The sequence below is a fragment of the Toxorhynchites rutilus genome, chromosome 2 (assembly GCF_029784135.1).
Source record: "Toxorhynchites rutilus septentrionalis strain SRP chromosome 2, ASM2978413v1, whole genome shotgun sequence".
Lineage (NCBI taxonomy): Eukaryota > Metazoa > Arthropoda > Insecta > Diptera > Culicidae > Toxorhynchites > Toxorhynchites rutilus.
The window spans coordinates 88,666,901-88,811,079 of record NC_073745.1 but is presented as its reverse complement, the minus strand read 5'-3'; the positions used below and the strand labels follow the sequence as shown (position 1 = coordinate 88,811,079).

Here is a 144,179-nt window from a genome sequence, read left to right as displayed (position 1 = left end):
TGCACCCGTGTTTTCGATGTAGTTTAATCACCAAACGTGTTCTGCAACATTTTCGGCACAAGAAATTTTGCTTGCAACAAAAACTTCAAACAATATATTATACAGGGTTTTAGTGCGTAAATTCGAACAAACTGGATCCGTAGCGGATATTGTGAAAACTGTGCATCATCGTAATGTGCGTTCGGCCGAAAATATTGCTGCTGTTGCTGCCAGTGTGGAGGATGACCCGAATGTTTCGATTCCACGGCATGCTCAGCAATTGGGCTTGTCAAACACATCATTGTGGCGAATTTTGCATTTGGACTTGCATCTACATCCATATAAAGTCCAACTGGTACAAAAATTAGAGCGTGGTGACCATGGAATGCGTCGGGCATACGTCGATTGGGTGAACGAACAACAGTAGCAAAATGCTGAATTTTCGCATCAAATTTTCTTCAGCGATGAGGCACATTTCGAGCTCGGTGGCTATGCGAACACCCAATATTTCCGTATATGGTGCTCAGAAAATCCACACGTGATTGTTGAGAGGCCATTGCATCCGCCAAAAGTCACTGTTTGGTGCGCATTATGGTCTGGTGGAGTCATCGGGCCGTATTTCTTTGAAAATGAGGACGGCGAGACTTCTTCTTCTTGAATGGCGTTAACGTTCCTTTGTGGAACTTTTGCCGTCTCAACGTATGCATTAACTAGCGTCATTTATTAATACTTGGTCGAGATTTCTTAAGCCAAATAACACGCCTTGAATGTATACCGAGGGGCAAGCTCTTGAATACGCATGACCACAGTGCAAGTCGAAGGAAATTTCTTTGACGAAAAATCCCCCGGCCAGAACGGGAATCGAACCCGAACACCCGGCATGATAATGTGAGACGCTAACCACTCGGCCACGGGTGCACTTTCGGCGAGACGGTAACTGTGAGTGGTGAGCGCTATGGCCGCATGTTAACCGATTTTTTTTGCCACAAATTGAAGATATGGATCCGGATGACATGTGGTTTGAGCAGGACGGCGCCACGTGCCACACAACACTACCGAACATGGCCATATTGCGAACGAAATTTGAGGGACGCATAATTTCGTGTTTTGGTGATGCCAATTGGCCGCCCAGATTATGCGATTTGAACCCGCTAGACTTTTTTTGTGGGGTTATGCGAAAGACCGTGTCTATGCCAACTCTCCGCAAACTCTTGAACATTTGAAAGACAACATTCGTGAAGTTATGACCGAGATACCGCCCCATATGTGCCGAAAAGTCATCGAAAATTACCTGTTCCGGATCAAGGTGTGCGAGGAAGCCCTAGGTGGATATATGAATTAAGTTGTATTTCACACATAATGGCATAAACCAAACTTTAATTTGAAATAAAAGTTTCATCGAAATTCGAATTCTAAGTGTGTTTTATTTCAATTTACTTTCGGAATTTAAAGTTGGAAAACCCTGTACAATATTTACATATCCATTTCGAAAACCCTTTAATTTTCTTTTCTCAATGCTTAATGCGAATGAACTGTCAAAATTTGAAACCTCCTTCATTTAGTTAATATATCATCATCAATCTGGTATTTGTACTAGTGCAGGTCGAGCTTGATTATATACTGATTCCATTATATACAGGTCGGATTTTTTTGGTTTTTTTATATTTGAAATACGACTTATTTCAAGAAAATATTTGAACGTTAAAGTGAATGTCAATTGGCTATTATGAGTACAGTGAAATAAAAATCGTAATTTTGGTAAATTCTAGTTGAAGCTTGACCAGGAATTGTATAAAATGATCCGACTTCCTGTGCGCGCGCTTTATTTTCGAGAGACGAGTATCGATTTTCTCTTCCTCACAACCCTCCCATGTGCAAGCGATGAGATCGGGCTTTAGAATGCGAGCTTGGCATTGGCTCTTTCTATTTTCTTTCATAAAATATTGAGAGGTTTTCAGACTTCCAGTGCGCGCGCGGCTAAATTTCGAGAGACGCGTATTGATTTTCTCCGCCTCACAACCCCTTCATGTGCAAGCGATGAGACCGGGCTTTGACACACGAGACCGGGTTCAGCTCCTTCTCTTCTCTTTCGTAAAATATTGAGATGTGCTCAAGAATCTCCGTTGCACCTCAACATGAGTGATGCACATGTGTTGGTGCTCGCGAGACTTTCTCGTGTGCCTGCCTCAAAGTGACATTTGGTGCTGTCGGGGGAGTTGTGCTTCTGGTGTTAAAATTTTAATCTTCGTAATATGGCACGTAGAACAATTAGTGATGAAGAACTGTTTCACATGAATATCGCTGCTACGGTGTTGCAGGTGTTGCACACAGCAATGATATGAGGCTGAATAGGGCAAAGCACATTGTTGCATCTACGTTCTGTGCGAGATCTCAGAAGGCCTAACCAAATGTCACTTTGAGGCAGGTACACGAGAAAGTCTCGCGATCACTAATGCACGAGTATCTCTTCGTGTACACAAAACATGTGCATCGTTCGCATCGAAACGCGACGAGGCATTTCTTGAACACATCACAAAATTTTACGTAAGAGAAGAGAAAAAGCCAATCCGAAGCTCGCGTGCTAAAGCCCGGTCTCATCGTTTGCACCTGGAAGGGCTGTGAGGAAGAGAAAATCGATACTCGTCTCTCGGAATTTCAGCGCGCACAGGAAGTCTGCTCGCTCGGCTGCCTTCTACCTCGCTCATTTGTTGCAGACAGCTCCCAATGACTTTGTGAGATGCGAGACTGGATAACGCAAAGCACACTGTCTCTTTTGCGTTCTCTGCGAGATCTCGGAAAGTCTAAAAATGATGTTGCAGCGAAATTGGAAAAACATAAAAGTGTCAAAGACTGAATTGTAGAACAGTTAGAGAACTTTAATTTGGTGGATAGAAACATTCAAGTTTATTACGTATTTTGACGTAGGACCACGTCTAACCGGAAGATATAGGGGGTGAAATGGAAATCTAGGCACTGAACAAGTAGGAAAAAATGCAAGATTTGGAACGCTTATAACTCGAGCATTTCTCAATAGATCGCAAAGGTTTTTGCATCAATTGATAGGAAATATATCTACGCATCTATCATAACGAATAACATTTCATTTTTCTTGAGATAAATAATTGAATAATTGTGAAATATCAAGCATTGTCAAAATGCACTATGTGCCCATTTTTGATTGGTCCATTTTGTGCTCCTCAAATCGTACCGACCAAAACGGGCAACCAGAGCAGCAGCGAAATAGAATGAAGCACGATTGGAAAGGAAAAAGAAAAAAATAAACGAAACATTGGTCGCAGTCTCACACATGCGTAATTCTCGAGCCAGCCAGTCAGCTTAAAAATCCACGCTCCGCTGCCGTAACGATCATTCTTTGTGTGTACACCGACTGGACAACATCGTTGCTGGACGAGCTGGACGGCGAGGGATCGAGTGCCTTTCTCAAGGCAAGAGGGTGGAGCTGGTAGCGCTGGAGTAGAGTTTTCAAAGGGCCTTTCTCGAGGCTAGAGACGAATGAACTGCAAAAGTTTAAAGTCTCTATAATACAAGACCTTCCTTCCTTCCGTAACGATCATTCTCATTCAAACCGTACACCACATCAGTTCGCATCACAACACATCAACAAACCAACCCAAGCAGCCATGTCTGGACATGGCAAAGGAGAAAAAGTGAAGGGAAAGGCAAAATCCCGCTCGAACCGTGTTTAGTTTCGGCCGCCGAAGTGATCGAGTTAGCTGGCAAAGCTGCTCGCGACGATAAGAAGAAAACCCGCATTCAGAACAGACCACAATCGGTTCCGTGGACACCAAGACAACAACAGGCAGTTGCAGCGAGTGGCGAGTGGCAAACGCAATCGCAAAACGGCAGCAGGTAGCAGAAGAAAAAAGTTTGTTCTTTTTACAATCTGCTTTGGTGGCAAATCCAGAACAAGGCGGCATCGATGGCGTTCGAAATGGTTTTTTTCGAAACCACGAGTACTAAGTTTTCTAAATTGAAACCATTCCATAAAAAAAAGCGCTTTTCAGGGCCATTAAACCTTCCAAAAAAGAGTTTAGGAAATACAGTTCAATGCTTCCTAAAACAATATCCAAAATAATAATAAAACACAAATTGATTTTTTCATTATTTGTTTACCAGGATATGATGAGTATGTGAATTTGGCAGTTGTTCTGAGCTTATTGATTTTCACCAATTCTTAAATTGCTTCTAGTGAAAGTACAGTAATTTACACTTATCTCGACATTTAGCTAATTGGACGGACCTGTAATGCGACATATTTAGTTGGACATTTTTGTAAACATAGAGTTCGGGGTCCAAATTATGACCCCACATTAAAAGTCGACACTGTACCACTGTCATCGCAAATGTTCAATTACAGGTTAAATTCGCCTCCAATCCGACACTGAGTGGTGGTAATGCGACGTGCCATTGAATATAATTTACTGTACAATATGTCACAAGCTGGATGGGAAGAAATTTTCCAACTGTGAAAGCTGTGGCGAGTGGCAAACGCAATCGCTAAACAGAAAGGTTTAGCCGAACAAGATGGGGATATCGAGTGATAACAAAACAATAAACTCTTTAGATTGAACATAATTTTGTGATCCTGAAAAGGACCCTTTTTAGCTTGCATGTGAATCCAACGAGCGAACAAATCGTAATGAATGTATTTTTTTTGCCATCGCTGTCTTTTAACGCTCATTCGTTCGTCTCGTTGGACTCGCCCCTTTGGCTGAGTCTGCCGATTTGTCTCTATCCTGTGAGCGTGTACCGCTAAAGTACAAAACGCGCGGATCCGCTAAAAAATATATCATTCTCTTTCAAACCGTAAATCAGTGTGGTTGTATGACATCATTTCACATCACATCGCATCAACGGATTGGTGCCGGAGCACCAGTATACCTAATAGCGGTTATAGAATTTCGGCCGCCGGAGTGCTCGAGTTGGCTTGCAAAGCTGCTCACGACAATAAGAAAACCCGCCTACAGAACAGAGCACATTCGGTTCGGTGGCAACAACTAGTTTCAGCGAGTGGCAAACGCAATCGCAAAACGGCAGCAGGTAGATGAAGGAAAAAGTTTGTTTATACAGACTGCTTTGGTGGCAAAACCAGCCACCGTAAAACACGGCGCTTTTCAGGGCCATTAAACCATTCAAAGAAGAGTTATTGAAAGTTATTCACAATACCAATGCATTCTAAAGTGACATAATATGACATATAATATAAACTGATTTATTTTGTTTATGCTTGTTCTTGAACTTATTGATGGTTGGGGTCTTTTAAATTGATCATTCAGTTTTCACAAACCCATGCTTGGTTTCCGAATTAAAAGTGGCTTCAAATTACAACACATTGTATGCAGGATGGCATTAACGAATTTTCTCGGTAGCAAGAACTGCTTTCTTTGGTTGAGAACTGATGTTGAAAATTGACTGACGTTACATCTGCATTGTATAGAAAATTAACTAAGGGGCAACATATTGAACTATGTATTTCCTGCTGCTTTGTTCATATTTTAAAGGACTTTAATCCGAAGGTCATCCGTCCCTGTATTTACTGTTGGTTTTTCAGAACGCTTCTAGCTCGTTTATTTCTCGACAGATCGTAGAGTTCGTCTCCAAAACCTCAGTTCTTTTTCATTTTTATTTACTTTGTTTGCGGAGACTACAAATCTTACAATTCATTCGTCTCCGAAACCACAGTTTAAGGTACTGTAATGTGCTCAATAGTGAAATATATGATAGTGAATGAGCTGATAACCACCTATGCATTCCCTGTCACAGCCATATTTTTGATTGTACGATATGTGCATACGCCGAAAGATTTCCGACGTTGAACATTTAATAAGTACAAAGCCTTCAGAAAAAAATCAAGAATCAAGTTTATAAAAAAACGCAAAAGCACAACACCAAAGGTTCTTTTCAGAACCCCCAACATGTTCATGAAGAGTAAACAGTAAACTAATCCATTTTTCAGGTAGATAGGAAGGTATTCACGTAGGAGAAGAAAATAAAAAATTATATTCGAAATATATATTTAGCAAAAGCTGTCCCCTTTGTATAGTCCTATGTCACTCCGGTTATGTCCCCGACATTACCCACCCGTCTTTTTTTTTGCTTATATCCACTGATATGGAAGTTACACAACTGTATCCTGTACAAAATGTAAAGTCTATCAAATGGAAGAATTGTCATACGTAGCGTATTTTTTTTAATTAGAACCAATTTATGACAAACAGAGCTTGAAACAGAGAAAAAAATCAATAACTCTGTCATTGTGGAAATTCGAACATATGCATAGAAGGAGTTCTTTCATCAAATATGATCGTCTATCACCTCCTGGGAGAATTCGGGTTTTTATATGAGAAAGGTATTTTATGACTTCAACATGTTGAGCCCCGAGATGTTCTCATTGCGCAAGTTGTTTTTTTTGTGAATTTCACAAAAAATATATAAAGCTATCTCACCACAAATTATTAGTCTAGGTCTCTTTTCATAATAAAATTTGTTTTCGAGGCAGAAATTTTGCGAAATGAATATGCCCGGCATCTTTGAAAAAATAAAAATGAGTCGAGAATGACGGGCACTAGACGGGAAATATGGACTCTAACTGAAAATTCAACTTATCGAGTAGTTTGGAGGCCTTCAAATAGGCCTCAAAAATGATCGAACAAAAAGGCTACACTCAAATCACCTAGAAGGGCTTGTAATTTTATCATTTATTCATGTTCAAAACTGCTTTCGGCATTTGGAATGACAAATTCAGGTTATGGTTTTAAAACGCTCTGCTGATTCATCCATGACATCTGGTTACACTTGCCAACGTAGTTTGGGGGCATCTTAAAATAAAGAGGGAGGAGAAAATCAAATTGTTATATATTCCTACGTAAAAAATATCACTTTCCCTTCGTGCACGTTCTTTTTGCTTCACGTTCATCAACTTCCCTCTTCTCCTTGAAACGAAGTTTTCAATGACAATGGAATCCTAAACTTATAGAATGACTAATTAGTTTCAAGTATTTTAGCTAAACTACATCTCCAACGCTGTCAAAAACACTATTTTCAATTAAATAATCCACAAATTATACTCTCTAGCACCTTTCACTGAACGGACACAGAAAATCTGAACAGAATCGGTTGTAATATACTTTCACCTACTGTTTTCAACAGAAGAACACAGCATCATCGCAGTACAATACATTTTCACATTTGGCTTGGAAAGTGCTACACTTTGACTCTCCTTATAGACACACATTGCAACCGCAGGAGATTCTTTATGTTTACCACAACCAACACCATTGCCAACGCATGAAACCAAATATGCTAACGTGTGTTCAATAATACATAAGCAGTGTTGAAAAAAATCATCTTCGCTAAACTCAAATGCATAGATTTTCGGGCTAGCTTGCATCGAAAACCTATATGTTCCAAACGAGAATCAAAATGACAGATCCAGACTACCAATGAATATGAGCAAATGAACGTTTGTTCTTCAATATGTTTTGAAGTTTATTTTTCCACTCAGTGTCATTTCCATCTTGATTATTCAAGATGCCAGAATTGAATTTCATTTTAGCCAAATGAATATCAGCTGTTGTTTACTTTTAACCTGAGGCAGCTGTGTGCGGTTGGTTTTTATTTATGCCGTTGTTACCGTTTCGCAAAACAAAATCCTGCCCGATTTCTTGCAAATTTCGTTTCATCGAACTCTGGCGTTTTTGTTCTCCAAATGGTTCAGCTTGACTATTTTTTTTATTTTTGAATTTTGATGAATATAAACTTGTTGCTTTTGAAATTCAAATTATAAATAACAGTGAAATTATGAACCCCACTCAATGCCGCAGTCTTTCATTATAGCAAATTTGTTCAATCATCAGCGATATGAACAAAATGAACTCGTTTATTATTGTCATCAATATAATGAGGGCAGTGTCAAAGTCATTTACACTGAAATAAAATCTTATTCGTTACTCGTGAATATTTGTTGATATTCTAAGACACTGTACATAAGCACTCTTAACCTTACGGGTATGAAAACCGACATGAAGTATCTTTTTCTCTAGTCTACTCCTCGGATTTGAGAATCAAAATTCAAAAAAAAAAAGTTTCACAGAATCGCAATGCTGTTTGACATCATTTATTCACAACTCTCAACACAACTTAATTTGAACTATATTCAGTGAATTTTATTTTGTTCCTCCAACTCTATTGTTCAACATTCCTTAGCCACCTCAATCTAAGGCAATCTCTGGCAACTTATGATAACAACAAAATTACAGAAGCACTCTCCAACAAACGGCATGAAAATCGAAACGGTATCACGACCAAGTATAGAAAAGTTCATTCGCTCATTTCTCCACACCTAATTGTCAATCACTCTTGTATCTGCTTGGAATAATCATGGCGAAAAGAATGCAACAAGCAATCGTAAGATTGCACGATGAATCATTTTTCACTCTCCGACCATCTTCATTCGGGACTGAGAGTGAACATAACAAAACATAGAGTTGAAAACAACATTCAATGAATGAATACTCTTTTAGAAGGATCGCACGAAACAAAATAACGAGTGAGTCAAAACAGACTCAATCTGCGTGTATGTATGATTTTATTTTACCTTGTACTCTTTTCCTTGTCAGCATTCAAGTGCACATGAATCTACCTTCCCGCTTACCAATAACCAGTACCTTTGAATATCAACAAACATTTACGAGTAACGAATATGATTTTATTTCAGTGTAAATGACTTTTTTCAGCTTGAAACACACTGCCCTCATTATATTGATGACAATAACACACGAGTTCATTTTGTTCATATCGCTGATGCATGAACAAATTTGCTATAATGAATGAATGCAGCATTGAGTGGGGTTCATAATTTCGCTGTTATTTATACTTTGAATAACAAAAGCAACAAATTGACATTCATCACATTCGAAACGATATTCGTTCTGGCATTGATTTTGAGTCAAAATTCAAAAATTCAAAAATTAGTTAGTGAGGACTATTTAGAGAACAAAATCGCCAGAGTTCGATGAAACGAACTTTGCAAGAAATCGCGCAGGATTTTGTTTGGCAAGACGATAACAACGACATAAATAAAAACCAATCGCATACAGCTGCCTCAGGTTAAAAGTTATCAACAGCTAATATTAATTTGTCTAAAATGAAATTCAATTCTTGATACAACTCGATTTCAACTATCTACCTATATTTTACTGCCGCGATTGAGACTCAATGATTGCTATTTAAGTGATGAACGAATAATTTTACCGAGACACTCGCTGGCTCAAGCAAAAGTTTCCAATTTGATTCTATCACCATCTAACGTCATTCCGAGAGGCAAATGAGGGAATGAAAAATTCTCTGAGGATAGATGAGCGGAATCGAGACATTATTTTTCCGTTCTAATCGAGAATGAACTTTGCGAAGAGGATAGGTTATCTGTTTTCTGTCTCAAATAAAGTGAGGTATAAACGAAGAATAGAAGGGTGAATTTTATCTGTGAATGAGTGTTGTTGAACGGATTTCGATGCGACACAACCTGGTCACAATCCAACAAAATTGAAACGTGCATCTGGACGCTTGAACTAGCAAGTCCACAGCAAAAACTCTTTTGGAAAAACAGAACTGACAAAAACTGATAAACTAACCCCCTGGTAGGTAATCGGTGAAATCAAACACGTTTATTTGTTTATTTGGTCAACAGGTAACATTGTACCCCAATGACAAGTAAAATAATATAAATTAACACAGAACACTTCTAAAGTTACACTTATTTGTTTCACGCGTCATATTAAAATTAAAAACGTGGTAACACCTATTGAAGAGACGAGACATACTCCGCATTGGTTCATGCAAACCATAATTCGTTCTAGCAGAAGGGGTACTAAGGAACGTGTGTGTACGAAGGCTGCGACGACGTATATTAATGTCTAAAAAGCCGAGCAAAGTAGAACAATCAGTGTTGCCCTGCAGCAGGTCTGCAATGAAGCAAGCCTTTGCTACGTTGCGTCTCTCATCCAACAACTCCAGTTTAATAATTAAACAACGGCTCTTGTAACTAGGCAGGTTAAATGGATCCGTCCACCTAAGATGACGTAGAGCAAAGCGGACGAATTTTCTCTGTACTGCCTCAATCCGTTGGTTTTCATTTTGGTAGTAAGGAGACCATATGACCGATGAATATTCCAGGATGGGGCGCACAATAGAACAGTACAGAGCTTTCAGGCAGTAGATATCCCTAAACTTTTTGGCAAAACGAAAGAGAAAACCCAGCTGCGAAGAGGCTTTAGATACGACGAGTGTAATGTGATCCTTGAAGGTAACTTTCGTATCAATCAGGATGCCCAAGTCCTTGATAGTCGATTCTCGCTGTAATTGTACACCTTCCAGACTGTAACCGAAGTGAAAAAGAGAGCGTTTACGTCCAAACGAAATTACCGCGCATTTGGACACGTTTAGTGACATTCTATTACTATGACACCATTTAGCGAATGTTTCTAACTGTTGTTGTAGAAAAACCGCGTCTTGTGGCTGCTCAATCTTATAGAACAGCTTCAGGTCATCTGCATACGAGAGTTTGAGGCAGTTTAGTACGAAGTTGACATCATTCATGTATAGTAGGAATAGAAACGGTCCGAGGTGACTTCCTTGGGGAACACCAGAGCAAGCTGGAAAGGGTTTCGAAACATGGTCTCCAATCTTGACAGACATGTTACGACCACATAGGTAAGATTCCAGCCAGAGTAACAGATCGCCATCCATGCCTAGTTTGTCAAGTTTAGCTATTGCGATTTGATGGTTCATTTTATCGAATGCTGCAGATAAATCCGTGTATATAGCATCCACTTGCTGACGATTTTCTATTTGACGAACTACATAGGAAGTGAAGCAAGTTAGGTTAGTCGTCGTTGAACGTTTTGGCATGAATCCGTGTTGGTCCTCCGATATATAATGCGCGTATCTGTGCACTAACTCGTTAAGAATGATCAATTCAAATAGCTTGGACGTGGCACTTAACGCAGCTATACCGCGGTAATTCGAAACGACCCTTTTGCACCCTTTCTTGAACACAGGGAAAACAAACGACTGTTTCCAACAGTTCGGAAATACGCCAGAGTTCAGTGAAAGATTAAACACTGTTGCGAGTGGTTTAGCCAGCGAATGCATGCAACGTTTGAGCACAAGTGATGGAATACCGTCAGGGCCACATCCCGTGGAGGACTTCAATTTCTTTCCTGCTGTGCTAACCATATCATCGGTAATTAAAAACTGTAGCAAAGAAGTAGAAAACCGAGGAACGTTTAGAGTGGCAGCTGCTACATCCGCCGGATCGAGTTGTTCGTCAGTAAAGACGTTGCTGAATTGAGAGCGAAACATATCGGCAATGTCAGAAATCGTATCAGCCTCAATCAAACCATTGGACATCGTTGAAGGCAGTCCAGTTTCCTTTCGTTGTTCATTTACGTAGCGCCAGAAAGTTTTGGGGTTATTCTTGATGCGTCTTTGCAAATTGTCCTGATAAGCGTTGTACAGACGATTGTTAAGCTGTTTGTATTCGTTATTTAACTTCAAGTATCTATTCCTCGTAGAATCCGTACGGTATTTGGTGAACCGTTTGAGTGCAGCTCGTTTCATCTTCTTAAGAAATTTGAGATCGGCATTTGTCCAAGCTGGTTTCAACGGCTCGCGTTTGGACTTCAAAGGGACAAATTGGTCGATAGCATAAAGCAGGATACCAGAAATAGTAGAAGCAGCGAGGTTAGCGTCGTAATCTTGGAAAACTTCGTTCCACTGCACACGTAAAAAGAAATCGTTCATGCCGAAATCGGCCTTACTGAAATCGTCAAAAACGCTCTCAGTAGTATCGCAAAAGCGTTGTTGTGGACATATTTTCAATTCCGTTAGTATGGGAGGATGATGTCTACAGATTTTAACGAGCGGTGATGGAGCTTGTATAACCCTAACGTCCTGGCACAGCTCTTGACTAACGAAACACAAATCGAGCAAACGATTGTTTTCGTTTCCGATTCCACTCATCTGTTTGAGTCCAGCAGTGCAGTATGCATCAAGCAATTTTCGCGATGTTAATCCAACCGAGGATCGAGAGTTGATCGGATAGAGCGATCCAACCGAATTGTGCTGCCACGATATCGTACCCATGTTATAGTCGCCAATAATTATAATGTTATCTCTAGGTCCCATCTGCGAAATCACCCAGTAGAGCGAGTCAAGATGATTCTCAATCAGATCCGCGTCATTCACTCGATCGGGAGGAATATATACTACACATAGGTAGAGAATAGCGTCAGTCGTGAGAATTGTGGTCCATAATTGCTCCACCTTCGACGAGCTTACAGAAGGAATCAGCTGTCGGGATTTGAAACTCGAGCGAACGGCGATCAATACACCACCTCCAGTGCTTTTGGTGCTGTTTGAAGTCGACCGGTCTTGTCGATACACTGAGTATCTGTCGTTAAATAGCTGCATCGTCAACGTGTTGTCTTTCAACCATGTTTCGGAAAGAGCGTAAATATCATAGCACCCGTCACAGAAGGCTGACTGGTACTCGGCGAGAGAACTGTTGATCCCACCAATGTTCTGATAATACATCAGGATGTTGGAGGTTAAAGACGTGGTGTTGCGGTCAGCGCAGAGACGACGATTCTCGACTATGCTGGACGGCTTGGGAGTTTCCATCATTCTGTTTTGCGTGCAATCCGCTGACGATGACGAAGTAACACTGTTAATGGAACAGATTTCAGGAAGCGAAGAAACGGTACTGTTATCATACTTGCCTGAGGTAGCAAGTTGAAAGACTCCCTCACCAGCTCCGAACACAGGAACGGAATGTCTTGGATGGCAGGAATGGTCAGCGGAGTGACGACGGCAGTGCTCGACTGTGCCGAGCGGCTTGGGAGCTTCCATCAAGCTGTTTTGCGTGCATTCCGTTGAGAGTGACCACCGGAGACTGGATGGACGATGCTTATATGGTATTGTCATTCTAGGTAGCGAAATGTGACTGGAAACGTAGCTAGAATCAGGTACGGAATCGAATCCTATGGAGCTGTACTTGCCTGTGCTGATAGGCTGGAAGACCCCTTTTCCATGCTCAAACACAGGTCCGGGACGACTGTTGACAGTTGGCGGGAAGAACACGACTGTGATGGAGGGATAGGGGCCTTCCGAATGGCTTAAACTGTTGCGTCCCGGGCTGGAGTAAACTGGCTCAAATCCCGGATCGGCGCTATCGGCGATGAAACTGTTTCTGGTGGCAGCAACGGCGTGGTAGACCTTTTGTACTTCGGAGAAACTTGAAATTTTTGGGAACCGTAGTCTACGAATTCCCGAAACAGCAACCCTTCAGGCCATGTGGATGGATCTAAAGCTTTATCTTTGAACGATTGGTCGAGCCCAATTTTGAAGGATAAGAATGTAAGTGAATCCAACTCTCTTCCTTTTGGGACAAGTTTTACCACGGAAATATTATCCGCAGTCCCGATATTGGCTTTAACCATAGCAGAAACCGATTCTACGGTGACGTCAGGACGAATTTTTGAAAGGTATAACCAGAATTTCCGACCTGCATCATTATTGCAGATAGGCACTGACACAACATTTGCCAACGGCTTTTTGCGTCCTATTTGGCAACTGTCAGAAGCACGCATGGTGAAATCGATCTCACGAGGGCGTTTTATCGCTCTGCGCTGTTCAGGCGCTGGCCAGTGCAAGCTTGTAGCGGGTGAAAATTGGGTAACAGGCTTAGAGTGCAGTTGCTTTATTTCGGAACGCAGCTCTGTAATCGCAGTCGTGAGCGTGCAAAGAGGAGATGTTTCATCAGCCTGGCGCGATAGAACGCGAAAATGAGAATTTTCGAATAGCTCAGCGCATTGATCACACATCCAAAAAAGGTTATTTCTGTTCGCTGCGAAGTACGACTGCAGTGCGCGGGTAACACCAGAGCAGGCATTCATATGAAAAGCCGCACCGCAATACCCACGGCAAACGACGAAATCGATGCCCGAAATTGCATTTGAGCACTTAGCGCAGTTTTTCGTCATTGTGATGCGCCTTTGGGTAGGCAATACAATACGCGTTCAAGTCGGTTGGATGCAAGAAGTAGTTAAGTGGCGTGCAATTTTTCGTGCTGCGAGTTGCTTAAGTTTTATCCCGGTAGATGGCGCTTCAAAAGAAAAAATCGGCGTGGAGAGTAGTACGGCTTTACTGTTTTTCGTCACCAACAAAAGCACAACACTCGCGAGACGAGATATTTTACCACAACGGAAAGATTTCGAATTACACACGAACCGATTCAACAACGAAACACTGACATACAGTAATAGCTCGGATAAAATATTTAAGACATAAAAAAACACGATAATCAACGGAAAAAATCACGACCGAAAAAAAACCACTTGTACACAAAAAGCAGTGTTGTCAATATTGCGACAGGAGCGAAGCATAAACATAGGTATGTATTTTCGTTTAGGTCGAAAAATTGAAACTTTGTCGCTGCTGCTGAGGTTTTTGTTGTAAATTATGCTGCATTACTACTAGTCCTGTTTTTGGTGTTGGATTCGATTAATATACTTCTTTTTGGGGGTTTTCCTACTTTTGCTTGATGGTGTTAACTACTTAACGATTAGAAAATTGCCGATCTCTTCGCAGCAGAGCAGCTCTTTTCATGCATGTCAGGATAATCACACAGGGACGGTGCTTGCGACGCAATGTTTCACTTTAAACAAGGAAACAATACAAGAATTCGCGAAAATTGAATGCACTTATCACGAAACGACAGCCTTTCAAAAATACACAATTTTTAGAAGTTACACATTGTTTCGCTTACAAGAGTGTATGAAATATAGAATTAGCTACATAACTATCATCAACATTCCGAAGTAAGCCAATGAAATGCAAATGTAATAACCGTGCATCGTGATTCAGTTGTAGAAAATCTACGGACATTTTCCCGTTGTAAACTGTAAGCCAAAATTAGTGATAGCTATATTCTAAAATGTATTTAAATTATAATACATTTTGACGTAGGACTAGGTCTTTCATTTCTGTACCGGGGTGTAAGTTCAAAGTTTCGAAAACGAGAGAGTGACGCTGGAGTGCAAGGTTTTGAACGTCAATACCTCTTCACCGGCTGAATGGAGTGGTTTGATGATCACTTCATTCGAAAGGTAAAATGTCAAATAGTTATATGATTGTCACTTATTGGTCCAAAAAATCGTTTCAATAACTTAAAAATTGCTTTGAAAACAGGCTATTGAAATCATAACAATCTAGCTCATTGATGAAGATTGCTCTTGTTGTGATCGCAATGTGTTCCCGAACACAGACGCGAAATCAAGGCACCTGGAGGAACCGTCATCGCGAATACATGTGATTTCTTTTACTCACTTGCAAATGCGCTCGAGCAAAGGAAGATTTGCTCATTCGGTTCCCTTGATGAAATCGTATCCAAGCGCATCGGTTCCTGTTTTGCTTTCGCATGGATTGGTCATGAGGTAATGTTCGCTTGTAATTGCGGTAGAGCGAAGCGAATTTGTGCTCCGGTTTCAGTGATGCAATCGAATCCAAGAGCATCAGTTTCTATTCTGCTTCCGCGTGGAGTGATCATGAAAGCTCTCGTGTATTTCTCTCACGAGAACAAAATAGAATCATGTATCAAAGTTCATCAGTTGCTTTTGCAAAACCACGCAAACCCAACGGTTCTTTTCTGGATCACCAACAAGTTCTTAATAGTTGAATTCCATGTTAATAACAACTCATCCACTCACACACTAACAAGGAAAACTTTCAGCAATCTATAGAAATAATTATTCATTCATTCATTGAGAATTGATTCAGATGCAATTTCAAACAAGTCCTACGTCTACCTTGCGGTTATATCACAGATATAACCCACTTCTAGTTCTTTTTATGGGAGATCCGCTCATCCTCATCAATCGTATTAGAGCAAAATTTATGCAGCACTGATCCATAAATTGAATTATGATTTATACAAACTACAAATTGGATTCTGTCAAAATTTTTCTCTATTGGGTAGATTACTAATTTAACACTTCATTCAATTATCGCTTCGATTCGATTCCCAAATCGATTTGCTAAATTATGCGTAAAATAATTATCGTAACTATCATCGGGAACATACTCCCTGCAGCTTCATTCTCCTCCCACAACCATGCATACAATATTCCAAATGAATCCCTGTATCGGAGAGAAAAAAAGAGTCGCTTTCATCCCCATCCGCGCCAAAACCGCACACAGGATATAACTTTGAGATACCCACTTAACCATCTCGCCAGCCCAGTACACAAGTTGAAAACCGAAATTTCCAATGCACTCCTTCCGCCGAAAGTCCTCCACCTCACGCAGCATCCGGACAGAAATTGTGGAAACCGATTAATTTTTAACACCATCCATGACGCGCTGCTTATTGGCGTATCAACAAGCTTTTAATTAGGGTAAATTGAGTTGAAAAGGATTTTCAATTCTCGCAACACAAGCTTCCGCTCCATTGCCGATGCCCCGTGTTTTTGCGCTGTGGAAATTGATTGCTGATGACTAGCAGTGAGATGCATTTTTACTGGATAGGTGTTATGCAAAATTTCGGCTTCCTAACGCCGAACTCGGATCCATCATTGACTCTACTACACTACTTTTTAATAGACAGACTGGAAGTCTTTCGCTACGCGAAAGAGCCACACAGTTAAGTTTGATTCGTCGGTTGGCTTGACTAATGACTGTTTGAAATGAAGTATAAATTTGGCACTTTCTCGAGTCAAAGTTTCGTTTCGACGTGTTCCCAGCTCATCGTACAGTGCGAACAGCGAATGAGTAATGGTTACAAGTTTTCTCATTTGCCGATGTTCTGAGTCGTTGTGACTGAAATAGAGGCCTTACTGAGCGAAACTCGCTTGCCGAAAACTGCTACGAGATGCGATGCACAGGAAGGTACGCATGTGATGCGAGAATATACTTTGAAAGTAAATCAACAGCGAATAAGTGTAACATATTGCTACATGATAAACTGAATATATATTACAATGAACTAAACATTGAATAAAATTCGGTTGTATCTTTTGCAGTTGCCGATTGAAATTTTCAAACACCCCTGAACCGATAAAAACCAGGGTGACGAGACATCAAATAAGAAGAGGAGAGGGATAATTTAGTCATTGATCCGTGTGTTTTTTCAAAGATGTAGATGGTCGTTACGTTAGTGTCAAGTCAGCTTTTTATAGAACTAACCGATATTATTACTCTATTCTTCCATTAACGCATATTCGATATTTAATCACAGAAAACAAACTTCTCATGACTTCAAAACCTGTAAGTAAATTGAAGTTCCTTCGTCGATCCGTTTCAGTTGCCTTTCCCACCAGGAACCCAACGCTTTTTCGCTTTTCATAACCATAACATTTAAATATCATAAATTTAATGACTTAATGTAAAGTGCCGCCCATTCAGCCAGTGAGCATTATGTTCCTCAACTCGGGATTGCTGTTTATTTTCGAAATTGGTTCGAAACATTCAAATTTATTCCCCTGCTCCAGCGCTTGTCTCATTTTGCTCGACAGAATTCGATGTATTTTTTTTTCACTGTTTAACTGTTGCCATCCCCGCAAGCCAAATATTTTAATTAATGTCGACCCAAATTACAAAAACTGGTCTGATTATCATCCGCTTGTCTCTGCGGTGGCAATCAGAGGTCCCATTCTTGTGTACTTTGCAGACATTAATTATGGCAGAAAGTTAAATATTGAATGATTTCACTGTGTCGTATTTATTCGAATCGCCTTTCAACCCCCCGGAAAAACCCACAGGAACGTATCCGTACAATGGGGGGGGGGGGTGGCCATAACGAGTTGTGTGTACGTGGTCGATGGTGATGGAAAACAATAATTTCCCACCATGCTCTGGGGCCTCCGTTTTGTTGCAGCCGCAGTTTTTGTTTGTGTGCAGATGATTTAGCCAGCTTTCAGGAAGATCGAAGAAAAGTGTAAACATCCTCGTAACCGATGGGAGGGAAATTAATTTTAACCACTGCCTATCGGCCGTTAGCCACATTACAGGGCAGAATCAGCTGCCCGCAGTGCATCGCAGCTGGTTTGGATTGGGGTTGGGGTGGAAGTTAACGTGGTTCAATCAATGCGATAAAGCTCAATCAACGAGCTTACACACCCTTTCCGCAGTTGGTGGTGCAGTTCCCAAAACCGGGAATCCCACACGGAGCAGTGACTCCGCGTCGTGATGGTCGTCGAAAAAAAAGACGAACATCATTTATCCATGCACCCACGTAGCGCCCACGCCAAACAGGATGGTAATAGTCGAAGTGTGACGCCAGAAGTATCAGAAGAAAAAAAATCACCGATAAAATCCCAATCAATCCAATTTGTGTTCAAAATTGGATGCAATCAACTGTAATTACAGCATTTTACAAATGGTGTTTTGTTGTTGTGGATGCTTTTACTCTATCAAGGGCTTCCCATTATCCTGATATCCTGGCGTGACGGGCTAGGTAGGTGTGTATACGATGGCCTACGAACATGAGTTTTAATAGTCAGGGAATGGCGAATTCAATTCTGATATCATTATCCCGACTGATGTATCGGATTTTCGTCTTCAGATTGGCTTTATCGCATCGTGATGCAATTACTGTAAATGGGTGGGAAGCTTGTTACTGTTACACGATATGTATGCATAGGCTTCGAAGGTTTTTTGTCAATCAATCAATACATAGACAGGTGCAGAAACATCAAGAGAGGGGGCACCGTGGGGCACGTCTCAGATCTGACCCCCAGCGACTATTTTTTGTTCGCAGACCTGAAGAGAATGCTCGCTGGCAAGAAATTTAAGACCGATGATGAAGTGATTACCGAAACTGAAGCCTATTTTGGAAAAACCGAAAGAGTACTATAAAAATGGTATCGAAAAGTTGCAAGATCGTTATAATCGCTGTATCGCCCTCGAAGGCAATTATGTTGAATAATAAAATTGAATGTAAGAGAAAAAATAACGTGTTACCTTATAAACTTTTCAGCCGAACTGTTATGTCCCATATGAGTTTAATTTTGAAATATTTGTGAGCATGCAATATTTTTTTGTTTTTCTATTATCTGTGAAAATATAAACGCTATCTGGTTTTCCAACACGGAAACGCGCAATATACAACTGACCAGGTGAGAAACAATCCGCATCCGAACATAAACCACACAATTCCAAAGATTGATCTTGAGCTTCATTGATAGTGATTGTAAACGCCAAATTTGAATCGTGAACAATTAAAGTTCACGATTTTTAAGATTAAAAAAAGGTGTTGCCATCACGTAGAATACATATTAAATACAAGAAAATTAATTTAGGGGTAGTGGGGGCAAATTGGTCATACGGGGCAAGTGGTCACCAAACAAGCAGGTAGTCTAATTATTAACTATTGACACCATACTGATAGTCACCTTATGTAAACAATAAAAACAGAAATTGATCTCTCAATAGCCATTCGGCCGTAGTTCTGTGCGCATGGTATATAAGGAATTTCTCGTGAAATTTAGTTTATTCAATCTGATTTATCATCAGTTTATACGACTGTTCACATATTCTAGGAGAGGTGAACGGATATTTTGTTTAGTCTCAGCGATTAATTAGCATATAAATTACTTTGATGTATGGGGGAAAAGTGGTCATAGGTGACTAAAAACTTATAGTGTTCTGTTTACTAAAGCTGATATACCGCATCATATTCTGCTCTTGAAGAAGATCCTTTTGTGGCTTTGACCCTGGAAAAATATGCCAAGCTTATTTCATACATGTACTTACTATATCATATATGATTTGAACAAATTTGGACGATGAAAACGCATAAATATATCCCATTTAGCATGATATGCACGAGTGACCACTTTACCTCCAAGCAAAAAAAATGTTCGAATTTTCACCTTTTTTTTCTAATGATGAAAAATGTATTATTTGAATTTTTATAGTAAAAGCCGTTTTGTCTATCTTGAAGAACAATGAGTTGAACTATAATATTCTTCGAGAAACGGAAATTTAATCGGTATATGGACGCTGGAAAAAGGCATATTCCTTTGGGTGACCACTATGCCCCCACTTCCCCTACGTTCACATCTTCATTTCAGAAATGTCTCATTCCATCTGAAAATCTTAAAGCTTCCTGAGGGGTTGGAAGTAGCAACAACAATCCTTGAAGTAGATTGTCCAATTGTCCAATTAACCTCATTTATTCGCTTCCATTTGATTTATAGAAAGTTCCAGTAGAACCTTTTAAAGGGTGTGTCACATCAAATTGCATCACGGAAAAAACACTGTAGAAATTTAATTTTTAGGAATTATATCTTCAGCTCTCGCTTATAATCAGATAAGAGTGTATAGATCACGTTGGCCATGCTTCACTGTCAATTTTTCGTAAATTTGGAAAAATGTCGTCGAACGAAAAAGAGCGTCGTGAATTAATCCTGTGCACTCATTTCGAGAATCCGGAGTTGTCACATTGGGACATCGGTAAGATGCTGGGAATCGTCCAATCCACGGCCAGCAGAGTACTAAAACGATACTTCGAGAACCTAACCATCGACCGGAAGGTGAAGAACGGCAAAAATGGATGCTCCGTCAGTGAAAAAGATCACAAGCACCAATTATTCTGTACAAAATTAATTTTGTACAGAATTTATTGGAGTTTTCATAATTGCCTTTCGATTTGTGGTGCGATCATTACTTATTGGACTATTCATCATCAAAGAAGAAGAGGCAATGTTTAATTTACACAGAAATATCTCTATATGGAAAGGTCCTACAAGAACATTTCAGGAACCAAATGAAAGCAAGTTGAATAAGGTTAATGGGATTTGCTATTGAGTTTGCTAAAATTGTGTTGGTCCTCAAATTACTTAAATTTTGTTTTTTAATTTATATCCGATTGCTCACCACATCTACACACCAAAATAAAAATATGTACGTAAAATATTCTAAAAGCTGAAAGTTGGACCTTTAAAAAAGTACAGGGGAACTTCGATATAACGTACCCATTTTCAATGGACGAATTTCATGTCTACTTGTCCTAGGAGCACCATCTCAGATTGCAGTGAAACGTTGTAGGTGTAAAGACATTGGTCAATTGAGCAACTTTTCATACATGAAATCTTCAAAAAAAAATTGACTACCATTAAAAAAAATTTTTGAAAAATTTTCTAATTGAAAAACTATAATACATACAAAATTTTGGTCAAAGAAATAAATTGTTTAAATTTTCATAAAAAACGACACTGAAAAAAAAGTTGCCAAAAGTAACAGTGCCGTTATTCCTTATGTGCCTTATTGTTGGTAGTTGTATAGATTATTATTTTCGTTCAGGATTTTCAAAATATATGCTTTTGAGAAAAACGAATTTTAATTTTCAAACTATTTTTAATATATTTTTTTGAAAATTTGTTTGCTATTTTTTAATGAAAGCTTGAACAATTTCCTATGTTTTTTTGTCCGACTGAAATTCTGTAGTTCTTATAGTTTAAAAGTCAAAAATGATTAAAATGAAAAAAAAATCAAAAATTAAAAATGTTGTTTGAAAAAAAAACTTAAAAACTTTGAGATCTACAAAATTTTAGTTAGAGAATGAAATATAGGAAATAATTAAATTTTTCATAAAAAATACAAAAAAATTATAAAAATTATACTGTGAAAACATTTTCTTGAAAATTGAAAATCATTTTAAAAAAAAATTTTTTTTTTTGTAAATTCTGAACGAAAATTATATGAATGATCCATACAACTACCAAAAGGTCTCCCATACATCGCAAAAAGTCACTGTTATAAGGAAAAGTTTGTTTAACAACCAAGCGTACCAAGTAATTTACCCTCAATTAACAGTATGAAGGGAAACATCACGAGAAAGTTTGGCTTCACCTAGTAGTTGAATTTTTTCATAATTATTTGTTAACTCTACCCAAACAGGATCACAACTAAACAATATGTGCTATGTTTCTGAGTTCTTTATTATGCTTCGATATAATGTACAATTCGATACAATGAACAATTTTAAAAGTGAAATGTACTTAATATCGAAGTTTTCCTGTATATTCCATTTGTATTCGTAGATTTTTCACGAAGTCACTTAAAATTTTCGATTTCGCGCTTTGTTCCTCCAATTTTTGTTGTCGAGTGTATGTGGAACTGCCAACATTGCCTTCACGCGAAACAAAATTGTGTCTGATAGTGATTTTATACTATTGATAAAGTTTCAGTCGAAATCCTAGGTAAATTATAAAAAAATGTCAAGTGTGAGAAATACATGTTCAAAGTTTTTGAATAGCACCAAGTACTAATTTTGATTCATTTTTCAACAATTTAAAACTGCATTCGGATATGTTAATGTGATAGAGAGAAAATAGCTCCACGAATATGGATCAAATTTTTTTGACGTTTGTTTCGACAATGTTTCCTCTTTTGTATATGTCGAATGGGTTTGAATCTCGGACGGATTGTATAATGCAGAAGTCGATATCGTTCGGGTTGCAAAATTTGCTAACTCGTTCGAGTTCATTACAGGAAGCAGCTTCCTCAGCTCAACAAACCTCGTTTCCTAGGATCCAAAGAAGTACCTTGACACGAAACAAACGTCAAAATAATTCATCCGTATATATCCGTGATCGTGAAGCTATTTACTCTCTATCACATGAGCAGGCACGAATGCGGTCCTAAATTGTCGAAATTTGGATGAAAATAATTGCTTTATGTTATTTGAATTCTTTGAACTCGTAGCTCCCACCCTTACATAACTATTTATTTTTTTTAAGAATTTCCGCTCAAACTTTATCGATAATACAAAATCATTATCAGATACAATTTTTTTTCGCGTCAAGACAATGCTGCTACAGAAGTCGATCTCGATCGGGTTACAGAATGCAACATCATGCAAATTTCAAATCCTTATACAGTAAAGTTCCGATTATCCGAGTGGTGCGGATTGTCCGCAAACGCACATTTCACAAAAACTTAAAAATTTAGATCCCCAAAGAAATTAATGTTCAATACAAGCCAAAAAAATGCAATAGTCCCTACTATGTGAACGTTGTCAATTAATGACGGATTTTGTTGCGTAGTTCACTCTATTCTTTCAAACTTTGTTCGAGCAATTTTCACTCGCTCACTGGTTTTTGTCGAACTAAATAAAACTTACGATGTGTGTCGTACGAGCGTTTATTCCAATATGAGCAATGGTTTCTGGTTCATGGTTTTACAACAGCTTTTTACAATAACTTCAAGGGTATTTCAATACAAGGTAAGTATAACATTATGTTAAATTATAGTAGGGTGTGTATGTGGTAAGTATGACTTTTAAAGGTAAGTATAAATTCATTTCTTCAATTCTTAATTTTCTTTTTTGTTTCTTTTCAGGTTTTATTAATCGCGAACATGCCGGCCACCGTTGAAACCGTTGTTTCAACCATCATCTAATTTGCATTCACGTTGTTCACGTCACATTCAATTGGTAGAATTGCGATTTCGGTGATTGCTCTGCGATATTTCCCATTCGTTGTTTGCACGATCACTACTCGAACATGACCATCCTTTCCAGGAATCGTTTGTATGATGCGTGCCAATGGCCATTGGAGCGGTGGTACGTTGTCCTGCTTCATAAGGACCAATTGACCATTTTGAACGTCTGTGAGGGTTGTTTTCCATTTGCTTCGCTGTTGGAGTTGACTGACGTAGTCTCTGGACCAGCAACGCCAGAGATCTTGGACCGATCTTCTTATTTCCTGGAAGCGGGACAGGCGATTAATATTTATATTGCCTAAATCGGGTTCGGGGATGGAAAATAGGGGTTCGCCAACCAAAAAATGACCCGGAGTTAATGCAGAGATGTCTTCAGGATTATCCGACATTGGACACAAAGGGCGTGAGTTAAGTATCGCTTCTATCTGAGCTACGACGGTGTGGAACTGATCCATGTTAAATGATCTGCAACCGATGATACGACGAAAGTGGTATTTAAAGGACTTAATCCCTGCCTCCCAAAGCCCACCAAAATGCGGAGAACGGGCTGGGATGAAACGAAATTGGATTCCTTCACTCAAACAGTAACTGGACCATTCAGTGGAACGAAACTGCTTCAAATAGTCCCTTCTCAGAGTTTGAAGTTCCCGATCAGCACCCACGAACGCAGTCGCATTGTCGCAATATATTTCGAACACGCGTCCCCGCCGCGAAACGAACCTTTTTACCGCGTTAATGCAAGCGACGGTCGACAAGTCGGTGACAATTTCGAGGTGCACGGCCACTACTGCCAAGCACACGAATAATGCGACGTATTTTTTGACCGAAGCTCCTCTTCCACTCAACGGACGAACGAGAAACGGCCCTCAGTAGTCCAACCCAGATCGAGAAAACACTCTAGCAGCATTCAAGCGAGCCGATGGTAATGGTGCCATTAATTGTTGCGTTGTTTTGGGATTTATCCTAAAGCACGTGATGCATTGGCGAACTATCTTGCGAGCTAACTGCCGTCCACGAAGCGGCCAGAATCGCTGTCGTACTGTCGCCAGAACGAGTGATGGTCCAGCGTGAAGAGTTCTTACATGGAAGGATCTCATAATTAACCAGCTAATTTTGTGGTTTGCCGGTAGAAGAATAGGGAATCGTGTATCGTACGGAGCTTTCATATTTAGTAGCCTTCCATTGATGCGTAATAATCCAAATTGATCCATAAATAAGTTGAGGTTCTTCAATTGTGATTTTAATCCGGTTGGCTTCGTGCTGTTCGAATGGATTTGATTCTTTTCGAATATTTGAATTTCTAGCGGAAACTCCTCTCTCTGGGCCAAACGTACGAGTACCTTTAGTGCATTTTCGCATTCGTCTGGAAGAAGCGATCCAGTTTTCCTATCACGACGACTAGCATTATTGTAGAAACGATAGCAGAATGCTATTGTTTTTATTAATTTGGAAAGCTCCGAGAATCTATCGAAGAGTAGAAAATTGTCAACATTGGCGTGTAGTGTAATTACTGATCGAGTTTCTTTTTGTAAATCACACTCTTCTGGCACTGAGTCGAAAGTATCGGGCCAGAAATCCTGCTCCTTGGTGAGGAAGCTAGGCCCATGCCACCATAACTCGTCATTCACAATCTGACTCGGGAGCATTCCTCGCGAAATTCGATCCGCCGGATTCAAATGGGTTGGAATGTTTTTCCAGTTGCAATTTTTCGTCAAACGCTGGATCTCAGCAATTCGGTTCGAAACAAAGACTTTCCAGCAGTGTGATGGCGATTTTATCCAATGCAACACGATGGTAGAATCTGTCCACATCGTCACCGATTCAGTGAAGAAAGTAGTCCTTCGTAGGGTATCAACTAGCTGGCTACCAAGTAATGCGGCACAGAGCTCTAAGCGCGGTATAGTTTGGCCACGTAGAGGAGCGACGCGTGATTTTGCCGTTAACAAATGTGAAAATTGTCGTTTGGTTTCGTCCGGTGAAACGACATAAATGCAACATCCGTAACCTTTGACGGATGCGTCGCAGAAGCAGTGTAAACTGTATTCTCGATGCATGTTGGACAATATTCGTCTTGGTATTTCCACCGACTGAAGCTGACGTAAATCATCGCGATATTTCTTCCACCAACCGCTGTGGATTTCTGAAAGCTTTTGATCCCAGGGTATAATTTCTGCCCACAGAGTTTGGACAAACATTTTAGCATTGACCACTTTGTGTCGCAGGTCGCAGGATCGCCATGTGGACACCCAGTAGTTTCTTTCGGTTATATGAAAAGACTTTCACGTACGCGTTCATACTGAGCCCGCCCAACTGGGTCAGACTCCCTTTTATTCAATTCGTTTATTTCTTACAACTAGCTACAACCTAAATTCTATTATTATGCGTGGTCAGGCGAATTGTAGTAAAACACATAACACATGTGTCCGAAAAGATGTCAACCGGAATCGAAAGCATAAATAGGAAACGTTTGCGCATTTGCGCAAGCATGTGTTTGTCATTAAATTCACGCTAGCGAAGCTAGCGAAGAAGTGCAAAAGTAAACAAAGGAAGTTAATGGTCAGCGCGTCATATTATGCAATAAATAACCATCGGAACCTTGGCCTGAATTTACGACATGGTTCGCATGTTTATTTTGGTTGCACAGCGTGACGCACTTGCTAGAATTTTGTTGCCATAAGGGCATGTGTATCGGGTTGTAGGTGGTCCAGTGATCCTGTTACACCTTCCCTCTTTTTGAGAATGATGTAATCTAATGGAATCATTCGTGTTCAGTAAATTTCGCCTAGAATTCGTCTGACCTTACAATTATTCTGGTTTTTGTATGTATAAACATGTTTGTTTAATATTTGGAATATGTACATTTTTTTTTGTATTCGAGTTAATTAACTAACTAATTACTAACTTGGTAAACTGTTGTAGTATACAATACAACATAGGTATTTGAATAGGTAATATTATAAACTCGTGATCGTCTGGGAATTTAATTTAGTTATGCATTCCCTTCCCCCTAATGGAGATGGGTTGCTCATTAGTTGCATTTTATTATGCGATTTTTATGTATAGTCTGTTTGTTTTTAGTTTTAATGTCTACAATTGTGACATTGGGATGCTCAATTGATATTATTTGGAATGGTCCAAGGTATATTTTATCTAGTTTTCTTCTGTTCTCATTCGTTAACAGAACTGAATCTCCTATTTTTATTTGTATTGGTTTGGCAAGTTCACTTTGTTTATCTGTACGCTTCTTTTTTATTTTATCAATTAACTCTTTAGTAGTCTTTGCTGTAACTTTTAGTTTGAACTGTAGCTCTTTGTGGTAGTCTTCGAGATTGTATATTGGTTCTATACGTGTAGGATTTTGGATATTGAAGGGTAGTATGGCGTTTCTGCCAAAAACGAGTTCGAAAGGTGTGTAGGAAAAGTCTGTGTGAGGAGTCGTGTTGTAACAGAATGTGTAGTAAGGCAGCCAGTCATCCCAATCACTTTGTGTAGGGTTGACAAATTGTCTTACGTATTCATTCAGACAACGGTGATTCCTTTCTAGTCCTCCTATGGATTGGGGGTGATAGGGTGTCGAAAAATTTTGTTTTATCTGTAATAGTCTAGATATGTTCTCGAATAATTCATTCTTGTATTCGGTTCCTTGATCTGTTTGGATAACAGAAGGAGTGCCGTAAACAAGGATGCAGTTTTCGACGAAAGCTCTTGCTATTGTAGATGCTTGTTTGTCGGAGGTTGGTTTTATTATTACATATTTGGAAAGGTTACATTGGATAGTTAGGGCGTATCTGTTTCCGGAATTTGATTTATTGAAGGGGCCAATCGTGTCCATGGATATATGGTCGAAGGGTTTTTGAGGGGTTTTGGTTTGTATATAATTTTCGTTAGATGTCGTTAAGTATTTGTTCTGTTTGCACTGTATGCAATTTCTGACGTAATCATAAATTTCTTGTTTCATTTTTGTCCACGAATAGAGTCTACTGAGTTTTTTGTATAGTCGGCTGGCACCAACGTGTCCGCCTATTGGTGTGTTGTGAAAATTTTTTAGGATACTTAGTTTTTCTTCACTGCTTTCTATCACACGCTTGGGTGTGTAGAGCACTATTTGCAAGTCTTTTAGTGAGTCGTTACAAGTCTTCTTGAAGAGTTGAACGCTGCATAATTGGAATATTGCGCTCGATAACGCTAGAGCTATCACGCTTATTTTCAGTTTCTTGGTCATATTTTCAATTTTTTGTAATAAGTTTCCTAGGGATTTTTCGTCATTGCTTGCAATTTCAGTGTATGTCGACATTTTTTCTCTATATCCTGTTTTGTTTGTTATTGCGCATTTTATTATTTCAGTTTCATTTTCACAAGTGATTTCATTACTTTCAAATGCGCGTCCGCATTGAAGTTTGGGTAGACTCTCCCATTCTCTAGGTTCGACTGCCTCGTACACTTTAAGTTGATCAGACTCGGTGTTGTCGAGTGCAGTGAAATTCGCTTTTTCGGGGTTATTTTCAATTCTTTGTGTTTTCCTAGTCATGGCTCTAGTTTGCATGGCCATCACTGTTTTCAGTGTTTCAGAGTCAATTTTTATTCTTGATAGGGCATCAGCCGTTACATTTAGTTTTCCTTGTAAGTATTCTACGTCGAAATTAAATTCCTCTAGATCCAGCCTCATTCTAGTGAGTTTTGATGAGGGGTCTTTCATAGAAAATAGGTAAACTAAAGGTCTATGATCTGTCTTCACAGTGAATTTTCTACCATAAAGATAGGGTCTAAAATACGTTATTGCCCAGTGAATTGCAGTCAATTCCTGTTCAATCGTTGATTTATTTGCCTCACCTTTCGTGAAAGCTTTGCTCGCATAGGCTATTGGAAGTTCTATTCCGTCTTGTTCTTGGGTTAATACTGCGCCACATGCCACTTGCGAGGCGTCAGTTATTAGTTTGAATTCTCGTGTAAAATCAGGAAATTGAAGTAACGTTGGTGAAATGAGTTCATTCTTTAATTTATTAAATGCTATTTGACATTCGGGGGTCCAGTCAAATTTTACGTTTTTTCTTAGCAGTTTGTTCAATGGGTGTGCTATTTCTGCGAAATTCGGTATAAACCTTCGATAATAATTACAGAAGGCTACAAAACGCCTGACTTCATCGGGAGTCGAAGGTGTGGGGTAATTTAATATTGCTGAAAATTTTGTTTGGTCGGGCTGTATGCCGACAGCTGAAATATTGTGTCCTAGGTATGTCACGTCGGGTCTAAAAAATAAGCACTTTTGGGGATTTAATTTTAGGTTATACTTTTGTAGTTGTTGAAATACATTTTCTAAATTGTTGAGGTGATGAGTTACAGAACATCCAACAACGATTATGTCGTCAATATAAAGAAATGCACATTGGGGAGGTAGTCCGCTGAGAGCCATGGACATCATTCTCTGGAAACTGTTTGGGGATATATTAAGGCCGAAAGGTAACCTAGTGAATTCGTAGTGGCCGTTAGACGTTGAAAATGCTGTGTATTTTTTTGATTTGTCGTCAAGTTCTATTTGGTGAAAACCTGACATTAAATCTAATGTGGAAAAGTATTTTGCTCTACCTAAATTATCAAGGATTTCGTCTATTCTTGGAAGTGGAAATTTATCTGGTGTAATTTTTTTGTTTAGTTGGCGGAAATCAACCACCAATCGCCATTTCTTATCTTGGTTGTTAGATTTTTTTGGGAACCAGTAATATTGGTGAGTTATATGGTGAGATGGAATGTTGAATTATTTTATTATCGAGCATGTGATTAATTTGTTTATTTATTTCTGTTGTTTGGGCTTCAGGTGTTCTGTAATTTTTTATATATACTGGAGTTTTGTCTTCTAAACATATTTTTTGCTTGTAGAAATTGTTTGTTGTTAATGTATCTTTTTCCAAAGCGAAAATGTCGTTATAAGTTGTACAAAGTTTGATAAGTTTAGTTTTCGCATTGTCTGGTGTGTTTTCCAGTTTTAATTCTTTGAGTAGTTGGGTAATTCTATTCGGAGAATCCTGATTTATTGTTGTGTTAAGTTGATTAATGGAGTATTCGCTTAAAGGTATTGCTAGTGGTTTGAAATCTGTTGGTATTGTTGTTTCACTTGTATTAGTGTTTATGAGATTAATATATGATGAATTTTTAGAGATTATTGAGTTTGCGCAGAATAGGCCTGGTTTAATTTCTTGTGCTATTATGACGGTATCCTCTTCTATGTTCGGTAAGAAAAATTGTTTTATTAACTGACATCTTGGTGGGATAACGTAATTATTATCCCAGTTATCTTGAATTGGTATCTCTATCTGCGTATTATCATAAAAGAATGTCATTAGCCATGTTTTCAGACATAGGTTACATTCAAATTTGGTTAGAAAGTCTCTACCTAAGATGCCATCAGCTTTTATTGGAAGTTTATTGCTGACGATTTGGAATTGATGTGGAATTTCTATGTCATTGAATATAATGTTTGTGCATGTGCTTGCAATTGTTTCTATTTTTCCTTCTGTAACTCCGTTAATAATGCATTTATTGTTGGTGTCTATTATTTGCTTTCCGTTAATTGGGTCTTCTTTGATTATAGAGATGTCCGCACCTGTGTCGATTATTAATGTGCATGGTCTTTTAGTAATTTGCATTTTTAGGGTGACGAACATTGAACAAGTTACGTCACATTTGTAAATGTTTAACATCGGTTTCCTAACTGTTGGTTTCCCTCCAATGACATAACCGGCTCGGACTGGAGGTCGTCCGTCGGAATTTCTTCGTTTCCCGTCAATCGGATGTATTGTACCGGACGGTTAAAATTAGCATTGTGTTGGTTGTTGTGATATCGCTGCGTGTTATTATTTGTAAATTGACCTCGAACTTGGTTCTGTCGGCCCTGGTTGTTATTATTTCTTTGAGGAAAAGTTGAGTTGTTGAAAAATTGTGCGTTTCTGCGTTGTTGATTATTAAAGCTGTGTTGGTTTCTACCTCTGTTGGTAGAATTAAATGGATAACGCTGATAATTGCCCCTGTTAGCAGGGTGGTTGAAATTGTTATTGTATCGATTTGTGTTTCTGTTAATTTGCGAATAGGAGAGAATGTTAACGTTCGAACTTGTGGAATTTTCTTCCAGTGCTTTTGTTGTTGCATCTGAAAATGAGTTGAAAGTACCCGCTCTGATGATTAGAGTGGTTTTTTCGTTTTTCAGTCCGTTAGCTAGGCTTTTTATTCCTTCCTTTGTTGCCAATGATTTAGCAACCTGTGTTGGAACTTCAATTCCGATGTACGCATTTTCTAATTTGTTGACCAGTATTTCGAGATCTTGGCAAAAATTTTCTATATTACCATTTTGTCTCAGACCGGTCATTTTTGCTATTATTTGAGCGGGGGGTGTGGATTTAATTGTCGATTTAAGGGTTTGAATGATTTCTTCCAAAGAAGATGGTGTGTCGGGGAAGGCATTTCTAGCTCTTCCTTCGAGTTTTGTTAAAATAACTGTTATGATAGTCGTTTTATTGTCATTTGTTTCTAGTGTTTTTACTAGGTTCAGTGCGTCCAAAAATGATTTTAGTTTGTCGATTGTTCCGTCAAATTGAGGGACTATGGAGGAAGTGAGTTTAATAGTTTCTGGAAGGTTTGCCATTTTTGATTTTATTTTGTTCAATCCTACTGTAAATAAAACCGCTAGTCCAATCTCTTTTAGGCTACGTCTTTTATACTGTTTATTACTAGTTATAGTTTCTCTAATATTTTGGATAGCTTCTTTAGCTGTTGATATGTAGTGGGTGCAGTCCGATCCCTTAATAGTATTTATATTTAGTTTTAAAATTCGTTTTACTTCGGCATATAATTGCTCTGCTTCTTGTAGTTTAGCCCTCAATGTAGTTTTTCTAAGATTTTTTACTATTTCTTGTTGGATCGTCTTGTTGATTGTTTGTAGTTTTTGGACGTTTTTATGTAACTTAGCTGTAGTTTGATCCATCTGGTTTTATACTAGGTCGGACGCCGCTTGCATTTTACGTGCCGCCTCCACAGCTTGAGCTGTTACCCATGTTTTGTAGGCTTTAAAAAGTTTCATGAGCGTTGTTATGATAATTACGCCTAGAAGAATACAAAGGATTGTTCCTTGGTATTCGTGCATTTGACCATGATTTTCTAAGTGGTTCAATATTTGGACCTGAGGGTCTCCTGTATTTGCTACAGTTTTAGAGCTAAAAAGACCCATGCTGGTCTCAAAACACATTGGGCAACAACTATCTATGTATTTATTTCGTTTTTTTTTTTTTGGCAGACTTATCTCACTTCTTAACTAGGCGAACCTAGCCAGAATTTTCACCTGCCCCCGGGCTTCTGAATGCCAAAGGGGGACTAGGCTCTGCGGAATGCACGTATCTGCATGCTCGTGCTGTTTCAGTCCTGACCGAGAAATTGTCGGACAATCGCGCAGGTGCTAAGGATGACCGACTTTTGGATGCCGGCCAATTCCTTCTCCATATTCAACACCTTTAGCGCTTCCAGAAGTGTCTTCGGGACAATTCCAGTTCCAGAGAGAACGACTGGAACAATTCTTGGGACCTCCCTTAGCCCCCACAGTTCCTTGAGCTCCACGGCCAATGGTCGGTACTTGCAGATTTTGCGACCGTGGGTCTCCTCCAGATTCTGGTTCAGTGGAATAGCGACATCGATGATGGTGACTTTGCGGTCGCTCTTGTCGTAAACCATTATATCTGGCCGGTTGTGGTGGATCGAGAGGTCGGTCAGAACAGTGCGATCCCAGTACAGCTTGAAACGGTCATTTTCCAGGACAGGTGCAGGCAGGTACCGGTAGTTTGGTACGTTGTCTTCCAGTAGAGCACATTGGAGCGCCAGTTGTCGATGAACAATACGGGCCACGTTGTTGTGGCGCTCGGTGTAGGCTGCGTTGGCCAAAACGGGACAGCCTCCCATAATGTGCTCTATGTTTTCACCTGGTTGATGACACATCCGGCAAATGTCATCAACGTCTTGATGCCAGACGTACCGCCTGCAGTTTCTCGTCGGCATTATCCTGTCCTGGATGGCTATCATGTCGGCTTCTACTACTGAAGAGAGTTCACCACGCGTTAGCCACAGATTAGATGCGGCCTTGTCGACGTGTGGCCGGTCCAGTTGATGGGGGTGGGCACCATGCACTGCCTTCTGCTTCCAAGCTGCAATCTTCTCCTCCACTGTCTGCAGATTGCAGTTGAGTTGGTACTCCGCTTGCGCCAAGTGCAGAGCGCTGTATCCTCTGTCGGCGGCGCAGACAGCCCGGTATAGCGCGTTTTGGTTGGCGCGTTCTGCGAAGTACTCGCGCAGTTGTCGTACCTGGGCAACACACAGTGCAGATATGTCGACTATTCCAAGTCCCCCTTCTTTGCGTGGCAGTGAAACTCTCTCCAGTGCCGATTGAGGATGGTGCATTCCGGCCTCTTTAAATGCTTTCCTCATCCTCCTCTCAAGGTCCTCTAGGTCAGTTTTGCTCCATTTGACTACACCAAAACTGAAGGTCAGCAGGGGAACCGCGAATGTGTTGATCGCGCGTACCTTGTTCCCCGCGTTGAGGAAAGTCCTCAGGACACAGTTCACTCGACTCAAGAACTTGTCTCGCAGCTCCGTCTTGATGTCGGAGTGGCGAATCCCGGTGAGCTGTCGGAATCCAAGATATTTATAGGATTCGCCACGAACCATGTCTCTTATGAACTCGCCGTCATAGACCTCGTAACCTCCGGATTCGGTAAGCTGCCCTTTCAGCAGATGGACACAGCGGCACTTGTCGAGGCCGAACTCCATGCAAATGTCCCTGCTTATGTCTTCGACAACCCGGATAGCTACACCTAGACGCTGACGTGAATCAGCGTAGACCTTGAGATCATCCATGTAGAAGGTATGGGTCACTTCTTCGTGGGCGCCGTCGCCATACCTTATTTTATAGCCATGACCGTTTCTATTGAGCGTCCTACTGAGGGGGTTCAATGCCAGACAAAACCAAAGCGGGCTGAAAGAGTCGCCTTGGAATATCCCCCTCTTTATCTGCAGCGTTCTAGACTGCAACACATTTTCCCCATCACTGAGGTGCAGAGACGTACTCCACTGCCTCATCGCATGCTGCAGGAACCTAACGACGAAGGGATCAATTTTGTAGAGCTCCAATACCCGGACGAGAAACGAGTGAGGTATGGAGTCATAAGCCTTCCTGTAATCGATATAGGCCATGCTTAGGTTCCGCTGGTTATAAACCGCCTGGCCGACTATGGCTGCGTCGATGATGGCCTGGTCTTTGCAGCCATGCGTATTTTTCCTGCATCCTTTCTGCTCTTCTGCGATGATGTGATGCTGTTCGCAGTGAGCAGAAACTTTGGCGGTAATTATGCTGCTCAGTATTTTGTACAGACTCGATAGGCACGTTATCGGTCTGTACTTTGATGGGTTCAATGTGTTGCTGTCTTTCGGGAGGAGGAAGGTGACGCCACGGGTGGCGAATTCAGGAAGGTTGTGTGGGTCACGTAGCACCTTGTTGAAGCACTCAGCTATCTTTGGATGTGCGACGGTCAGCTTCTTGTGCCAGAAGTTCTGAACACCATCGGGGCCCGGTGCTGCCCAGTTCCTCAGGTACCGCGAGGCTTCGCGGACATCGTTCTCTCCGACGATGATAGCTGGCATCTCTCCAATTTCACCACAACTCTCCTCCTCCCGTCTTAACCACATTTGCCCGTCGCGATGTTCTACTGGGGTCTCCCAAATACCAGCCCAGAAATTCGTCACATCGCTAATATCTGGCAAACCTTCGCCGTAGTCGGGCTTCTCGTCGCTAATGTGGTCGTAGAACGCTTTCTCGTTATCTCTGAACATCCGATTTTGTTCCTGGCGCTTTGCAGAGTCAGAGTAACGTTTCAGCCGTTTTGTAAGGACGCTCAATTGCTGTACCAGTGTGTCGAGTTTTTCCGTCAGCTGGTGAGCTCCCAGCTGGCGAAGTTCAGTAGGCCGCACGATCACAGCAACTTGGCGACATAATTTCACCGATCTGCTGCCTCTTTTGTACGCCATCAGTCTTCCAATTGCGGCGCGCTTGTTTAGGATCCGTTGCTCCAATCTCCTTCGCCATGGAGGCTCACGCCTTTCACGGAGATGTTGGAGCAGTCCGCCTCTTGGCCTAATACGGTATCCTAAACTTTTGGCGGTCGCCACAGCAGCGCAGTAAACTTTCAGTTGCAGCTCCTCCATGTTCTCAGCATCAACCAAGTGCAGCGGAAGAACGTGCTCGTTCATGAGCTTTACTGCACTTGTCAGCCTGCGGGAATGCTGCAACTTCGGGATCCTGGGGCGCGACAATGGGTCTGTGTCGCGGAACTGTGAGATCGCCTCGTCGTAGTGGAAGACCAGATCGCGTAGTAGTTGTTGATCTGGCTGTGGGTCTTCCGGCTCAGGGGGTTGTTGTACTGTGGCCTCCACTGGTGCTGATTCGCGTGCCCCACTCGCGAATGAATTGCTCAGCCGTACTGAACTTCGTCTCGACACATCGCTTGCTCTGTTGTTCCTGGAGCTTATTTCTCTCTGCACCTGCTGCTTGATCTCGTCGATTTGCGTTTGGGAGAGCATGTTGTTGCGTACTATCGCTCTACGCCTCGCGTTCATCGCGTTCTGATCAAGCCTCCCAACGAACTCTGGATACGCTTCCTCGAACATTGTTAGTATTCGAGGGCGACCACTCATGTCCGTCTCCAAAGCAGTGCAGATGTAATAGGCGCGGATCACGAATTCATTCATTTCGTGTGTCCACATGATCCGGCGCCTAGTGGTACCCACAAGTGTGGACGACTGTCGTCTGGCAGTCGCAACACGTCTCGTAGGCGCAGCGTTTATTGGATGATGTCGATGGCTGCTGTTTCCGTGTGGCGGTAGCTCTTCGGGTTGAACCCGGCTGGTGGCCCGCTCTTGCACATCGCCCTCCAGCCGCTGGCCGCTCGCTCTTACGCCCGTTCCAGGACCAGCTCCAGTTCGGGGACCCTCCTCGGGTGATCGCATTCTAATTATTCTTCGTGATCGTAGCTCCATTTTATTGGGTGTATCTCCTTTGCCCGGGAGACAGCGGGTTGGCAAGGCCTCCATGACCCGGGAGGCCTTCCCCGGGAGAGATATAGCGCTCTGACTCGCTCGCACCCCCTCACTTAGCCACTTTCGACACCCGTTCTCGGAGCCAAGACCAGGTGTGTGTTTCCAGTTCACGCCCGATCTAAAAATGTCGTCATATGATCTTCGTGGAGGCGTGAGATAGGAACATTTGAGACCAACAGGCAGGCTCCTACCCTATGTTGATCCCCATTTGAGAACCAATGCATTATTTGCTATTTTTTTCCGGCAGACTTATCTCACTTCTTAACTAGGCGAACCTAGCCAGAATTTTCACCTGCCCCCGGGCTTCTGAATGCCAAAGGGGGACTAGGCTCTGCGGAATGCACGTATCTGCATGCTCGTGCTGTTTTAGTCCTGACCGAGGAATTGTCGGACAATCGCGCAGGTGCTAAGGATGACCGACTTTTGGATGCCGGCCAATTCCTTCTCGATGTTCAACACCTTTAGCGCTTCCAGAAGTGTCTTCGGGATAATTCCAGTTCCAGAGAGAACGACTGGAACAATTCTTGGGACCTCCCTTAGCCCCCACAGTTCCTTGAGCTCCACGGCCAATGGTCGGTACTTGCAGATTTTGCGACCGTGGGTCTCCTCCAGATTCTGGTTCAGTGGAATAGCGACATCGATGATGGTGACTTTGCGGTCGCTCTTGTCGTAAACCATTATATCTGGGCGGTTGTGGTGGATCGAGAGGTCGGTCAGAACAGTGCGATCCCAGTACAGCTTGAAACGGTCATTTTCCAGGACAGGTGCAGGCAGGTACCGGTAGTTTGGTACGTTGTCTTCCAGTAGAGCACATTGGAGCGCCAGTTGTCGATGAACAATACGGGCCACGTTGTTGTGGCGCTCGGTGTAGGCTGCGTTGGCCAAAACGGGACAGCCTCCCATAATGTGCTCTATGTTTTCACCTGGTTGATGGCACATCCGGCAAATGTCATCAACGTCTTGATGCCAGACGTACCGCCTGCAGTTTCTCGTCGGCATTATCCTGTCCTGGATGGCTATCATGTCGGCTTCTACTACTGAAGAGAGTTCACCACGCGTTAGCCACAGATTAGATGCGGCCTTGTCGACGTGTGGCCGGTCCAGTTGATGGGGGTGGGCACCATGCACTGCCTTCTGCTTCCAAGCTGCAATCTTCTCCTCCACTGTCTGCAGATTGCAGTTGAGTTGGTACTCCGCTTGCGCCAAGTGCAGAGCGCTGTATCCTCTGTCGGCGGCGCAGACAGCCCGGTATAGCGCGTTTTGGTTGGCGCGTTCTGCGAAGTACTCGCGCAGTTGTCGTACCTGGGCAACACACAGTGCAGAAATGTCGACGATTCCAAGTCCCCCTTCTTTGCGTGGTAGTGAAACTCTCTCCAGTGCCGATTGAGGATGGTGCATTCCGGCCTCTTTGAATGCTTTCCTCATCCTCCTCTCAAGGTCCTCTAGGTTAGTTTTGCTCCATTTGACTACACCAAAACTGAAGGTCAGCAGGGGAACCGCGAATGTGTTGATCGCGCGTACCTTGTTCCCCGCGTTGAGGAAAGTCCTCAGGACACAGTTCACTCGACTCAAGAACTTGTCTCGCAGCTCCGTCTTGATGTCGGAGTGGCGAATCCCGGTGAGCTGTCGGAATCCAAGATATTTATAGGATTCGCCACGAACCATGTCTCTTATAAACTCGCCGTCATAGACCTCGTAGCCTCCGGATTCGGTAAGTTGTCCTTTCAGCAGGTGGACACAGCGACACTTGTCGAGGCCGAACTCCATACAGATGTCCCTGCTTATGTCTTCGACAACCCGGATAGCTACACCTAGACGCTGACGTGAATCAGCGTAGACCTTGAGATCGTCCATGTAAAAGGTATGGGTCACTTCTTCGTGGGCGCCGTCGCCATACCTTATTTTATAGCCATGACCGTTTCTATTGAGCGTCCTACTGAGGGGGTTCAGTGCCAGACAAAACCAAAGCGGGCTGAAAGAGTCGCCTTGGAATATCCCCCTCTTTATCTGCAGCGTTCTAGACTGCAACACATTTTCCCCATCACTGAGGTGCAGAGACGTACTCCACTGCCTCATCGCATGCTGCAGGAACCTAACGACGACGGGATCAATTTTGTAGAGCTCCAATACCCGGACGAGAAACGAGTGAGGTATGGAGTCATAAGCCTTCCTGTAATCGATGTAGGCCATACTTAGGTTCCGCTGGTTATATACCGCCTGGCCGACTATGGCTGCGTCGATGATGGCCTGGTCTTTGCAGCCATGCGTATTTTTCCTGCATCCTTTCTGCTCTTCTGCGATGATGTGATGCTGTTCGCAGTGAGCAGAAACTTTGGCGGTAATTATGCTGCTCAGTATTTTGTACAGACTCGATAGGCACGTTATCGGTCTGTACTTTGATGGGTTCAATGTGTTGCTGTCTTTCGGGAGGAGGAAGGTGACGCCACGGGTGGCGAATTCAGGAAGGTTGTGTGGGTCACGTAGCACCTTGTTGAAGCACTCAGCTATCTTTGGATGTGCGACGGTCAGCTTCTTGTGCCAAAAGTTCTGGACACCATCGGGGCCCGGTGCTGCCCAGTTCCTCAGGTACCGCGAGGCTTCGCGGACATCGTTCTCTCCGACGATGATAGCTGGCATCTCTCCAATTTCACCACAACTCTCCTCCTCCCGTCTTAACCACATTTGCCCGTCGCGATGTTCTACTGGGGTCTCCCAAATACCAGCCCAGAAGTTCGTCACATCGCTAATATCTGGCAAACCTTCGCGGTAGTCGGGCTTCTCGTCGCTAATGTGGTCGTAGAACGCTTTTTCGTTATCTCTGAACATCCGATTTTGTTCCTGGCGCTTTGCAGAGTCAGAGTAACGTTTCAGCCGTTTAGTTAGGACGCTCAATTGCTGTACCAGTGTGTCGAGTTTTTCCGTCAGCTGGTGAGCTCCCAGCTGGCGAAGTTCAGTAGGCCGCACGATCACAGCAACTTGGCGACATAATTTCGCCGATCTGCTGCCTCTTTTGTACGCCATCAGTCTTCCAATTGCGGCGCGCTTGTTTAGGATCCGTTGCTCCAATCTCCTTCGCCATGGAGGCTCACGCCTTTCACGGAGATGTTGGAGCAGTCCGCCTCTTGGCCTAATACGGTATCCTAAACTTTTGGCGGTCGCCACAGCAGCACAGTAAACTTTCAGTTGCAGCTCCTCCATGTTCTCAGCATCAACCAAGTGCAGCGGAAGAACGTGCTCGTTCATGAGCTTTACTGCACTTGTCAGCCTGCGGGAATGCTGCAACTTCGGGATCCTGGGGCGCGACAAAGGGTCCGTGTCGCGGAACTGTGAGATCGCCTCGTCGTAATGGAAGACCAGATCGCGTAGTAGTTGTTGATCTGGCTGTGGATCTTCCGGCTCAGGGGGTTGTTGTACTGTGGCCTCCACTGGTGCTGATTCGCGTGCCCCACTCGCGAATGAATTGCTCAGCCGTACTGAACTTCGTCTCGACACATCGCTTGCTCTGCTTGTTCTGGAGCTTAGTTCTCTCTGCACCTGCTGCTTGATCTCGTCGACTTGCGTTTGGGAGAGCATATTGTTGCGTACAATCGCTCTACGCCTCGCGTTCATCGCGTTTTGGTCAAGCCTCCCGACGAACTCTGGATACGCTTCCTCGAACATTGCGAGTATTCGAGGGCGACCGCTCATGTCCGTCTCCAAAGCAGTGCAGATGTAATAGGCGCGGATCACGAATTCATTCATTTCATGTGTCCACATGATCCGTCGCCTAGTAGTACCCACAAGTGTGGACGACTGTCGTCTGACAGTCGCAACACGCCTCGTAGGCGCAGCGTTTCGTTGGTGATGTCGATGGCTGCTGTTTCCGTGTGGCGGTAGCTCTTCGGGTTGAACCCGGCTGGTGGCCCGCTCTTGCACATCGCCCTCCAGCCGCTGGCCGCTCGCTCTTACGCCCGTTCCAGGACCAGCTCCAGTTCGGGGACCCTCCTCGGGCGATCGCATTCTGAGTATTCTTCGTGAACGTAGCTCCATTTTCTGGGTGTATCTCCTTTGCCCGGGAGACAGCGGGTTGGCAAGGCCTCCATGACCCGGGAGGCCTTCCCCGGGAGAGATATAGCGCTCTGACTCGCTCGCACCCCCTCACTTAGCCACTTTCGACACCCGTTCTCGGAGCCAAGACCAGGTGTGTGTTTCCAGTTCACGCCCGATCTAAAAATGTCGTCATATGATCTTCGTGGAGGCGTGAGATAGGAACATTTGAGACCAACAGGTAGGCTCCTACCCTAGTGTTGATCCCCATTTGAGAACCTATTTTTTTTTTTTTTTTTTTTTTTTTTTTTTTTTTTATTATTAGGCACTGCTTATATATATAATGATTTCAGGAGCTCACCCGCCTTGCTTTTCCATCCGGCACCTCTGCATGTGATGGCTGCTTCCTGTCTGACTTAGTTGATTTCCTTCTATGTTGACGAGGGGGTAACACTTAGCGATGCTGTGGTGAAGTAACGCTACTGCTGCAGGTGGTACCAGTACGATTGCAAGTACCAACGGAATCACTGTATTGCGGGAACGCCTCTTTAAATGGGAATGCCTTGCTGACCGTTGAGGCTACCCAGTGGTGTGTTTTAGCGTCATGCCCTCGCGCACCTGTTTTGCTGCTTTCAATATCGATTCGCTGATTCTGTCATGCGTCTCATTTATCAGCACTCACAAATCACAAATCACTCTCTTTTTTTTTTTCACCAGCACCAGCTAAAATAACTTTTTTGTCTTTTTGTCTCGCGCTGGGCCCCGACGGCTCGGTGGTTCTGATGTAAGGATAGGTTTGTTCAGTTAATGACTCTTTAAGGATTAGAGCACTTGCAGTTCAACGTAAACATCGATCGTGAATCAAACTTCTCAGCAGACAACGATGGCACAAACAAATGAGCTTCTCCAACCGACTCCGTGCAGGAATCATTTTCCTTCAACATGCTTTCCACTTTGCTGTATATGCTCGACAGCATGTCTTTATTGTTCAATCAATCCGGAACAAGCGATTCATTGTCGGAATTTTCTTCTTCTTTCACTACAATCTTTGACCAACGTCTATCACTCACTTTATTCTTTCGAGAGAAATAAATTTGTAGATCACTGTTTGCACCTTAATTTGCTTAATTGGTTTCTGTTCAGTCGCACATCAACACTTTCCGGCTCACCCTTAGTACCGCACAGATCACACTAGTCCCGGTCTCGGTCGCCATGTCGCAGGTCGCAGGATCGCCATGTGGACACCCAGTAGTTTCTTTCGGTTATATGAAAAGACTTTCACGTACGCGTTCATACTGAGCCCGCCCAACTGGGTCAGACTCCCTTTTATTCAATTCGTTTATTTCTTACAACTAGCTACAACCTAAATTCTATTATTATGCGTGGTCAGGCGAATTGTAGTAAAACACATAACACATGTGTCCGAAAAGATGTCAACCGGAATCGAAAGCATAAATAGGAAACGTTTGCGCATTTGCGCAAGCATGTGTTTGTCATTAAATTCACGCTAGCGAAGCTAGCGAAGAAGTGCAAAAGTAAACAAAGGAAGTTAATGGTCAGCGCGTCATATTATGCAATAAATAACCATCGGAACCTTGGCCTGAATTTACGACATGGTTCGCATGTTTATTTTGGTTGCACAGCGTGACGCACTTGCTAGAATTTTGTTGCCATAAGGGCATGTGTATCGGGTTGTAGGTGGTCCAGTGATCCTGTTAGGCCTAGTAGGCCCGTACCCACTAGGCCCGGACCCACTAGGCCCGTAGGCCTAGTGGGTCGAACAAATGAGACATCTCGGAGACTACTACTCGTTTTGTAACAGTTTCCAACTCCGTCAAAACTGGTTATTTTATTTTAAACACGTCTTTTTGTGGAAACCATAGTAATCCAAGAGTTTTAACTACAGATGATCGATCGATCTCTAGTTCGACTGACGTTTCCCACAAGTCTCGAGGAACATTAACGAGTGCTTCTGAATTATTGGAGGCCCATTTTCGAAGCACAAAACCGGCGCATTTTAGCATTTCGATCAGCTGTTTACATGCTCCCTGAAGAGTCTGTAAGTCATCATTACCGGATAGTACATCATCGACGTAAGTCCCGGATTGAATTATCGGAACTGCTAGGGGAAAACGATTACCCTCATCGACGACTAGTTGATTCAGTACACGGGTAGCGTGGTACGGTGAACTTGAAAGCCCGTAAGTTACGGTTTTTAAATCATACGAGACCAAAGGCTCCGATGCACTACGACGCCAGAGTATTTGTTGATACTTGCGATCGTCAGCATGAATCCAAATCTGACGAAATGATAGTGCCCTTCAGTGTCCTTCACACGAACAACAGCTGTTGACAGTAACACGGTATTAGGTCGAACACTTGTTGTTACTTCTACACTTTGGCAAGAAGCGGTGGGAGTGAGATTTTCGAAACCTTCACCCGACGACGGAGGAGCATTATCGAACGAAATTGTTTGCGTACGAGACGAGAACGAATCGGATTGTGCATCCGTACATGGTACGGTTGTTTGCGTCACCGAAGGGGATATAACCGAATTTGAACCGGATTGCGACAGGCGACCGACTTGCGAACGGGTTGCTTCAGCGTGTTGGCCGTTGTATCTCGACGTTGTAGATTTGTTGATTCCAGTTGATGTAACTGTAGCTGACATCGGCACAGCAGGTGGTAAATGAAGCAATGAATGGTGGTTTTTATAGCAACTTTTGCACGAACCGCTGGAGCAATCCTTCGCAAGATGGTTTCCTTTCAGACAATTGATACAAAGCCCATGTTTCTTCACGAACTCAAATCTCTGTTGTGGTACAAGGATCTTGAACTGTTCGCATTGAAATAGGAAATGTGCTTGTTTACAGTTCGGACATTTCGATATATTCGAAATGAAGCAACATGGGAAGCAGTGAGGCGTGGCTTTATGCTTTTCATTTCTGATTGGCTATTTGCAGTATGGGAGAGCTTGACTGTTTGTATTATTCGAGATCGTTTGTGAATAAATTCCAATAGTTGTTTATAAGATGGTCGATTTGTTTCGGATACATGCGTTTCCCATTCACGAAGCGAAATGGCATCTAGACAACTGCTTAATTTTTCGACGAGGAACGAATTCCAATGTTCATCGGTTCTCTCGAGTTTGTCTAGTAACTGAACGTGGCGATCGAAATCATCAGCCAGTTCAGCAAGTCCAGATGCGGACTCTTTACGAAGCGATGTTAGCTTTAACAAGCTGGATATATGACTTTTTATTTGTAAATTTGGGTTTTCATAGCGATCTCTCAAAAGATTCCATGCGACTTGGTAGTTGATACCAGAAATTTCAAGCGAGTCGATAATTCGAGCTGCTTCACCAGTGAGCGTTACTCGCAAATAATGCATCTTCTGCACTGCCGTAAGTTGTGGGTTAGAGTTTATGAGCGATAGAAAGAGATCTCGAAAAGATACGCATTCATCAATATTTCCAGAAAATTCTTTCAATTTTATTTCCGGAAGTCGTATATTTGATACAATCATACCAGATGTGGATGATGCTGGTCGATCCAGAACAGATGACGGAGTACTACGTGAAGGAATTTTAGCTTGTAGCGATGCTTTTAATTTATAATACATATCCTGAAAATCTCTCCTCTCTTCACTGAACTGCTCGTCTGCATCCTCCAACAATTCAATTTCATCTTGTATGACTTCGAAATCATGCCACAAGTCATCAAGACGTTGTATTCGAATCATAACTTGATCACTATGCGTCGGATCATACTCATCATTAAACAATTTGATTAAATTGGCTGATCCCAATACGTTTGTCCGCCGACGGTACAACGCTTTCAGTTTGGTCACTTTGCTTACCTTCTTATGTGGAGCCATTTTGAACAATAGAGTACAATGAATGTGAAAGGGTTACCTTAAGACAAAGGGGTCAGCTTAAGACAAAGGGCCAACTTAACCTCACTGCCGATGCTTGCGTTGCGGATTGCTGTCTGCTGAGAATATATTCCTTGGGCTACTGGACTCTTGCTGGATCCGTTCACCGCTCAGGATACTCTGATTTGCGCGTGGAATAAGATGATATCCTCGAGATGAAGTTGAACACGTGGTGATGATACACAGGTTGAGCTTAACCTGTCCGATGTCGGTGTTGTAGAGTGCTGGTTACTCACGAGAAATGTTGCTTGTAGTTCTGCTACGGCTGCAGGAAGATTCTCTCTTATGCTTGCATTCTTCGATTTCCGCTGGGGATGATGATGAATCCGGAAGAACGTTTCTCCGATCACATGGTGATGTTGGAGTTTGGAGGTTATCTCCGATGAATAGAGGTGAACTCTTGAACCGTTGAAACCGGTTAACTGGAACCGTCGACGATATTTTTTGCAACACAGGTCCCGGGTTTCGGCACCAAAACTTATGTTGCGTAGTTCACTGTATTCTTTCAAACTTTGTTCGAGCAATTTTCACTCGCTCACTGGTTTTTGTCGAACTAAATAAAACTTACGATGTGTGTCGTACGAGCGTTTATTCCAATATGAGCAATGGTTTCTGGTTCATGATTTTACAACAGCTTTTTACAATAACTTCAAGGGTATTTCAATACAAGGTAAGTATAACATTATGGTAAATTATAGTAGGGTGAGTATGTGGTAAGTATGACTTTTAAAGGTAAGTATAAATTCATTTCTTCAATTCTTAATTTTCTTTTTTGTTTCTTTTCAGGTTTTATTCATCGCGAACAGATTTATTGCGCATTGTAATTCTATAGATGTTTCCAGAATTTGTCGGTGAATGGCAGGATTTTTTGTTTTGATCATGGCTTTCACATTTTCACTGATGTATACGACATTGTTTTCATTCTAAGATGATTTTCGTGTTTGCGCCTCATTTTGGTGCGTTATTTTTGATTTTCGTTATCCGCGTTGACCTTACCACCCGATGCCGCGAATAAGCAGATCTCTACTGTACTACGGTCAAAGAATGAAGACCAGAAAAAAAGACTCAAACGTGTATAAAGCGATATAAAAATAAACCTTTCAGAGCTATTGGATTCCGCAATCAACAAAGATTAACGGTTATTTGAAAGCAAATAACCATTCTTAAACGATTCTCTAAAACACATCATAAACACACTCAGTGCATACACTCAGTGCATACACTAATTGCATTTCCAGACGAGCAAACCATCAACAAGGTTGAGATATCAAAACGCTCCTTCGCAAAAGGCATTCCCAAAAGGCTCAGTATGGTTCAACTCGTATTTATTTTGCTATGATGCTGTCGGGAGGGATGAGAGTTAACTGCAACATTTGATTTTGTAACGTTCGCAGCAACAGAAACAAAGAAAATCTCGTCTCGAAACCATAAATTTCTGCTAGACAACGTGTAAATACTCCAATGTGCAGTGCAAAACGTCTGAAGGAGCACACACACCCCCCGCCTACCCAACACTGTTGCCTCCGGGAGTTGAATGTTACTTTCTCCGTACGAATCTTTTAGAATTGCTCGAGAGGCAGCAGCAGGAAATGTACATCCTCGCCCCTTCGCTGATATTTGGCCAGAGATTTTCGGATAAATTTTCACTATTTGAGAATCCCCAGTTCGCAAAGAGAATTATCAGCATAGTACAGTTTGTAGTTTCCTCGTGTCAGCCTCAGGCATCGGAGGAACTACGTTAGAAAAGTTCGTATAGTTGATCGGAACATTGCATTTGCATTGGATCCATATTAAAAATCTTTCATCATCAGCCTAACGCATAGAAGTATTCATTTCAACCATTTTTTGGCTAAAATAGCATAAAATAATGCGACAGAGTGCAATTGGGACGTTATGTTGATTTATTTGTGAGACGCAGACAATTATCTCAATTTCAATCCAAACAAAATTTTTAAAAACTTTCATATTACACGGTCTATTCGTCGCTCGTTTGAAACTGCTCCGTACATAAGCTGAATCTATTACAGTGCTAATTCAATTCGAAACCATTCATCCCGGTTTCTGTCTCAACTATTCGAGCATGATAAGGAAAACCATCCGCTTTCGGGATGCCATTCATTCTCACTGACCATATCGGTTTAGCAGTGGGTTACGAATAGTTGTTTTCATTTCACACCCTAACAATCTCCTTCCGTCCGTTCCGAGTAAAAACTTAGCAGATAAAACTCGGCAAGTTACAACAACTTCTTCTGGTCACCCATGCGATGCAGCGGGAAGATATGATGTGTTCTCCATGGGGAAAGTTTTGGTGTGAAGACTCATGAGCACGGGTGCCTTTGCATTGTTTGCAAGATTTACATTGCGTTTAAACTTTTAGCATTATGAAATATTTGTGCCACTTCATGGCTTTAAATTTCGGTGAAATAGAAGAAGGTTCATTACAAGCCGGTTATCCTCAGTAGAATTATCAACCCAACAGTCAGCACAAAGTTAACGAAGATTACTACGATGTCGAGGTAGAGCTATTTGGGTAATTGAATATTTTATCCTTATTCGCCAAGGGTGTTTCATGGCTTTTTGGGTGCAAGGTAACGATTTGAGTTACTCAGAGGGCATCACGTAATAATAATTTTCGAATATTACCATTCTCGGTAAGTCTTGAAAACGTCGAGAGACTATTCACGGCAGCGGATTCCAGTTGCTATATCTAACATTTGTTAATTTAGAATTAAATGTCAGATATTAATACATGGTACAAATTCCGCTGTTACCGACTATGTTTGTAGTTATACATGTACAGTCTCTGACAAAACATTTGTAACCAATAAAAAGTCATTTCCGTTCTGGACAAAACAAATGGAACCCCAATATTTCTTGATGGGACGAAAATCTGGACAATTTGGTGGATTCATTTTTTTTTTATGTAATGAGTATTATTCTGCTTAAGGCAGTATTCTAGTCTAGAAAATAAAAAAAATAAAAAAATGTTTCCTTCATACTTCTGTAGTTAAGGCATTCAATAATATACCCTAGAAAGGACTTATCGAGAATTCTATTCTTTAACGAGTTAGAGCCATTTTAGTGATGCGGTATCTAACCTGGTACGGCCATAACAATAAACTTCAAACGCGTTTTTCTCGAAACTAGTTTTTTTTCAAACTGGCGTACACGATATCTCAAGTTCTACTGAACCGATTCATATCGAATTTATATGGATACAATCTGCAGGCATCTCTCTATCGCATGAATCTCTTAAAAATTATATTTTTAAAATTTCGCTATTTTAAAAAAAAATCGGGAAACGTTAGAAAAAAACCTATTAAACCGCATTTTGTTTTTCAAATGTCTGCCATTTTGTCAAAAAAGATGTTTTTAACTTGTCCGAGGTTCATGCGATAGCGGCACCTTTACTGATCCAGAATCTGTTCGATTTTTTTTTTGTTTCAGATAACCATAAGGGCTGGAATCGTATACGCCATGGCACAACTCACAAGCGGTAGTCTCAAACTTTCAAACATCAAAATAAAACTGAAAAAGTTCAGAAAGTGTTTACAAAAGTGAATTTTATTTAAGAATATTAGGTTTACATAGCCATGAAATAAAAAAAATCAAGCTTATTGTTGATTTCTAAAAAAAATTATCGAACCTTAGATTTACCTCCACTCATCAAATTCTGCACAGCAGTCTTTGTGTACTTTCTGGACGCTGCAGACCAATGCTTCTTGAACTCTGACATATTTTTGGACACTGTACCTTCCTTCTTGAACTTGACAATTGCCCAGTAACGTTCAATTGGCCGCGGCTGAGGGCTGTTAGGTGGGTTAAGGTCTTTTTCGACGGACATGATGTTGTTTTCCGAAAACCATTGTAGAGTGGATCTGACATAATGTACCGATGCCAAATCTGGTCCGAAAGAGGAGAAAACTCGTGCTTTTTATAAAGTGGAAGCAATCTTTTCTTCAAGTATTCTTCCACATAAATTTAAGCAGTTATAGAGCCTTTTGTGAAAAAAGTTGACGATCGCATGCCACACGTGCAAATGGCTTGCCAAACGAGCACTTTTTGGCTGATTTTTTCCATTGCAACAGTCGTATCTGCTAACGATACACTCTCTCCAATCTATTTGGTATAAAATTGAGGTCCCGGCAGCGTTCTGCGATCATGTTGCTCCGGTGTTCGTTTGGCCACTTTTTGCTTTTTATAGGTCTCTGTCTCTGTTTAATCCGCTGAATCATCCCAACACTGGCTTTGAACTTCTTGGTCAAATCACGAATAGATGCAGACCAGTTCTTCTGAATACAATTTACAACTCTTCGGTCCAATTCGAGATTACTTGGTCCGGGTTTTCGTCCACTTCTGCTGAGATCCTCGTAAGAACATTCATTACCGAACTTTGCGAAGATTCGTTTAACACTTTCTGGACAAACTTTGATTTTATTTTTGCTATTTTGTGGTATGTAACACACTTTTCGGTGCACGAATTGTGCAGAATTTTTTTTTAATATCCAAATCAATCCACGACATTTCGAAAACAACTTTATGACCGCGACTAAATGACTTGTAATTTGGTTTTTGACAAGTAAATAAAGCTTGCTCTGATTACACGACAAAAAAAAAGTTCACCCGTTTGTGTGTAATAACGTGTTGAATGTTTGCCTTGCCAAATTATCAACTTACGAGCGAATTTATCCGCGAAGACAAATTTAAACCTATCCGTAGAATCTCCTTTACATTTAGCAAGGTAATATTTTTGACTCGGTATTTGTTCGAAGTCAATTTTTAAATATGTTTCATCATTCATCAAAATATATCCATTGTACTTGGTCAGAACTTGGTGGTACAGTTTCCGGCACGGTAGCTAGACTCTGTTTCATGTTCTGTTGGGATGTTTGTTGACATGGTATGAAAGCTGGGTCTTTCGTGGGGCGTTATTGAAAACTTGTTCTACTACTCGCCGTCTTTTTGTTTTATTTGACAACTCTCATAATTCTTCTTGGGACGACCGCGAGTTGCGCTTCCAGTGGGTTTATCGTTAATCTCTTCGGAACAAGGCAGCGGAACTCGTGACTGCAACGAAGTTTTATGTTTCTACATTAACAGTTTGTTTTCCTCGATGACATTTTTTCCACTTTTCGTTGGGTTTAGAACAGTATGTGCGTCAGAAAATGTATTTTTTTTTTGTAAACATGCTACGGACTATTATCTGGCAGATAAGTGATCAGATAGCGGAATACACATGATGGATGTTTTGTTATTCCCACTACTTTCCACCCACTTTTGATGATCTAGCTGACGTACTAGAGGTGGACAAAACAGTTCATTTCAGTGAGCGGCTCAAAGTCGCTCATTCATTTGAGTGGCTCTATTTTGAACCGCGGCTTTTTGACGTGGGACTACGTCTAACCGGAATATATGGGGGGGTAAAATGAAAACATAAACACTGAACATGCAGTAAAAAATGCAAGATTTCGAATGCTTATAACTCGAACATTTTCTACTGAATCGGAAAGATATTTGCATCAATTGATAGGGAATATTTCTACGCATCTATCGCAATTAATAAAGTGTTATTTTCCATTAGGTAAATAATTGAATAACTGTAAAATGTTAAGCGTTATCTAAACGCCCTTACTGCCTCATTTTGATTGGCCCGCTTTACGGTTTCCCCAACACAGACTTCAAAACCAAGCAGCCTTGGGGAAATCGGATATGTAAATACATGAAAGTAGGGGGAGCTTTTGTTCCCACCGCAAAGTGTTTCCTTAACACAGACTTCAAATCCAAGGAGCGTGGGGAAAATGGCATTGCAAATACATGCAAGTCGGGGGTATTTTTGTTCCAACTGAAATGTGTTGCCTTAACACAGACTTCAAATCCAAGGAGCTTGGGAAAATTTGCATTGCGAATTCATGCAATCGGGGGCATTTTTGTTCCGATTGAAATGTGTTTCCCTAACACAAACTTCTAATCCATGGAGCGAGGGGAAATTGGCATTGCAAATACATGCAAGTCGAGGGCATTTTTGTTCCGACTAAAATATGTTTCCTCAACACAGGCTTCAAAACCAAGGTGTCTAGGAAAATTGGGATTGCAAATTCATGCAGGTCGGAAGTATTTTTGTTCCGACTGAAATCGGCTTACCTATAAAGACTTCTAAACCAAGGTGTCTTTTGTACTCGCATACCTTTGTGCAGACTAGAATGCGTTACCCTAACACGGTCTTCTAAACTTAGGTACCTGGTAGGATCGTGCAGACACTAGAGACATTGCATTTGTTAAAATTTTTTCTCACAACGCAAATATATTGAATCCAATTGAATTCGGAAATTGTTCCATTCAATCAAAAATTCAATCAATACAAGCAAATGATTACTAAGATAGGGTAGTCCCACGTCAACCTTGCGGTAATATCATAGATATAACCCACTCATTTTATGAGCCGAAACTTTTTTGAACCACGGCTCTTTTTTGAGCCGAGACTCTTCGAAAAGCAGCTCTTTTTTGAGCCGAGACTCTTCGAAAAGCAGCTCTTTTTTGAGCCGAGACTCTTTCGATAAGCAACAACAAACCTTCGCATGCAGCCGTCTCGCCAGAAGTTGACAGTTCAGTTTGATGCTCTATCTAACTTACCAATACTAACATAGTAAACATAGTTTTTGGCATACATAAACAAATATGCACTGGACACTCGAAAAAAAAACTTAAAAATTGATTTTTGTTTACGGCTCAACGCACTGTGCACAGTAACGAAATTAAAGCTGAAGGACTGGAGAAGGGCGGGACTTGCGATACAATGTTTTGCTTTTCTTTGCTCATCATACTCCTCTCGATAGGATCTAACGTAAAGTTTGTTTTCACGGAGTATTGATGTATTCCGCTGTTACTCTAGTTGTTTGCTTCGATCGGTACAATCCAATGAGCACAAATTAGGCTAAAAAAACGAGAGATTTTGCATTTTTAGACAGTGCTTGACATGTTACAATTATTCAATAGTTTATCTTTGTTTATCTCCAAAAACATAGTTTCCTTTATTATGATAGATGCGTAGACATATTTCCAATCAATCGAAACAATCATCTTTGCGATCTATTAGGAAATGGTAGAAATATAGGCATTCAAAATTTTGCATCATTTCCTTATTTCAGTGTTTAGATTTTCATTTCATCCCCCATATCCCCATACGTAGTCGTAGGTCAAAAGATTTCAAGATCGTTTCCTCTGAACTCCTCCTTAAATTCGTGATTAGGAACGACAATTTTAATTTGGTTCTAAAAATAAGTGAGAACCAATCTGTGATGCTTTTGTTAACTATTAATGGCGAAGGCATCCAGTCCATGTCATAGATATTTGAGTATGATCCCGAAAATTAAAAACAAAGTAAAACAAAAACAGCATTACGCGAAAAAGGGTGGATAGCACCCAAAGAAAGTAAGGATGTCAAAGTTGCGATTGAAGGTAATGCTCATCGTATCTTTTTTTTTTTTTATCTACATCTACATTATCTACATCTATCTACATCTTTTATTCTGGCCGCCAAATTAGAAAACAAGTCACGTTTTTATGAAATAAACTTAACTATAGTTACTATTTTTGATGCGAACAGTTACAATCACCTAGTCTGTGAATAGTCTAAATTGGTGAAAATTGGAAGCATTCCTATTTTCCCATACATCCTGGCCATTTGTGTGCTTACCTAACCGTGCTGTCAACAAGCGGATATCTTACTCGCTGTGCATTTGGCATTACAGTCAACACATCGAGCCGAGCCATCGCAAAGGCATAATCATAATGTTTTCGCCACATGATGTAGGGAACAATCAAGCTTATCGCCGACTTTCACGGAGAATTATTCATGTGCTGGAATGTTATGCGCGATTTGGTTTTGAATTCCAGTCGCAAAACTGTCACTGCCAAGGATGGCATCTACGCAAAACAATAGCAACCGACCTCACTAAACAATCGTCTTTTTGCGGGGCCAAAATACTAACGAAAGAGTTTTTCTTTAGAAGAGTGCAAAATGATTATAGGTGTGTGTAAAATACCATATTACCACGTTTCTGAACGTGCTGAACGTCTATCCATCACTCTCTCTAAGGTCTAATCACTAAAAAAAATAAAAGATACGGATGCGAAAAGAAGATGCCTCATTCTTATCCGTTATTACTTGAATGGATGCCACAATAGAAAGAAATATTGCTGGGTACCAATGAAGCTGCAAATATTTATAGACTGGTTTCATCTGTTTGTTTGTTGTACTCATTTCAAATTTTACCCAAACCAACGCAATAAGCAAAACAGCAATTGTTACGGTCAAGAATACGAGGCTCATGCAAAATATGCACTGAAAACTCTATTTGCCAAATTCAAATATCTGAAAATGAAACGCCGTAATTTCAATGCATCGATCATCGATAATACTTACTCAATCAATTGTTGATGATTTTTTGTTATGAATTTCAAATGATCCGTCGCCTCGCGTCGATTTTTCTCGGTTTTCTCCATCTGCGAAATACTTCCAAGTTTCCTCAAATCAGACATTATGTAATCGAATATTCCCAAAGCGTTTACGTATACGATAGCGATTAACGTTTCATGAAAGAATGATCCGGCGGACACCATTACCACACCAGTAGTCTGATACCAATACCAGCCCATTAGGCAGTATCAACGAACGAAAAGTGAAAGCCAAACGTTAACTGTGGTTCTCCGTTCAATAGTGACATGAGCAAACCAGAGAAGGTCATACGTATGAGCACTATGGCTTACATTATAGCGAAAAAATTGAAGAACATCGAGCAAATGGCTATCGGATCGATCATCATGTGCTTCCACTGTGCGTTGCCTCTGCATTCTTCCAGGTATCGTTCAAGCTTTTGCTAAAGCTCGTAACACTCGGCTCTCCGAAGGATGTACACATCGAGCTTCGCCGCTTCCTGAAGCCCAAAACCGAGAACTGCAATATTGATTGCAAATCCAACGGTATCATCCGCCAGCACCGCTGATTCAATGGCCGCATATGTGAAACTACCTATTATCGTCTGTAAAAACATGAACTGTGGATTTACTAAAGAGAAATCCAAATTTAGCGTATCAATACCAAAAATTACTCGAAACAAATTATTCAAACGAAACAGTAGTTCGCGGCAGGACTTCTGCGGGTCGTCAATGTTTTCGAAATATTTGCAAGCACTTCAATTTCGTGTCGTCTCATACATTTGTTTCTTCACTTCATTTCGCTTCATTTGGTTTTATTCAATAATCATTTTTATAGTCGAGTCAAGTTCTGTTGGAATGCTTGTTGACATGGAGTATGTTTCTTCACGAGATGATGAATAATCATTTTTATCGAAAAATTCCTTGTAATTTTCCTGTCTTGTTTTTAATTTTACTTCATATCATCTTAAACTTTGGTCTTCAATTATCAACGTCAATTGTCAATAGTGGCTTAGAATTTGTGGTTTTTGAAAAACCAAACTTAAAACAATGTTTCAGTGAATATATAAGAGATAGATCAGATTCTCGCGAAAAAGTAGTAGTTTTGTTTTTGAACACAAAATATTAGAACCGTATTTTTTCTTTATTTTTGGTGCCCATTTCCATTTTAGGGGAGTCCAGAAAATGAACTTTTTCTCATTTCTTCCAAAAATGCAATTTCTCATAACTGGACTACTGGACCGTTTCAGATGATCGACATATCAAATTGAAGCCAAATAATTAACCCATAGTCTTTTTTGGAAAAATATTTCATTTGCAAAAAAATGGATTTTGTTTTCGTAATTATTGTATTTTTTTTTTGTTGTTTTCATGGCTTTTGACTAGAGGGTGCCATATTTTTAATATTTCTTCTTGAAAGCTCAGGATTTTTGACGCGGGACTTGTAACCAAACGTTGAGTTACAATATGGAATTTGGTGGAAAGGCCAATCGTTGGTTGGACCTTATCAATATTGTACAAAAAAAATGTTAAATATTTGTTTGAGTTGTATTGTCATATGAGAAACCAGCAGTCGATGTCCACAATTTGTGTTTGACCTTTCTGTGGTTTCTCACATGACAAAAAGAGAAATGTAGTGTTGAGTGTATGTAATTAATTGTACACCAATATCTCGCTATACGGCCGCTCTTTATACGGCATTTTGCTCTAACGGCCCTCTTCAATTTAGGCACGTTTTCAATTTACGGCCTAAAATGTTTCGTTATAACGGCAAAACAATGTGCCGGTGAGAGATGTGTTGGCTCGGTTAGACCTTGATTACATGTCCCAAATATTTGTCTTCCTAAAAGTTATCGATCTTCGTGTGTGATTGTCCTTATATCCTTATATTCTCCTTTTCCTTTTCCTTCGCGAGAAAGCAAATCCCTTCTTACTAACAATAGGATAAGGTGAAATGTTAATACGTATTAGATATAAGATAGGCTTAAGAATTGAGTATGATGAATGTGAGTGCGAATGTGAGTGTGAACATTTTCAATATATCCTTATATCCCTTCCTTTAACTGAAAAAAATAGTGGGTTATATCTATGATATAACCGCAAGGTTCACGTGGAACTACCTTAGCTTAGCAATCATTCGTTTGTATTGATTAAATTCTTGATTGAATGAAACAGTTTCCAAATTCAATTGAGTTCAATATATTTGCTCTGTGTGTGAAAAAAATGAACAAATGCCGTGTAAAGTCAATTCATTTATTGTGATTGATTGTTCTTTGTTACAAGTAAATTTAATGACGGACCTTTTACGTTTGGTATGATGACTAGAACAAAATATATGTACGGAAGAATTATCAAACGTTTGATGAACCAGCCTAAGGCTGAAAATCTTTCCAATAAAGACAAAAAAAAATTATCAAACGATTATTTTATTTTACATTTCCCTCTGAAGTTTACATCCCAAAAGTGTACATACTTCTCGAATCTCGAATTTGCTTGAAACTGGGAAGTTCATTCGCTTCTAGTGTCTGCACGATTTTCCCAGGTTCCTAAGTTTAGAAGATCATGTTAGGACAGACATATTCCACTCTGACATATTGCATTTATTTGCAGAGCCGATTTCCCCAGAAACCTCGGTTTTGAAGTCTGTGTTAGGGAGACACATTTCAATCGGAACAAAAATACCCCCGATTTGTATGAATTTGCAATGCCGATTTCCCCAAGGCTGCTTGGTTTTGATGGCTGTGTTAGGGAAACCGTAAATCGGGCCAATCAAAACGATGCAGTTAGGGCGTTTAGATAACGCCTAATATTTTACAGTTATTCAATTGTTTATCTAATGAAAAACAACATTTTGTTAGTTGCGATAGATGCGTAGAAATATTCCCTATCAAGTGATGCAAACATCTCTCCTATCCAGTACGAAATGTTCGAGCTATAAGCATTCGAAATCTTTCATTTTTTCCTGCATGTTCTGTGTTTAGGTTTTCATTTTACCCTCCATATATTCCGGTTAGACGTAGTCCCACGTCAAAAATGTCACCCTTCTAAACTCGAGCAAACCGCGAGTAATCGGTTCTCTACTTCATTAACACTAGAATTAATGAAAAATGTTTATATATACTTGTAACAATACAGATAGGAGTTTGGCTCCTTTAAACTTATGTAACTGAGCCTGTAAAAATAAACGATTTAATAAAAAAACCGCAAAACAAAATTTGAGGATTGGTTAAAATATCAATCTTGTACAGAAGTGAAAAAAAATTTTCGAGACTATAACTTAAGCAACAACAAAAAAATAAGTATGTATACATATACATATTTCATTTAACATGAAGTTGTTTTATTTTTATTCATAGATAGCTGACCCGGCAATCTTCGTCCCGCTCAAAATTTGTTTTTTGTTAAAATACCTTCAAACATTCATGTTTTTTACTAAGCGCAAGTTCATGGGTCAAATCGCAGAACTGTTTATTGATTGATCTTCTAATCGACCCCGTTGAATTTACCTTTTACTATAAAATTCCTAGTACTTCTACCAAAACTCATCATTATAATATCAGATTATTTTCTGACACAATTTTCGTTCAAGATTTTTTAACCACTTGCAAATAACATGTTTCTCCGTTACATGGAAGAGCCATAAATCGGACAAATCTTTCCTCGAGTTTTGCTCTTATCAACATATTCGGCAATCCATTTTTATTGGTATAGATAGAAGAAGATAAAGATATTTCGTGAGAGCAAACATCAAATGGACTAACAACGCTTGTCACTATGTAATTGTAGAACATAAGGGAATTTAATTTTCCGAATTTTCCCTTTTTCCTTCAGACTTTTCCAAAAATTTTCGATTGTCATGTTTGATTGGAATATTTTCGGTTGAAATATGTGTAACATTTTTATGAAACCCCCTCTCCATTCCAGAGGAGGGAGAGGTGTCATACCGTCCTAGAAACATTTGTTATACCAAAAAAACCCTCACATCCCAAATTGTGCTTGATTAGTTCTCGAGTTATTCAGAAGTTTGTATTTCATTTCCATGGCAGACCCCCCCTCCTTTCTTAGAAAGATGGCAGGAGTGTTAAACCACCTTAGAAATGTTTCTTGCCCCCTAGAACCTCCACATGCCAAATTTGGTTCCGTTTGCTTAATTAGTTCTTGAATCATGCAGAAATGTATGCTTCATCTATATGGCAGTCCCCCACCTCCCCTCAGAGAGAGGGGAGGAGTGTCTATTCACCATAGAAACGTTTCTTGTCCCCTAAAACCTTCGCATGCCAAATTTGGTTTCATTTTCTTGATTAATTCTCGAGTTATGCAGAAATTTGTGTTTCATTTGTATGGCATTTTTGTTGAAATCTGAATAAAACAGTTAATCGCAAAACCTCCAGGTTGGTGTTTCACAAAGAGTTATTTTTTTCCGTAGTCTAGTTTTGTTGTATTTATTAAGTAGTAGGAAAAAAAATTATTTAAATATTTATTTATTTATTTATTTATTTATTTATTTATTTATTTATTTATTTATTTATTTATTTATTTATTTATTTATTTATTTATTTATTTATTCATTTATTTATTTTCGCGAAAGCAAGTGTTAGGTTTAGTTATCCAGGTATAGCATGCTACCCAAAATGTTTAGATGATAGTCGTGACACCAACCGAAACCAATATATTTAAGTTGTGTGTGTTTGTCGGAGTGATCATCATGTTCTCTGTCGTCGGAGCGACAGTGGGATGGCTTGGGCGGATTGGAAACTGCACATAACAAAAATTTACCAAAAAAGTTAAAGGGGCGAGAGCCTTTATTGTTTCAAGAAATTGAAGCATTGGAACAAGAGAGAGAAATATTGAAGGATCATCAGTATTTCCGGCCGTGCCACGTTAAAAAGTCCTGCCGAAGCCGTCCTGTCTCCGTCATCGCCTGTTCCAGCCCCGACGAAGAACCGGAAGTCGACCAACGCAACGAACGGCCACAACGTAAACCGGTGAGCTCGAGTCAAAAAAACAAAAATTATAATAAAAAAAAAAGAATACATGTACAGAAATTATTTATTAAGCCGCGGATTTCTTAGTTTTAGTGATAGGTTTTTCCAGTATAAATCTTGTTTTCCGCCAACGATGAAAGTGAGTGTGTAATCGTGCTTTTCCACCGTTGTGTCCACCATTTTGTTCTGTGTCCGCATCGCGAGTTTGTGTTTGAAGTTTTCCCCGAGATCCCTCAGCAAACGACACAAGCTGCGTCGAAAGAACCAGCTTAAACAAAAGTACAAACTATCAGACTACGTCTAACCGAAGTATATGGGGTGAAATGAAAACCTAAGCAAATAAAATGCAGGAAAAATTGAGAGAAATCACACGAAAATTTCTAAATGGATCGGAAAGATGTTTGCATCAATTGATAGGAAACAATTTATAAAGTGTTACTTTCCATGAGATAATCAACTGAATAACTGTAGTTAGTGCCTAACGCACTAACTGCCAAGTTTTAATTGGCCTAATTTGCGATTTCCCCAACGCAGACTGTGGGAATCCACTTTCCAAATGTACATGCAAGTAGGATGTATTTTTGTTCCCACCGAGCTGTGTTTCCCTAACACGGGCTTCAAAATCAATGTGCCTGGGGGAATCCGCTTTGCAAATATATGCAAGCGGCGAGTTCTTTTGTACACGCTTGTCTTTTTGCAGACCGGGATATGTTTCCCTAAAACGTAATGTAAAATAATGGCGCACTTCATGTATACTTTTTTTTTTCGTTTGTAACCAAAAACGACAGTGAGACTGAAGTTTAAGTAAAATAAATAAACTTTTTGTGAATTCCGATACCTTCGTCTTTCAGTTGCGTGTAGTAGGAACTTAACGTCACGAAGTAATGAAAAAATCTACAGAAGGATAATTATGGGATGTTTCTATCGGCTTCTGAAGCAAAACAGTATAGCGGCTCATTTCTAAATCAAAAGGAACTTGAGTTGTGCAAACCGATAGATAATCATCACATGGTTTTTTACGCATAATTGAAGTTGTGATTATTTTCTGGCAACGGTGAAACAAAGTATTCAGTTTTGAATGGTCTTGATATGAAATAAGATGACTACCATAAGCCACTGGAGCGATTAAAGCGAAGTCACAGGGATTATCTCCGGAATATTAATCTGAAACATGCTTTAGTTGCAATATCTTCAGTGGTTTGCCACGGCTTCCAAAGCGCACTTCATCCTACTTTGATATCAGTCAAAAGTTTCGTAATCATCTCAATATGTTCAATCCATCGATTATAATGAATTGACTCGGAAGATCGCAACGCTTGGTCATCTTCACGAGAATTAATTATCCTATACCATATCAGTCAAGAAAACACCGGTAGTTCTCTGACTAGGTTGATTGTTTATTTCATCAACAACTTGCAGCGCAGCTACAATGGTGCTATTATAATATTTAGTAGCGTTGAACACCTTAATTTTATCAACGTTAGAGAGTGGTCTGTTTTCGAAATCATCATCCGCTTGGGAAAGTCGACCGACCAACGTGGACGTAGCATCATCCTGGAATTCGTCTCTTATCAGCATTTTAAGTTGGTAACGGTCTACCACATCTGCAAGTCACGAAGATATCGGGTATGAACTCTAGCCTTGTATGCCGATGACATGGATGTTCAATTGAAAAATCGTTCTGAAGAGCAGGTTTCACAGCTTTCACTCCGAACTCATTCCACATCGTTTTGTTGGCTCTGCCACAATCGGAAGTGACAAAGTGGACTCGTAATTTATTTTGTCTCAGCTTTCTCAATAATATCTATGAGGGGCTTACAATGTTACACCCCTTACATTGTAAGCCCCGATTTCTCTTCATCAACTTTTTCGTAAGATCGATTTCTCTTCATCAACTTTTTCTTTAGTTAATAACTCAACTGTAAATACGTTTCAATTTTAGTCTTCTATAGAATCCGATGGATGAGATTCCGACCTATCTTCCACATTGTCAAATACAGCTGGGTATATATTCGCAGCTAAGTTATGACCATGGCGCTTATAACAATGTATAATAGGTGAAGCAACATCATCACTTCAATAAGAAGGGGATTACGGTTTGTGGAGCGAGGGTTGTTTGTTTTGTTATTGCTAGGATACGCCATTTTTGCATTTTCACATGCGAGAGTAGTGGAAATGAGAATGAAATTCTACAAAATCATTTCCACATAAATTCGCGCAAACCGAACATAGTAGGCATCGTTCGAATAAGCGTCGTAGCAGTTTGTAGAGAGCCGCCGCACAGTGGTCCCTGAGAATTTTTTTTTGGTAGACTGGGGTTTTCGGATACGCTGAGTTCATTTTTCAACTCTGTTTCACCAAAAAAAAAATCACAGGAGGGTTGTGTCCGAGACACGACCGCATAGTTGACGTAGGATTCCGTTTGACTATCTGTTGATTTTGGATATGTTTGAAGAATTATATCGATAAACTTTTTGATAATGATTTGATTTTAATGTCTCTGTTAGGGAACACATTTCGGTAGGAACAAAATTTCCCCCTTCTTTCATGTATTTGTAATGCCGATTTCCTCCAGGCAGCTTAGTTTTGATGTCTCTGTTAGGGTACTGATTTCGGTGGGAACAAAGGCTCACCCTACTTTCATGTATTCACAATGCCGATTTCCCCCAGGTAGCTTGGTTTTAATGTCTCTGTTAGGGAATACATTCCGGTAGGAACAAAAGCTCACCCTACTTTCATGTATTTGCAATGTCGATTTCCTCCAGGCAGCTTGGATTTGATGTCTCTGTTAGGGACCCGCCGCATGTGTCGTCAATTTCGACCAATCAGAAATGTGTTTTTCCGTTAGGATAGAGGTTGAGATTCTTCAATTGTTCGATAGTTAGTTTCATGACATATATTATTTTATTCAATCAAATTTTTGTTATGGAGTGCCGAAATCGATTGACGCATAAATTTCATCAATCCATCATGAAATGGCTGTGAAATGTGAAATTGGACTATTTTCACGATGTGCTCGATTTTCGATTTTAAATTTGTACCCCAATATGTTCCCGAAAGACGTAATCCTACGTCAAAATCCAAACGGGGGGGAGGGGCAAGGAGGCAAAGTTTAAAATTTTCAGTTTTTATCGTGTTTGGTATCAAAATGCATGTTTTCGGATACGCAAAATGCATGTTTTCGGATACGCAAAATGCATATTTTCGGATACGTTCATTTTTCAACTTGGTTCCTAGAATAAGGGACTGTAGAATTTTTTTGTGTTTTTATGCAACTTCATTTTTTGCGTTTTGGCCGCCTAAATTTTCACAGGGACCACTGTGCGCCGGCAGCGTTCTGATGCTGTTTGTAAACAATACCGACAGCAATTCCAATATGGCTGAACGAGCATTTCATATGATTGTTTCATCTGGTATATATAGAGGCCCATTGGTTATGACTAGTGTTTGGATTTCGATCAATATCGAATGATACACAATGTGTCATGCAAGTAACCTCTCACGAACGTATAACCAAATATGAGTGGATCATTCAGATCCTTGTATGAATGACAGTAATCACTTGTGTTACACTAAATGATTAAGGTGAAGGTGGAAGGAAACCATTGTAGTAGTATAGGTAAAACCACGTGTAAAAATGGGGTAATAGTGTTTGTGAGAGAAGAAAAGCACAGGTAAATAGATCAATTCACTTATCAGACTGTGTGGCGCCTCATTTACACGAGTCTTTGAATACATTTGAAAAAACAGAAAGTGTTATATCTATGGTATAACCGCAAGGGTGACGTAGGACTATCGTTGATTTAGAGATCATTTGTTTGAAGTTGAATCTGAATTCATTCTGAATGAATGAATATTTGGGGGACTTCGAAAACGAGAGCGTTACGTTGGAGGCACAAGGTTTTATGCATCCAATATTGGATACGGAAATATCCTACTGATGGGGAAGAATAATCTTCAGAAGCTATCCTGTTAATTGCGATTGATTGAAAAATCACAAAACCAAATGTATTTGGTCACAGTGTTACATGGATAGAAAACATTAAAATAAACTCTTTCACATGAATGTATTTTTAAATTCCCAGAGGAACTGGCAGATTATTTTCAATAACGATTAGATATTTCCACATATTCCTCGATACTGGAAGCCCACCAGTGGTTAATGCTAACTCGATAACCATCTGTTAATAGCACTTGATTGAATCATATTTGGTCACAGTGTTACATGGATAGAAAACATTCAAATAAACTCTTTCACATGAATGTATTTTTAAATTCCCAGAGGAACTGGCAGATTATTTTCAGGATCTTTCTCGATGCTGAATGGCATCCAAACGGAAAGAATTCCGCGCGTGTGTGTGTGTGTGTGTGTGTGTGTAGCGGCTGCTTCGAGATCTTCCCGGGGAACCGTTTGTGGCATCACTCTCCTCCTGATGGATTCCAAACTGGCCTAAGGTGCACAAACAGGCTCTTGGTGACACCGTTCATCCGCGCCTTCATAATAAACGAAGAGCTTCACCACAACAGCGACAACATGCTCCAATCGCTGTTCAATTTGAACTGAGTGGATTTCCGAGCGGCGCTCGCTTATATACCGATTGGTGATTTCAATAGCCTGTTTTGAAAGCAATTTTAAGACTATTGAAACAAGTTTTTGGATCAGAAAGTAACAAGTATAGAACGCGTAGACATTTTATCTTTCGAATAAAGTGTTTATCATACCATTTCGTTCAGTTGTTTAGGAGCTATTAACGCTCAAAATCTCGGTCTCCGGCGTAACGCTTTCTTTTTCGAAACTTTGACGTAGTCCTACGTCAAAAAATAACAATTCAATACTAAAGTAAAATGTATGAACGATATGTTCCGATGAACAATTGCAAATAAAGGGTTGGGGAAAAAGAAATGTCGTATTTCTGATCGAAATGGCGAATTTCTTGCTTGGTGGACTCCATCTTTGACGCGCTATAACTTAAGACTGAAAAGGACAATCACAACACTGTCAAAACGACACTTGTAGCACAGATTGTCGTCTTTAAATAGCCGTATAGTATAACCTGATGCGATAAGTACAACACAAGATATGTTAAAGTGTTGCCATATATTGACAATATATGACATTTCTTTTTCCCCAACCCAATATAAATATATAATATATAGAAGGTGCATTTGCATTTGAAGTAAAATTCTGATTATACGCGAGCGTAACATGAGCAAATTTATAACACATGCGAATTGGGGCTCTTTTGATATTAACAAGTTCTTCCGCATAGCAACGATGTTGATAATTCCTTTATATTTTCCTTCGTTGATCGTATTGTTTTCACCTATTCACGTTGGAGAGCCTTAACCCTTCTCTTCGTTGGCCGACGCATTTTTATTGAATGTAATACTTTTCCGTTTACTGTTTTGGAAAACATAGGCAGCCGTGGCAGTGTTCCGAGCTCTGCAACACAATTTCCTTAACCAATGTTAATGTTGCTAATACTTAAATTATCGACCCATCAAACGTAAAAATAATAATTGTATTGATATCAACACAATATTATTCTATTGATTTTCATGACATGAAACGCTATGACACAGGAATAACATTTTATTGAGTGGTTTTTATTGTTGTTTCGATTATGTTGTCTGGCATCAGTGTCGAAAAAATAACGATGCTTTCACCAATACAAACAAAACCATTGCAGAAAATTGAAAAATGAAAATTAAACTTTCAGATCACTAGCTCGAGTTTTCCGACGTTTTTCACTATACAGTGCGACAACAGATAAAAATGTAATATATTGTGAGTTATCGATTAGAGTTTGGTTGATATTACTTGATGGGAAGTGTGCGAAAACAATCATTTTCTTCACACTGTTTCGTAAAATTATTGATTTTCTGTCGTGGGGCGAGGAAGGGAGATGAAGGAAATGAGCGCCATTGTGGCAGCCATTTGTGGCTAGCTTCCACCTTCACTTTAAACCAAAAGAGGAACGAAGACTGTTGATTGTATACCAAAACTGTACCAAACATCGCACACCATTTTCGAAGACTGCATACAAGTTTGAATCGCATATATCGTCCCGTTCTACTATTCGGGACATCAAAGCTGAGTTTGACAGCCAATACATATGAAGCAAAGATAAATAAAACGCAAAGCAAAAAGTGGTAGATTTTAACAAATGTAATGAATTGATTTTGATAATGGTAAGCGTTTTTTTATTTTTTTATTTAAATCGTTTATATACATTTTTCCTTAATTCTAATGTTAATAATATAGGAAACCGATTACTCGCGGTCAACTCGAGTTTAGAAGGGTGACATATTTTCTTCAGGAAAAGGAGGGGATATGAGGATATGTTGACAATGATCACACTCACACTCTCAATCACACTCATCACACTCATCACACTCAATTCTTAAACCTATCTTATATCTAATATGTATTTACATTTCATCTTATTCTTAAGAAGGGATCCGATCTCTCACAAAGGAAAAGGAAAAGGAAAAAAATGGGTGGGTTATATCTATGATATAACCGCAAGGTTGACGTGGGACTATCTTAGCTTAGTAACCATTTGTATGTATTGATTGCAGTTTGCATGTATTTGCAATGGCGATTTCCCCAGACACCTTGGTTTAGAAGTCTTTATAGGTAATCAGATTTCAGTCGGAACAAAAATACTCCCGACCTGCATGAATTTGCAATCCCAATTTCCCTGGACACCTTGTTTCTGAAGCCTGTGTTGGGGAAACATATTTTAGTCGGAACAAATTGCCCTCGACTTGCATGTATTAGCAATGCCAATTTTCCCTCGCTCCATGGATTTGAAGTCTGTGGTAGGGAAACATATTTCAGTCGGAACAAAAATGCCCCCGAATTGCATGTATTTGCAATGCTAACTTTCCCACGCTCCTTGGACTTGAAGTCTGCGTTAGGGAAACGCATTTCGGTGGGAACAAAAGCTGCCCCTACTTTCATGTATTTTCAATTCCGATTTCGCCAATGCTGCTTGGTTTTGAAGTCTGTGTTAGGGAAACCGTAAATCGGGCTAATCAAAACGAGGCAGTTAGGGCGTTTAGATAACGCTTAACATTTTACAGTTATTCAATTATTTATCTAATGAAAAATGACATTTTATTAATTGCGATAGATGCGTAGAAATATTCCCTATCAATTGATGCAAACATCTTTCCGATCCAGTAGAAAATGTTCGAGTTATAAGCATTCGAAATCTTGCATTTTTCCTGCATGTTCAGTGTTTATGTTTTCATTTTACCCCCCATATATTCCGGTTAGACGTAGTCCCACGTCAAAACTAAGGGTATAAAGACAATCACACACGAAGATCGATAGCTTTAAGGAATACATATATTTGGGACATGCAATCAAGGTCTAACCGATCCAACACGTCTCTCACCGGCACCATGGGCTGCCTTCCTCGGGCCCGAAGGGTGACTACTAAATTCGATCTGGCGACAAGATACAGCTCGCACGACCAAACAACGTGCTCGATGTCGTGATAACCTTGGCCACAAACACAAAGATTGTTGTCGGCAAGATTAATACGAAAGAGTAGCGCATCTAACGAACAGTGATTGGACATGAGTCGGGAGAAGGTGCGAATAAAGTCCCGACTCAAGTCCAGACTTTTGAACCATGGTTTGAGGCTAACCTTAGGGATAATCGAGTGGAGCCACCGGCCCAATTCATCTTCGTTCCATTTGCGTTGCCAGTTAACTATGGTATTTTTGCGGACTAAAGAATAAAATTCATTGAAGGCGATTTGACGCTGATAAATATCGCCTTCAATTGCACCTACCTTTGTTAATGAGTCAGCCCTCTCATTACCCAGAATTGAGCAATGTGAAGGGACCCAGACAAAGGTAATGACTCGTAATTTCTCGTATTCTCTCAAGGAAGTACGGCGAGTGCTTTTCCGGCCTCACTGAACGGATAGCTTCGACAGAGCTCAGACTATCCGTTACAATGTAATAGTGTTCAACAGGTCGTGAGGCGACGCTGTCCAGCGCCCAGTGTATTGCTGCCAATTCAGCAATATACACTGAGCAAGGATTCTGAAGACTGTGTGAGGTGCTAAAAAATTCGTTGAACACTCCAAATCCTGTGGACTCGTTTATAGTGGACCCATCAGTAAAGTACATATTATCACAATTGATACCCCCATACTTTTCATCGAAGATCGTTGGAGCGATCCTCGATCGTTGGTAATCTGAATATCCATGGATATCTTGCTTCATGGACAGATCAAAATGCACAGAGGAATTGATGTAGTCAGGGAAACAAACACGGTTGGGAATATACGAAGAAGGATCAACCTGCATGGAGATGAATTCATGATATGAACTCATGAATCCGGAGTGAAAATTTAGCTCGATCAGCTGCTCAAAATTTCCGATCACCAATGGGTTCATGACCTTACACCGGATGAAGAACCGAAGAGATAATAAATTGAAGCGATCTTTTAGTGGGAGTACGCCTGCCAAAACCTCGAGACTCATGGTATGCGTTGAGGGCATACATCCCAACGCGATACGGAGACAAAGATACTGAATTCGCTCGAGTTTAATGAGGTGTGTTTTGGCAGCTGATTGAAAACAGAAACTGCCATACTCCATCACTGAGAGAATAGTTGTTCGATACAACATTATAAGATCTTCGGGATGGGCTCCCCACCAGGTGCCGGTAATTGTACGGAGAAAGTTTATTCTTTGTTGGCATTTTTTACTCAGATACCTAATATGGGCCCCCAAGTACATTTGGAGTCGAACCAGACCCCAAGATACTTGAATGACATAGCATGAGTGATCGGTTTACCCAAAAGTTGAAGCTTTGGTTTTGCTGGTTTATGCTTCCTAGAAAAAACCACCATCTCTGTTTTCTCCGTGGAGAATTCGATCCCTAGCCCAATGGCCCAGGTTGAAAAATTGTTCAAAGTATCTTGTAAGGATTCTTGCAGGTCGGATTCGTTTGATCCTACGACAGACACCACTCCATCATCTGCAAGTTGTCTTAGGCTGCAATTTTGTGTAAGGCAATTGTCAATGTCGCTTACGTAGAAGTTGTACAAAATGGGGCTTAAACATGAGCCCTGGGGGAGTCCCATGTAAGAGACCCGACTTACTGCCGAATCTCCGTGAGAAAAGTTCAAATGTTTCTCACAAAGCAAGTTATATAACATATTATTCAATAGAGGCGGCAGACCCCGAGATTGTAATTTGTCTGACAAAACCTCTATTGAAACAGAATCAAAGGCCCCCTTTATGTCCAAGAATACTGAAGCCATTTGTTTTTTTTCGGCGTAAGCCATTTGAATTTCTGAAGAAAGCAACACAAGACAATCATTCGTCCCCTTGCCCCTGCGGAACCCATATTGTGTATCTGAGAGTAGGCCATTCGTTTCAACCCATCGATCAAGGCGAAACAAGATCATTTTCTCCAACAATTTCCGTATACAAGACAGCATTGCTATTGGGCGGTACGAATTGAAGTCGGACGCGGGTTTTCCGGGTTTTTGAATAGCTATAACTCGTACTTGTCTCCAATCATCTGGAACAATATTATGCTCCAGAAACCGATTGAATAAGCTCAACAAGCGATGTTTCGTCACATCAGGGAGATTTTTCAGCAAGTTGAACTTAATTCTATCCGATCCCGGAGCAGAATTGTTACATGAAAGGAGAGAAAGAGAGAATTCTACCATCGAAAACACGGAATCAAGATCGCACCTATCTTGTGGTATATCTCGAATAATTCTTTGCACTGGAGCGGAATCGGGACAAACCTTTCGTGCAAAATTAAAAATCCATCGATGTGAATATTCCTCGCTTTTATTTGTTGAAGAGCGATTTCTCATGTTTCGAGCCACTTTCCATAATTTTTTCATTGACGTTTCTCGTGACAAACCTCCCACGAAATTTCGCCAATAAGCACGTTTTTTCCCTTTGATCAAGTTTTTAAATTGATTTTCAAGGTCCAAATACGTTTGAAAATTCTCAATGGTTCCACGTTTCCGAAAAGCTTTAAATGCATTCGATTTATCTCCATAAAGCTTGGAACACTGGCCATCCCACCATGGATTGGGAGGCCTTCGACGAATAGTGGAACCTGGGATGGGTTTCGTTTGAGCGCGAACCGCGCTGTCATAGATCAAACGAGAAATGAAGTTATACTCCTCCAATGGAGGCAAACCATCTCTGGAATTGATTGCTAGAGCAATCGCGTCCGCATATTTTTTCCAGTCAATGTGTCTTGTGAGGTCGTATGCCATGTTTATTGATTCAGAAGAATTCAACCGATTGGTGATAGAAATTTTGATTGGCAAGTGGTCACTACCGTTGGGATCCTGGATTACATTCCACTTGCAATCTAACGATGGTGAATTCGAGCAAAGCGAGAGGTCAAGAGCACTTGGGTTAGCAGGAGGTTTAGGTACACGTGTTGTTTCCCCAGTGTTCAAAACGGTCATATTGAAGCTGTTACAAAGGTCATATATCAACGATGAACGATTATCGTCGTACGGTTCCCCCCAGGCAGTTCCGTGAGAGTTGAAGTCTCCCAAGATTAATCGTGGCTCAGGAAGGAGTGAGCACATGTCAACAAGTTGCTTGCGGCTAACCGCAGCTCTCGGAGGCCAATACAAGCTGACTATACAGAGGTCTTTGCCTCTGATGTTTGCATGACAAGCAACAGCTTCGATCCCTCCAATAGGTGGAAGGTCAATTCTAAAAAATGAGTGACACTTATTGATCCCCAATAGTACCCCTCCGTATCTGTCATCGCGGTCCAAGCGTATTATGTTAAAATCGTGGAAAGAGAGATCATTTTGAGAAGAGAGCCAGGTTTCGGATGCATGCTCTAGCAAAAACATCACAATTGAGTTTATGAATTAGAAATTTGAATGTATCCAATTTAGGCATAAGACTACGACAATTCCACTGTAAAACAGTGATATCTCCGACCTCTATATTGACGTAGGACTACGTCTAACCGGAAGATATAGGGGGTGAAATGGAAATCTAGGCACTGAACAAGTAGGAAAAAATGCAAGATTTGGAACGCTTATAACTCGAGCATTTCTCAATAGATCGCAAAGGTTTTTGCATCAATTGATAGGAAATATATCTATGCATCTATCATAACGAATAACATTTCATTTTTCTTGAGATAAATAATTGAATAATTGTGAAATATCAAGCATAGTCCAAATGCACTATGTGCCCATTTTTGATTGGTCCATTTTGTGCTCCTCAAATCGTGCCGACCAAAACGGGCAACCAGAGCAGCAGCGAAATAGAATGAAGCACGATTGGAAAGGAAAAAGAAAAAGATGAACATTGGTCGCTGTCTCACACATGCGTAATTCTCGAGCCAGCCAGTCAGCTTAAAAATCCCCGCTCCACTGCCGTAACGATCATTCTCATTCAAACCGTACACCACATCGGTTCGCATCACAACACATCAACAAACCAACCCAAGCAGCCATGTCTGGACATGGTAAAGGAGGAAAAGTGAAGGGAAAGGCAAAATCCCGCTCGAACCGTGTTGATCTGGAGTTCCCCGCAAGGGTAGCTAGGCCGAGCGCGTTAGTACCAGTGCACCAGTCCACCTAGTCGGCGTTATATAGTTTCGGCCGCCGAAGTGATCGAGTTGGCTGGTAAAGCTGCTCGCGACGATAAAAAAAACCCGCATTCAGAACAGACCGCATTCGGTTCGGTGGACATCAAGACAACAACAAGCAGTTGCAGCGAGTGGCGAGTGGCAAACGCAATCGCAAAACGGCATCAGGTAGCAGAAGAAAAAAGTTTGTTTTTTATACAAAATGCTTTGGTGGCAAATCCAGAACAAGGCGGCATCGAGGGCGTCCGAAATGGTTTTTTTCAAAACCACGAGTACTAAGTTTTCTGAATTGGAACCATTCCATAAACAAGGCGCTTTTCAGGGCCATTAAACCTTCCAAAAAAGAGTTTAGGAAATACAGTTCAATGGTTTCTAAAACATTATCCAAAATAATAATAAAACACAAATTGATTTTTTCATAATTTGTTTGCCAGGATATGATGAGTATGTGAATTTGGCAGTTGTTCTGAGCTTATTGATTTTCACCAATTCTTAAATTGCTTCTAGATTAAGAGTACAGTAATTTACACTTATCTCGACATTTAGCTAATTGGACGGACCTGTAATGCGATATATTTATTCGGACATTTTTGTAAACATAGAGATCCAAATTATGACCCCACATTGAAAGTCGACACTGTACCACTGTCATCGCAAATGTTCAATTACAGGTTAAAATTACCTACAATCCGATACTGAGTGGTGGTAATGCGACGTGCCATTGAATGTAATTTACTGTAAAATATGTCACAAGCTGGATGGGAAGAAATTTTCCAACTGTGAAAGCTGTGGCGAGTGGCCAATGCAATCGCTAAACAGAAAGGTTTAGCCGAACAAGATGGGGATATCGAGTGATAACAAAACATCAAACTCTTTAGATTGAAGATAATTTTGTGATCCTGAAAAGGACCTTTTTTAGCCTGCATACGAATCCAACGAGCGAACAAATCGTAATGAATGTATTTTTTTGCCATCGCTCCCTTTTAACGCTCATTCGTTCGTCTCGTTGGACTCGCCCCTCTGGCTGAGTCTGCCGATTTGTCTCTATCCTGTGAGTGTGTACCGCTAGAGTATAAAACACGCGGACCCCCAAAAAATATCTTATTTTCTTTCAAACCGTAAACCCGTGTGGTTGTACGGCATCGGCATCGTGGACGTAACAAAGGAGGACAAGTTAAGGGAAAGACAAAGTCTCACTCGTACCGTGCAGGTCTCCTGTTCCCTGTTGGTCGCATTCACTGATTGCTCCGCAAGGGTAACTAGGCCGAACGGATTGGTGTCGGAGCACCAGTATACCTAACAGCGATTATAGAGTTTCGGCCGTCGGAGTGCTCGAGTTGGCTTGCAAAGCTGCTCACGACAATCAGAAAACCCGCATCAAGAACAGAGCAGCTTCGGTTCGGCGCTCATCAAGGCAACAATTAGTTTCAGTGAGTGTCAAAGTGTTTCTCCGGCACGTCGCATTAAATGTAATTTACTGAACAACATGTCACAAGCTGGATGGGAAGAAATTTTCCAACTGTGAAAGCTGTGGCGAGTGCAAACGCAATAGCTAAACAGGAAGGTTTAACCGAACAAGATGGGAATATCGAGTGATAACAAAAACACAACACCAAAGGTTCTTTTCAGAACCATCAACATATTCATAAAGAGTAAACAGTAAACTAATCCATTTTTCAGGCAGATAGGTAGGTAATCACGTAGGAGAAGAAAATAAAACAATATACTTAAAATATATATTTAACAAAAGCTGTCCCCTTTGTATAGTCCTACGTCACTCCGGTTATGTCCCCGACATTACCCACCCGTCTTTTTTTAAATTAGACATCAAGAGAGATAATCATTGCAAGGAGGGGCCATGTTTGCATCAATTGCTGCAAAATTGTCTTTAGTACTGGAAGCATTGCGGTGACAATGGTTCTGATGGAGTCGGAAACATTAAAACACGTGAAGATTTGATCCAAAAGGTCAGACAACTTTATAAATCCCGATTGGGAAGTTGAACTTGACGGAAAAACAGGGACATTTGGGGTTTTTGATGTCCCCTCGAGTGCTGGGTCGTTCGAAGGTGAACTATTACCACGGAGGCCAGGAGGGACCTGATTTTGCTTATCCGCTGCACTCGATTTTTTGGGCAAGCTAACAGGGGGTATCACCGGAGGGACTTGTCCTTGAACTTTGGGAGTGGTCACATTTTTGCGCCGGGGATTCCCTTGAGAAATAAACGGCGTGCCCCCGTTAGCTGTATCCGCTTCCATTTCGTCAACTGGCAACGTAGCGAAGACATTGTGTGTATTGATTGGTTGTTGTTCTTGGGCCAGTGGAGAAGCGCCCTTCAAAATTTCTGCGAAAGTTTAGAGCGTTCCCTCAAAGAGCGCTTCTGTTTCTCCCAGCGAGCCTTGTATGTTTCACAAGCTGAGAGCACGTGTGGGGATCCCCCGCAATATGGACACTTATGCTCAGTCGCACTGTCATTAGACAAGTCATTGGCTTTGGAATAAAAAGTCGCACGGCTAACCTCAATTTATCTACCATCACGTAGTCAGGGAGAGCTGAACCAGCGAAGGTGACTCGAAACGAGTTGGACGGCGTAAATTTCTTTTCTTCTCCTTCATGGGAGACTGTTCCGAGCTGGCGGCAACCCAAGATCTTAACAGTCGTCGAGGGCAGTTTTTTAAAACGGCCGGTACCTTCACTCGTAATGTATTCGCACGTTAAGCCCGTTTCGGTTATCACACCCTCAATTTCGACTATGTGAGAGGGAATGTAGACCCGATACTCAATTGTAAAATGCTGATCGACAACAATCTTGTTTGCGTCTTTTCGATCATTCACGACAACTCGCAATTTGTTTGGTCTAACCTTCGAAATTTCCGAAACGGAGGTATACCTTGCCAGATCTTTCGCGATCTGCATGACTCTCAACGCCTTTCCATTTGGCTTAGGCCTGAAGAAAACAACCCAGGGACCAGTTCCGGGCGCATCTTCTGGATAGACCTTTACACGGGGAGTGGGAATAACAGGGGGGAAGGCGAGGACGGGGATTGAGAGTGGGAAGGCGAAGGTTGAGAAGGAGCGGGAAGAACAGAGGGAGAAGACGAGGTTGAAGGTAGAGTGGGATCGTTAAGGGCAGATGGGAGATTTGCTAGTTTTTTGGAGGGAGGCTTGGTAGGGTTAGCTGACTCGTCCCCAGAAGAAGTATCTTCCGTATTTGGAACACGTTTGAGTGACTTTTTTTTATCCGTTAGGAGGGAACTAGAGTCAGAGACCTCCATATCCGAAGGTCCCCCACTCTCTGCCATTTTAAATTTTCACTTATATTCTAAGTATTTTTTTAAACAATATTTCACAATAAAATAATTCACAAAAACAAAAAAAAAACTTATAATTATTAAATATTTTCTCTCAGTATATTTAATGTTATTCACCTATGAACGCACTCCAGTGCAGATGAACGGGAGCGTGCTGAAAGCTCGTTGGTGGTGGGAATGTGCCTACGACACCACTACACACAGTCGTCGGTGAAAGCTGACCCGCACTGTCACTGTTGGCTCGGCGATGACTCGGCGAAATCTCCAATGTCGGCGAAGCAGCGACAAAACAAAAACCAATGCTTGGCTTTCCGAGGATGAAAGCCTCTATCCACTTGCAGGCAGGGCACTTCACTCACTATCCAGATAGCGAAATGAACTCTTCAGCGGCAAAAAAAAAACAACAATCACGCGGTAACCGATAACGGAACTTGGACGCGACTTTCCTTCGTCTGGTTACTTCGGGCAATCGGCCAATGGTAAGCGTTGAATGGAAGAATAATGTTTTACAGAGCTAATTAGGTTGAAATCTATACACCAGCAACATTGGAAACATCTTTTTATCGCTGTAAAAAATTACGCTTTCTCTGCGGCGGGAGAAATAAACACAGCTTCCGGAACAAAAATATCAATCAAAATCAAATTATCCATATCAAATGAATATTCTATGTAAAAGTTTAACGAGTTTTGTACAAGTGTTAAAAAAATCGTGAGCGAAAACAGTGTCTAGTAATGATTTTGTTCGCTTTTTTCATGAGCCATTATTGGGTGAAAACACAACATGCAATGTATTTGTGGGCCTGAGAGATATTTTCACTGGCGGAGGAAATCGTTTGGTCGTCGAGGGTAGTTTTACGTACCTGGTAGAAAGGAATGCAACGCGCTGATATGAAGATTTCAGGTATGGTTGTTTATCAATGGCTCAATCCCCATCCTGAGCCGTTAAAGCTATTCGAGGTATCAGTTTTCATCTGTTTTCGATGAAAGGTTACACTAATCTGGGCCAATATCTTAATTTATAATCTGGAACGGCTACACAAATAAAACGACAGTTTGGTTCAGCATTATGATCATATTTTTCAGTATTACTAACAAAAGCAATTTCCTTATCGTAAAGGTAATTCGTCCAACTTTTGATGTCCACTTTTCAAAGATTCTGGTGAAAAGATTTAGGAGTTCTTCTAGTGATGATTATACACGGATCCGGACTATGTAACCTGAACATGCGAACAACATTTCAAAATAATTTTCATTCAATGTATGAAAATTTACAACTGCATTTGAGCATGCTAGTCTCAATGAAGGACCTCTTATTCGAGTCTGTATTGAGTGTTAACGCAATAAATAAACGGTTGCTGAAGTAAAAACTGCTTTATTAAGCTTCACTCTATCACTACGTATTCGTTTGTTTTATAAACTACAATAGAATTCGAGAAAAAATGACATTCAAAGTACAATTCAAAAATACACGGTTTGTTTACTTTTTCCTCATACATTCATATTATCCGCTAGATGGTGACAGCGTACCTTCTATGTCGCGAATTAAAGTTGCAAATTTAAATTTTGATTGCTAGAATTAATCGTATCACTCACCTTACTTCCAATATGAAAATGCCCCTGACTTGCATATATTTGCAATACCAATTTCCCCCGGGCACCTTGGATGTCTCTGTTAGGGAACACATTCCGGTGGGAACAAAAGTTCCCCATACTTTCATGTATTTGCAATGTCGATTCCCTCCAGGCTGCTTGTTTTTGATGTCTCTGTTAGGGAACACATTTCGGTAGGAAAGAAAATTCCCCCTACCTTCATGTATTTGCAATGTCGATTTCCCCCAGGCAGCTTGATTTTGATGTCTCTGTTATGGAACACATTTCGGTGGAAGCGAAAGTTCCCCATACTTTCATGTATTTGCAATGCCGATTTCCTCCAGGCAGCTTGGTTTTGATGTCTATGTTAGGGAATCACCGCATGTGTCGTCAATTTCGACCAATCAGAAGTGGATATTTTCGTTAGTATAGGGGTTGAGATTTTTCAATTGTTCGATAGTTGGTTTCATGACATATATTATTTTATTCAATATAAAAAACTGTTATGGAGTGCCGAAATCGATTGAAGCAAAAATTTCATCAATCCATCATGGAATGACTGAGCAATAAGCGTGTGAAATTGGACAATTTTCACGATGTACTCGATTTTCGATTTTCAATTTGTACCCCAATATGTTCCCGAAAAACGTAATCCTACGTCAAAATTTAAATATTTTTTGTCAAAGTAACAAATTTTCCGCATAGGTCTTGCTACTAACAATTTATGCAATTGTGGTCAAGGATAGCATGACATCGAGCTCGTTGTTTGGTCATGTAATGAATTTTGCAAAGAAAGAATCAAACTGGATGCCGATTTAGAAGCTCAAGGAGTACACATGCCAGTTCGCGATATCTTAGCTACTTGCGACTCTAATTTTATGTTCCCCACATTTGTCTTCCTAAGAAGCGCTAATATTATTATTTAGGTCGCATCTCCTACTCCCACTTGTCCATTCTCCCTTCTTTTCCTATTACATAAACAGAACTTAGTACCCGTTGAGATGAGATCATTATTGTAGCTATTAACATGGCAAGGAGGTGCTCACTACCAAAGGATACCGTTGCTACATCAACTGGCGATGTAGTTGTTACGAGAGGCGAATGAACTGAAAAGTTTAAGACTTCTATAATTCATCACGTTCGTTCATAGCTGTTACGACCACAGGCACTGTTCCAGACAAGGGTAATACCGACGAGGCAACGAAGGAATACATTATATTAAGCTGTCAAAAAAGTCCTGCGGTATTTCCGCGAGGTGTCGTTGTATTCATTGTATCGAGTCATACTATAGCTTGTTGGAAAGGTATTTTTGCGCTATAATATAGTCCTTGACAGTGTTTTGTTTGGTTAAGTCGTTCGTGAGTTATAGTGTCGCAAATATGGAGCAAAATAAAGAGAAAATCCGACATATTTTACAGTACTACTATGACAAAGGCAAAAATGCATCTCAAGCTGCCAATAAAATTTGTGCAGTTTATGGACCCGATACAGTTTCCATTTCCACCGCACAACGATGGTTTCAACGTTTTCGTTCTGGTGTAGAGGTCGTCGAAGATGCGACAAAATCGCTGAATTAGCCGAGAAAGACCGGCATAGTAGCAGCCGTAGCATAGGCCAAGAGCTGGGGATAAGTCATCAAACCGTTATTAACCATTTGAAGAAGTTTGGATTCACAAAGAAGCTCGATGTATGGGTGCCACACACGTTGACGCAAAAAAACATCTTTGACCGTATCGACGCATGTGAATCGCAACAAAATCGACCCGTTTCTGAAGCGGATGGTGACTGGCGATGAAAAGTGGGTCACTTACGACAACGTGAGACGCAAACGTTCGTGGTCGAAGCCCGCTGAAGCGGCTCAGACAGTGGCCAAGCCCTCATTAACGGCCAGGAAGGTTCTGCTGTGTGTTTGGTGGGATTGTCAAGGAATAATCTATTATGAGCTGCTTCCCTATGGCCAAACGCTCAATTCGGAACTGTACTACCAACAACTGGACCGCTTGAAGGTAGCACTCATGAAGAAGAAGCCATCTTTGATAAACAGAGGCCGCATTGTCTTCCATCAGGACAACGCCAGGCCACACACTTCTTTGGTGACACGCCAGAAGCTCCGGGAGCTCGGATGGGAGGTTCTTTTGCATCCGCCGTATAGTCCGGACCTTGCACCAAGTGACTACCACCTGTTTTTGTCCATGGCGAACGAGCTAGGTAGTCAGAAGTTAGCCACAAAAGAGGCATGTGAAAATTGGCTATCCGAGTTTTTTTGCCAATTAGGAAGCGAGCTTCTATAACAGGGGTATTATGAAGTTGGCATCTCGTTGGGAACAAGTCATCGAACAAAACGGCGCATATTTGACTTAAAACAGATGATTGCAACTAATTTTATGAACAAATGAAAATTTAAAAAAAATACCGCAGGACTTTTTTGACAGCCTAATATTTTTTTATATTGTTCTGTAGTTTTAGCTAATTAGACTTAAGTTAATGATTATGTAGTTATAATATATTCAAATTGTTTAAAAATGTGATGAAGGCTCTTTATCCACTTGAGGCTAATTAAATAAATAAACGAAAAAAAGTAACAAATTATCATTGTGCAGAATTTAATGGAGTTTTCAAAACTGTCTTTAGATGTGCGGTGCGATGATTACTTATTGAATAATCATCAAAGACGAAGGGGTAATTTTCCATTTAAACTGAAATATTTCTGTATGGGAAGGCCCTAAAGGTTTATTTTGAATCTACCTTTTAGTCCATACACAACTAGTCTGCGGCGTACGGTACCGCCAACGAAAGATTTTCCTGGATAACGTTGACTGATACTTTTGGAGATTTCTTCACTTCCCGGATGATTCGTTAATCCGTCCGGCTATCGGTCTTCCGACGACGGCCACTTCCGGATCTGCGGGCAAGCGAACTGTAAGCTTTGTGCTTGTTCACAATTTCACGGACTGCTCCTCGACTTATTCCAAACTTTTTTACAATCTTCCGCTGTGAAATTTACTGCAAATGATCCTAAACAACAAGATTTTGGGCTTGCATGCTGATTTTTTTCACCCATTTTGCATTTGTGCCAATACTTTGTTTATATCGCGTCAACTGAATCACTGAAAGGTTGTAAAAATATCACACAACCCTAGCTGTCATAACATGTAGAAACGAAGAGTTACTCAAATATTTTGATGATTTTAAAATTATTTTTTGGAGGTGCGCTTTTATTTTTGTCATGGCATACTTGCAAATGTAAGTCATGTAAGTCAAAATCTAATAAAAATGGTAAAACTTGTGAACTACTTGAGAGAGTAATAGTTAATATACAATTCTATGAAATTACGGTAGCAGTTTTTTATCAAATAGTCCTAAAATTGAGTAAAAAAATAAATGTGCAAGGTGTACTTTTTTATGTCTCTCACTGTAGTCTCCTTTAAGACTTATACACTTCGTTGAACTCTTCCGAATAATAGGATTTGTCCAAGTCTGATAATGTATAAATTTATTTGACCATCATCTCAGACCACCCTAGGCCGTGTAGTGAAATATACGATCGAATCCGAACAATTCACGCACGAATTCAGAATAAGAATACATGTTTTTCCACCCCCATTTTCAATTTGAAACAAACAGTTGCACATATCACTACTTGCTGCACCCTGGCAATTTAAGATAAGCGCTGTCAATCCATCTTGAAGAAATAAAAACAAATCCCTCCACACTTTGTGGTCGTATGCACTTGCACAAATAGCGGCACGTATCTCCGGTAAACTAGTTACAAGTAAACATAAGTTTCTCAATTTCCCACACGTGCTCAATTGTTCGCCCAATTACCATACCTTCCGCACATATGAGGAAAGTTTTGCACATTGCAACCATCGTTAGGTTGCACGCTGCAACTTGCTCTTACCACTACTGATATGGGATGATGCCGCAGGTTTGCATTCCCTGCAACTATCCGTCCAGAGTTGAAAGTTTAGCCGGGCAGAAATGAGAAAAAGAATTGCAGTGGAAAACAAAAAAAAAGACAGCTCACCTTCCCTCCCGGTAGAAGTTTTCTGTAAGCGTTTCAATTTCCCCACTGGAAATGTTATTTGGCAATGCTTCAGTGCTCGGGAACCCCGAAAACTCCAGCCTCGGCTGAAGAGGTTAGGGGTTGGGAAAGTTTCGAACTTGTTCCGAAGAAAATGTTCGCTAATCCTTTGTGAAAGCAAAAGTTTCTTCCTTTTATGTTTCACGAAACCGTCGGGTGATTTGTGATCCATCGAGTGGTTATTTTTCTTTAATTGTCGCATTGCTTGAGTTTGCTAGCGCAAATAGAGAAACTTGGAAATCGGAGGGTGCATTTCTATGAATTACCACGATCAGAGCAGGATCTCAAAAACATGTTGTTTTTCAGGGGGTGTTGTGGGCGCCAATACATACAAACAAGCGCCCTGATTTCCCGAATGCGTGTTTCATCACAATCAATCTGGCCAAATGCCATCGCCAGAAAATCTGATTCGTTCGCTAAATTAGTTAACCTATAAAAGAAACATTGCCGGGGCCATAAAGCTTGACACGACTTCAGCGTATCGTCCGCGCCCAACGCCGAATGCATCCACCCTTCGAACACCAGTAATGTGACCTAGACTAGTCCCAATATAGTCCCCAACCCACGACGTACCGACTGGCGGAAAACTCTGCTGGCTTAATGAAACGGAAGACTATTTCAGCTTCCTCTCCCGGTCATCCGATACCCATGCTGCCGGTTGTTTATGGTACCCGATGTCTGCCAAAGGGGGTGGAAAGTTAGGAGTGAGCTCAGATAATCCTAAAAATAATCGCTTCTGCCCCAAATAAAACTACTGCTGCCCTACCATGATGTGTGTGTGTGAGTGTAGGTGCTCCGTCGTCTACGATCGAGAAATTGGAGATGCCCAATCAAGAATCATCACCCGTCGTATAGACTATTGAGCTACTTCGGGGTATTAGTTGTAATTTATATGGCTTTGGGTCATAAACTGGTTCGACTGCAGCAGACTTTTGGCCCGGCGTGGGCTAGATTGAAGCTATTTCTGTTTTGTTGCTACTCGGGAGGGTTGGGAGCAGATGGATTGCAATCAACAAGGATGTGTGCAATAATATATTTGTTGTCTACCCGTGGGGGGAATTATTAGTGGGAATTAGGCAGCGTATTATTTTCTCATTAACCCTGCGGCGAAGAGGGCAAAGTTTTGTTCATTCAGAACTCGATGGCGGCGAGGGTGATTGACATTCCATTCAGTTGAAAAAGCATCGGGAACTGAAACTGAACCAACGACGATAGATTTGGGGGAGAACTTTAAATAAGTCTATTAATTTCGTTTATTGTGGGGTAGTTTTAAGGGGTATAACATTTTATCACGGTGCTTCGAAAATTTTGCCAAATTTATTTACGTCAGCCAGTGGAGAGAACGCTTTCAGGCAAACTTTCGCAATTTGTCTTGGCCCAAAGGAACTGGCTTTATTTTCACGCCCGCATACACACACACACTTACCGGGGTGAAGGTGTTTTCGAACTCTGGAAAAATGAAATATGTTGGATAGCAGAACGAACGAGTTGTGTAGCAAGTATATTTTAGCGTATTTTGATTAACTGGCGGCACGCTGAGATTTATTGAGCAGTTTCATCAATGTTATTATGACTGCTCGTGAAAGTACAGGTGCTTCAAATTCATATAATGAATGAGTCTTATTTGAAGTCACACAGTGAGCACTTTATTACCATCCCGACCTCAGAAATGAGGTCAACCAAACGTGACGAACTTTTCACGTATAATAAAATCTTGCATCTTCCACACTTCCAAATGAATTACCTTCACGGGTAATATCACTCATCCAAAGTTCGCTTAAGGTACACAAGTTTTCCGTTTAGAATTACAAACTTAGGGTGACATACACACAGGTCGAAAGCCGTACGCAGAACTTCACACACACTTGGCCTCAGCTTTAGTTTTGGCTGGTACACATAGGAGCGGGAGTCAAGTTAGTAACTTTGTCTGGAGAGTGCATGCTGCATCCTCGGGCGCCTAGTTTGCTTGCAATGGCACACGCTTCGGAAACTTAGCCGAGGAAGTCACATTTCATTTGGTACTGATTTGATGGGAGGACATTTTATGCTAACTTTCGCACAGCAAAATTGGGGTATGCAAAAACTGAAACGGTTGAATGTATGTAAACCACTAGCTGACTTCATCTTTTGCGAGGGGTGCATCAGCGAAACATTCTGATGAGCATTATTGAATTGGAATTATGGAATGATAGAGCTTTAATTAAGTTTACTTATGTGATATCTCTACTGATATCATTATTATTAAATTTCATATTCGCCAACACTGGCGGCTTGTGTCAATTGTCAAAATACACTTTACAAGTCGAAATTTTTAGGTGATTTTTGAAATACTGTAACTTCATAAAATATCAACGCATGAAGATGAAATGTACATCATTTTGAAGCTTTGAAATTTTGTTAACTAGCACAACTTTTCTCCAACTAAGTCAATACTAAATATAATCAACCTTATCAACCAGCTTTCATTTTATCACTAGAATGCTTCTGAATGAAAAATTTCCTCCTAGTTTTTATTGAATTATTCATCATTGAATACAAAGAGGAAATTTTTCATTCAAACAAAAATATATCTATATTGAAAGGTCCTACAAGAACATTATAGAGATTAAATGAAAGCTGATTGATAAGATTAATTGTATTCGCTATTGAATTAGTTGGCAAAAAAATGTGTTAGTTAACATGCGTTGATTTTTCACGAAGATACAACATGTAGAGTGTATTTTACTGCGAACAAAACCATTTTTATGAACCACCATGAATTACGGAAATCGCTCACTCGACACACATAAAGTGAGCTGTGGATCTTGGATATATTAGGCTATCAAAAAAGTCCTGCGGTATTTTTTTTTTTGAATTTTCATTTGTTCATAAAATTAGTTACAATCATCTGTTTTAAGTCAAATATGCGCCGCTTTGTTCGATGACTTGTTCCCAACGAGATGCCAACTTCATAATACCCCTGTTATAGAAGCTCGGTGCCTAATTGGCAAAAAACTCGGATAGCCAATTTTCACAGGCTTCTTTTGTGGCTAACTTCTGACTACCTAGCTCGTTCGCCATGGACAAAAACAGGTGGTAGTCACTTGGTGCAAGGTCCGGACTATACGGCGAATGCAAAAGAACCTCCCATCCGAGCTCCCGGAGCTTCTGGCGCGTCACCAAAGAAGTGTGTGGCCTGACGTTGTCCTGATGGAAGACAATGCGGCCTCTGTTTATCAAAGATGGCCTCTTCTTCATGAGTGCTACCTTCAAGCGGACCAGTTGTTGGCAGTACAGGTCCGAATTGAGCGTTTGGCCATAGGGAAGCAGCTCATAATAGATTATTCCTTGACAATCCCACCAAACACACAGCAGAACCTTCCTGGCCGTTAATGAGGGCTTGGCCACCGTCTGAGCCACTTCAGCGGGCTTCGACCACGACCGTTTGCGCTTCACGTTGTCGTAAGTGACCCACTTTTCATCGCCAGTCACCATCCGCTTCAGAAACGGGTCGATTTTGTTGCGATTCAGCAGCGATTCACATGCGTCGATACGGTCAAAGATGTTTTTTTGCGTCTACGTGTGTGGCACCCATACATCGAGCTTCTTTGTGAATCCAAGCTTCACAGGCCTTCCGGAGCGTGGCGCATCTTCGACGACCTCTACACCAGAACGAAAACGTTGAAACCATCGTTGTGCGGTGGAAATGGAAACTGTATCAGGTCCATAAACTGCACAAATTTTGTTGGCAGCATGAGATGCATTTTTGCCTTTGTCATAGTAGTACTGTAGAATATGTCGAATTTTCTCTTTATTTTGCTCCATATTTGCGACACTATAACTCACGAACGACTTAACCAAACAAAACACTGTCAAGGACTATATTATAGCGCGCAAAAATACCTTTCCAACAAGCTATAGTATGACTCGATACAATGAATACAACTAGAACTACGCGCTTACAACGACACCTCGCGGAAATACCGCAGGGCTTTCTTAACAGCCTAATATAAGAAACTAGCTGACCCGGCAAACTTCATCCCGCCCAAAATTTATTTTTCGTTGTCACATCCACTCCCATGTCACTTCACAATCACAACTAAATGGATTTCTTCTTATTCTTCTTCTTCTTTTTTTTCTTCTTCTTCTTCTTCTTCCAAACCAAACCAAATCAAAACTTTTCCTCCACATGCCTTCACATAATACTTCCTTTATCGTCGGTGGACGCTCCTCAGCAAATCGTGTCCATTACAGCAAACATCAAACGGCGTTGTTAAAATGGACTTCCTAGCTTGCACCAGTTTATATACAGATTTGTGATTTCATTAGCCCGTTTTCGGGTCAGTAATGAGTAACCATATAACTCTTAGACATTTTGTCTTTTGAATTAAATTACTACAATTCACTCCGTTTAGCTGGAAATGAATTATTAACACTCAAAAAGGAATCGATTTTTCCTCGAAAATACCCAGCACAAATAATACTCCCTCTCCGCCAATTAAACTACTGTTTTCGTCAAACAATATGGCAAAAAATATACCAAATATCTCATTGTCTTCGCTATCAAATCAATAGCCAATGTCACCATTTGTAAACAATCTGTATCGAATTGTCATCGATATTTCATTTTTACCAAAGTCCCCGGCTTTTTTTGTTCGCTCCGACTGCAGAAAAGGAACGAAATTGGGAGAGAAGAGCATAGTGAACATCTTCCCGTCACTTTACAATCACAACTAAATGGATTTCCGAGCAGGAGCCAGCTTATATACGAATTTATGTGATTTTAATAGCCTGTTTTCAATGTTACTTTCAATCTATCGGAGCAATTTTTCGAGTCAATAAGTAGCAATCACATACCTCTTGGACATTTTATCTTTTGGATGAAATTAAAAAAAAATATTCGTAATAAATACAGTGGGGTTCCTATCAAAATTTTCCTGGTTGGAAATGAGAACTATCATTATCACTTTGTTGTTATCGTAGTTACATTGTCAACATTCATTAACCCTCTGTGATCGGGATTATTTTTACTTGAAAAGGCAGTGATGTATAACTTTGTGAGATGTGAAATTGTTAAAGATGAACGAGATTTATTTATTTTTATGTAAACTTCAGATGAGCATTTACTAAACAATGTGTTGTTTTGATATAAAAAATATATGCTATTATTCGTGTGATATTTTTCGAAACAGCCCAAAATACAGTTCAGGTGTTTACATGTATAATAATAAATAGTTTGGCGTCTTCCGACTTTAATAATTCTGTTTGAACATAAAGAACAATGCTCTCTGGCGCAATAAATCGTGTTTTCCATCAAGCCTTTCCTCAAGCATGGGTGACAACTTTTGTTTATACTGAATACCGTTATGTATTCTTCATAGAAACACCGTTTGGATTCGTGAACATATTCACTAGACATTAAAATACTTTTGGAAAAAGAATGACCTAACATATAGTTGCATAAAGTACAAGATTAGTATACTTCCTTGCTATGGTGGCTGAGTGCAAACAAACGACCGCATAGGGTTATATCTTGAAGTTGGCGTGAAAGAAATATGTTTTATCAGATTAGAAGGGGGTCTTCGTAGCCACTTGGTTACGCGTTCGCTTACCAAGCGATCGATCGTGAGTTCAAACTCAGGGCCCTCAGTTGACCATCTTTGTGTTGTTATAGAATAACTACGTCCACGCAACCATCATCAGCGATGGAAATCGATCCACGGTCGAGATAAGATCGATTCATCCATACAACTGCTCTGCTCTGTAAGACACATCGGGCTGCTGTTCTATAAATAACTCAACAATGATCAATATCAACTGTCTCCGCTGTCCGGTCTGCTGAACAATGGATGAACAGAAAGAATACCCTTACGCCTAAATGGCTACTACTGTGTAATTTACCATAATGTAATGGAACAGAAAACTTAACGCCTAAATGGCTACTACTAACTACTGTGTAATTTACAATTTATAGAAACATAAACATATGCACATGTACACGATTAAAACCTGGCTCTGTTACAGCTAAAATGCTAATGAGCCTAATAAATAAATAAATAAATGAGATAAAAAAAATCAGATTAGAATGCCCGAAAGCAATTTCAAGTTGTTATATTTTGAATTTAAAGAATTATTTGGTGTTTTATGAATGTTGTCCTGACCCTTACTCTACTATTTGTTCAGTTTTTTGTCAACATTCTTCACAATTCTCTAAAAAAACGAGTTCCTACTACGTAGAATTTATAACAGAAAAGTAAAATTTTATTCATCAACTAGTTCACCCGGAAAACTTCGTCTCGCCCTAAATGTATTTTTCGTTATTACATCCACGTTTTCTTATTAAGCGCACGTTAATGGGTGCAAAACTGTTCATTGATTGATCTTTTAATCTACCCTTTAAAATTACCCAAAACCTTCACATGCTAACTTTGATTCTGTTTGCTTGATTAGTTCTTGAGTTATGCAGATATTTATGCTTCATTAGTTTGGCAGTTCCCCCCTTGAGAAGGGGGAGGAGCTGTCTAGCTACCATAGAAATATTTATTACCCCCTAAAACCTCCACATGGCAAATCTGGTTCTGTTTGTTTGATTAATTGCCGAGTAATGCAGAAATTTGTGGTTTATTTGTATGGCAGACCCCCATCACACCCCCCACCTTAGAGAGGGGGGAGAGGTCTCGAACTATCATAAGAACCTTGGTCGATCCCGACCTTCCTCGATTTCTCCTGATTTTTATTTTCATTCTTTCTGATTGATTTTTATTTTTCTGACTTCCCGATATTTTAGTTGGCAACCCTGCCCATCTGTATCGAATTATCATCGATACCTCGATTTTCGCTAAACGCTTCAGTTCAGTTCGGCTACAGGAAAGAAATGGAATTGGAGGAGGAGAGTATAATTGATAGACATTTGAGCGTGACCATCCTCATCTCACATCGCAATAACAATTAAATGAATTTCCGAGCGGGTGCCATATACAGATTAATATGATTTTAATAGCCTGTTTCAAAGCAATGTTCAAGGGTCAATAATTAACAATAATATAACTCTTGAACTTTTGTCTTTCGGATGAAGTGATTATCACACTACACTATCAGCCGACAAAGAGGTATTAACGTTCAAAACCAAAACCAAAACCGTTATGGATAATTTACCAAGTTAACAGCTGTCGTATTTCATCATCATGATTGCCAAAATGAAATTAGTGTTTTAGATTTGAAAATTGTATAATTTTTTTCAGAAAGTCTGTATTGAGATGTGTATTCAATTTATGAATCCAATCGCAACGGCGGACAGTTAACTATGGGGAATCTGAGAAGGGATCCAAAACAACTAAACCAATCGGACCGGTGATATGTTCCGTTATTTATCGCGCGCACCCTTTATCGAAGTCTGATCGCGACGGAAACCTTTAGGAAACCTGAGAAGTTCATTGGAAAAACTCCTTTAAAAACAATCGATCCTACGATATATTCCCTTATTCATCGCATTTATAACGAGTAAAGTTTGAGACACAGAATTGTCTTAGTGAGGAAGATGCTTATTTGGGAATATTTGCAGCGTTATTGATTGAGGAATTTATCTATTTATCACCGTCTTCGTCCTAGACGTACATACTGAATAATGGTTAGTAATCTATACAATATTCTTTATCTTAATTTTAAATGTGCTTTTGGACATATTCAGATCAAATTCGTCACTGATTTTATTAAACGCACGAAGACACGAGTCGAACGGATTGTTGTAGCCGTAGTTGGTTCTATGACGGGGAAGTGCCAACAAAGACGAACTCCGGAAACGTCGAGGTGGAACATAGAACGAGATTTGTTCCAGAAGTTCAGAACAGTCAATATTGCCTCGTAGCAAGTCGAAGACGAATAAGCGCTGCATATTGACCCTCCTGCTGGATAAGGTCTCCAAGTCGATCAGTTGGCAACGGTCGGAATATGGAGGAAGATCGATAGGATCATTCCATGAAGGTTAACGTAGTGCAAACTGTATGAACTTCCTCTGTATGCGTTCAATACTGATTATGTGCGATGTGTAGTATGGGCACCAGACAGTAGCAGCATACTCCAGTATACTGCGCACCAAAGAACAGTAGATCGACTATACACGCTTTGAAGTCGGAGAAATCGGAGACGTGCCGGCGGATAAATCCAAGAGTAGCAAAAGCTTTAGCAGTCGTGATTCCTACGTGTTCGTTGAACCTGAGTTGGGCGTCAATGGTCACTCCTAAATCACAGATAGATTTGACCCGGTCAAGCGAGTCCGCGTCCATAAAATATTCGTGATAAGCAACGTTGTAACGGCGACCGAAGGATATGATCTTGCACTTCTTACTATTGACCTGCATGCCGTTATCGCCACACCATGTCAGCACTGTGTTTATGTCTTCTTGCAAGGCGACATGATCCAAGGGCGAGGATATGCACCGATAAAATTTCAGATCGTTGGCAAAAGAAAGCTTAGAAGAAGAGAGCAGTGAAGACAGTTCATTGACAAAGAGGTTGAAGATCAGAGGGCCAAGGACGCTACCCTGAGGTACGCCAGACGTGATACTGAATGGTCTAGATTTTGTATAATTAACCATTACGTACGCGGAACGATCCGTCAAGTACGACCATAACCACTCCATAAACCAATCGCGAAAGCCCATGTGCTTCATTTTGTTGATAACAGTAATATGCGGAACAGTGTCGAATGCCTTCGAGAAATCAATGTACACCGAATCTACTTGTCGCCTGAGCTCTATTTCACGAGATAGAGCGGTGACGTAACACATGAGGTTAGTCGTGGTACTCCGATGTTTCATGAAGCCATGCTGGCTATCGGAGATGATCAAAGATGACACGTTGTACAACACCTTGTGTACTAACTTTTCGAAGACCTTGCTCAAACAACTCAGTATTGATATTCCACGATAATTGCTGACATAAACGCAGTTTCCGGATTTATGGATCGGATCAATACAGGCACGTTTCCATGCAGCCGGGAATGATCGGTCGCGCAGAGAGCGGTTGAATATAAGAGCGATGGGCCCCGCCAAGGTGGAAGAGCAGTTCTTGAGAAGCAAGGGAGATATTCCATCTGCACTCGATGCTTTCTTGGTGTCAAGTTCCTTAAATTCTTTTTTCACATCTTCAGAGGAGAACTGAAGAACTGGAAATGTGATGTCATATGATGGTATGTGAGCAAAGCAATTACGACGACAAACGGGCGACACTTTGCTGAACACACTCTCAAAAAACGTAGCGAAAAGTTCCGCTGATTCTACATTCGAGCTTGCATCAGATTCCCCGTATTTCACATTGAATGGAACGCGGGTAGATGATCTCCGTGTTCTCACAAAGTCCCAGAAGAGTTGAGGATTTAGTTTCATATTCGATTGTACCATAGAAATATAGTTTTCGTATGATAACAGAAGAAGTTCTTTATAACTTGTTTCCACTTCTCGAAGATTGTTGCGATCTCTCTCAGATTTTGTTCGGAAGAATCTTCTGCGTGCTTTCCTGAGGGTGTTGCGTAAATGTCGCAGCTCAGGAGTCCACCATGGTTTGCCCATAACTTGTCGTATAAAGTCGAAAGTAATTCATCCGCAGTTCCGTCGCTCATTATACCGTCCCAGTCAATGTTGGTGAGTGTGTTGTTCAATCAGTCGAAATCACAGGCTTGAAAATTGTACGACACATTTTCATTGCAGTCTTCAGGTGTGCCTGAGTCGTTCACGTTTTCTTCGAGCAATATAATAAAAGGTGGATGGTGATTGTCTACAGGTAAAAATGGAGTGGATGGTGCTAAGAGATCCAATTCATCTGGTCGGTTAACAAACACAAAATCCAGCAGCCTATTATTTGTGTTCACGAAATTGCAGATTTGTTGGAAGCCAGTGGCAAACATGTTTTCTATAAGAGACTGCTCGGCCTCAGATGAAACGTTTGATGGAATGTAACCATTCACGGCATCGTCAAACTACCACCGGAGATGAGGGAGGTTGAAGTCGCCTACCGATATGATGATGTCGGCCCCAGAAGAACGATCTGCTATGCATTGAACTGCGTCTGCGTGAGTGGAATACAAATCCGGACAGGAGCACGGTGGGAGATAGATGGCCACGATATACATCGAGCGATGTTCAGTTTTCACACGAACTACGACTTGTTCAAGATGATCGCAATTCGGTAGAGGAACAAGTTCATAATTCAGGTGCTTTTTCACCGCTATCAGCACTTCTCCTCCCATAGTAGAATTACTGGTTAGACTACTACGGTCGCATCGGAAAAGTGTGTATGCAGATGTTATTTCTGCGTCATCAATGTCGGCTCGTAACCACGTTTCGGTAAGAACAAGCACGTCGTAATCGCAGCTCAGCAGCAGTAAACGTAGCTGAACAATTTTGGTGCGTAAACCTCTCACGTTCTGGTAATACACCGAGAAAAGATGATCGGTTGACTCCGAGATGCTTTGCGGTGTCCAAACTGATGATGACGAAGGATCAATACACGCTGACGGTCTGCTGAAATCGTTTGAGGTATCCGGTACAAAAATCAACGGCATACGAACATCGGACGGGTACTTGCCTGTGGCGTTAGTGTGGAAGTCCCCGTCTCCATAACCAAACACAGGACCGGGACGACTGCTGGTCAGTTGAAGCATAGGCTCGACTGTGATGGTAGGATTAGGGGCTTCCAAATTGCTAGAAATCGTTGCGTCCCGGGATGAGTGCGTCATGTTTTGTGGAGTTGTTGAAGATGTCGAAGCTTGTGGTATCAAAAGCGTTGTTGATTTACGGTCACTCAAATAGAGAGTTGCGCTACCGTTACTGAAACGTGAAGTTACATCAGACTGCGAATGTTCAGTGGTTGAATTGTACTTGCCCTGTCGAACAGGTCGGAAAACCTCCTCACCACATCCGACCACAGGACCGGGGCGACTTTGAAGAATAGATTCGATGGAAGGCGGGACTGGGTCAGAGGGATCGGAGGCTTCCTTACTGCTTTGTGTAGAGCGTCCCGGTTCCAGCATGTGGGTGGAGTCAGTTCGAGATATGGTCATGTTATTGATTTGGTCGTCATTTAGGCTAAAAGGTAGGTCCGCGTCAAACACTAAATGCGTACTATAATTGTCGTACTTGCCTGATAGGGCAGGCTGGAAGACCCTTTCATTAGAACCGCTCACAGGGCCGGAACGATTTCGACCAAATACACCATATCGCGCGACTGTGTCAGTAACAAAAGGGTCTTCCATAGTGCGAAACGATTTGCGTTCCAGGTTGTTGCTAGCCTGATCGTGGTATGTCAGTTGTGAATGTTGGCAGATTTGCGACGATTTCATTCCCTCACGTTGACTCGCATAGGAGACATGGAGAGATCCATTGCTGCGCCGTTTGTAGTGTGCAAAGGTTTCTGCTTCGGAGTTCCATTTGGTTCCCAAAATTTTTCAGTTGAGCGATTATCCGAGAACTCTCGAAAGAGTACTCCTCTGGGCCACGTCGATGTGCAGAGCGCTTTCATTCCCAGTTCGATGTTCATGCCGACTTTGAATGAGATGAAGGACAAAGTGTTAACATCGCGTCCCTTGGCAACGAGTTTAATAACCTCTATGTCATTACTATCTAATCGCTGTTTTGCAAGTGCTGCAACTTGATCGACTGAAACATTTGGAGAAATTCTCGACAGGTACAGCCAAAATTTTTGTGTATTAGCTGGCACGGTTGATACGCCCAAAGAAGGAGACACAGAACTACCTGTTCCTGCTATCAATGTAGTTTTATTATGTCTGCTCTCATTGTTTGGACCAAACAGACGACGACTCCTGACAGACGCTGGGACAACTGATGGACGTCTCACGGTTTTCGGCGTGAGCGAGCTCGAGTTTATAAGGGCAGCAAAATTTAATTTAATTTCCGCCTTAAGCTCGGTTAAGATTTCTGATTTCAAAGATTCTACGATTTCTTTGTGCTTTCCAAGCAGTTGTTCTTGGCCGGTCTCATATGCCGAACGTACAGTGTTTCGCAGACGCATGTCCTTCATGAGCTTAGAACATGAATGGCACAACCAAAAAAACTGCCTACTTTTCAAAACTTAATCCATAATGTGAGGATTAATACCACTACATTTCGGATGAAAAATTGCGTTACAAAACCCCTGACACACGACTTGATTATCCGTAGCATCGATAGCACAAGCATGGCAAACTGAAGACATTGCGGTGAGTGAAATATGTTATATTAAAAAAAACTAATTTAACCAATCAACTATTTTATGTGATTCTGATTCAAAAATCGAAATATCACTGTAAATTCGATGCAATCCTCTGCGCGGTGACAATGTTGCATGCAAAGCGCTAGTATTAAAACTCGTGAGCAGATGGCGCTGGTGTGCAAATTTAGTTGATGAATGCAGATATAAACAATCGTCTAACAACGAAAACAATATAATTCACGTAGCTTGAGCTTATGACGAATTGCACTGAGAGGACGAAAACACTTAATAAAGGGTGTGTCACATCAAATTGCATCACGAAAAAACGCTGTAGAAATTCGCCCAGTAGACCGATCCTTTTGAAAATTGTAGACAGTAAAATAAAAACTATTAAACAACTTTTGGCATTTTCTTTTTATTCATACTTCAAGCCCAAGCCCGTATGCTCGCACCTTCCTCTTTACCCCGTCCATAAGGTTCTGTACAACGTCAGGTTGTAGTTTTTTTTTTAACAGAAATCCATTTTCTCTTGGAGTCCGCCTCCGATTTGACAACTTTTGGGTTCTTCCGGAGTGCCTGCTTCATAATCGCCCAATATTTCTCTATTGGGCGAAGCTCCGGCGGGTTCATTTCCTTTGGCACGAAGGTGACCCCGTTGGCTTCGTACCACTCCAACACGTCCTTTGAATAGTGGCACGAAGCGAGATCCGGCCAGAAGATAGTCGGGCCCTCGTGCTGCTTCAATAGTGGTAGTAAGCGCTTCTGTAGGCACTCCTTAAGGTAAACCTGCCCGTTTACCGTGCCGGTCATCACGAAGGGGGCGCTCCGCTTTCCACACCATGTACTTTTTGGCAAACTTGGATAGTTTCTGCTTGCGAATCTCCTCTGGAACGCTGAATTTGTCCTCTGCGGTGAAGAACAACAGGCCCGGCAGCTGACGAAAGTCCGCTTTGACGTAGGTTTCGTCGTCCATTACCAGGCAATGCGGCTTCTTCAGCATTTCGGTGTACAGCTTCCGGGCTCGCGTCTTCCCCACCATGTTTTGCCTTTCGTCGCTGTTACGAGCCTTCTGAACCTTGTATGTACGCAGGCCCTCCCGCTGCTTGGTCCGCTGGACGAATGAACTTGACAAATTCAGCTTATTGGCGACATCCCGGACCGAACTTCTCGGATCACGTCTAAACTGCGTAACTACGCGCTTGTGATCTTTTTCACTGACGGAGCATCCATTTTTGCCGTTCTTCACCTTCCGGTCGATGGATAGGTTCTCGAAGTATCGTTTTAGTACTCTGCTGACCGTGGATTGGACGAGCATCTTACCGATGTCCCGATGTGACAACTCCGGATTCTCGAAATGAGTGCGCAGGATTAATTCACGACGCTCTTTTTCGTTCGACGACATTTTCCCAAATTTACGAAAAATTGACAGTGAAGCATGGCCAACGTGATCTATACACTCTTATCTGATTATAAGCGAAAGCTGAAGATATAATTCCTAAAAATTAAATTTCTACAGCGTTTTTTCCGTGATGCAATTTGATGTGACACACCCTTTAACAGAAGCTCACGAACAAAATACAGATTTATATCACTTGTTTGCACGAAGATACAAAGCAAAACATAAACAACGAATATCAACAAGACTTGGTACGACAAATAGGGTAATAGCCAATGATATATTTTTTAGAATATATTTTAGGGTGTGAAAGAATTTAGGATACAACTTTTGATTTCAATGTAATTATCACTTTACTCGTCCCGAACAACGTCAAAATTAGAAAATGTTTTTTTTATTCTTCTACTACTTCTATACTTTCAAATTTGGTGAAACAAGAGGGTTGTATACGAGACACGACTGCATAGTTGACGTAGGATTCCGTTATGCTATCTGTTGATTTTGAATATGTTAGAAGAATTACAACGTTAAACTCTTTGATAATGATTTGGTTTTAATGTCTCTGTTAGGGAACACATTTCGGTAGGAACAAAAGCTCCCTCTACTTTCATGTATTCGCAATGTCGATTTCGAACAGATCGCTTGGTTTTAATGTCTCTGTTAGGGACCTGCCGCATGTGTCGTCAATTTCGACCAATCAGAAGTGGGTATTTCCGTTAGGATAGGGGTTGAGATTTTTCAATTGTTCGATAGTTAGTTCCATGACATATACTATTTTCTTCAATATAAAAAATTGTTATAGAATGCCAAAATCGATTGACGCAAAAATATCATCAATCCATCATGAAATTACTTAGCAATAAGCGTTTTAAATTGGACAATTTTCACGATGTGCCCGATTTTCGATTTTCTATTTGTACCCCAATATGTTCCCGAAAGACGTAATCCTACGTCAAAAAATACAGGGTCTTTCAGATAAAACGCTCACGCAAAAAAAGTCGAATAGCTCCTTATATTTTTTTTTCGCTCCGTCGATGGTAACACTACATTCCTTCGGGACGATAATATTCGGCTACTCGTTCAGTCTGATCGGATGGTTTTAGTGTCAAGATGTACAATTTACAGAAACGTGTATTTTTAGAGAAATCGTACTACAAGAGCAAACGAAGCCTTAATGAAACTTTGTCCTCTTATGGTAAGAATTCCAACATTTCTCGTCGTCGATTACTTCCTCTGGGGGTGAAGGACCGTTGCTATGTCAATAAGCCACAAAATTTAGAAGAACTTAAAGAAGAAATAACTCGGATTTTAAACAGCATCGAAGTCGTAATGTTAGAGTTGTGCATGAAGAATTTTGTTCACCGTTTAAAACGCGTTATCGAAAAAAGGGGTGGTCACATCGAAAATGTCCTAAACTAAGCTTTAGTTTTGTTTTTTAAAAATAAAAATTGATTCACTTTTGTAGAACTTTTTAAAATTTGTTGCGTGAGCGTTTAATCTGATAGAACCCTGTAGCTTTACATTGAAAAACCATATACTGAAGTGCAAAAGTATAGTGGCAGCAGATTACTAGCATATTTTTTACCAACTAGACCAACACTAAATTTGGGAAACGGACCTGCTATAAACTAATATTATCTCATTATTGGGATCATAACCTGTGACTTATATGCTTTATTCAGGCAAATTATTCAAAAAATATAATATAAATTATTATTCTTCGTTTCCAATTGCCTTTTCTATCTCTCTAGGTGTTTATGGTTCCCGGGCCAAAGGAACTATTTATTTTTCGAGACCAACACGAACATTGAAATAAGCCTAGAAATATGGAAGGATGCCGTTTTGTAGGTTTTTTTAATGAACTTTAAGGTAAAAATACATGAAAACTATTCGTCAGTTGGGACGAAAATCCAGACAATTTGATTGATTAATAATCATTTGGATGAAATCGATCATGTCCTTATACCACTAGACGACATCCCGGCTGTGTGGCAACTTGCCAAGTCAGGCCAGAACTTTACCGGACCTTTGTGTAATCGAATGAATGGCAAAATCCTGTTCTGAAGACACTCATCCTTATGAAGTTTTCCGTTCATTGTTGCCCCAGTGATGAAAACCTTTGTCTTCTCTCCACAACTACAGATCCCTGGCCAAATCATCAACTTACGGGCAAATTTATCGGCGCAAGCAAATCCTACCCGCTATACCCGCTTTACGCTTGAAATTTACCAGCTGAAATGGAAAAGTGGTGGAACAAGTTAACAAATACAGTTACTAGAAGTACTGTGCAGAAGATGATGGGGATGTATCACACGAAAAGTTAAAAAATTCATCCGAACAGTTGACGAATATTTTTCATGTAGTTCATTAAAAATCTAAAAAAATGACATCCTTCACTTTTTGTACGTTATTTCTATGCTCAGAAATGTCCTACTTTATGCGACAAATTATAACTGAAACAGGCTTCAAGAAAAACTATTAAGGCTGCTTAAAAACTTACTCAATGTATCTTAGCTGCATGAGCCTTTTCGAAACGAATCGGCTTGTTTGGTGGTGCATGAAAAATAATTAGAAAGGTTGGATGAAACTAATTTGCAAAAAAATACCTCTTTGCTATCCATTCTCTTACCTATTTGTTCTTGCACTTATCTTGCACTTGTTTAGTCTAAAAACAAAATGCGATGCACCTAACGTTACATCATAAGCTACCCCTCGCTTTGATGATCTCTGTCAGGGCCAATATTTTCCCAAACTTCACACTCCATTTTACGACGGAAGCAAAGGCGATAAATTCTCGTGAAATTCGTTACAGACTACCACCACATGCGCTTTTTGGCATCCTGAAGAAATAAGAAAAATCCGGAATTCCTTCAACCCTTACTCCAAACTTAACGCCACTAATGCCATCATCGCTCCGTTACGGATTGTCGTAAAAACTTTCGCAAGTTCCCCAATCCCCGATAGAAGCACTCTCTTTTTTCTCATTCACCCGAGAGTAAGCAAGTGAAACGCCATGCTTAAACGAAATTAATGTTTTGTTCACCGGAATTCTCATGCAACGCGCAATGAGAGGTCCGCTTCCGGGAAGGGTGTACAAACAAATAATGCTCCAAAAGTTTAGGTGTAACGATTTCCCAGGGAATCTTAAAAACTACAAATTATACCGGGTGGTAAAAAGCGAAAGCGACGTAAACAAGGAACCCGATGGGTCTCATCGGTGAAGCCCAACAGCATCTCCAAATAATTTGGCTTTCTCTAAAAACTCCGAATCGCAATAAATTTGGATAATGAATGCGATAAGGGTGATTTTCACGAGAGAGAAAATAAAAGGCGTAGATAGAAATCATGGAACGGAACGGCAAGGGCACCACAACTAAACACATTTATCTCCCGTTTCACAATCCGCACCGAAGGTTCCGTGTAAAGCGCCCCATACACGCACAATACTATTGTACGAATTTATTGACATTATTATTGAAGATTGTCCACAAACGTACAATATTATTGCGCCACAGTCATATTTGTGCAATGGAATTGAATCTTTTGGAGATGATATTGAAGTTTGTGCTAAATATTGCACAAGGGTGGCTACTGACGTTCAATATTTTATCACTAGCACTTGTTTGAACCTGACAACTGGCAGAGAGGAAAATACAGGGATGCCGAACAGCACAAGATGTCATAGCTTCCAAATAATATTAACTTTCTGAAGACTATTGCCGCTCACCAGTAAAATATGTTCTTCGAAACAAATATTCTCTGAATAGTGAGATTTTGTTGGTGTAATACAAAAATATTACATATTTTCCAACAAATTGTATTTTTCTGTTATTTCTTGTCATCAAACTTCTTCAACTGTATGTACCGTAAGTACATTTAGTAGAATTTCATTTCCGTGTATTATTGGCAACCCTGTCCAATTGGTATGAGAAGTCTGTTCGTTTATATACCGCCTGTTCCAAGTTTGATAGGAAAACAGGTTTCGGAATTGTCCCTTCTATACACAGGTCTTATGTTAAATTAGAAATATGTTGAGTGATACCGATATTAGCTGTGTTTTGATCGCAGTGAGCAATAGTTTAAAAAAAAAGAAGCAACGAAAACATCGGAAATGGGCCAAACAGTGGTTGCTGAACAGAGAGAAGTACACTTATGAAGTGTTATTTAATGAGCTCAGAATGACTGAGCCGAATGACTTTCGAAACTTTATCCGAATGGATGCTGGAATGTTTGATGAACTCCTGGCTTTGGTTGCTCCTCAGATTGAGAGAAAGGATACTATTATGCGAGATGCTATTCCTGTAAGTCAACGTTTATCGATAACTTTACGGTACCTCGCAACAGGAAATACATTCGAAGATCTTAAGTTTTCTGCTGCCGTTTCACCGCAATCAATTGGCCACATTGTTATAGAAACCTGCGCGGCTCTGATTAACAGCCTCAAGGAATACATAAAGGTAAGCTCCTTTTCATATACATATCTATGTAACAATTATTATGTAACAATGCATTATTGAAAAAAATAATAATAATAAAGAATTTTATGAAAACTTATATGACATATACGACTTCTTATAATTTTTATATTTATTGAAAAGTAACAAAATGGGGTTTCGTGTTCTGCTCATCAACTTCTAGGTATTGGTGGCTGGGTGATGAGATATATTCAACATTGACTGGAGTGAACGATCGTGGGGGGTTATTGATAACCACCGAGTCACGGTGTAATGTTCCCATTTGTCCCTCGAATAATATTTCATTGATGAACTTCTTCGCTAACATCTGCTGAATGGGCTCCATTTTTTTAAGTTCTACTCCCCAAGCTGCAGCTATTGTATCGTGATCGTCAGGTGATTTTTGGAGGCGTTTGCAAGCCAGTTCCATCAGCTCATCTGTTATATTTCCTGTTTTCTTTCTCTTCTTGAGTGGTCCAAGTTGAGTCTGCAAAAACATGAATAATACATTAATTATTAATAATAATTCCTGTTTTTTTATATTTAATACAACATATCTGTTCAATTGATTTATTTTAGCTACCAACAACAGAAGAAGAGTGGAAAGAAATCGCACGAGACTTCAATGACCGGTGGAATTTTCCGAACTGCTTGGGAGCGGTAGATGGTAAACATGTTGCGATAAAGAAACCTCATGGCTCTGGATCACTTTACTTCAACTACAAGAAATTTTGCAGTATTGTGATGATGGCAGTAGTGAATGCTAATTATGAGTTTATCATGGTCGACGTGGGAATCAATGGAAGAATATCGGACGGCGGTGTCTTCAATTACACAGAATTTGGAAGAGCATTCTCTAACAAATTAATTAAAATCCCGGAAGCTTCACAATTACCGAACAGTGAGAAACGGCTGCCATTTGTTTTGTTGGGCGACGATGCTTTTGCGATGACGGACAATTTCATGAAACCCTACCCTCTAGCAGAATTGTCATTGGATAAAAGAAATTTCAACTATCGATTAAGCCGTGCACGTCGTGTTGTAGAAAATGCCTTTGGTATTTTGGTCAGTAGGTTCGGCTTATTTCAGAAACAAATATCACTGTCCCCTGAAAAGGCTGAAATTCTAGTTATGACTTGTTGTTATTTACATAACTATATACGAAAACGACAACCACGAACCTACATTACTAGGAGTGATGTAGATGATGAAGATTTACAATCCGGAACTCTCACAAGAGGATCATGGAGAAAAACGGTTGCGAATGAAGGAACACCTCTTCAGGCTACTGTGTCCAGAAATGCACCATCAAGTGCAAAGATTGTGAGAGACACCTATTGTCATTACTTCAACAATGAAGGACAATTATCATGGCAATTGAAAGCAGTTTCATGAAGTGAAGTGGTTTTTCCCGTAACACCCACTTTTATAACAAGATGATTTTTATTGTAATTCATTGTATGATTCTTATTCACGATACCATGTAACTATAATTAAAAATGGATACAAAATAAAAATAAAGGACTTACATTGATCTCTGTAGAAGCTCCTCCATAATTTATATTGTCAATGACCTCGATCCCTGCATCTTCACAATAAGTGTGTCCAGAATCTAGAACCGGGTTCATCGAACTGATTGAAGCGGTTGGTGTTTCCTGGTTCTGAAGAAATCTCATTTGTTCGAAATACCACAGCGTGGGTTCAACTTCCTCTGCACCTGCACCACTTTTTTCTGCGTCTCGAATCCTCTTCAGCTCTTTCCGGAAGTTGGTCCGCAAAGAATTAATTTTTTTTATAACATCTTGTTTGTCGGCATCGGGAGCATTTTCTCTGTATTTCTCTATCAGCACGTCATACTGTTCAATTTTCTTTAGACGGTTTGTGTAATCCTTGCACTTGATGTCCCATAATGCCGGGAGTGAACGGTAAACCTCGATAAACTCGAGAATAAATTGCCTGTCGGCGTTTTTGACGGCCATCGCGACTCACACGTCCTCGAAAAAAAGTCCGTGAAGTTTTTTATGAGAACACTCACTTTACACTCTAGACGATGCAAATGTAAACATAAACTTTAACATTCATTGACACCAATTGCACAACGTCGCCCGTAGACCATGCAATATTATGAGCGTTGCACAATAAATATCTAATTTTTTTGATATCATACAATATATTGTACAACACTTCAATATCAGAAACAAACGTTCAATTTTATTTCACAACCTCCTGTGTTGTGCAATAATATTGTAGATGTATGGGCCGCTTAAATCCAATTGAGGTAGGCAATCATTGGCTCATTGAAGTTCCACCCCAGGCAAGCAAAAGCCGGGCACTCGCAGAAAAGTAGAAAACGATCATTGGGAAATAAATTGATTTAAATTTAATTTACACTTTGTCAAATTACCCGCGATGACAGCAGCCTTCGGAGCCTCGGAGTCGAAGGTTTTCCCACATACAAGTAGCATCCTCTATTGCTGTTTCCCGCGTCAATTGAATAGTGTGCGAGTGGCAAAAAAGGAAAATTGAATTAAATCCCCACCGTCGGAGTTGCGCTTGGATTGGCACGGAAGCAGCAGGGCCCATTTGGTGGAACACACTGAGCAAACCGGAAGACGCGAGGGGCCACAGTACAGGAAAAAAAAGAGAAAGATAGATGACCCGGATTGATCTGCTGTGGACAATCCTTCGATTGGCCTCTCGGCAGCAACCCAGCGTGGGTACGTGGTGTAAGCGAGAAAATAGTCTGCTGCTGCTGCGGACTGAGGTCCTTTTTCTGTAAATTATATATTTTATTTTATCATTTAATTCAATTTTTATCGCTAATTCAATAAATTACACCGTCGTTACTGTGTTCTCGACGGCGATTCGCTTCCGCTGCTGTGAGCCAATTTAACTTTATTATCTTGTTGATTCCTCTCGCGACAGCTGACGGGAAGAGTTATAGCTCAGCAGTTTTGCCGAAGGGTGATGTTTATAAAACTTGAAATTTATCACCAGTAGTACATTTTTGTGCTTCAACTGGTTATTCTAATTGTACTGGGTTGACAGTTAAGAAAATTATTGATTTGATCAAAATAATTACATAGGATTATGTGAAACAATTTATTCTGGGTGTCTTCGATAGTGAAAGTTTACAGCTCTCAACATCCACCGAATGCCAACCGAGAAAATCGTAGACCTGAAATTATTGATTTTAAGGCATTGTTTGTGGATTGTATTCACAGTAACGTGATGTCAGTCTGTTTACAAATATCTTCTTGTGTATGGCATAACCGTTCGGCTGATACCTTTCATCTGCAGTAAAACATTTAACCCCATAATCATGTGTGAGCCTATCGCTGTTTATTATTTCTCCCCTGTCGCACCATATGCTGAAACCACAAACTGCAAATTTTCCACCCATTCTTCCCATTCATAAGCTTTTCCTCACCCAAATCCACCTTCTCAGCCACTTGAAGCCTCGTTGATACGCACGGCATGTTATCCACCCAACGAACCCATTCACCAACGAAAGATAAAACTCGATATCAAAACACACCTCTGATTGAGTGAGTAAAAAAATCAATTTCAACGACACTTGTCCTAGGTGCAACGAGAAGAAAAAAAACATGCTCAAATTGAAAAACACCAGAAACATACTTTCCATATCCTTCGGCTGGTGCCTATATACGAGACAACCCACCGCAATCTCGCAGTATCGCTTCTTCAAGGAACAGCGTTGTTTTTCATCTCTTCCGGAGGGGATCAGATTGAGGCGAGATCTGTTAACCTACGCTTCCACACCACTAGCTACCACTGCAACCGCCCGGAAAACCAGGCGGGAAGACGGGGTTTCGTATCGATGTTATGACATTCTCGGCTTACTTTTCCGTGGGAGCCCAATCCCGACGGCATCATCCACGGCAAGGATGATCCGGAGACGACGGAGCGCTTTGATTTGATTTCTGCTCACCAAAGCGGCAGAATGTCGTAAAATTGACACTCGAGATCGATATCACACATTGCGAATCATCATCGGGAAGCGGGACGGGTGTGAGATTTTGCTACCCAAAACATCTCCACTCTGATGGGCTACCCGGAGGGAGAAATTTGCATTTACTCATAATCAATCGACTTTGCCTTCTGCCTTTCGCTGGCGGTGTGCTGCGGAATTGATAGGTCTTATCAGCGAAACATTTTACGACTTTTTTTTGCGTCTCATTGATGACTGTTTGCTTGGTAAATTTGCTGCCAATGAAGCTCATCCAGCCATGCCACCAAAGAGTATATTAATTCGAATTCCAATTCTTGAAACTTGAAATTTAGAGTACTAAGACAGTTTGAGCTATTGTGGAGTTTTAGGACTTAACACAATATCTTGTATACCGTACCTTATGACAAAAAAGGGGTAAGCCGTTTCTTTTGAGTCACGCAACAGAACCTCATTAAAAATCATTTGGTTTAAAGATTCGTCAAACAGCGCAAAACAACGAAAAAAAAATGAAAGTACTTAGTATTTCAATATTGAATTTTTCGGCGTAAATTAATCTTGGTGGAAAGTGTAACAGTGAAATTCTGAAGAATTTTTTTCCCACTTCACCATTTTCTTTAAGAAAAGCGTGTTGGTAGAGTGAGGTTGAGCGCGAAAAAACGTGATCAATGACTATAGACAAAGGCTTGAGAACACCATTTAGTACTCCTCTATTTCAATGTAGATTTTGGCAGTTGGATGCAGCAATTACTGCCTGTCGATGGTGCACAAAGAGTTCATCGACCTTTAAAGTATTGATGACTTGTCAGTGATTTCGCACTAGAGGAAATTTCGTTCGACCTTTGATGGAAAACCTTGTTAGCTGTTTCCATCCGTTTGCTATGCGCCGTTCAGGAGGTACCGTTCTGAATCATATTTCGGACGCTTAAGGCATATGATGCAGAAAACAGATCTCAACTTTATGCACAGGTTGCATTTGGTTGATATTTTTAATAAATTAGTCCAATATGCTTTCAAGCTTTCTACTTTGGTACCTACTTGGTTGAAAACATTAAAACATCATCGAATTAAATGCTTTTTAAATCAAGCTAATAAGAATCAAACTTCGGACACCATTTATAAAAAAATCAAATTTCAGACAGATTGAATTAAAATTTCGGACATTTTATTTTATAATTTTTTGAATGAAAATTACATTACACTTGATTATATTTTGAAGTCAACTGCGAAACACTTACCAAGCAATCACAGTAACCTGATAACGATGATGAGAACTGATGAAACAAGAGAGAAATTCAAATATTGATAAAGAGGTAAATTCTACGTGCTCACGCTAAGCAAACGTCAAACACAAACGATAATGAGTGGATTTTGGATTTAGGATGGATTTTTTCCTACTATGTAATAATTAAAATGTAATTCTTAAACGAAGTGATAGTGACACCAAGGGATTACTCTAAAGAAGCAATTGTGATATTAATTTTATAGTTATATCATCAGTGCATTAAAAAATTTCAAGATATTAGAACAAAGTGTCTGAAATATGATTCAGAACGGTAGTTGTTGTTGCTGTGCTGTTTGCTGTTGCCGGCGAGGCATTTGTTTTGGTTCACCAGAACCGATATTTTTGGTTTGTTAGAAAGGATTGTGCTGTGCTGACTGGTGATTGTTGCGGTGAACTTTTTTTGTGTTCATTAAGGCCGTTTTATATTATCCAGCACGTAGCGTAAACGGCACGTACCGACACCGGCAGACAAATACATGATGTATTCATATCATCAGACATAGCAACTTCTCTGTACGGACCGGCAGCGCGGACGGAGCGGAGAAATGCTACTGGTGATTGAACCGATGTCGTACCGAAGAGCGACGAACGCACCCATACCACGAACTTCGACATTTGATTTGTATGTATGGTGCTACTCGCCCGTGTAGTTCGTGCCCGGCACCGACAAAATATTCTTTTCGAGAAATCCTTCATGCATTTGTCTGAAACGTGCTGTGTATGTCCGGAGCCGTTCCGCTATGTATACGCATACACATTTGAAACACATGCAATAATATTTGTCTTGTATGAAACGTGCCGTGCCGGTTACGCTACGTGCCTGATAATATAATATTACCTTTACTGTGTAAACAGGTACATGATTTTGTTTTGTTTATCTATATATTGGGGGGTCTCCGTAGCCACATTGGTTGCGCGTTCGCTTAGTAAGCGATCGATCGTGAGTTTATAACTCAGGGCCCTCATTGACCATCTTTGTGTTGTTACAGAATAGCTACGTCCACGCAACAATCATCAGCGATGGAGATCGATCCACTGTCGAAATAAGATCGATTCATCCATACAACTGCTCTGCTCTGCCAGACACATCGGGCTACTGTTCTATAAATAATTCAACAATGATCATAACAACAGTCTCCGCTGTCCGGTGGTCCAACTGGATAATGGAAGAACAGAAAGAATAACTCTTACGCCTAAATGGCTACTGTGTGAATGTACCATATGTAATGGTATAGAAGGAATACTGGCGAATGGCAACTGCGTAATGTGCTAATTATAGATATGATAATCATGTGACATGTACACGATTAAAATTCGGCTCTGTTACAGCTAAAATGCTAATGAGCCTTAAATAAATAAATGGGATACAAAAAAAAATCTATATATTATCTATATACTAGCTGACCCGACGTCCCGCCCAAAATTTATTTTTCGTTATCACATTCACGTCTTCCTACTCATCGCACGTTCATGGGTCCAATCGCAGAACTGTTCATTGATTGATCTTCTAATCTACCCTTTAAAATTATTTTTACTATAAAATGTCAGTACTTCTACCAAAACTCGACATTATAATATCAGATTATTTTCAGACACAATTCTCGTGCAAGATTTTTCATCTACTTGCAAATTACATGTTTCTCCGTTACATTGAATAAATGTTTGATACAGAAAATATGATAGAATGAAGACAGCCCTAAACCGGACAGATCCTTTCTCGAGTTTTGCTCTCATTAACACATTCGGCGATCCATTTTTATTTATTTAGATAGAAGACGAAATAGGAGTGCGTTTTATCACATTAAAATCCATTTTCACTTTCGAACGAAGATCGATTTCGCTACCGCAAACATAAAATGGACTAACAACGCTTGTCAATGTGTAGTTGTAGAACACAAATTTTATTTCGTTTATTTGATTAATTTTCGAGTAATGCAGAAATTTGTGTTTCATTTGTATGACAGACCCCCCCCCTCAAATTTCTGCATTATTTGAGAATAAATCAAGCATACGAAACCAAATTTGGCATGTGGAGGTTTTGGAATGCTAACTCAAGAACTAATCAAGCAAATAGAGCCTAATTTGGCATTTGGAGGTTTTAGGAGGCAATAAATGTTTATAAGGTGGTTTGACACTCCTTCCCCTCTCTACAGGGGGAGGTGGTCTGAATAACATGGGAACTAATAGAGCAAATGGAATCAAACTTGGCATCTAGCGATTTTAGAGATCGATAAACATTTCTATGGTGGTTCGACACTCTTCCCCCCTCTCCAAGGGAAGGCTGCCATACAAATGAAACACAAATGTTTGCGCTAACGAAATTGATCTTCGTTCAAAAATGGAAATGAATATTAATGTGATAAAACGCACTCCTATCAAACATTTATGCCATGTAACGGAGAAACATGTTATTTGCAACTGGTTGAAAAGTCTTGAACGAGAATTGTGTCTGAAACTAATCTGATATTACAATGACGAGTTTTGGTAGAAGTACTAGGAATTTTATAGTAAAAGGTAATTTTAAAGGGTAGTATTAGCGATTAGTAAGAAAACGTGGATGTTGTAACAAGTGTATAGCTGTATATGATTTGTATTTAGCTTTTCATGTGTAATTTCCCATTTGTACTTATTGAACGTTATATTTATTATATTTATTATATTTATTATATTTATTATATTTATAAATTATTCAATTATTTTCGTTATTTATTTATTCATAGAAATCTTTATTTTTTCGTTGTTAATTCTTCGTTATTTATTATGTTAGTTCTTCTTCGTCGGTCCATACGTTCACACTTGCCATAATTCAAAGTTCACTTCCGCCAATTAAATTCAAATACGCTTCGCATATTCAAATAATTTGTTCGCCAGAAAGTAGGCAATCCAATAACTCGAGCACCATGGATTTTTCCATGCACTTCATTACTATTTTCGATCATTTTCTTCTTCTGAGAGATGATTGGTCACAGCGAAGTTTGTCTGGCGAAGGTGATTCAGCCGAAGGTCGCGTCCTATTCGTGCCCTTGAGGGAAGGAGGAAAATGAGAAGGTAAAATTTGGGAAGTACTCGCGAAAGCAGGATAGATGTTCTAAGTGTCCACGTTCTTGAATTTCGGCCTAGACAGCAACTTGTCGCGATTGCTAGCTACTTAGCAGACTTCCAAAAATCTCCAGACGTTTCTCGTCCATTTTGTCTCGATGCGTAAAACGTTTTGGAAGTGTGGACTTGGTCGCGAACGTGTAAGACTTGTGGTAAAACGTAATAGTTAGTTTTCTGAATACTCATTGTCCCTCAATGTTTCAGTTCCCGTGTAGCTAGGTATAATAGTTTGAAAACTAGCTGACCAGTACGCTTTTCAAGCAAACAAAACAGAGGTAAATTTTGAATGGTGCTCATAGTGAACTCTGATTAATTATATCTCGTCGACTAGCCGTTCGACGGCGAGATGAAAAATAGAAGGTGGGAAGATTCACAGGTTTTGGTTGTGTTGAACTTTGATTGTGTTAGTAGCCAGGAAGATAGGAGGTTCACATACCAGGCATACCAGTCAGTTACTCAAATGGTTCAAAATTGAATGTGTCAACGAATAACGTTGAAAGAGGATATACAGAAGCTAATTATAGATTTCCAAATCTGTTTTTTCGCATTATGAAAAAAACAGAACATATCACGAACTAAAATGTTTATTTTTTTCTTTGATTTCAGAAATAGTATTCTAATGTCTACTATGTTTAGATTCAAGAGCAACTTCATGGAAGTTTGACTTTTGTCAGCAATTGTGACTCTGACTTTGTTCGTTTACGTTTTTGGTCGACGTAACGAGAAGTAAAATTGAATTGAAATTCAATTTAGAACACTTCAAAAATACTGAAATTTCTGTTTCTGTTAAAATGTCGGACCCTTATGATTTTGAACGCTAGCATTGATTTAGGAAAAAAACTAGTTCGTTCATTTTATTTGCTTATTTTTACTTTTAGTAACAACACTTTTCCTATGTAGTGAACTATTATAAGAAAAGTAACATACATAAACAAAATCTGTGACGTCACAGATTTAAAAAATCTTCCCACCTTTCATTTCCCATCTCGGTTCGACGGCTCTTTGTCTAGGATAGACAGTCATCGAGGCAAAACACGCGGACGACAATACCGCCGAGCTAGTTGGCTCGCTACGACAATTAGCAGAAACAATTAGCCAAGCTGAACCAATAGCTACAGCAGCGACCGTTTGTCATCTCCGGCGAACAGCGAGGCAAAAGCGAATTCGAAACTCGCAGATAGACACAATCGTCTACTATAAGCTAAGGGTCGAGTGCCGTGAGTAAATTCTCTGTGTTTTATGTCCATGTGCACAGGTGACGTCCAAAAGCTACGAAAATTGAGTAAATGAGGGAGTACAGATAAAGGAACAAAAGAATGAAAACCTAGGTTAGAATAAATGTTATAGAATTGTAATGAATGCGTTTATGTTAATTATGGAGCTAGTATAGATCTCCTGAAGGACATTGTGGGTGGTGATGCTTCAGGAATTATCGCGTTCGTGTTTCGTTTAGTTAATTTTCAAATTGTGTAGTGTTACGTTTCCCCTTCAGGGACGGTGGCGACATCGAGCGGATAGATTGGGAAGTGTTTGGAGAAAGCTTTTATAGTGAAGCACTCAGTCCTAGCCTCCCGTAGTTTAGGGTGGAGTTCGGAGTTGTGGACGTTTAGGTTTGAAATTCGTAAGTCTGACGCGGGGAAACTTGAAGATTACTAGATTGAGTTCCGATATCTCTCAAAAAGCAATTGGACCTTCTGAAAAATGAGTCTCACAAGCTGGGCAAATCGAGCACTGGCGAGTGGTCCTCTCATGAGGTGGCGCATAAACCACTCGCTCAAAGGGAACCGAATTTGAATTCTTTTCGAGACCACGTGATTCGGTCTGCGTTTTAAGCTAGCGGTGTTCTCATTACCGGTCCTTAGAGACGAATGAACTCTCAGAGTTTAAAGTCTCTTTAATTCAATATCGTTACCGTTACCGGTCTACACCGGACCACCACAATGTGATAACGAAAAATAAATTTTGGGCGTCTTTCTGTCTGTCTGTTTCTTATGGACTCGAAAACTACTGAACCGATTGACATGAAAATTGGTATGTAGGAGTTTTTAGGGTCGGGTAGGGTTCTTATGATAGTGCGAGACCCCTCCTCCCTCTCTAAGAGGGGGGGCTGCCACACAAATGAAACACAAATTTCTGCATTATTCGAGAATTTATCAAGCACACGAAAGAAAATTTGGCATGTGGAGGTTTTGAGGTGCAATAAATATTTCTATGGTGGTTAGACACTCCTCCACTTTCTCTCAGAAATTTCTGCATAACTCGAGAACTAATCAAGCAAACGGAGCCAAATTTGGCATGTGAAGGTTTTAGAAGGTAAGAAACGTTTCTATGGTGAGTAGACACTCCTCCCCCTCTCTCGAAAGAGGGGCTGCCACACACACGAAACACAAATTTCTGCATAACTCGAAAACTATCAGGCAAATGGAGCCAAATTTGGTATGTAGAGATTTTAGGGTGCAACAAGTATTTCAATGATCGTTAGACACTCCTTCCCCCTCTCTAAGGGGGGTGCTGCCATACGAACGAAACACGAGTTTCTACATACCTCGAAAACCAATCAAGCAAATGAAGCCAAATTTGGCATGTGCGGGTTTTAGGGAGCAGGAAACATTTCTGTGGTGAGTAGACACTCCTCCCCCTCTCTAAATATAAATGAAGCATAAATTTCTGCATAACTCAAGAACTAATCAAGAAAATGGAATCAAACTTGGCATATAGAGGTTTTAGGGATCGATGAACGATTCTATGGTGGTTCAACACTCCTGCCCGCTCTCTAAGGGGAGGCTGCCATACAAATGAAACACAAATTTCTGCATAACTCGAGAACTAATCAAGCAAATCTAGCCAAATTTGGCATGTGGAGGTTTCTATCGTGATTCAACTAGGATTGGGCGATCTCGGATCGATTTTTGGAAGATCGATCTTTTCCATTCCGATTTCCGATTTTTTGGATTGATCTTTTTGACCCGAAAAAATCGAGAAAATCGATTCTTTCGATATTCGATTTTTTCGATCTTAGAAAAACTTTTTGGTAGATCTGTTTTTCATCACACATCAATTTCAATCTCACCAATGAACATCTAACAATGTTTTAAACATAATGTCAACATTTGAATCGCTTCTTCTACGATTTAACTATGTACAAATGCTGACCAAGACAGAACTAGCGGCAGCAACTGGGGTCTCCAGTGGCTCATAGGATCACTGAACTAGATCTTCTTCTTCTTCTTCAATGGCACTAACGTTCCTAGAGGAACTTCGCCGTCTCAACGTAGTATTACTTGCGTCATTTTTATTAGTACTTAGTTGAGATTTCTATGCCAAATAACACGCCTTGAATGCATTCTGAGTGGCAAGATCTAGAATACGCGTGATCACAGTGCAAGTCGGAGGAAATTTCTTTAAAGAAAAATTCCCCCGATCAGAACGGGAATCGTACCCGAACACCCGGCATGTTAGTTATGACGCTAACCACTCGGCCACGGGAGCACGCTGAACTAGATGTTAACATCAATTCTAGGCGAAAGGTTATTCTTAAAAACTGGCACTAAAATCAAGAATCGGCTTCGTCTGAATGACAAACGTATGTCACGACTGTCTTTTATGGAATCCTTGTCAGCTGAGTTATGGACAGTTACCAGTTGTTGAATTTATAGTAATGCTTAATAAAACGACTCCATGACGTCACAAAATGAATGCCCTGGAAAATGTTTTTGTTCTGGACTTTAAATTTGCTGAGGAGCAAAACAAAATGCTTTTGATGTTTGGATAGAAATATGGAATTTGTATTCCATGTCTAAAGAAAACACGACACTCCTATAAAATAAGCAGATAAATTGGAAAAAGATCTTTTGATTTTTCAATGATCGATTCGGCAAAAATCGATTCTTTGGTACCGATTTAATCAGTGGATCGATCCCTACGCCGTTTGGAGAATCGATTCGACAAGATCGATCTTTTCATAAAGATCGCTCAATCCTTGATTCAACACTTTTCCCATCTAAGGGGGAGGGGGCTACCATACAGATGAAGCATAAATTTCTGTATAACTCAAGAACTAATCAAACAAATGGAACCAATTTCGGTATATGGAGGTTGTAGGGGGCAATACACGTTTCTATAGTGGTGTGACATTCCTCCCCCTCCCTATGGGGGGGCTGCATTACTGCATTACTGTCTTTATTCTAATCTATTTTCTGTATCAACATTTATTCCATGTAACGGAGAAACATGTTATTTGCAAGTGGTTGGAAAATCTTGAACGAGAATTGTGGCTAAAAATAATCCCCGAATAATAATATTATAATGACGAGTTTTGGTAGAAGTACTATGAATTTTACAGTAAAAGCTAATTTTAAAGGGTAGATTAGAAGATCAATCAATGAACAGTTCTGCGATTGGACCCATGAACGTGCGCTTAGTAAGAAAACGTGAATTTGATAACGAGAAATAAATTTTGGACGGGACGAGGTTTGCCGGGTCAGCTAGTTCCGTATACAACCTTTAACTCGTTGTGTCCTGCATCGGTTCCTGGGAACGACAGAAACAAAATTAGTGAACAAATTTCAGAAAAGTTCGCTATTATTCCGCAGGAACCGACGTGGGTCAGACGAAAAGATCATTTTCGGTTCCCTATCTCGGTCGGGAGTCATCGTGTTAACTGTCAGCAGGTCTACAAATGCTCTAAGCTATAAAAAAACTTCAATGAAGGAGTTATTAGCGTAACTGCATGATTTTTTGAGTTGACCGTTGAGTTCAGACCGTTTCGAATCCGACCGTCCCAAACCCATTGAGAAACATATTGATTACTGTGGCAATTGATAAAACAGTTTCAATGATTTTGCATCAGAGGACTGTCATATTTTCATTAGTGTACCAACCTACAGTTTAAAAATAAGTACAACCAGACCACTTTATTAATCAAACAATTTATTGCAGCTCCAAAGCGACGCCATAATTTCGATTAGAAATACTTTCGTTAATTTACCAGCTGATCGGCCTTTAAAAATTATCTTCATACGTTCTCCTGCGGAATTATGGCCCCGTTTTCAAACCAATATATTACAACAGTTTCAATCTACAGTCAGTATCGTTGGATTTGAACTCACTCGCGTCGTTCTGCTTCCCTTCACTACTCGCCCAATGATCCACGCGTTGTGTCCCGAGATCCTTGTGTACTCGTCACAAAATGGTTCCGCCTGGTCCGCTGAAAGGCTGATTAGTAACCCACCCGATGTTTCAACAGCTTTACCCGCCATCAATTTGGTCGTTCTTCCGAGGATTTCCGCTATTTCTACGACGTTTCTTATTATTGGGAGAGTATCGATTTCGAAATCGACGCAATTCTTCTGAAACTTTACAAGATTATCGGCATGGCCATAAAGGCCAAAGCCTGTAACATCGGTTGCAGCATGTGCGCGGTATTTGTGCATTAGCTCTGCTCCAGACTTGTTCAAACGGGACATAGATTCAACGGCAATGGAGTAAGTCTTCTTGATTTCCGTCGAATCAAAACGTTCCGCTAGTTTCTTCCAGTTATCGGAGTCTTCTGTTAACCAGATAAATGCATTGGTAGCCAGCTGAGTACCCAAAGGTTTCGTGAGAACTAGCCTATCTCCTTCTTGGGCATTGTAGGGTCTGAAGTAGCGAAAATACGAGATATCAAAACGATTGCAGATACTAAAATACTTGTAAGCACTTACAAAATCAATTCCGACTTGTGACACACAGTAGTTGCTGTTCCACCGATAATACACCACGGGTTCAACGCAATACTTCCGATTGTAACTCTGCTCCTCGTGTCAACAGCCGCATCCTGAAACCCCTTGATAATCAATGGAACCACAATATCGCGCTCCTCGTCACTAAACTCCGTGGGAGCCGAGCATATCAGTTTGATATCATCGATCATCAACGTCCCCACGGCGTACAAATCGCTGACGACATTGGCCAGCGCTATCCGTCCCAACGTGTAAGGATCATCGATCAGGGGATAGAAAAAGTCGACGCTTTGAACTAATTGAAGTTCATGCTTGAGTGGTACAACAGCCGAATCGAGTCCAATTCCTAAAACAAAACTATTTGTAAGCGCAACGTTCAACATTATTAACATTACAACGTGCTTATCTTACCAACGCCTTCAATGCTGTCTGCTTTCTTATCATCTACATTTGATTGTTCGTTTGCAAATTGTTCGGTATAGACTCCTCGCAGAAGCCGATTAAGGACATCCGGAGGCACCTTCGAACCTCACCCACGAAGCGTCGAAAATTTAGTTAGTCGAAAATCACGACCTAGGCCGTGATCCACCGGGTCAAACATGTTGACCGGAGCACTAATTCGATTTGATTAATAACAGTAGCAGTAAGTACAGATAGAGATTTATATTGTATTGTACAAAATATTTGGGATTATGAACTGGCAGAAATGGTCAGACATGCCAGTTCACTTTTCAGTGTTGAAACAAAATAGTATTTTCAATTGTTTTCACCGTTTTCCCACAGTCAACATTCATATTTTTTCACCTCTATGGTTTTAAATTGAAATTTATATGAATGGTGATTAATATTAGCCACATAAATCAAAATGATACGCAACATATTATATTTTACGATGTTGAAAAATGTGAATATAAAACAAAAATCAACACTGGCATCTCTGTTCTATTATAAATAAACGAACCTGTTGCTGGGTGATTGGAGTTAGCCCCATCTGTAGCACGATGGAAATTTATCATGAAGAATGTAAATTATTTTGACGTAGGACTACGTGTTTGATATATATATATATATATATATATATATATATATATATATATATATATATATATATATATATATATATATATATATATATATATGGAGGGTCACTCTACGAAAGATGTAACGAAAAATTGAGAGATTTCAAATACACATTAGGGGGATAGGGGGTCTTAGTAGCCACATTGGGTATGTTCGCATACTAACCGATCGATAGTGAGTTATAAACTCAGGGCTCTCAATGAACCATCTTTGTGTTGTTATCAGTGCTTTCGCCATTCATTCAAATTTGAATGAACCAACCGTAAAACAGTTCAACTGCTCTGAAACTCTCACACTAACACATCAAGCAACTGATGTTTGTACTGAAGATACCACGCGAGGGAAAAGAGCGAGAACGAATGTTTCCATGCGTATGTGCTGAAGAACTTGTACTCATAACGTTAAACAGCTGTGAGAATATTCCGGAGAGAGTCTAGCAATACTCTCTTGTCCTCTGAACGTTGCCTGTAAGCTGTATATTTGGTTCAGTAGCATATGAGATTCACGGGCCGGCTTGCCGTTGAATCATTCATATTCAGAGATGGTTACTGAGTCTGAATGCAGATATTTTTTCTGTCCTTTCAAGCGCGTTCCATTTGAGCCAGCAAAAACTAATATGTCAGAACTACATGCAACCCGTGTGTCGCATTTCTTTAAATTGTGCGTTCGCTAAATGTGCCTATTTTAAATGGCTCTTAAACAAAGCGTGCGTTGACTAGGCTACAGTCCATTTGTGTATCAATAATAGGCGTCATATTGAATTCGATGTTTTGCTTTCGCTGTTCTGCGGCTCACTTAGCGTGTGGAATTCGCTAATTGAATTGAATTTCCAGCGTAGTTAGCGAACGACTATTATATTGTCAGCATATTTTTAAAACAGGTTCAAAAGGCGTCTCATCATTGGCTGTGAATTTACATAAAGATAATATGATGCTTCCACGATCAGAACTGGATTTAAACCCGAACACCCGGCATGTTAGGTGTGACGCCAACCACTCGGCCACGGGACACATACGGGCTGGTACCTCTGAGTATTGATTTTTTCTTTTAGTTGTCAGTTTTATCAAATTCCACTTAACGCATTGCCCAAACACGTGTACAACGTTGAATTTTAATATAGAAGAATAAGAAAGTAACACAAGCAACGCAATCTGCTAATCACACAGTAACAAATCACAAGTAAACTTGCTTGCACCACTGCTCAACCGGCGCCAGCTAAGAGAAGGTATTACACGAATAGAAGAGAATGAGTATTGAATGTTCCCCCTCCACATTTGGCATTCAAGCTTCGAATGGTGATGGTTCACCGACGTTGGTGTTAGTGAATCAAGACAGTTCGCACGGTATCACAGTATTGGATGGTTCAAAGGAAGTATTGTTCATGAATGAACAAAAGAATGAATGACATTGGTTCGTATTCAGTTCATTCAATATCCAAGCACTGGTTGTTTTAGAATAACTACGTCCTTACAACAACCATCAGCGATGGAAATCGATCCATGGTCGAGGGGAGATCGATTCATCCATACCGGGGCGGGAGAGAGTCGATAGAGTTGATAGAGTTTTCATTAGGAAGGTTATTGTTTAATTATATCGTACTCAATGCACGTCTCTATCATGTGGGATAAACGAAAGAAAAAAGGCGACCGATCGATTCATATTTCTGAAGGAAGGGTTATATTAATAAGGATTTTTATATATATTTAAGAACATCGGACACAAGAAAATCAGAGGATGTCGAGTTTTTCGTGTTAATCTTGAGATATCCATCTAATGTTTTCTTCAACAGTTTACTTCTAAAAATAAAAAGTATTATAAATTGATGATTTTGAATTCTTTATATTGTTACAACTCTCATAACCCGTTTAAAATTCAGTTCAATTTAAATATCAAACAGTTTTTCTAGGTCTAGAACTCCTTCTGTTAAGAGTATTGAATAAGTTGAATTTACGGATTTCTGAACACCTACAAAAACTCAATTCAGAAGCAATTGTCCTCAAGATCCTACGTCAACTGTCTGTCTGTGCCACTAGGCTCAGACCATTGTTTTTGTTTTAAGTTTTGTCTTGTGTTCTTCATGCTCGAGTTAAGAAAAATCTCAAGTAAAGAAGTTTTTTTTCAAAAATATTTTTCATAAATGAGGGACTCATATGGAAAAGGTTGTAAGTGAACTGATCGATTTTCTCTTCATCGACTTTTTCTTTCGTGAATATGTCAGCTACAAATACGTTCCAATTTGATTTTAATTGATTAACCGATATTTGAGGTTCTGACCTATTGTTCACATTGTCAAATAAGCTGAGAATGTGTTTGCATCTAAGTTATGACCAAAAGAGAAAGTCGATAGAAAGAAAATTGAACATGTCATAGACTTAATTTTCCCTTTAGATTTTTCACCACTCGAACCTTGATATAATTTTCAATTACATAGAATACTTATTCGATACGGAGAAATAAATTTTAATAAATAACTTTATTTTCAAAGTGTGTTGAATCCAACAACCCATTGTCATTATCCCTTCCCAAAAACGGAGCACAAAGCTTAATGCAGTCAAAGCGAATAGTAAACTCATATTATTATGAATCTGCGGATCAGTTGAATAAACACCATCAGAAATTTGACTCTGTCTAACGTATATGCGATTGAGCAACAATCCGGATGTGTTGAACGATCCAAAACTGGTAATACACTACAACATTTTCACAATTTGTACAGCGCGATGATATCAACATGGTTTTTTTTATTTATACCACTTCTGTATTCTTCCATGAATGCCAATAATGGTTTTCAGTGCTTGATTTCATTATCTGATTTTTTGAAAACTCAAACAGTCAGTCAACTTTAATGAAAATACTCGAGATATGGATATGGAGATTATGTAAATGAATTTCGGAAGAAAATATTGAACTTCCCGGACAATGTTAAAAAACGAAGTATTTAAAATAAATATTCTCAAATGGACAACCCCAAGCAAGAAATGGAAAAGATTAAAAAAAATGAGTGGGTTATATCTATGATATAACCGCAAGGTTCGCGTGGAACTACCTTAGCTTAGCAATCATTCGTTTGTATTGATTAAATTCTTGATTGAATGAAACAGTTTCCAAATTCAATTGAGTTCAATATATTTGCTCTGTGAGTGAAAAAAATGAACAAATGCCGTGTAAAGTCAATTCATTTATTGTGATTGATTGTTCTTCGTTACAAGTAAATTTAATGACGGACCTTTTACGTTTGGTATGATGACTAGAACAAAATATATGTACGGAAGAATTATCAAACGTTTGATGAACCAGCCTAAGGCTGAAAATCTTTCCAATAAAGACAAAAAAAATATTATCAAACGATTATTTTATTTTACATTTCCCTCTGAAGTTTACATCCCAAAAGTGTACATACTTCTCGAATCTCGAATTTGCTTGAAACTGGGAAGTTCATTCGCTTCTAGTGGCTGCACGATTTTCCCAGGTTCCTAAGTTTAGAAGATCATGTTAGGACAGACATATTCCACTCTGCACAAAGGCAAGCGAGGACAAAAGTACTCGCAGTTTGCATTTATTTGCAGAGCCGATTTCCCCAGAAACCTCGGTTTTGAAGTCTGTGTTAGGGAAACACATTTCAATCGGAACAAAAATAATCCCGATTTGTATGAATTCGCAATGCCGATTTCCCCACGCTTCATGGATTTGAAGTCTGTGTTAGGGAAACACATTCCAGTCGGAACAAAAATACCCCCGACTTGCATGAATTTGAAATACCGATTTCTCCAGGCACCTTGGTTTAGAAATCTCTATTAGGGAACACATTTCGGTGGGAACAAAAGCTCCCCCTTCTTTCGTGTGTTCTTTTTCTTCTTTTTGGATTTAAGAGGGTTTAAACTTTTCAGTTCACTCGCCTCTAGGCTCTTTCGTGTGTTTGCAATGCCGATTTCGCTGCTTGGTTTTAAAGTCTGTGTTAGGGAACATTTTTCGATGAGAACAAAAGTTCCCCTACTTTCATGTATTTGCAATGCCGATTTCCCCAAGGCTGCTTGGTTTTGATGGCTGTGTTAGGGAAACCGTAAATCGGGCCAATCAAAACGATGCAGTTAGGGCGTTTAGATAACGCCTAATATTTTACAGTTATTCAATTGTGTATCTAATGAAAAACAACATTTTGTTAGTTGCGATAGATGCGTAGAAATATTCCCTATCAAGTGATGCAAACATCTCTCCTATCCAGTACGAAATGTTCGAGCTATAAGCATTCGAAATCTTTCATTTTTTCCTGCATGTTCTGTGTTTAGGTTTTCATTTTACCCTCCATATATTCCGGTTAGACGTAGTCCCACGTCAAAATTAATAAAGATTTCGAGCTCTACCACGGAGTAGAGAAGACTTCAATTGTGCTAAGATATCACAAATCCCCCTAGTGGCAGAGGACCTTTCAGAATGACTAACAACCATTCTCAATGTTGTACTCAAATTCAGTTTAATGCAAATGTGTGCAACCACCCTGTGATCATCAGAAATTTTCTACGTCGTACACGAGGTCAGCCCCTCAATTCGATGACGTATCTATATTTGACAACTTGCGCATTACATCTTGTTCTTGTTCTCTGGTGACAGCGGAGCAAATGAGTTTTTGAGTGGCTGAAAGTGGTTGCAGGGCGAAAAAATGACGAAACTAGTGTAAATCGTATGTTTATCGGATTGTTTCAGCGTAAAATTCTACTTGGCTAGAGTTGCAGTGGTTCCCCACCGGAAGACGTGTACTTAATAGTAAGAGATAAATCGTGTTTATCCAGGGCGGATTGTCAAATTGCATTCGGACCTGAGAATAGAAGGAACAATTTTAACGAAGCGATTTGGAAAATGTAAATGTGTATGTCGCTACGTCAAATTTTAGGACCAGTATCAGCATCTGTTGTCTCGAAGATATGACTCCGTTTTATCATTTATCAAATGATTTCATTTGTATGATTTGAGCAAGTTGGGAGTGGTGACGTAAATTTTCTCGATTTGTATTTTTTGACGTTTTATTCCAGCTGGAAATCGAATGCGAGAATTTAATATAATTATGTAAACAAACGCTCTTATTCTCAAATTTTAGATTGTGAACATCGAACGATACGGAGTGCTTGAAGATGTCCTCGTCGGCGATATTTATTTTGGATGCTAAAGGGAAGGTGAGAGGCGACAGCTCGAATCATATGTGAATTGATTTTCAATGAAATAACCTTCGCAACACAGGTTCTAATCTCCCGCAACTATCGTGGACATATCGACATGAGTGTCATCGATAAATTCATGCCGCTATTGATGGAGAAGGAAGAGGAAGGTCTTATTACTCCCATCCTGCAAACACCCGAATGCACATTTGCGTATGTTAAGACCAATAATCTGTATCTGGTTTCGGTGACTCGCAGCAATGCCAATATTGCACTGGTCTTTGTGTTTCTGCACAAAGTGGTGACGGTTTTCACCGAGTACTTCAAGGAACTCGAGGAGGAGAGCATTCGGGACAATTTCGTTGTCATCTATGAGCTTCTGGATGAGCTGATTGATTTTGGTTATCCGCAAACAACAGACAGCAAGATTCTTCAGGAGTATATCACTCAGGAGGGCCATAAGCTGGAGATTCAGCCACGGATTCCGATGGCAGTGACGAACGCGGTTTCCTGGCGCTCCGAAGGGATCAAATACAGGAAGAACGAAGTCTTCCTGGATGTTATAGAGAGTGTTAATCTGTTGGCAAACGCCAATGGAAACGTGCTGCGCAGTGAAATTGTTGGGGCCATCAAAATGCGTGTGTATCTTTCTGGAATGCCGGAACTGCGGCTCGGATTGAACGATAAGGTTCTGTTCGAGAGCACTGGCCGTGGCAAATCCAAATCGGTCGAGCTGGAGGACGTAAAGTTTCACCAGTGTGTGAGGCTGTCTCGTTTCGAGAATGATCGAACCATTTCATTCATTCCACCGGACGGCGAGTTCGAACTGATGTCGTACCGACTCAATACCCATGTGAAACCGCTGATTTGGATCGAATCGGTGATCGAACGCCACGCCCATAGCCGGGTGGAGTACATGATAAAGGCGAAGTCGCAGTTCAAGCGGCGCTCGACGGCGAACAACGTTGAGATAGTCATTCCGGTGCCGGCTGATGCCGATTCGCCCAAGTTTAAGACCACGATAGGGAGCGTTAAGTACGCTCCGGAGCAGAATGCGATCACGTGGACCATTAAGTCGTTCCCGGTATGTTGGATGGGGAAGATGAAAATCTGAGAATGGGCAGTATTTCAATTTTTATTCTCGTAGGGTGGAAAGGAATATTTGATGCGTGCTCATTTTGGACTTCCCAGCGTAGAGTGTGAGGACACAGAAGGCAAGCCACCGATTCAAGTGAAGTTCGAGATTCCATACTTCACCACGTCTGGAATTCAGGTGAGTATTTTTGAACAACATAATACGAGAGGCTTCGGGTTTCTCGTATTAATTAAAAACAAACATTAATCATTGGACACAGTGACAAGAATGGTTATTTTGAATTTAAATCCAACATAAAGGGGCATCCATAAAGTACGTAAAACATATAGAAGTGGGAGGGGGGTGGATTGAAGTTTTGTGACGTTACATGGAGACGATTGATGTAAAGTACATCGATTCATTGAAAAGTATAACAATAGTGCTGGAACAACTTGAAAGCAGCAATTTGCAGCACAGCTGAGACCGTCATCGGGTATGAAGAAACAGAACAACGGAAAGTTTGACGACGTTTGACGGAACGTTTGCTGCAACGAGCGACTCGACAAAACGTGGAACGATACAGACTGAAGGCAGCAATTCGACTAGTTGTTCTCTATGTGCACGAAGCAAGGACAATGCTCGAAGAGCACTCACAAGCACTTGGTGTTTTCGAACGCCGAGTGCTCAGAAAAATATACGGTAGTGTACAGGAAATCGGAGTATTTCCTGTACACGGAGTAGCCGAACCGATTTGCGCTGGACGGAATAGATAAATATAACGAGAACGTTTCTAAGAAAAATAAAATATGTGTGTAACGCAGGGTTTATTTTATTGATGTATGATAATTTTTGGCAAAGCTATATATTCTCAACTTTATGTATTTTTTCAATTCCGCGTAACGTTCATATACTTCCTGATCATCAAAAAAAACTGGGGGAATTAGGTGAATATAAAATTTTCTACTGAGGGCAAGTTGTGAAAAAAGTTTTTTCGTTGCTTTTGATCCATTGTTACACATACACGCAGTGTTATAGTGATTGTTTGTATGTTAGGGAAAATTGAAAAGAATCGCTGCTGGGTTTTTTTCTCTGAATGAACCATTATGAAACATGATCTTACATGGAACCTGTTTGTCCTGACAGAAAATATGAAAAATTGCATATGAAATTCTTACATATACTATTGTCGGCCGATAAACATATTTTCACATACAGTTCACATATTTTTCCTATCCAATCCAACGATATCAGCGATATTAGCTGTCTATTGATGTTGGGTTCCAGCTAACATTCTATGTTGTTTTTAATAGCGCTGAACGAAAGAGCGAAAGAACGGTTCAAAAGAACTGATTCACTCAGATGAACGGTTAGTGACTGAACCGTTCATCAAAGTGAACTGTTTTGCACATCTCTAGTTTCTCACCCGACAATACTGTACAGGAAAACCTGTTTTTGTGCAGTATACGAAGAGAAGCATATTTGACGAAGTTACCGTCCATTTATTTTTTTTCGATGTTTTATATGAAATGCTTAAAAAAGCATATTTGCGTCTAAAACATCCACTTCTGTAAGACTGCTGCAAAAACGTCAAAACTGTTGCTATGGGTTATGGTAAACTGACCAGACGTCCCGCATTTCAACAAAATGTCCCGCGTAAGATTCCGTCCCGCGAAACGTCCCGCATTTGGCAAAAGAAACGAAAATGTCCCGCGATATCAATATATTTCAATTTCACAATTTGATCATGTTGATTTTCTTAAATGGATGAACCTCAAAAAAACTTTTATTTGGCAGACTGTTCAAGAGCGCTTCTAATGCATCCAAAGATTAATACGTTGAGCTGGTTTCATCGCACCGACATTGGGCTTTTTGTTTAGAGAGTGTCAACTGGAAGCGACAGCAACAAAATTGGAAAATTGTTTTTATAAAAGTCCCCTATTGATCCGCAGGGACCAACGTGAGTCAGACAAAAACAGGAAGTGGGTTATATCTATGGTATAACCGCAAGGGTGACGTAGGACTATCGTTGATTTAGAGATCATTTGTTTGAAGTTGAATCTAAATCCATTCTGAATGAATGAATAAATGAATATTTGGGAGACTTCGAAAACGAGAGCGTTACGTTGGAGGCACAAGGTTTTATCCATCCAATATAGGATACGAAAAACCTTGTTCTGAAGAATAATCTTCAGAAGCTAACCTGTTAACTGTACTTGATTGACAAATCACAAACCCAAATGTATTATATGAATATTTTATGGATAGAAAACATTCAATTAAACTCTTTCACATGAATATATTTTGAAAATTCCCAGAGGAACTGGCAGATTATTTTCAGTAACGATTAGTTATTTCCACATTTTCCTCGATACTGGAAGCCCACCAGTGGTTAATACCAACTCGATAACCACCTGTTAATAGCACTTGATTGAAACATATTTGGTCACAGTGTTACATGGATAGAAAACATTCAATTAAACTCTTTCACATGAATGTATTTTTAAATTCCCAGAGGAACTGGCAGATTATTTTCCGGATCTAGATGCTGATTGGCATCCAAACGGAAAGAATTCCGTGCGTGTATGGGTGTGTGTAGCGGCTGCTTCGATGGTCACTTTCTCTTCTCCTGAAGGATCGGCTTCTCTGTGCTCCCTCACAGGATCAAACAAACTGCTTGCGTTTCAGGGCAGATCTCGATCCTTCGCCGTCCAGCACCCTCAGCAACGATGTTGTCTTGTCGATGTCCTCACGAAAAATGAATGCGTCTCACCACCAGAATATCGCTTAAGTATGATTTTTGTGCGTGATTGAATCGAGAGAAGGCGTGGTTTACGATGGCAATTTGGAAGGCAAACTAGAGGGGAATGAACTCTCTGAGCTCGTAACTTTCGGCGACTGAGCAACAATCGATTGCGGGCGCATACAATATTGGATACGGAAATATCCTACTGATGGGGAAGAATAATCTTCTGAAGCTATCCTGTTAATTGCGATTGATTGAAAAACCACAAAACCAAATGTATTTGGTCACAGCGTTACACGGATAGAAAACATTCAATTAAACTCTTTCACATGAATATATTTTGAGAATTCCCAAAGGAACTGGCAGATTATTTTCCAGCAATGATTAGATCTTTCCGGAACTTTCTCGATGCTGAATGGCATCCTAACGGAAAGAGTTCTGCGCGTGTATGTGTCGATCCTTCGCCGTCCACCTCCTCCAGCACGTTAGGCAACGATGTTGTCTTGTCGATGTCCTCACAAAAAATGAATGTGTCTCACCACCAGAATATCGCTTAAGTATGCTTTTTGTGTGTGATTGAATCGAGAGAAGGTGTGGTTTACGATGGCAATTTGGAAGGCAAACTAGAGGGGAATGAACTCTCTGAGCTCGGAACTTTCGGCGACTGAGCAATAATCGATTGCGGGCGCATACAATATTGGATACGGAAATATCCTACTGATGGGGAAGAATAATCTTCTGAAGCTATCCTGTTAATTGCGATTGATTGAAAAACCACATAACCAAATTTATTTGGTCACAGTGTAACATGGATAGAAAACATTCAATTAAACTCTTTCACATGAATATATTTTGAAAATTCCCAGAGGAACTGGCAGATTATTTTCAGTAACGATTAGATATTTCCACATTTTCCTCGATACTGGAAGCCCACCAGTGGTTAATGCCAACTCGATAATCACCTGTTAATAGCCGCGCGTGTATGTGTGTGTAGCGATGTCTTCCCAGGGAACCGTTTGTGGCATCACTTTCCTCCTGATAGATTCCCTTCTGGCCTAGGGTGCACAAACAGGCTCTTGGTAACACCGTCCATCCGCGCTTTCATGATAAATAAAGAGCTTCACCGCAACAGCGACAACATGCTCCAATCGCTGTTCAATTAGAACTGAGTGGATTTCCGAGCGCCGCTCGCTTATATACCGATTGGTGATTTCAATAGCCTGTTTTGAAAGCAATTTTAAGACTATTGAAACAAGTTTTTGGATCAAAAAGTAACAAGTATATAACGCGTAGACATTTTATCTTTCGAATGAAGTGTTTATCATACCATTTCGTTCAGTTGTTTAGGAGCTATTAACGCTCAAAATCTCGGTCTCCGGCGTAACGCTTTCGTTTTGGAAACTTTGATTTTACACCCCGGTATAGAAATGAAAGACGTAGTCCTACGTCAAAAAAATATCTTTGGTCCCCTACCTCGGTCAGGGTTTAACATTTTAAATAAGCTAGAAGAACTAGTGTATACTCGACAGGAAGAGGCAGAGTTGTTTGAAGAAGTATCGTAAATGAACCGCTGAGCGGTCTTACGGAAGTGGGTTGGAACCTGAACCATGGCCGATGAAAAGATGTATATCGACGTGTTATTTTACCTTTTCGTGGCTTTGGTGGTCGTCTGTCTTTCTATTTTGGACATTCGCCCAAAAGTTTACTATCGGGCGCAGCTGGGGAATGTTGGTGGTCTTCGCGACAATGTTTATCTCGAGCCGATCCATCCTCCAGTGATCTTTTGGCATAATGGGCTGATCCCAGGTTTGGCATAAAGACCACATCACCTTCCCGACTCCGGCAAGCACTTCGTATTATATATCTCCCCGTTCACCATATGACTCGAAAGAAGAGTGACCTTCACGTCTGTCAGAGAAGAACCTTCTTCGAGAACTTGATGTGAATGATATATTCGACGTCATCGCTTACCTGGGAAACGTAATGTACCCTGCCATTCGTTGAATTCTAGCATCAAGTACGTCTCCTTCTACTCCTTCTGGGCGATTGCCTGCTGCTCAGATACGGCCGGTCTCGTCTGACGCTTCCGCATAAAAATGTCCATTTTGGCCAGATTTTTCTCCACCGTTTGGCCGGTTGCTTCGATCTCCCGGTTTAAGGAGCGGCAAAGAGATGATATTGTAAATACCAGATCGGCTATATCTGGCGGACACAAAGTGCCTCAGGATATCCAACTCCTTCACTGTGGGGTGGAGCTTGCAGTATGGAAAAATCATCAAGTTGCTTGACAGTGCTGCTGCTGCGAATCAACATCATTGAATCATTTTTGTTACAGACTTAATAAACGTGAGATTCAAAGAAAATTTGTTACTCTAAATTATCTTTGATCGCCATCCGAAATTAAACCATTTTTTTTGAATGCATACGTTAACACTACAATCGATGAAAAATTAATTGGAATTTTCGAGCATTCCATTCGGTAAGTTGAAGAAAATTGTAGAATTTTGAATCGCGCTTGCCAGGCGTAAATGCTCTGATTGAGCGAGTGATTTTCGGTCGTAAACAAAATCTAAACCACCGAAAAATCGCAACTGAGTGTCGATACTCAGAAAGAAATAATACTGATCAGTTTAGACTCGCTAAACTATGGTTTATGTTCACATAACGTATATACATAACGTTTTGTTTTTGTGTCCCGCGTTAGACCTCTGACCATCTGGTCACTTTAGGTTATGGGTTTGTGACAAAACGTGACAAAGGGAGGAGCAGTATCGAATTTTGATCAGAATTAGCGTGACGTACTAAATGGATGTCCCCCAAATGTGGCGCATTTCGCCACAATATTTGTTGGTCACCGTGAAAAAGAATATGCTCAACATCACCGTCATTCTGAGGGGAAACGATTGAATGTTTCAGCGATTATGGGCAAACGTTGGTTTCAAACGCTTAAAAAAATATGATAGCATTATTTCTGTTCTAAAGAAAAATATTCTCAATTCTACCATAGGTCCGCTATTTGAAGATCATCGAGAAGAGTGGCTACCAGGCGCTGCCGTGGGTGCGCTACATCACCCAGAACGGGGACTACCAGCTGAGGACAAATTAGTAGAGACCACTATCAACAAAATACACATCCACACACTCACATCCATTCATGCATCCCCAAAAATACGAGAGGGCAGCATGGTGAGCATTTTAGGTTTTATTGAGTGGAACCCCGCGCTAGGCTTAGAGAAGTATTAACAATAATCACAGCAGCAACATAATAACAGCATAATTTTGCACGATTCCGGCAGAACACAGACACACACGGTTTGTGTCCCGGGGTTCAAAAGTCGTTCGTTAGTGTGGAACATTTATATATTCGTTATCATGAAAATTACAAAAGTGAATCGAAAACAAACAAAAGTTTATGGTGAAATCTGACCACGGAGCGAGTATTAAAAATCAAAAACATTACTACTTTATTTTATTATGTGTTTAAATATTTAAAATTGGTTCATATTTCTTGAATTCATGTTGTTTTTATTTATTGAATAACAAAACGAAATCCCTGTGCCTGGAAAAAAAATCAATTAATTGTTCAGAATCAGCATAACAACGATAGAGGTATACCTGTACTAAACCGATGAGGAAGGCGTATGGTAGCAGATAGTGAGCAATAATACGACGGATACGACTATCAAGATACATCGCCACCAAGTTGCTGAAAGGAAAAAACTAGAAGTGGGTTATATCTTTGATATAAACGCAAAGTGGACGTAGGACTAACGTTGACTTGATCCGAAGCAGGATTATTAACTCTTGAGGAGGAATGGATTCCTCCTAGAAATTACACAGTAAAAATAGGGCCTCCTTCCCAACATTTCCGACTTCCCAATAACGACGATCGATTGCAGCATTCGTAAACAAATATTGATATGTAATATAATATCCACTACACCATATCATATCGTGTTCTCCACTATCAAATCCATAGTCAATGGCACCCATCGATACCTCGGTTTTCGCTAAATGCTCCGTTAGGTCTGAAGGCAGAGGAGAAATGGTATTGAAAAGCGACAAACGGGAGAAAAGCTGTTGGAGGTTGAAAGGAGATTGGCAGAAAACTTCAGCATTTTATCATTCAAATAATGTGATTATCATACCACTTCGTTTTGCCAGAAAGAGATAGATTATTAATGCTTAAATGACGAATCGAGTCCTCCGAGGAAATATCCAGCGCAAATTAGAATCGACTATCGATTGCGGCATTCGTACACGAATAATTTTATATCACAAATTTCACATGATTAGTAACTATCATTAGTAACTATCATGATTAGTAACTACCAATCGTATTAATTCAACATGCACAAAATGTTATGGCTGCGGTATGATATTGAATGTAATGAAAGTGTCCGGATCAAAAAGCGTCCGGATTCAAATACATTACTGTATACTTACTTCGATGTTATTCATTTCTCTCTCAGGCTAAGCTACGAACATAATAAAAGGGGTGGGACTTACATTTCATACTGTTATGGTTTATAATATGACGCGTCCTTTGCTTTCGTTCATTTCCACCTCTACTCTCGCACCGTGAGGACTCGTTTCATCGGGACGAAGCAGACAGCTCGTAAATCTACCGGTGGTAAGACACCACAAGGCAGCTAGGAAAAGCGCATCATCTGCAGAAAGTGTGAAGAAGCCACATCGCTACCGACCGGGAACCATCTCTTTACGTGTCACATCATGCTCAAGGACATCCAGCTGGCCCATTGTATCCGAGGAGAGCGTGCTTAAACAGCCGCGCTTCCGCTTTCGTCATTATTATCTTAGTACCTTGACATACAATCAACGACCCTTTTCAGGGACACCAAATTCATGGATTAGAGTTCAGAAAAGTTTTTGCAGACCGAACTGAAAGAAGCATTTAGCGAAAATGGTGGTGTCGATGATAATTCGATACCGATTGGCGCCATTGACTATGTATTTGATAATGACGAATACGAAATATATGAAAGTGGATATTTCACCATATCAAAGAAATCACTATGATGAAAGCTGCATTATAAAATCATCCCAATAAAGAACATATTACATCACATTAAAATGTCAATGAAATGCTTTAACATTGACAAGTTTCATTTCATAACAGCAATGTCTGAAGTACTACAGAATCATTTACTTTTGTTTTTGCATCAAAAACACCGTGATAATTGGGTAATTTAGCATCACTCCATAAAATCCGGAAAGTCAAGGCATGGTTTATTGAATAGAGGCTTAAGATTCTGGACTGGTCAGCTTGTTTACCAGATCAAAACCCTATCAAGAACTTATGAGGAGTGATTGTACGAATAGTAGATGTGACTTACAAGCAGTATGAGTGATTTGCAGAGCCTCAACGAGCAGTATCCTCTGCGTATAACGAGGTACACCCTACAACATGGCGCAGCTTGGTCCAAACCACCCCGAATGGGTTATTTGAACTGATTGGGAACTGAAGATGATCTATGAATTAGAAACTTAATGTGATTCATGTGAAATTGACGTTAATTTAGTAAAGGAGTGAGAGTTTTTCCAACTGGTTCTATAGTTATGAAACACTGGAATTTTTGTTTTTTGGATGTTTCGCGCCTGAACATTAAGATAAAGTTCAAATTGCCAGTATTTTAAATCAAGATAGTTGTTATGCCCTACACTATATACTTCAATTCAACCGACTTCTTACATATCTCCGGAAACTCAGAAAAAATGAGTGGTTCTATAATTGTGAAACGCAGTGTATATACGCTTGTTATGCGATTTAAAGTTTGCTGGGCAGTTCTATTTCGCGTGTCAAAATTTTTTAATTCAATATTTTGCTGGTAAAATGTTTTCACAAAATGTCGAAATATACAGGAGAAATATGGTATGCCACATTTCTCAAAAAAAAAAAACTATATATATCGAACTAACTATTTATAAAGGGTCACTTGACCCGCTGTGGTAGGAATAGGTATACATGAAACATCTGTAGGTTTAGTGTTAAAATCTTTAAATTATTTTAATTCAATATTGAATATATTTATGAAAAAATTAGGAAAATATCAAATTATTTTTCTTTGCAAGTTCTCATCTAATTTCATAGACACCGGGGAGACAAATCATCTGAAACTTTCGATGCTGTAATAATTTGCAATGACTTCCTCGTCAAAAACTCCAGAATCCGTGTTCACTGTGACGTTGACCTGCTCAGCGCAATCATCCATGAAGTAGCTATAGTTGGCACAATATGGATCTTCTTCGGTGAATTCCACCATCACCGAGCGACTGCTTGTGTCGCTTCCACAGTTTTGCTGCATCGCTAGCTTCAGCATGGCGCGATGCAGACGACGCGGATCGCACTTGAACTCGATACCTAGCCCGATGGCGTTCCCCTCGCCGAGTTCCAGGACATCGCATGAACGATGTTGAATGCATACGTTGCGTTTTGCGACATTACGTGGCAGCTCGCAGCGAGAGGTCTGAACGCTTACCTCACTCACCCTGGTGCTGTGATACTTTTGAACGGCAACTTCTCGCGTCTCAAGTTGGAGCGTTTGGGCTGACCCGTTCCTGTAGGCAATTGGCTCGGTGTTTACGGCAACGGAAGTTCTCGCTCTCTTTGTTCGAGACTCCGGAGACATTTGAACGGAAGCGTCCCTGATAGCTCGTTTCGGGGCAATAGGTGAAAGCTGAACGTGAACATTCCGCAGTTCAGGATTATGGGTTTGTGTTTCCGCGTCTTGTTGATTCATTTGATGCTGACTGTTCATCGATACGGTTTTACAGCCGATGTCGTGTTTATCCCGTTTATCCACGGCGACGCCATCTCCTTGGCAACCCGGGACATCAACCCCAACAGCACTGACTTTTTTTACTGATTCATTTTGAATTTTCTCGTGTTCGTCATAATGTTGCAACAAATCGTTTTGGCCATCGAAAAGACTGCCGGAAATATTAACAGAATGATCTTCTGTCGAATTATCAGAAAATTCGAAAACGGGTAACGATTCCGGCTGTGCAGTTAGGCGCAGTGATTTTCTTGTTCCCCATTGGGTTGCGTTGGTGCGCTTTTTTCTACCACGTTGCGAGCAACGGTTCGATTGTTGTGACGATTCAACGATTTCGTCGTTTTGGGCTGGATAAAAAGTTGAAATATTCCATTAAAACTAGATGTGTAACAGGTTTCGTAATACTCACATAAATACATAACTCTACATTTAAACTGTACCACGGTCTCGAATTGAGTCTTCTCTATTTATATTTGATTTTATATTCAAATATGTTGAAAGACGGATTTCAGCAGAGGCACGAAAAAAAACTTCAAATCAACAATACCGACAGTTATAAAAGTGAAACTAGGGGAGCTATACAACATCATTTCAACAGTGGTGCCAGATGTATGGACATGATTCATTCGAAAACATTCAAAGGTGTCCATACACTGTTTGTCCGGAAGTCAAACGTACTTAGAGGCGTACTTATTTCAACCATGAAATATCGTCAGTATATGGTAAGAAAGTTAGAGTTTTTTCGTATTTACAATGGTTTCAACACGCGATTTGAGCAGTCATAGATAATCTTCGAAAATTTTAAGTTTGATAATGCATACAGATTATTAATACTGTGGATAATGGCGATGAAATCGATATCATATTAAGTTGGCGGATATCATCGGATCCTTCTCGCATAGGCTCTACATACCAGCAGAATTTGCAGTATTTTTAGCGCAACAGTTGCTTCGTTGAGCTGATTGAAAAAAAATGAAGTTACAACGCTTAAGGGCTGTGCACATACCACGTGAACAGAAATAACATGATTTTAGACACCCCCTCCCCCTCCGTGGACAAGCGTGGACATTCCTTATACCCTTTCCCCTGTTGTCCACGTGGACATTTCTCCAGTTTTATGAAGAAAATCAAGAGAATCCTATATTTTTCGCTTAATTCTAATTTCAAGTTTGTTTCAATCTTCTATGATTTTGTCAATAGAAATGGTAGCCTTGTTAATAGTAACGATTTGTTTTAAACTCACCGATTCTAGAGTTTTACACTCCTGAATAAATTCGGCATAGAAATCTCAACTAAGTACTATTAGATTTCACTCAGATTTCACTTACGTTGAGAAGCCTAAAGTTCCACTGGCAACTTTAGTGTCATCCAAACCAACTCAGTCTTTCCATTGTTGTATACGGAGTATTCAGGATGGACGTAAAGTTAAAAATATCTTGTAGATATAGAGCAGATCTCATTAAACTTTGACTATAAATATGAATGTTTTACTCAAAAATATACTTTACCTGTCCACGTGGTCGTTATATAAATTCCCTCCCGCTCACCGTGGACAAGCAGGGACTTTTTTTTTGGTCCAATCGGTTGATGAGACCATTGTAAATAAACAAAAATATAATTTTAAATGGAAAGAAAATTATATTTTTGTTGATGACATTTAATGGCTCAAATGATTTTAAATTAAAATTAATGAAAATAATCACGACCGAATCGCGCTTTTAAGTGCGCAGAATAAACAAACATCATCACTTTTGTAGGTCTGAGCTCTAACGTAGGTGTCGCACAAGCTGATTCAGCTTTGCGTAAATTCGTCAACTGGTTTGATTTATTTTTGAAAAATCAGAAAAATCAGCTGACTGACTGGGGCTGACAGTTACAAAATAAGAAAATAAAAATGTATACGGGTTGTTGTCGGATGTTTTACAAAATGTGACTACTTTCTAGTCGAATTTCTGGCTTTTTTCAATTATACAATAAATACCTTTGGAAGTAGGGACCGACCCAGATAAATGCAAAAACGCTCTTGATGCGGACCAGTGCAGCGATAAAAATCGGGGTTCAACGTGTTATTGGCTGAAATGATTTTAATTAGGTATTAATGAAAATAATCACGATCGAACATCATCACTTTTGTAGTTCTGAGCACTAATGTAGGTGTCGTATGAGCTGATTCAGCTTTGCGTAAAAATGATGTAAAAAAAAAATAAAAAAAGAAAATGATGCTAATGTAACCTAAAACTCAAAAACAAATCACGTATATTTTACTTCCGGGCTTTCCAAGGTAGTTCTCACATGCAGGAATCGTGCATTTTTCTACTTGTGTTTGATTGTGCTCTCGAATTTCCTTCTTTAATTCAACCATTGTCAACATTTTTATAGTTTTCACTACTGAAAGAAGTAAATAAATAACATGTTATATATAAAATTGCGCAGAATTAAATTTCTTACAAACTCATCGCAATCAAATAATCTTTTATGATTATAACATTGTAATTGATGGAAAGAACTACAAAGCTTCCATAAGCTCAAATGGCAAAATTTAAAACCATCATCACTTTCACCGCAGCGCTGCCTAGGTGTAGATTTGTACGTTAGATCGCCAATGGGTGAACCATATTTTTGACGTAGGACTACGTCTTTCATTTCTATACTGAGGGGTAAGTTCAAACTTTCTGAAACCAAAGCGTTACGCCGGAGAACCAGATTTCGAGCGTTTGTAGCTCCTAATAAACTGAACAAAATGGTATGATGAACACTTCATTCGAAATATAAAATGTCTACGCGTTATATGCTTGTTACTTTTTGATCCAAAAACTTGTTTCTATAGCCTTAAAATTGCTTTTAAAACAGGCTATTGAAATCATACCAATCGGTATATAAGCGAGAGCCGCACGGAAATCCACTCAGTTAAAATCATACAGTATTTGGAGCAGGTTATTGCTGTCGTGGCGAAGCTAGCTTCGTTCATCATGATAGCGTTGATGAACGGTGTCACCACCTAGCAAACATTAAATCGTATAATTTTGCACGTGCCAAGGATTTCTTGTAAATCCGAATAAATCATAATCGCATATAATATCAATCAAAGTATGTGTCGTGTATATTTGAAATCGCATAAAATGCAAAAACTCGATTTTATATACCATTATCAAATTAAGTCGCAATTCGGTATGATAAACATCAATTTTCTGATGTACATTGTCGTAAAATATATTTAATCCGCATCATATGCGTATATTACGCTGATGCAGTTTGTGTGTCGTATAAGCTTATAATTTAAATCGATTCAGTACTGTAGTAAATCGTGTTGCATGCTGAAGAAAATCATGAAACAGTAAATCATATTAGATCCTAATAAAGAATATATTACATCATATTGAAATGTCAATGAAATTCTGATGCACTCGAAAGTTTCAACCGCTGTTGAATTAAATTTCAGATAGCCGCGCGAGATAGCTCAACCCCTATCCTAACGGAAATACCCACTTCTGATTGGTCGAAATTGACGACACATGCGGCGGGTCCCTTACAGAGACATCAAAACCAAGCTGCTTGGGGGAAATCGACATTGCAAATACATGAAAGTAGGGGGAACTTTTGTTCCTACTGAGATGTGTTCCCTAACAAAGACATCCAAACCGAGATGCCCATGGCAAATCGGCATTGTAAATGTATGCAAGTCGGGGGAATTTTTTATATTGCAATTGAGGTGAGTGATACGATTAATTCTAGCAAATAAAATTTAAATTTGGAATTTTTATGTTGATTGCTTCGTTAAATTTCATATCGATAACCGATCGTATATTGCGAAAAATTTAGCACAATATTAGAAAAAGTGATTTCCCATATTCTCTACATATAGTATTAGGTGTTGTTAGTCCAATTAATTGCGAATTGGGTTGAATAAACACTCAGAAAGTAAAAGTCATAAAAGAAAATTACTTTTTCCATTTCAAATATGTTTTTTTCTATATTAAAGTAACATGTTTTACTGGTGCGAATAAATGATAATTGTGTTCGGTATTGGGATTGGTAATTATTATATTACATTGGTGAGTTTTTTTTCTCTATTTCATACAGGAGGCATCTCGTCTAGGATCACAGAGGGCGGTTTTCACCATATCTCGATCCACTTCGGTATTTTTCATCTGATACGCCTGTTTACGAATGTTTACCATCCTTCTGTCATCATCACTCGGTAAACACTGGTGAAGTGAACAAACAATACCCAACAACCAAACAAAACGGCCCTTTTCAGAGCCACCAAATCATTATCAAAGAGTTTAACGATGTAATTCTTCAAACATATCCAAAATCAACAGAAAGCCTAACGGAATCCTACATCAACTATGCGGTCGTGTCTCGGACACAACCCTCCTGTGCCTTTTTTGTATTTTCTTCAATCATTTGCAATCAACGTAAAATTACGTCTTTCGAAAACTTATGAGGTGTACAAAGTGAATCTTGAAAAAGACAAATAATTCCCGCTCGACGCTCGCTGGCAAACGATGTTCACTCAACAATTTCTCAAACAGAAAGTGGGTGTTTTGAGGAAGGACCGAATGAGCGCAAAATTTATGTAGACTGATTGGATGCGATAGATATTTTGTCTATCGGAAACAGTATTCTAGTAAAATCACAGAGTTTGAAGGAGTTTGAGAATTAGTGACAAGCAACGTATTATGTACTATGTATAGAGCAAACATAAGTTTGCGGAGAATAAATTTCGCAACACTTTTGCGTGTTTGCTTCTTGTGCTGAATATTTGGCTTCGCTTCATAGAAGATGACCGTAGACGTTGTGACCAAAGCGAACGACAATCTTGCTTTGCTAATCATGTCTTGCATCACCCGCATATTAGTTATGACTGAGATGATTTCAAGCAGGTACCCATATTTATAGATTTTTGTGATTTCAATAATTAGTTGTAGTTGTACTTAAAATGTTCTAACTAACTAACTATTTTGAGCCCAATATGGCCGTTAGTGTGCTTCTGTAGTGGAATTAGGTCAGATCCTGTATTTGCTCCGGACAGAGATAAGGTCAATTCCACTTTAATTAATGCGTCCTGAATCAATTCCAGTGTGATTGAATGCAAGCGAAGCATTGAATAATTGAATGTTTGATGATCCCCAAAGTATGGCTTGCAGGACGGTGCGAAATTGGAAAAACGAATTGCTTTTTTGCCCGTGGCCACATCATTCCGGTATAGCTGAATTTCCTGGAAACTATTACTTTATTACATCACTCGCTTTCTCCCATCATCCCAATCACCGATTGACAGTACTCTAATTTCAATAAGTTCCTGCAAGCGATAAATATTCATTACGGTGCTTTGGCAATTTTTCGGAATTGGAAAACCATTACAGTCAATCAAAGTATGGCTTGCAGGACGGTGCGAAATTGGAAAAACGAATTGCTTTTTTGCCCGTGGCCACATCATTCCGGTATAGCTGAATTTCCTGGAAACTATTACTTTATTACATCACTCGCTTTCTCCCATCATCCCAATCACCGATTGACAGTACTCTAATTTCAATAAGTTCCTGCAAGCGATAAATATTCATTACGGTGCTTTGGCAATTTTTCGGAATTGGAAAACCATTACAGTCAATCCACAAGCCAACCCGAGAAAAGGACCGTGGGTGTTAAATATTTATCACCTCTTGAGGCCCGAATTGCCTTCCTTTGATGCTCCGTTTTTCAATCAGATCCAAACCGGACCCAACGATGGGATTGTGGTTCTTCGTGCCTTCCGTTTCCCCTCTCACTTTGAATGAACTCGTCCATCATCGTCGTCGTCATCATCGTCATCCCTGCTACCGCAAGCATTATTGCTCTTAAGAGGGAGCAGGAAGTTATCAGGTATCCTATCACTGCCTTTTTTATATTATACTTTCACATTTTTATTTCCATTTTAGATAACCCCTGATTCAATGGCCGGGAAGAATATTTGTCCTCCTCTGAGATGGAAAGCTTTTCGGAGAAAACCATAAGTGCGAGTTTGTGACACCCGATCCGATCGAATGGGTGGGAAATCTTCTCGCAGTGAAGTTATGGCAGCGGCATTGCCACAAAATGCACAAATGAAATGTCACGGTAAAGTGGTCAACCACGCGTCTCCACTGAAACCGCAGACAGCATGGCGTGTCTGCATCGGACCATAATGACCCAGACAGCGCAGCAGGGCCGTAAATCATTTTTACACGGTAATTAGCGTTATCACATTTTTCACTAAAATTTAATTTATATTAAAATATAAGTTTGTGTTACATGTAAACGAGCCCAATTACGCACGGTCAGTTTCCCAAGCACATGGGAACCATATTCCGATCTATCCGATGCGATTACCCCCACTCCTGCCCCATCTGATCAATATGCATGTGGGAAAGTGCAATGTTTGTCGCTTTCATGTTCATCGCAGCGGAAGGTATAAATAAACACGTAGCACACAGTTTGTGACGTGATAAAATTGCACTTGTTATTTATGTTTAGTTAAGTAATTTGTTTCATCGTGTGATTAATTATTTCAAATTTATTCCCGTGACCGAAACCGGGAGGCTCTCTCATCGATATCGATGTGTCTACGTTGCGATGACACTCATACCGGAAATTACGTTTGTTTTCTTTTTTATTCCATTGTCAGTTGGTTACCCCAGGTGGACCAGCTAGAGCAAATAATTGGCGATCGAAATTTGATGCTTTCATGTGAGACAATGTTTATTTTTTTTAACGGCATGTTAAATATGCACCATTAAACAACTCATTTGAACGATTTCGGATTATCCCCTTGCTTTCTCGAGTGTTTATACCAACTTGTCAAAGTTTTTTTCCATGTCGAGTGCGATCCGGGTTCAGCAGCTCACCTCAACGACGAAGCAATTCAACAAAAGAACCTAGTTCAATTAATCACACACGATGAGTGGAGGTACCTTCGTCAGAGAAAGGAAAAAGCACTAAATCAAATGACCAAACTTTTGTCGTCCAATTGTTTTTCCAGCGAATCAGGAGCACCGCTCCAGACAAATTAATTCTGACCACTGGGCAGGCATTTGGCGTTTCGTGTCCGAAGCAAGAAATATGATAAAGTTTATTAATTAATCAAATCAAGTCCCCCGTCTCCGTACAGCTCTGTGGGCGCTCACGCACGTTTTCACCTCCAACAATCCGGAACGTGTGAATGGGTCGTACGAAGGGAAAGGTGAAAAAAATCCGAAGACCGGAAGTGGCAAATAATGAGTGGGTTTCAAGATGGCGAAAAAGCTATACAAATAAATGATTTTAGTTTTCCGAAAGTTTGACCTATCTAGCTGACGCTGGAACTATTTGTGCTTTTTGGATAAATGTGGAAGATTCCGTGGCATTTATATAGCAAACCAAGACACTATTTTACTGAAGGTAACGTGTGCATTGAAAAATGGACTAATTTCCGATAGCGATGGAAGAAAACTACAAAAGATAATTCAATGGACCAAATTTTCTTAAATTTGTTAAATACGTTTTTTGAAATATATGGAAAAGTATGGTTCAGGGTGCTAATAAAGGGTGTGTCACATCAAATTGCATCACGGAAAAAACGCTGTAGAAATTCGCCCAGTAGACCGATCTTTTTGAAAATTTTAGACAGTAAAATAAAAACTATTAAACAACTTTTGGCATTTTCTTTTTATTCATACTTCGAGCCCAAGCCCGTATGCTCGCACCTTCCTCTTTACCCCGTCCATAAGGTTCTGTACAACGTCAGATTGTAGTTTTTTTGAACAGAAATCCATTTTCTCTTGAAGTCCGCCTTCGATTTGACAACTTTTGGGTTCTTCCGGAGGGCCTGCTTCATAATCGCCCAATATTTCTCTATTGGGCGAAGCCCCGGCGCGTTGGGCGGGTTCATTTCCTTTGGCACGAAGGTGACCCCGTTGGCTTCGTACCATTCCAACACGTCCTTTGAATAGTGGCACGAAGCGAGATCCGGCCAGAAGATGGTCGGGCCCTCGTGCTGCTTCAATAGTGGTAGTAAGCGCTTCTGTAGGCACTCCTTAAGGTAAACCTGCCCGTTTACCGTGCCGGTCATCACGAAGGGGGCGCTCCGCTTTCCGCAAGAGCAGATCGCTTGCCACACCATGTACTTTTTGGCAAACTTGGATAGTTTCTGCTTGCGAATCTCCTCCGAAACGCTGAATTTGTCCTCTTCGGAGAAGAACAACAGGCCCGGCAGCTGACGAAAGTCCGCTTTGACGTAGGTTTCGTCGTCCATTACCAGGCAATGCGGCTTCGTCAGCATTTCGGTGTACAGCTTCAGGGCTCGCGTCTTCCCCACCATGTTTTGCCTTTAGTCGCGGTTAGGAGCCTTCTGAACCTTGTATGTACGCAGGCCCTCCCGCTGCTTGGTCCGCTGGACGAATGAACTTGACAAATTCAGCTTATTGGCGACATCCCGGACCGAACTTCTCGGATCACGTCTAAACTGCTTAACTACGCGCTTGTGATCTTTTTCACTGACGGAGCATCCATTTTTGCCGTTCTTCACCTTCCGGTCGATGGTTAGGTTCTCGAAGTATCGTTTTAGTACTCTGATGACCGTGGATTGGACGATTCCCAGCATCTTACCGATGTCCCGATGTGACAACTCCGGATTCTCGAAATGAGTGCGCAGGATTAATTCACGACGCTCTTTTTCGTTCGACGACATTTTTCCAAATTTACGAAAAATTGACAGTGAAGCATGGTCAACGTGATCTATACACTCTTATCTGATTATAAGCGAAAGCTGAAGATATAATTCCTAAAAATTAAATTTCTACAGCGTTTTTTCCGTGATGTAATTTGATGTGACACACCCTTTAGAAATGTCATCCCGATTTTGCATACGGGACTTACTGCAAAATATTAATTTGCATTTTATCGTGCAAACCAATGCAAAATTTTAGCTCAATCGGAACGCATTTGCTAGTGTCGCAGACGTAAAAATTTATTTTTTTTGATTACGGAAAATCACTCAAAGGGAGAGTACATGAAATCGAGGTTTTAAAAAAAGCGAATTAAAATTTCAAAACATTTTTCAACCTCGATTTAATAAGGGTGATTTTTCGGTTACCACAAAAAAAACTTTGACGTCTTAGCGACACTAGTAAATAAAGTTCGATTGAGCTGAAATTTTCTATAGGGCATTTTTTTGAAAGAATCAACATTTTACAGAAAGTTCCGTTCGGAAATTAAGGTGACTTTTTCTATATATCCTTTAGTACTCTACTGAACATACGTCATCGCGGATCTTGATGTGTCAAATTCATAATATTATATGTTGTTATAGGTCCTCAATTACGATCATAGAATCATGTACTTCAAATTCATAAAATCAAACTCATCTTAAACGAGAAATTTATCCTAGATTGAAGTGTATTGCTGTTCTCACATATAGCACATAAAGATTAGAACTAAATAGTTCAAACTCAACAATTTAATTGCTGGTTACAAGGATTCCCTAATATGTAGTGTCTTTTTTCTTCAGGCATCAAGGGACAGAACTTCTTGATGATGTTTACTTTTCTCGCCTGCTCAACTCTTCTTTCGGATAAATTGAAGCTGAGTGTTGATTGAAGGGTAAATGTCGGATTTGGTGAACAGTTGCACTCTTCTAAATGCTCCATCGGAACGCATCTTGTAACTAAACTCAAAATATCCTCGCGTAAACTGTATCTGTTTTACATCGGCGGCATGTTGGAGAAAATAATTGGAAACAGATTCTCTCATACTTTGATGGATGATCAAAGATCGGTTGTGGAAACAGCGATTTAAATATGCTGTTTCCACAACAAACTGGCGTTGGTGGTATAGCTTAAATAAAATTGTATTTTTTCAAAAATTAAGCCGATGGCAATGTTCTTCCATCAACAGTACACATTTTGTACAGATCAGATTTTCGTAATGTAAGCGTACGCTGATTATACATGCAATTTGACAAAAAGTCTCGTACTAAAATTACTTCCCTCTGGCGCTTGGGTCACTTTGGGAAATTACGGCAGATGTATTGACGAATCTACGTTAGATTTACAACAAGATGGCGCAGCAAGTAAAATTATGAGTTTAATAATTTTTCTTCAAATTTTCGGTTTTAAGCATTCTTTCTACGATGAAAAGGCTAGAAAATCATTATTTTACATTGTTTCATTCTTAACATATGAAGAATGTCTTGGTGTAAGTGTTGTTATCACCTGTTTTTACTATGCGAACGATAGGTATCATATGTTGCGCTTCAAATACTGCAGATCCTTCTTGTAGCGGCCGATCGGAATCGCCTTCATGATCAATAATATCAACCAACTTAATGTGATATAGATTCCATCGCCATTATCCACAGCAAGAGCTTCTGACTAATGTCGAGAAGTAAGTACCCAGCAAACATCAAATCGTATAACCAGCGATTAGCCCACATTTTGGGTGGTAGGGGAACCGCGGGTAATATGGACAGTGGAAGTAATATGGATAGGTAGTTGATTTGTATAGTTACATTTAGAATTTCCGATTTCTGTTAATGAGAACACCTTCTACAGGTTATTCTATAATATTTAAGCCCCCCTATGGCAATGAATACTGACCATAAGTGGAAACTGGAAACAAACATCGAAAATCATGTATGATTCCGCGTGTGGATGTAATTTTAGCTGCTTCGATATTAAGCATTTTGAGTAGTTTCATATTTAAATTCAATTCGCTGATGGTTATATTTCGGTTTGTGATTTAACAGAGAAGCGATATTAGGTATGTACGAAAAGTTAAATTCATTTTTGAGTGGAAAATTTAAATTATTGAAATAATTGTACTGGTGGGGTAAAACGGACAGTTGCCACTGAGAGGGAGATGGACTTTGAAAAGTCTGTTTAATCTGTTCCTAAGGAATGCCCTACGTCTATAAATGGAAACCAAATCGCCAAATATGTTTAGAAGCTGACTGGAACCAAAAGCATAATAGTTGAGGGTCTGCGTTTATACTGCTGAAAAGCACGATAATATAATATAACAAATTAAAAAATACAGGTCTAATGTTTTGCGATAAAGAACAAAATTACCACTTTTCACGAAAATCTGAGAACCATTATATCGGTTCAACATGAAATAGCTGTAGGGGAAGTGGGGGCATAGCGGTCATCCTAAGGAATTTGCACATTTCCAGCGTCCACATACCGATTCAATTCCCATTTCTCGAAGAATATTATAGTTCAACTATTTGTTCTCCAAGATAGCAAACGGCTTTTACTATGAAAAATTGAAATAGTACACTTTTCATCATTTGAAGAAACGGTGAAAAATCGATCTTTTTTTCTTGAAGGTAAAGTGGTCACCTAGTGGGGGCAAAGTGGTCACTCGCACATATCAAGCTAAATGGGATAGATTTATGCGTTTTTTTTCGTCCAAATCATATTTGATATAGTAGGTACATGTATGAGATAAGCTTGGCCTATTCACCTAGAGTCTCAATTTAAATTTTTTCATGCATGCAAAAACGTAGTAAGAAACACATAACGTTCCGCATAATTAGGCTTGGTTTAGTTGAAGTTGAAGTTGAAGCAGAATGTGATGCGGTATATCAGCTTTAGTAAACAGAACATTGTAAGTCGTTATTCACCTATGACCACTTTGCCCCCAAACATCAAAGTAATTTATATGCTAATTAATCGCTGAGATTAAACAAATTATCTGTTTACCTCTACTAGAATATGTGAACAGTCGTCCAAACTGATGATTTGTCCAGATTGTATAGACTAAATTTCACGAGAAATTCCTTAGATACCATGCACACAGAACTGCAGCCGAATGGCGATCGAGAGAGCAATTTCTGTTTCTATTTGTATTTTGACATGCGACAGCTCTACTGAAGTACAGGGTGACTCGAAGGTTATTAAATTCTTCACACATAAGGTGACTATCAATACGGCATCAATAGTCAATAGTTATACTACCAAACAAGCAGGTGACCACTTTGCCCCCCATGACCAATTTGCCCCCACTACTCCTATGAGAATATTTATGCTGGTAGAAATAGAATTTATTTAATTGGCTTTTAGTGGAAGTGAGGTATAAATGTTTAAAATGAATAGTGACGGTGGTTAAGAAAATTGCTCCGAAAGGATTCGAACTTCAGTTGTTTGGGTTACCGAGCAGCAGCTATCTCGCACGGCTAAGAAAATGGAAATCTTCCCATTCAAGCAAATAAAATACATAGTTTCATTTATTGGAAATGACATTGGAAATTTTAGGGTGGTCTGAAAAATCATTTTTTCCACTTATTCCCATTTTCAAAACCATTTCTTCAATTTGATATGTCGACTATATAAATCGGTTCAGTAGCTCAAAAGTTATGAATTTTTAAAAAGTCATTTTTGGGAAAAAGTGAAAAAAAATATTTTTCAGATCACCCTAAAATGGAAATGGGCACCCTAATGAAAAAATGAAAAAAATACGAGTCTAATATTTTGCGATAAAAATCTAATCTACCACTTTTCATAGAAATCTGAGAACCACTATATCGGTTTGACATGGAATGGCTGCAAAAGTGTCTTGTATGCATGTATATCGCCTCCAATTATGACTATTCATACAATTTAGTGTTTGCTGGGGAATCTTGGTGTTTCAAATTCATAATATTAGTTGATATGTCCTTCATCACGATCTAATAATATTTACGGTTAAATGATTTTCTACAGCATGTAATACAACTTCTGATGTTAGATCGTATCTGAGGCCATATTATATCATATTAGTAATTTACCATATCGAGATAAAATATATAATAACCTCACGAACATTGTTCGCCATTGATTTTTTTTTGTTTGCCTGTAGTAAATCATATATATGTATGACAGGAGTCGTACTAGACACATCTGTAAGTCGCATATTCATCCAAACTAATTCGTAAGCCATTATCATGTATGTATATCACCTCCACTTTAGCACGTACAGTAAACCTGTTTTTGATCGTTTTTTTCATGCGAATTTTTTAAGTGCGTTTTTTTGTGCGATTGCACAAAAAGTTTGCATGAAAAATCTCGTGTGATTTTTTTTGTGCGATATTTGAAAAAAATGAAGTCATTGGACATTTTGTTCTCTTTCTGATATGTATTTCATCGTACTACATAGGATGAGGCGCGGATTGTTTTTAGTTTATAGCGAAAAATTCATAGTTCGTAGACACAAGATCTACAATTTTCATTATATCCTACATTATATACTTCAATTCAACCGACTTCTTACATATCTCTGGAAACTCAGAAAAATTGAGTGGTTCTATAGTTATGACACGCAGTATATCAATTTTTTTTTGTGAGTTTGACTCAAAATCTGGTCATCTGCGCAGTGTTCCGAGCCGTTTAACCCAGGTGGGTTCTATGCGGCCATCTTTCTGGCTACAGAAAATCATTAGCATAGAAATCATAGCCTTAAATTGAAAATGAAGTGCTCCACGCGTTCCAACAGTGATTTTAATTGCAAATCGTCAAGGAAGCTTCCGAATGGGTATCCATCGCTTGCCAAAGGAAACTATCTAACGTAATCAAATGTTGAACATATATGATTCCAAACAGTAAACAATAAATGAGCCCCCTGAGGGCGAGCCATGCTTTGTGCTGCCTACCAAGGGGTTGCTAGGTGATCATCTTTTTGTAGCCAGCATAGAAAATCATTAGCATAAATAGAAATCATAACTTTAAATTAAAAATGAAGTGCTCCGCGCGATCCTGCTGCGATATTTTAATTGCAAATCTCAAAACAAAGCCTTCGGATGGATATCCAAACATCTAAGAACTATCCAACACAATCGTTGACTTCAGGCCATCGCAAATAATGAACATATTTGCATCAATATTGACTTCAAACAATAAACAATGCGTAAGCCCTACGCGAGCCCTATCTTTATGCTGCCTACGCTCAATTTCTGTTGGTTGGGATAGGGTTGCCAGAACGGTTTTACCAATCTTCCTATCAGAGTTGCCAACTTTCCTGTTTTTCCTGGATATTGCCACATTTTTTCAAGCATGCCAGCGAATCAGTCAATAGCAAACATTCTCCAGTTTTTTTTTATTTTTAAGAGTTGTATCCAGCTTTCTTATTTTTTCGTCATTTTCAAGTTTTTTATTCCCAAAAATATTTTTTTTTCTACCAGTTGTTAGAATTCAACTCCGCTACATTCAGATCGAGGATCAGCTATTGAATATGGATCAATGAATATTTGTCAGTATGTAAAATTTCACACAACTCCATAGCTGAATTCAAGACCGATTCGATAAGATTTTACATTACACTCTGCAATCAAGTGCGCTCAACGTTTGAATTCAATGACACTTTGATCATCAACATGACGATATTTGATCCAACTAATGTCACAAAAAGGAAGCATATGTCAATTGTTCCCTTTCTATAAAGTCTTCCGAATATTTGCGATTAAAATTAGATATCGATGATGAATATAGGGACATCCTAAGTATCCGTTGAACTATTGATTTCAGAATACAGTTTGAACAAAACATTTTTAGAAGTAGAACAGGAACAAACACTATTAAGGGGGACCCCTGTCTGAAGTTCGGAAAATAATGAATTTTCGTGGATTTTTTTGGATGTTACGAATAAAGTGAAGTGTTCGTGCATTTTAGTTATTGTTCAAGGTATATTTGAAGATGCATTTTCTATTTTTTGAGTGCACGAATAATGATTATGACGCTGTTAGCAGCCGGATGCGTAGATATGAATATTTTGAACGTTTAGGACAATACCTAAAGCGTTACATAACGGTTTTTAAAAATTAGAAAAATAGTAAAACGGCAGACATTTTTGTTAAAAATTAGATATTTTTCATGAAAAATCTCTAAATAGCGATTTTTAAAAAATCGACAAAATAAGATTTCAAAAAATGGCTATGTAACGCCTCAGATAACTCATTTTTACACGCTGAAAAAAAAAATTCACCCAAATCGGTCGTATAGATCCTGAGATATCAATACCACCAGTTGAAATAACATGGTTTCGAGAAAAACGCGTTTTAAAATTCGTACAGCAATACTATTTCCCTTAAGGTGACTTCATACTTTTGGCTGTAACTTTCCAACGAAATAAAATATCGAAAAATCCTTTTAGGACAACATTTCTGAGGGCATAAGCTTCACAAAAATGCAAAAAACAAAAATTATTTTTTTTCGATTTTCCAGACCGGGGTCTTCCCTCACTGAACAACGGAACGGAAGGAATACTCTTACGCTTAAATCGCTACTGTGCCATTTACAATTTATGAGACGGTAAACAAGTAACATGTACAAGATTCAATCCGACTCTGTTACAGCTAAAATGATAATGAGTCTAAATAAATAAATAACAAAACAAAACTATGCGAGTAATTCTAGCTTCCAAATGCTATGTAGACATGCAGCCATTCCATGCCAAACCGGTATAGTGGTTCTGAGATTCTCGTGAAAAGCGGTATGTCGCTAAATATTAGACACGTATTTTTAATTTTTTCATTAAGGGGTCCATTTTCATTTTAAGGTTGTCCAAAAATACAACTTTTTCCTCTTTTTCCAAAAATGACTTTTTTCAAAAATTCATAACTTTTGAGCAATTGGACCGATTCAGATGTCCGACATATCAAATCAAAGCTGTTTTTTTCGAAAAATACTACAGTTTCAGAAAATTTTAATTTTGTTTTCGTTATTATTGATAGTTTTTTATGGTTTTCATGGTCACGGGACCATGAAAAATCATAACTCAAAAACGAAAAAAAACACCTCGCTGATATTTGGATATGTTATGTGAAAAATCTTCAGCTTTCAAGAAAAAATATAAAAAATATGGTGCCCTTGGTCCCGAAACCATGTAAACTATGAAAAACGATTACAATCATCAATTGCAAAGACAAGATCTGATTTTTTCCAATTTTAATATTTTTTAGAACAAGACTAGCTTATGAGATTTAATTTGATATGTCGATCATCTGAATCGGTCCAGTAGTTCAAAAGTTATGAATTTTCGTGGTGAAAAAAATGTGGTTTTGGTTTTGTGGTTTTCGGACCGTCGGTAAATTTTGAAAAATCATAACTCAAGAAAAAAAGTTAAAGGTTTCCTGATTTTTTTTTTTAATGTTATGTAAATAAAAAAAGTAAAAGAAAACTTTTTAAGTTAAACGGTTTGATGTACTAAAAGCTAGAAAATAATTGGGCAAGTAGCAGTTAGTAGTTATCACATCCCTTCCTTTATTAATCTAGGACAATGATGAGACTAAAATAAAACCGAGGGGCATATAATGAAACAACTAACTGTGGATAATGGAAATCCGACTACTACTTGCCTAATTATTTTCTAGCTTTAAGTACATCAAACCGTTTAACTTGAAAAAGTTTTTTTTTATTTTATAGTTTACGTTATCCGTATGATTAGTATACTTGTGTACAATGAAATATTGAGAGAATTACAAAAAAAATACACACACCTTTTTGATCTTATGTTGTTCATAATGTAGTGTGTTTTCCAAGTCAAGCCATTCAGCCATTTTTTTACCGGCGACCGAATTGGATTTTCAAAGATAATGGGATACACAATATTATAATGACAGCAGAGAGAAAGGTGTGTTCCAAATTTCAGATCAATAAGTCTAAAGGAACGGGGTCAATTTTTTATCAATGTGGGACAACCCTACATACACACAAACAGGTCAAGTTGAATGAAACCATTTAAAAAAGGAATTGGCTATTTTGTTACGGCTATCTTGAATTTGAATTTTCCATAAACAGCTGTGATCTACTTGTCAACCCCCTTCACTTGATACCCATATTGATAGGGTTTCGAGAAAATATGTAATCCGCCATGTTGTGGTGGCGGCCATTTTGGATTTGCCTATTTCATGAATAACTGTGTTCTACTAGTCAATCCTTTTCATTTGTTACCCTTATTGATAGGTTTTGAGAAAATATGTAATCCGCCATTTTGTAGCGGCCGCCATCTTGGTTTTTTTTTTAAATCTTCGAATACGTAGTTTTATAATGACTGCAGAGATAAAGGTGTGTTCCAAATTTCAGATCAATCGGTCAATAGAAAGGGGTTCAAATTTATATCACTGTGGTAAATCGCTACAGACAAACATGTTACAAACGTACAAATCTACAAACATACAAACATACAGATTATAGGGCAAGTTAAATAAAACCGCTACAAAATCCTCAGCTTTCAAGTAAAAATATAATAAAATATAGCGCTTTTGGTCCCGAGACCATGAAAACCATAAAAAAACAAATACAATCAATAATAACGAAAATAATTTCAAATTTTTGGAATTGCAGTATTTAAAAAAAAAACAGCTAATATGCTTTAATTTGATATGTCGAACATCTGAATCGGTCCAGTAGGTCAGGAGTAACAAATTTTTGAAAAAAAGTGATTTCGGGAAAAAAAGGGAAAATCTATTACTTGCACCCTAAAATGGAAATGAACACCCTAATAAAAATAATTTGGCATGAAATGGCTGCATGTATAAAGAAAAGTCAGGATTATTTAGAACGACACAAAATGTAAAACAAAACTATAATGTTAAAATATATGTTCACAAACAGGAAAATTCAAAATGCTACTTATAGACACTGTC

General features: G+C 39.9%; 5 protein-coding genes across 5 annotated transcripts; 2 read left to right on the top strand and 3 right to left on the bottom strand.

Moving 5' to 3' along the window:
• The first annotated feature begins 95,142 nt into the window (after positions 1–95,142).
• LOC129768217 (putative nuclease HARBI1) lies at positions 95,143–97,879 on the top strand. Its single transcript, XM_055769708.1, has 2 exons — positions 95,143–95,649; positions 96,226–97,879. Exons 1-2 carry the CDS (start codon positions 95,221–95,223, stop codon positions 97,039–97,041), a joined length of 1,245 nt encoding a protein of 414 aa, XP_055625683.1. The 5' UTR covers positions 95,143–95,220; the 3' UTR covers positions 97,042–97,879.
• Positions 95,174–97,881, bottom strand: LOC129768218 (uncharacterized). Its single transcript, XM_055769709.1, has 2 exons — positions 97,176–97,881; positions 95,174–96,133 (listed from the first exon to the last, which is right to left on the bottom strand). Exons 1-2 carry the CDS (start codon positions 97,623–97,625, stop codon positions 95,780–95,782), a joined length of 804 nt encoding a protein of 267 aa, XP_055625684.1. The 5' UTR covers positions 97,626–97,881; the 3' UTR covers positions 95,174–95,779.
• Positions 97,882–108,886: 11,005 nt separating this feature from the next.
• Positions 108,887–110,428, bottom strand: LOC129768342 (selenide, water dikinase 2). Its single transcript, XM_055769920.1, has 3 exons — positions 110,132–110,428; positions 109,703–110,066; positions 108,887–109,637 (listed from the first exon to the last, which is right to left on the bottom strand). Exons 1-3 carry the CDS (start codon positions 110,319–110,321, stop codon positions 109,073–109,075), a joined length of 1,119 nt encoding a protein of 372 aa, XP_055625895.1. The 5' UTR covers positions 110,322–110,428; the 3' UTR covers positions 108,887–109,072.
• A 4,958-nt stretch (positions 110,429–115,386) lies between these two features.
• LOC129770616 (AP-1 complex subunit mu-1-like) lies at positions 115,387–123,281 on the top strand. The gene is made up of 5 exons (XM_055773564.1): positions 115,387–115,561; positions 115,893–115,968; positions 116,033–117,034; positions 117,098–117,223; positions 122,776–123,281. The coding sequence occupies exons 2-5, from the start codon at positions 115,927–115,929 to the stop codon at positions 122,872–122,874; spliced, it is 1,269 nt and encodes a 422-aa protein (XP_055629539.1). The 5' UTR covers positions 115,387–115,561; positions 115,893–115,926; the 3' UTR covers positions 122,875–123,281.
• A 2,577-nt stretch (positions 123,282–125,858) lies between these two features.
• On the bottom strand, positions 125,859–127,107 carry LOC129771118 (uncharacterized). The gene is made up of 2 exons (XM_055774464.1): positions 126,975–127,107; positions 125,859–126,912 (listed from the first exon to the last, which is right to left on the bottom strand). Exons 1-2 carry the CDS (start codon positions 126,982–126,984, stop codon positions 125,897–125,899), a joined length of 1,026 nt encoding a protein of 341 aa, XP_055630439.1. The 5' UTR covers positions 126,985–127,107; the 3' UTR covers positions 125,859–125,896.
• Between the last annotated feature and the right edge of the window lie 17,072 nt (positions 127,108–144,179).

What these genes read in the sequence shown, in the direction of transcription:
- LOC129768217 (XM_055769708.1), top strand. Translation starts at nt 95,221, where the DNA reads ATGTTGAGTGATACCGATATTAGCTGTGTTTTGATCGCAGTGAGCAAT. An exon ending in GCCTCAAGGAATACATAAAG is followed by an intron (nt 95,650 to 96,225) that starts GTAAGCTCCTTT and finishes GATTTATTTTAG; the next exon opens with CTACCAACAACAGAAGAAGA.
- LOC129768218 (XM_055769709.1), bottom strand. Translation starts at nt 97,625, where the DNA reads ATGGCCGTCAAAAACGCCGACAGGCAATTTATTCTCGAGTTTATCGAG. An exon ending in GAGCTTCTACAGAGATCAAT is followed by an intron (nt 96,134 to 97,175) that starts GTAAGTCCTTTA and finishes ATGTTTTTGCAG; the next exon opens with ACTCAACTTGGACCACTCAA.
- LOC129770616 (XM_055773564.1), top strand. Translation starts at nt 115,927, where the DNA reads ATGTCCTCGTCGGCGATATTTATTTTGGATGCTAAAGGGAAG. An exon ending in TTTTGGATGCTAAAGGGAAG is followed by an intron (nt 115,969 to 116,032) that starts GTGAGAGGCGAC and finishes TTCGCAACACAG; the next exon opens with GTTCTAATCTCCCGCAACTA. An exon ending in GGACCATTAAGTCGTTCCCG is followed by an intron (nt 117,035 to 117,097) that starts GTATGTTGGATG and finishes TTATTCTCGTAG; the next exon opens with GGTGGAAAGGAATATTTGAT.